This window comes from Pristis pectinata, chromosome 4 (genome assembly GCF_009764475.1).
Source record: "Pristis pectinata isolate sPriPec2 chromosome 4, sPriPec2.1.pri, whole genome shotgun sequence".
NCBI lineage: Eukaryota > Metazoa > Chordata > Chondrichthyes > Rhinopristiformes > Pristidae > Pristis > Pristis pectinata.
In genome coordinates, this window is record NC_067408.1 from 108665512 (window position 1) to 108809690 (window position 144179).

Consider the following 144179-nt stretch of genomic DNA (forward strand, 5'->3'; position numbering starts at 1 on the left):
CTGCCTGACCTGCTGAGTTTCTCAGCTGATTGCTTGTTGCTCCAGATTCAAGCATCTGCAGTCTCTTGTGTCTCCATCAGCTGAGTGCACTGGATAGAAAAAAGGCCAAGGGACCAGAAAGCATCCCATTTCCAGTGGTGGAGCCTTGAATGTCAGTAGTAGTTGCACCCCACCTGACCATGTGGAGTCACCTGCAGCTGCTTCATCAATGACCTTCCTTCCATCATAAGGAAGAGGTAGGTCAGAAGTAGGTTCTTGCCGAACATTGTACAATGCTCAGTTCCATTCGCAATTCCTCAGGAAATGACAGTCTGTGCCAGCATGCAGCATTGTCCAGGCAACATTCAGGCATAGGCTAATAAATGGCAAGTAGCATTCACACCACAGATCCTCCTGGTAGATTCATCCTGAGATACAATCTCTCTTGGCAGATTCACATTGTGGACAAGGTTCTCCTAAGAATCTTGGGATACAGATTCTCCTGGTAGATTGGTATTGGTATTGGTTTATTATTGTCACTTGTACCAAGGTACAGTGAAAAACTTGTCTTGCATACCGATCGTACAGGTCAATTCATTACACAGGGCAGTTACATTGAGTTAGTACAGAGTGCATTGAGGTAGTACAGGTAAAAACAATAACAGTACAGAGTAAAGTGTAACAGTTAAAGAGGAAGTGCAGTGCAGGTAGACAATAAGTTGCAAGGTCACAACAAGGTAGATTGTGAGGTCAAGAGTCCATCTCATTGTATAAGGGAACCGTTCAGTAGTCTTATCACAGTGGGATAGAAGCTGTCCTTGAGCCTGGTGGTATGTGCCCTTAGACTCCTGTATCTTTTGCCTGATGGTAGAGAAGAAAGAATGACCCAGGTGGGTGGGGTCTTTGACTATGCTGGCTGCTTCACCAAGGCAGCGAGAGATAAAGACAGAGTCCATGGGAGGGGAGGCTGGTTTCCGTGACGCGTTGAGCTGTGTTCACAACTCTGTGCAGTTTCTTGTGGTCCTGGGCAGAGCAGTTGCCATACCAGGCTGTGATGCATCCAGATAGGATGCTTTCTATGGTGCATTGATAAAAGTTGTTGAGTGTCAAAGGGGACATACCAAATTTCTTTAGCCTCCTGAGGAAGTAGAGGTGCTGGTGAGCTTTCTTGGCCGTGGAGTCTACGTGATTGGACATTCTGAGATGAAGACTCTCTTAGTAGGTGGTGCGACTGAGACTGGGACACTGGAGACTGAAGCTGGTGGATGTAAAAGGTTACTTATCACAAGCAGGCTTCTGGAGAACCTATTTCTCCCCTCCCCACACTCAACAGCGATGTTTTATACCTTTTAAACACAAAGACAACAGTAAATGATTAACCACAGTTTCAATGGCTATAATTATCAACTTAATTTTAACAATTTGAATGCAAACAGGTAACTTTTGCAGAATTACGTACTTACAATGGGAGCACATCCCAATTGGCAGAACCACTTTGAATATTCAAATACTGGTGGCTGGTCCGAGGGATTTGAGCACAAACTGCAAACACCCAAAATGTACTACTTTTGTTACAGTCTTGAGGGCAGGCTTCCTGGATATACAGCCAGAATATTAAGTGACAAAACTGTATTAAGTGGCAGAGATATGTCTTTAATGATGTGTTAGTGCAGGAGGTAGCCACTTAATGCCTTCCTTGATCTCATCATGAGGGTGTCAATGAGAGCTGATTAACACAAACGTTCACATTGTCTCCCCTTGTGTAGTTACAACAGTACAGAATCAGAATGTCCCACATCCAATAATTGGTTTCAATGACCTTAAAGTATCAGTGGAAGTTAAACTGAGAATGGTTTTTATATATTAATGCCTGCTGTCCACATTGTTCCATAACTCCTGAATAATTCCTAACAGCAGATTCATCCTGGGATAAACTCTCTCTGGGTGGATTCATTTTGGGATGAGGACCCTCCTCGTAAATCCATTCTGGGATAAGATAACATTTCTTTATTAGTCACATGTACATCGAAACACACAGTGAAATACATCTTTTTTCATAGCCTGCTGGGGGCAGCCCGCAAGTGTCACCATGCTTCCAGCGCCAACATAGCATGCCCACAACTTCCTAACCCGTATGTCTTTGGAATGTGGGAGGGAACCGGAGCACCCGGAGGAAACCCACACAGACACAGGGAGAACGTACAAGCTCCTTACAGACAGTGGCTGTATTTGAACCCGGGTCGCTGGTGCTGTAAAGTGTCACGCTAACCGATACACTACCGTGCCTGCCCTCTCCTGGTAGATTAATGCTGGGATATTGACTCTCCTGGTGGATAATTCTGGCACATAGGCTTGCTTTGTTGGTCTATCCAAGCCCAAAAATTCTTGTATCCATCCTGGTGGCTTTCCCATGTTGAAATCATCCTTGTACAGACTCCCTGGAAAACTTCCCTCATTTGAGAGACTTGCTGTAGCCCCATGCCAGAAAAGAGCTGCTTCCTTTTAAAATCTATCCAGGATCTAATGTGCAATCTCTTCAGGACAGACCAGGGACTTCTCACAGCAGCAGCAGCCAGCTCTCTGAGTCAGGAAGGTGACATCCAACTGCATGAGTTTGTACGTTCTCCCCATGACTGCATGGGTTTCCTCCGGGTGCTCCGGTTTCCTCCCACATTCCAAAGATGTACGGGTTAGGAAGTTGTGGGCGTGCTATGTTGGTGCCGGAAGCGTGGCGACACTTGTGGGCTGCACCCAGAACACTCTATGCAAAAGATGTATTTCACTGTGTGTTTCAATGTGCATGTGACTAATAAAGATATCTTATCTGATCTTATCTTACAAGGACAAAGGAGACAGGTGATCAAGAGGTGAGTACCATGTGTGCAAACCAGGAGGAAGTTCCAGGGGTAGGGAGTGCAACAGACTGCAGAGAGTTGTGGACACAGCCCAACGTGTCACGTGTCCTCCATGGACTCTGTCTATACTTCTCACTGCCTTGGTGAAGCAGCCAGCATAATCAAAGACCCCACCCATCTGGGTCATTCTCTCTTCTGTCCTCTCCCATCAGGCAGAAGATGTAGGAGCCTGAGGGCACATGCCACCAGGCTGAAGGACAGCTTCTATCCCACGGTGATAAGATTATTGAACGGTTCCCTTATACGATGAGATGGACTCTTGACCTCACAATCTACCTTGTTGTGACCTTGCAACTTATTGTCTACCTGCAATACACTTCTCTGTAGCTGTGACAGTTTACTCTGTACTCTGTTATTGTTCTTACCTGTACTACATCAATGCACTCTGTACTAACTCCATGTAATTGCACTGTGTAATGAACTGATCTGTATGAACGGTATGCAAGACAAATTTTTCACTGTACCTCGGTACGTGACAATAATACACTAATACAAATACCAATACCAATGCTAACCCAGGAACAAGAGGATGAAAACTTTAAAGAATAGGCTGGTGGCTGGTGGCTCATGGATGCTGCATTGGCCACAACACAATATAAAAACTTTATTTATTGTTCCTTTATCCTTGGATTCATAGACATTGGGCTCATACATCTATTCAATGTGATTTGGATTTATTATTAGACCTGACAACAAGTTCACTCAGTACTAATCAAAGAAATCTCTCCACTGTCCCCTTTTTCAAATTGTAAAATAAATAATGTGTATCTTCAGAATCTCTGCATGTGGTGATGTGAGTTTGAAAGACAATATGAATGAAAGCCTTTGTGTGGAAACATATCACAAAGTTCAGTATGGCTCAGTGCATGACTAGTAATCAAAGTCATCTAAACGGATCAGGGCATTGCTTTCAACAGCTTTCATTTTACCTCAGTTCACTCTGCCGTTCTTTTTTAATCACTAACACTTCATCAACTGTGGTATGAATTTGTCTATGTAAAGACTCTTCATCGTAAGTACAAGTGTGTCAGGGAAAGCAAAACAGGCAACTGAAAACTCCCCTCTTTCAAGACAATACAATCAATACTATTGCTGAATGTACAGACAAAGTTGTTCTGTATGTTAAAAATATTTTGTCACATATATGTTTGTAATTTTGCCCTTTACCTGAATTCGTACACAGACTGACTAAAACAATGGAACTCAAGAAAGGATTGTGTTACAATGGAATCTCCCTGTTGTAATTAAACCCAGCCCATGCTGATTTAGCTTGGTCTTGCAAAAAAGCCGTCTGCTCTGGGAAGTGCCATTTATAATCATTAACAGTTAGGGTGGTGAGAGTTCCATCAGTTGCCTACTTTAAATACTGGATGATCAAACTTTGCATTCTGTTTTTTTGAATAAAGTCTTTTAAACATCAAATGACAATCATATCGAATGACAAAATACTTAAATACTACCTTTGTTCCTTTTATTTTGCATGGATATTTCAGCATGCTTGGCTGAGCAAAGCTTTTTCCATTTACTTTGCCTGCTCAGATACAGGTACATGGACTGATTCATAATCACACTTCCACATGCAAAGTAATAGTGCACTTCACAACACATACTGCTTCAACGTTAGGAGAGGTTTAAAGAAAATCAATACGGAGACAGCACATCCACTGAAAGAGAACTAGATAATATGTTGGGTGAGATCTTTTGGTCAGATAATAATTATTACCTAAAATAATCACAGCTGCAGAAAGATTCAGAGGGCGCTTGAAGGTAGGTGGTTAGAAATCAGCCGTGAGAAGAGAAAATGGAGAGATGACTTTGGAAAAAGAGCAACAGCTGAGACATTGTTGTAGAATTTCCATGCGTTGGTGGGGTCAGGGGAATGGTGTTGGGGGAGGTGTGTGTGGGACAATCCCATTTGCCAATATATCAGAAAGCCCAGAGATGTTGCACAAAACCAACTGTAGAGATGGATATGGTGCTGGAAGTCATCAGGCATTCTGTAACTGTAACACTATATTCTGCATTCTGTTATTGCTTTACTCTTTGTACTACCTCAATGTACTCATGTTTTGAAATGATCTGTATGGATGGCATGCTTTTTCACTATATCTCGGTACATGTGACAATAATAGACCAATTACCAATTCCATTTCTCGAAGATCATAGGGATGTATCCTGCAGAAAGACTCCAAATTCAGTTCTTGCTTTGTAGGGATCTGATCTTACATGGGAGCCTACAGTTAATGGTGTACTAAATCAATAATGTCAGCTTTTCTGCATCTGGTTGTTGTTCAGAGTTTACATGTATTCTTCAGAAGTGGACACTGGGCAGTACGACCCAATTTTACCTGACCAGCATGCCGACAGTCTTGGGGTCAAGCCTAGAACATGAAAGATGCTGGTCTGGGCAAGTTACTGAGTACATACCAGCACCTGCAGATCTATAATCCATCGGAAATCAGCACCCTGAGGAGATACAAGGTTCAAGGCTTTCAGTAGAATCAGCGGGGAATAGAGGAACAAGAGATGAAAATCAAAAAAACTGCAGATGCTGGAATTCTGAAACAAAAACAGCAAATATTGGAAACACTCAGGAGGTCAGGAGGTATCTGTGGAGGAGAAACATGCATCAACACTTCATTAGGACTGGGTGCTCAAGGACAATGAGAAAAAAACACTTGTCTCAATCAAACCTGATTATTGCCTTAAATTATCAAGGTTAATTTCTGTTTTATGGAAGGAAAACAATACAACTGTACAGAGTACACAGGTAGACGATCAACCCACCTTATCACATGATTGTTCTGAACATTGTAGAAGATGCTCAGTTGGTTTTGAAACTTTCCAAAGGTCATGTTGAAAAATCACAGAGAGGTCACATCAGAGCCTGCAGTTTACAAACAAATGTTGTCTTGTAAGACCTTTGCTGACTCAAGCGATGTGAAACAGTAAAGGGATTCTCAACAACCTGATGTTTGATGAGTTGTAAAATTCACAGCAGTACCTCAACTGAGAAGGGTCTCCCATCAACATTATTCTGCTAATGCCTCTTCCATATAATATGTTTGACTTTACTCCAACCAGCATAAGGGAGAAGGGTGAGGCAAAGAGAAGGTAATGTTAGAATTTTCACAACGCATTGTATTCCCAGCTCTTAGTTACCAGACCGGCAGAATTGAGTACCATCAAGGTATGGTCTTCATGTGCACCTCATTCCTCCTCCAATCATTCTCAATGTATATTTGATGGAGAATATCTTCGCCAGGCTTCTGTTCATTATTTTCTTGTGACCTGACTGCACAAAAATCTAAATTTCACAAAGGGTGGTTATTGTAAATTCTGTAGCCATTTTATCTTTTTTCATTTGCAGGGCATAGGTATTGGTTTTATGGTTCACATTTGACAGTTGTCCTAATTGCTCTCAAGACAGGCGTGGGCCACTACCTTGAACCAGGATACTCCTTGTGGTGAAAGTACTGTCAAAGTGCTCTTAGGGAGTTCCAGGATTTTCCTCCAACCATGATGCCAGATAGACAATACATTTGCTAACTAAAGTGGTGTATAAATATGAGTGGCACCAGCTGCTGGTGAGGTTCTCAGATACCTGCTGACATTTGTTCTTTTCTGTATCAGATGTCATGTGTTTCCTTGTTACTGAAGAAGAGAGTTTGGTGGGCTTCCTTAAGTATCTTATTGATCCTGCAGGTGTCGGAATCAATATTTAGGATGAAGCGCTGGGTGCCAGTTAAGCAGGCCGCTTTGTCTAGATGGTGTTGAGTTTCTTGAGTGTTGGAGCTGCACTCATCCAGGCAGAGATACACTGGGAGGAAGAATATTCCATTAAGCTCTGCACATGCCTTGCAGAAGGTTGAAAGGCTTTGGGATGTCACCACTGGAGACCTGGCCTCTGACCTGCACTTTTTGCCATCATGTCATGTGAATGGTCCAATTCAATTTCTGGCCAATTCACACACTGTGATGTGATTCCATGCTGAAAGGCACAAAATATGTACCAGACACTGGAAAACTAAGAGCCCAATGAGCAAAACAAATTGAGTACTGGTAAAGATTCCAAATTTAAAGTTGACAAATCCCCTGGATTTGATTGCCTGTATCCTAAGGTTCTGAGAGAGGTGGCAGCAGATATAATGACTGCATTACTTTCCCTGAATTCTGGAACTGTCCCAGAAGACTGAAAGGTAGCAATTGTAACACTACTATTTAAAAAAAAGTGGGGAAGAATTGGGATACAGGCTAGTTATTGATTGTTAAAGCACTGGAATCTATTATCAAGGATGTGGTAACAGGAAACAGACAATCATATGATTAGACATGTAATGATTTTACGAGAAATGTAGTTTGCTAAATCTAATACAACACACACAAAATGCAGGAGTAACTCAGCAGGTCGGGCAGCACCTATGGAGGGAAATAAACAGTTGACATTACGGGTCGAGACCCTTCATCAGGACTCTAGATCTTTGCTAAATCTAATAGCACGTTTTGAAGAGGGAGGGATCAGTGGACAGAATAGCTCTGTAATTTGTGTGGGTTGGTAGGTTAATTGGCCACCATAATTTGCTCCTGGTGTGTAGGTAAGTGGTAGGATTTGGGGGTAGTAGATGAGAATGTGTGGAGAATGGGATCAATGTGGGATCAGTGTAAGTGGGTGGTTGATGCCAAGCGCAGACTCAGTGCGCTGAGGGTCTGTCTCCATGCTGTGTGACTCTTATGATAAATATAGTGAACAAGGTAGTGGCTGAAGGAATATAATACGGGAAATTGCGGGTTTATTAACTTTCACAGGAAGAAAATGCAGAATAGCTTGAAGTGGGGAAAGAACGATAAATATTGGTTTTCAGATGAATCTGGGTATGCTGGTACACAAAACTGCACATACCCACGTGTTCTTTGCAGTGTATCTCCGTTTGGCTTTCTGTCACCTGTTACTTTAATTCTTGATCTTTCTCCCACTGTCTTTGACTCATTCCAATAAGTTTAATACAAGCTCCAGGAACAGCACCTTATCTTCTAATTAGACACAGAAGTTGAATTTAATGTTCAGTCTGGAAGACCATTTCAGATATTCAGTCATTCCAGCCTTGCATCTCACATTCCCAGCATTCACGGGTGTTTTCGGTCTTCTGGTGATTTCATACTTCATTAATCTCCCCTTTTCACAACTCACCCATTCATACTTGCGGTTATTCACTGCCTTTCATCACTCTTTTTCACCTACCCTTCTGACATTCACTCTCTCCTGATCTCCACCCAGTCACAGAATCCCCTTTTGTTCTCTGCCCCTCCTTTGCAATTTAAGATATTTCTTCCTTTCAACTTTTCCCAGTTCCGATTGAAAGTTGTCCAACCAGAAACATTTTACTCTCCACAGATACCGAGGATTTCTTATCGATTCATTTGTGCAAGTCAGATTGGGCAATGTGGAGCACGTGCCTTGAGATAACTTTGAAGGATGTGTGTGCTACAGGACGATGATGTTTATTTTTACAGGAGGATTTGATCTTGATCTAGATCTTGCAGTGGTCTGAAGATCATTGTGCAAAATAACGGCACAAAACTGTTACAACACAAAGTGGCATTTGGCTCAACGAGCCAATCCACCCTCTCTGTAAGATCCACCCGGGTAGTTTGCTGAGAGTTCTTCCTGCTGCCCAGTCCTTAAGTGCCTGTCCCAATCCCTTTTGAAAGCATCAATTGAATCTGCTTCTACCACATTTTCAGGCAGTTAATTTACAGCAATTCCACTTTCAAACCAAGACCTGGCATTTGCAGAATTCACTCAAATTTTAAAGTCATGGACTCTCATAGATTCACACAGTATGGAAACAGGACCTCCATACCTACCATCAAACAAGCACCATTTACACTCATCCTACACTAGTCTCATTTTATTCCCTTAACATTCCCGTCAGCTCCCCCAACATTCTGTCACAGGGCAATTTACAGTGGTCAAATAACCGATCATCCCATGTGTCTTTGGGATTTGGGAAGAAACTGGAGCACCTGGAGGAAACCTGTGTGGGCACAATGAGAAGGTGGAAATTCCAGACAACCAACATCAGAAGTCAGGATTGAAGCCAAGCTGCTGGAGCTGTGAGCTGACGAGACGTCATAAATCAGTAATTTGGTACTTTCCATACTTGTTCAAGATAATCACATTAACATAAATAATCTACGTGTAGCTGAAGCAAGCAATATTTCAGGACAGGAAACAAAGTTAAATGCAATTAGACTGTGACTGTGATTACATTTTACTCCTGCAGTTAACAATATGACTGGTCTTGTACTTATGAATATATGATTAAAATTTGAAAATAAAGGCATGTGTATTTTTTATTCACAACCAAATGTCCACTTCGAAAGTGAAATCGATAGGCTAAAGTACTTGGGCGAAAACAAAATGACTACATTCATGGAGACAAGAAATTCTGCAGATGCTGGAATCTGGAGCAAGACACAAAAAGTGCCGGAGGAACTCAGCAGGTCAGGCAGCATCCGTGGAGGGAAATAAACAGTCGACATTTCAGGCCGAGACCCTTCATCAGGACTACATTCAGACAGCTGTTGTGCCACCCACAGCTTTGTGGCACAGCTCCACCTTCCAGGTACTAACTGTTCTTGGGAAGCAGAGACAGATTTCTTCAGGCAAACCCAGATACATGTGCAGGGTAATCTCTGGAAGTAGATTCTGGCCATGGCCAAGATGTACTCATCTTCTTCACAAACTTCAGCGCAAACTCCTTGGCCTGGACCGGTTGGGCTGAAGGGCCTGTATCCGTGCTGTATTGGTCTACGACTCTAGATTGCTTGGAACCTGTGAACTAGGTTTGTGTCCAGCAGAATAATTCACAAAAAAGTTGTGAATGACATGATCAGATGGTGTAAGCACATATTCTGCACAGAAATGTAGTGTTGGATGGATCTTGATTCAAGGACAATTTCAAGGGGCCATTTTTGGTGAAATGAGTGCAAGTTTCCCGCTTGTTACAATAACTATGTACAGTATCTTCCTATTTCTCTCTATTATTGAATTTATTTTCCTCAGCATACTTCCAGCTTGATGAGCTTCCTGTAGGTAAAACACAAAACCCAGCAGGATGTCAAATGCAACTTTGCTTTTAAAGCTTACAAAAAAAGAGAAAAGTCAATACAATTCAGTTGTGATTATGCAGGAATTTCAACACATTTATGCAACTATTGTTGTAGGGACCTTCCTTCTGCTTGTTGTTTGACATTAGAGCAAGGAATAAAGTTTAAAAAAAGGCAGGCAGTTTTCTTATTTAGCATCCTGATGAAGACTGGCAATGAGTTTGATACCATTCACTCTCCCATTTTATATAAATAAATTAAAACAATGTATTTAAAGCAAATGTATTTATTTGTAAACATCCCATCTGCCCAATTATTCCAATCTGTACAAATATGAACAATATGTACAGCAGACAGATAATAATTTAATATTTTACTGATATTACACTTCTAGAGAAACAGCTCGAAATATTCTAACATTACACAGGATGAATACACTCTGACGAGACATCATAAATCAGTAATTTGGTACTTTCCATACTTACTCAAGGTAATCACATTAACATAAATAATCTACGTGTAGCTGAAGTAAGCAATGTTTCAGGGCAGGAAACAAAGTTAAATGCAATTGGACTGTGACTGTGATTATGTTTTACTCCTGCAGTTAACTATATGACTGGTCTTGTACCTTTGAATACACGATTAAGATGTGAAAATAAAGCCATTTGTTTTTTTTTATTCACAACCAAATGTCCACTTCAAAAATAAAATTGATAGGCAAAGGTATTTGGGCAAAAACAAAATGACTACATTCAGGCAGCTGTTTGGGTTTGATTTTGTTCCATTCCATCCAATAAATGTCTCTAGGAGTTGGTCTTCATTCTGGATTATGAAGTGCAATAACCATTCTAATAATCAACAGCTTTACTTGATGTGATGGGACTGCAGTGCTGTGTGCTTCACTGTGAAATTAAACCAGCCAGAGAAAAGACAGACGAACAGATGAGTAGTATCGAAGTCCACCTCTGACATTAAAGGAAAAACTAAAGTGGGATTGGTCATGCTTGATTCATAATGAAGCAAATGATGAGTCAGTTAATTTAGAAAACACAAAAGCACTTCTAAAAATTTCCATACAATATTGTGTGTTCTACAACATGCGATTAGTTTTAGTGCATGGGTATAGGTAGCTACGTTGCAGAGATATGCAGAAAGATAAAGTGCAAGCAAGACTGTGTCAATTATCTTCTCATCAGTTGTGATGCAGTTTGATAAAAGAATACTTACAGTATGTAGCTAGACTGATAAAAGTTTCAAAGTAAAAAAAAACCTGATCCTGATAAGTGGTTGAATTAACGTGAAACAGCCTACGGTTTGCAATTAAATTCAGTTCCCTGCTTAAATCCTGAATATGTCACAATTCCATACAAGCCGGCTCTGCTAGAAGGGACTATTTTAAATATCATAGCAGGCCACACTAAACACCACGAATAACTACAATTTTGCAACAATATGCAAATAAAGTATAACAGCAAGGAAATGGTAGACACCAAAATGTTAAGATAGACAAATAAAAAAAAGTTCAGTGCCAACCACAGGCACTACATTATCACGTGTGCCATTACCACTGCTGCTCATTCAGCTGATCTAGCTGTCCCCATTCAATACCTTTGCAGTTTAATGTACAAGGTTACAGCAGAAAATAACGCAAAAGCATTGATGCAGTACAAATTTCCCACATTCCTTCTGCCTATCAGTACACACACGGTTACACATTTGGGAAATTAATCTTTTGCACTAGATATACTGCAGTCCAGTATCCCCATTATAACTCAGTAGTGTGGTCATTCTCTGTATGAGGAACCCAAACGCAAAGAAGTGGATAAGTTCACTTTCACTTTGAATGGCTGGCAGTATAGTCTGGCCGTCTTGTTTGAATGATTTTTGGTTTGGGTCGATTCTTCCCCTCTTCCTCCTCTTGTTCCTGCTCCAGTTCTGGATCACTTTCACAGACATGAACAACAACACTGGGAGTAGTGTCAGTCCCAGCATGTAATTCATATTTCTCCCCTATACAAGGTACATAAAGAATGGGTGTTAGAAGACAAAATACCTCCTTATTTCTTATACTACTTGATTTATTTTAGATTACATCTACATCCCAATGTGTACCAGGTCTAACTGACAAGTCATTCTTCTTAATTTAAAATGGGGAACTCAACATTCTCAGTCCTTCCCTTTGCAAAATGTAGGCTCCAAAATTTAAAACGTCTGGTGGTCATCAACTATTTCTGAACTTAACCGATCTTCACTCCTCTCCTTCTCAACCTTTACACATCTTGTGCTATAGTACTAAGTAACTTCATTTTTGCCCAGCAGTTTAAGAGTATTCTTTATACCTTTTACACTTTAATTCACCTCTGGGGGAGTAATGGACATGTGTCCTCATCATGCTCCCTGTGAATAACTAGTTAAGCAGACTTGGGCTGGTTAGTAATTGGATGGGGGCTCACCTGGGGACACCAATGTAGTGAGCTTGCTGTCTGGGAAATCAGATAATCCAAGCAGCAGAATGGATTTGTATCCCATCATCAATCTGTGATTCACCTCCTTCCTACCCTTAAGGTTCTTATTTCCCCTTGACTGTTCCCAGACAAGAACCAACTGTACCCAGTCTGGATCAGTTTGCTTCTTACATATTACTACCGATTTCTAATGAGCCCAGCCATCTCGCTTTGTAGGGGTGTTCCATTGTGACAGAAAGAACTCCCTTCTCTGCACAAAATACAGGAAACTGGTGCTATTGAACAGCCCTATATTTGCATTTTGCACATAGGAAATGCATGCAGAAAAATGCAAGCTATAAATAGAAAACTTTGCTATATAGACCCAACACACTACAAAAGAAAAGTTAATCATTTAGAAAACTAACATGATTGTACAAAATCCTTAAGTTGCAACATTGCAAAAGAAAATGCTTGGAGTGAGAGAAGGAAGTCTCACATTCTGAAAGAACGACAAAGTTATGTTGCGTTTACCTGGTCCCAGCTTGGAAATTGCATACAACAGGTCATAGTTTATAACTGGAGTGGCATCTTCTGCTTGCTTCCATCCAACAGGCGGAGACGCTGGTGGGGAAATGAGGAATTGCTTTTCTGGATGGGGTGGAGCCAAATGTGGGCTACCTTTACTGAACATTTTGTTCTGGATCTGGAAAAAAAAGTTACTTGTTTAAAAATGCTTTTTTTTTTGAAAATGATATATTTATCTTAAAAATGGTTTGAATTTAGAGCTCCAACTAAAAAAAATACTGGAAAAAGTACCCAAGTGCTCAAAGCGAGATATCTATGCTAGTAATCACCCAGTAAGATAAAGTGGGTGTTATTGATTGCTGAGGTTTAAGATGAGTCATGTTGAATTTTCATCGACTCCATCAACATGCCACCTCCCCAATCAGTTTTCAAAGACTGACACCCACAATAAAATGTAAACAGCAGTAATTTTAACTTGATGGTATGAGTGTGGTGTGTACAAGACCCCGTTAACCACAATGCTGAAATTTTCTCAGAAGTACTCCTTATAAAATACCATGCTATGTAATGCTATTACAGCACCAGCGACTCGGATTCAATTCCTGCCGCTGTCTGTAAGGAGTTCATACGTTCTCTCCGTGACTGCGTGGGTTTCCTCCCACACTCCAAAGACGTACAGGTTAGGAGCTGTGGGCATGTTATGTTGGCGCTGGAAGAGTAGCGACACTTGTGGGCTGCCCCCAGCACATTCTCAGTAACGCAAAAGGATGCATTTCACTGTGTTTCCATGTACATGTGACTAATAACTAAACATCTTATTATGATAACTTGAAATAAATCCTAGATTATGGTGGCAGAAGCATCTGGAAACTGTTGGCAAGGTCCAATGGGGCAACTGTAGAGAGCAAGTTCAGTGCCAGAGTCCTTAGACAGCACCTTCCAAACTCACCACCTCTACAGCTAGAAGGACAAGGGCAACACCACCACTTGGAAGTTGCCCTCCAAGACACACATCACCCTGACCTGGAAATATATTGCTGTCCTTTCACTATCATTGGGTCAAAATCCTGGAACTTTCTCCCCAACAGCATTGTGGGTATACCCACACCTCAAGGACTGCAGCAGTTCAAGGCAGCAGCTCCCCACCATCTTCAAGGGCAACTAAATGCTGGCTCAGCCTGCGAAGCCCACATCCCTTGGCTGAATATAAAGAAAATGGAATGGCACTTTTGGTGATGCTACATTATCCATAGAACACTACAGCACAGTACAGGCCCTTCAGCCCACAATGTTGTGTCGACATTTTATCCTGCTCCAAGATCTATCTCACCCTTCCCTCCCACACCACCCCCCATTTCTCTATCATTCATGTGTCTAAGAGTCTCTTAAAGGTCCCTAATGTATCTGGCCCCACAATCTCTGCAGGCAGTGCGTTCCACGCAGCCACCACTCTGTGTAAAAAAAACTTGCCTCTGACATCTTCCCTAAACCTTCCTCCAATCACCTTAAAATCATGCCCCCTCGTGTGAGCCATTTCCGCCCTGGGAAAAAGTCTCTGACTGTCCACTAGATCTTTGTCACTTACCCCTGACATCCCCCTTATACCTTCCATTATCCATTGCTGCCTCAAATTTAATTACTTTCAATCATTTCCCACCTATTTTAGCTAAGCAGGTAGGCAGGTACTGAGCTACTTAGTCATTTACTTGCAGGCTCCACGTCCTTCATATCTGTTCACCTTTCACTTCACTTTAGTCTGAGCAATCTTCCCTACCGCTCTTTCACTTCAATCCTGCATGAGATTCTGTACGACCCTGTCTGAGGAGGTTCAACAAATTGTCCCTTTAAGCACCCCTCTTCCCTTGGTCCTGTACCCAACAGACCGATTGCCTTCTTTGAGACTAAAGAAGAATAGTGCAGAAAATTGTACGCAATCAGCATGATTTAGTGCTGACGACATTGACAGCTAGCCATACTGGTCCAAAATTTTTTGTTAACAAGACTCCCAGAAGTCCTGAACATTATCAACCGTAGGAGAAACATTGCATCCAAAAACTGTTCCTCCGTATCAGTCATCCTCCAAATGCAATTAAATCACAAATAAAGCATTTAAATATTTTTCCACTACTAATTTAGAACAAGAAAGCACAAGAGTTTGGAGGTCTTTCAAACCACCTTATCAATTATATCGTTAAAAAAATGACAACTGCAGAAATGAATACCTGTGCAAAGTACAGTTTCATTTTCTTCCCATTAAACTCAGTTTCGTGAAGTTGAATTCTGGCCTCTGTTGCAGCAATGGGATTGCTGAAGTTGATTCGAACTCGCCTGAAGCTCTTAAAAAACTGAAAGGTCACATTCTTGTCATAGACCCTGAATAACGTCTCAAAGTCATCCTGCAGAAAGATATAATAAAAGATAAGAAACTGTCAGATTCCAAGCACTTCGTTCCAGAGAGAGTCCAGTAGCTTTTAAAGTGAAATTCAAGTCACACAGTTTGCCGCCAAATTACCTTCACAGAAATTTGAAGGTGGAGTAGGGTCTTTATAAAATATCACTCACTTGAAAGACTGACTTAATTTGTGTTATTTTGCCCAAATTACAAACAGATTGAACCTTTTCATTGCCCTGCCTCCTCCTGTGTATGTTCAGTGCAGGTTTTGCTGATTGTTTCCAAAACGACCATGCAAATCTTACAGGGAAAAGGGGAGGATAAGCTACCACTGACAAATATATTTAATGTCAATGTCATTTTGTGACATTGCAGATGGTTACTCCGAATACAACTGATATAGAACTACACACAGAGATGATGCTTCAAGCTCACATTTGGTTAGAACCAAACACTTGCCTTTATCTGTGCAAATTTTGACCATAAACATTGTACCTTATTGTACATATGACAGCATGGTATTTTATATTTTATAAGTAGTACATCTGAACAAAGTCCAGGCTCAAATGATAGTTTTTGCTATTGATAAAATTGGGAACCAAAAATGAGGAGGTTGGAAATTGAGGAAGCGAGGCTGGATGCCAAAGACACCAATTGTCAAGAGATAGTGACATTGTAAAAATTCATTAAAAAGGCCACTATCCAAGTAGTTTCAGGGTAAAATACATAACCAAGGTCTCACACTGTCAAGTCTCAGTACCTTGATGGCAAATGTGGAACAATATGATGCATACATTCAACAATATCACAAAAAAATGCTGCATCTTTATTGGATTGCATTATATCTTGATTTTTAAGGAAGAAAAAGGTTTAAATTCATCTCATTTCAAAAACATTGATCATATTCAAAAAGTGTCATTAAAATTTATTAAAACAAGTAATTCTACCCACAGCACATAATCAGGCAAAAGTTGATGGCAATTGTATTAGAATACATGACTAAATCTTGATCAAAGCAGTAGGCTTCAAGGAATGTCTTAAAAGGAGAGGATAAAAGATTTAAAAGAAGGAATATTAAATCTTGGAGGTCAGAAGACTTGAGGCACAGTTGCTGTGGTAAGCCAAATGAATGGGGATGTAACATCGAAGGAACAAAGAGTTCTCAAGAAGGCATGGAGTTAAAGAGGAGTGGACATGAAGGGATTTAAACACAAGGTTGATCATTGTTTTTTTTAAAAAAAAGGGAAATGCTGAACAAGGAAATGATACATACTACCTGGGTGAACATAAACTAGGCTTTGGGCAAGAGCACTGGATGTCCTTATTCAGGAGATTGGAAGACCAGCAAGGAGGGCATTGGATTAACTTTGGTGGGGGGGGGGGGGGGGGGGGAACAAAAGTGCATTCCCAGAACATATTTCAGTAAACATCAGATATAGGCACAATTCAATGTGACAGCTTATCTTTCTGTTTGCAAGGGATATTAATCAATGATTGAATGCTGTAATTGGGGGTTAACACAACCCAAATTAAAACTTTGGTGTGATTTACAAGTTGCATCTTGAAAGTGAAACACAACTTTAGCAAAATCTAATAGCAATACAAGATAAAGCATCATGCTAGATTGTAGTTCAATCTATTCTGCCCATTCATTCTATGCAATAGATTCCGTAAGCCAACATGGATGTCTCAAAACTCAACTTCCAAGACTCACGGAATGAAATACTTCCTCACCACCGGATCACAAAATCAATCCTAACTCCCCCACTGCAAACAATTAAGCCACACTTCTAACCTTGTATCTGCCATTACATCTATACAACACTGACCAGATGCTTCCCTAGTGCGACAAGCATCTCTGGTAGATCTGCAGCTTGTAAATCACTTTCCAGAAGGCACGTGTGTTACCCCCACCAATCTTCCATTCTCATTTCCTTATTTTTTTTTAAACATTCTTGTTAGAGTAATAAATGAGATCAGCAATCGTGATTTATGACTATCATTGGAAGTCCTGAACCTTTTTAAAATATATAGTGTATATAAAAATAGTTTTAATGGGGTCAATGGTTTGAAGAGAAGACAAATGAAAAAGAAATCAATTGTGCATCTAAACTGCAAGTCCATTCCCAGGCTAAATGGTGAATGGAATTTTCCACTCTGGCTCAGAATCTAGATTTAGAGCACTTCCTTAAGCACTGTTTTTCTGAAAATCAGTAAGCTTGGCTGAAAAAGGCGGCAATATGCCAAAATAATTCAAACCCCACAAGTTTGTGAATCTGGTATGACATCAGCGAAGTTTTGCATGTGCTGCAACTCAGCTTATACAGCACAATGCCTTCCAGTATAAGCTGTTCATGTTATCATATCCTGTTTTTGTCTCTGTTCCCAATTTGTCCCATTTCCACTGTGGGATAGATTCATAGGCAAATAACAAAATAGCTTTAGGAAATGGGCATGCAACAAGTTTTGCCGTGACTTCAAATCTCTTATCTAGTTAGAGATCAGGACACTGAAAGGCAGACATCAAATGGCATTGATCAGTCTTGCTGCAGCACTGGTTTGCACCAGGAACTGGAAACTGATTCCATTAAGTTAATATATCCCAGCTCTGGAGGAACCCACATTAGAGCAATACACATTCTCTATGATGGAAAACATAATGGATAGGCCCAATGGCTAACTGGTGGGTCTGTAGAGGAAACACTGGTACCCAGAGAATGCATAGCAGTGCTGTCTGGATTTCTGTGCCTGTGTGCTGGAGATCAGTCACATTCACATCTAACTTCCTTTTGTCCCTGGAATCACCATCAAATCCCATTCGTTTGAACAGGATCACTGACTTTTATTAATAATTCTTAATCTTAACTGTTTTGGATTTGAAACGGGTGAAAAGACGTCCTGATAGATGGTGGGAAGGCAGGCCTCAGTCTGATCGCTGCTCCACCTTGTGGAGGGGCGATAGCCACCAGGATAGCAGAGTTGTGTGGCCACGTAAATTCAGTTCAGCTGTGGAGCTAATGGAGCAGTGACTGTAGGCATGGGCCAGGAATAAGGAGATCTGGTTCAATGCATTAGGGCACCCTGCCTTAGCCTCCTAATAAAATTCCTTTAGAGGGAGACGCCCATTAAGTAACAAATGCTTAAATCCCTTCCCTCACCTGCACCCCACCTTCCTACATTCAACATTGGAGTCAGATTATTACTTTTGCAGTTTAAAATACATCCAATTTGAACAAGTTGTTCACCAATCCTGATTATCAACTCCTTCAGTTTGGTATGAAACTTTGATTGCCATTATCCTTGTGAAGGACAAATTTCATGTTTTCCCCCAGTGTTGACATAGAAGCTGTTCAAAACTCAGTTTGTTCAGTATATTTATTGGAATTTGTGATTATCAGAAAGCTAGGAAATGGTGCTCTTTTAATGGAAGATGACCCGAAAGCTTGTAGGGGAGCAATATAATGTAGTAAAAAAAAAGTTCCAGAGAGCTTTGAGACCTCAAAGCATCCCAAAGTCCTTTGTAGCCAAAGTATTTTTCTGAAGTTGAACTGCTGCTGGACTGCCAACAATACAGAAGACATTTCCGGCACAATGAGGCTGCACAAACAACACAATGATACCTAGTTAATCCGGCATTAAGTGAGGGGTAAATATCAGTCAGTGCACTAGGGAGGTGGTGTGACCTTTCTCTGAGTGTGCCACGCTCCTGCACTTGCAGCAAGTCAGATTCAAAGAGAAAAAGGCACAAGTTTTTTTTTGTGCCTGCACTTTTGAACATAGTCTGTCAGAACAATGTCATGTGAAAGTAAATGGCTCGTGCAAACCAAAAACAGCTGACTCAGGAGGTCATCACAAGTCCAAGCTGCTGGTTTTGTGGCAGCTTAGGGATAAATTCAACAAAATATGTCGCAATCTCTTTCCCCTGCTGCTGACACTGCACACTGGGTATTAGAATGGCATTAAGACCTAAACACACGGTGATTTCATCTGTCACTCAATCCAGGCTAATGAAGATTTAAACATACAAAGTTTCTTGATACTACACTATACACATGGGAGTGGCCAGTCAATGCCCAACATTATTTTTATATATAAAGAGGGTATCAACCCAAGTGTGAAACAATGTGATGGTAACAAAATAGTAAAGAGCTATTGTCAAAATAATCAGTCCAGATAGAGCTTTAGTGAACACCACCTCTTCCTACCACCAAAACTATATTTCTAGTCAACATCTATTATTGTTATAGAAAGAATCAATCAATCAGCAACAATCTGAGTCATCCACTTCAGGGGAAAAAAAAAGTATTTTTTTTAAAAAAGGTGAGAAATCAAAAGCTGTTGTTCAGGGTGCACTGAGGATCCTTCTATGTAAATCACCAAAAGTTAACATGCAGCATAACAAGAAATCAGGGAAGCAAATGGTATGCTGATATTTACTTCAAGAGGATCTGAAAGTAAAGACAGCTTATTAAAATTGTATGGGGCACTGGTGAGACTGTACCTAGGATACAGTGAACTGGTCTGGTCTAATGAGAATACAAAAAAGGATGAGGCCATTCAGTTCTTCTACTTTGCTGCATAAACACCATATCCCTTGATTCTCTTAAATATCCAAAATTCTATCATTCTCTTTCTGTCTCGAGCTTACTCAGTAACCGAGTTACCACAGCCCTCTTGGTTAAAAACATTTCAGAAATTCCCGGCCTTTCGAGTGAAAACATTTCTGCTCATTTCAGTCCTGAATGGATGGTTCTTTATTTTGATACTAGAGCACCTGCTTCCAGATAGCCCAGCCAGGGGAAATACTACCACAACTACCCTGTCAAGACCCATAAGAATTCCTTATATTTCAAAGAGGTCACCTTTCCTTCTTCCAAACTAGAACGTGGCCTCACTGGCCATAAGAGTAGTGCCAGATGATTGGAGGGTGGCAAATGTTGTTCCTTTGTTCAAGAAAGGGAGTAGGGATAACCCTGGGAATTACAGGCAAGTGAGGCTTTCTTCAGTGGTGGGCAAATTACTGGAGAAGATCCTTCGAGACAGGATTTATGGGCATTTGGAGAAGCATAGGCTGATTAGGGACAGTCAGCATGGCTTTAAGAGGGGCAGGTCGTGCCTCACAAGCCTGATTGAATTCTTTGAGGATGTGACAAAGCACATTGATGAAGGTCGCGCAGTGGATGTGGTAGACATGGATTTTAGTAAGGCATTTGATAAGGTTCCTCATAGAAGGCTCATTCAAAGTCAGGAGGCATGGGATCCAGAGAAACTTGGCAGTGTGGATTCAGAATTGGCTCGCCCATAGAAAACAGCGTGGTTGTAGATGGAGTGTATCCTGCCTGGAGGTCAGTGAGCAGTGGTGTTCTGCAGGGATCTGTTCTGGGACCCCTGCTCTTTGTGATTTTTATAAATGACTTGGATGAGGATGTGGAAGGGTGGGTTAGTAAGTCTGCAGATGACACGAAGGTTGGTGGTGTTGTGAATAGTGTAGGAGGATACTGTAGATTACAACAGGACATCAATAGGATGCAGAGCTGGTCTGAGAAATGGCTGATGGAGTTCAACCCAGAGAAGTGTGAAATGATAGACTTTGGAAGATCAAATTTGAAGGCAGAATGCAAGGTTAATGGCACGATTTACCAGGATGCTGCCTGGATTGGAGAGCACTTCTTATGAGGATAGGTTGAGCGAGCTAGGGCTGTTCCCTTTGGAGCAAAGGAGGATGAGAGATAACTTGATCGAGGTGTACAACATGATAAGATGCATAGATCGAGTGGACAGTCAGACTTTTCCCAGGGTGAAAATGGCTAACACGAGAGGGCATAATCTTAAGGTGATTGGAGAAAGATATAGGGGAGAGTGTGGTGGGTGTGTGGAATGCACTGCAGGCAGAGGTGGTGGAGGCAGATACATTAGGGACAATGAAGAGATAGGTACATAAATGACAGAAAAATGGAGGGCTACATGGAAGGGAAGGGTAAGATAGATCTCAGGAGTAGGATAAAATGTCGGCACAACATCGTAGGCCGAAGGGCCTGTACTGTGCTGTAATGTTCCTTGTTTTATGCATGGGCCCAGTCTGGTTGATATCCACTCAAAGAATTGGGTGTCAAAGAACAAAAAGGGTTGTCGTGAATGGTCTTTTCATTTTTTAAATGTTACACATTGTTTGCTTACTATTACATCTTTTGAAGTAGTTTCTCAATCTACTGTAGGCAACTCACATCTCATTTGGTTTGTTTCAATGCAAAAACCTAGTATTTGATTGAATTAAATTGACAGAAGAATTTTATATATTTTTGATCGTTCTACCCAAAGGCCCTTTAACATTAGACTATTAAACCTTTGTAGTTGCACAAAACTAAATTTCAAATGACGTGTTCCCTTGTAGGTTCTGTATACTGACCTAATGCGCACTTCATGAATGTTTTCCGCAATTACTGTGAATTTGGTTTGCCTACCATAAAACAAGTCTTTAGCTAATTCCCATCCATGTTTTCTGTACCTTGCTGATTCTTACCTCCACCCAAATGGATTCCATTTCTTGATTTTTCAAGCCTATTCTTTCTCTCTCCTGCATTCATGCCATCCTTTATTATTAGATCTATCCACCCTTTTCCATTTTGCTATCTCTTCTAAAATCTAAACAGAGTTATACAGCATGGAAATAGGCCCTTCGGCCCACTGAGTCTGTGCTGACCATTTAGATTAATCCCATTATATCCTCCCTAGAGATTCTACCACTCACATACACATTGGGGATAATTTATAGTGGCCAATTAACCTACCGACCCATGTGTTTGGAATATGGAAGAAAACTAAAGAACGGAGAGGGAAACCCCTTCGATCAGAGTATGGATGTTCAAATCCCACGCAAATATCACTGAAGATCAGGATTGAATCTGGGTCACTGGAGCTGTGAAGTAGCAGCTCTCTGAGCTGCACCATTGTGTCTCATTTAATCTTAAACAATGACCTCCTGACACTGGGCACTTTATGTAATGGCTATTAGACTATACTCATATCTATTTGCACCTTTTGCTCATCTATTTTGTTACAAATATGCTGTGGTTTCATTTAAAAAGCTTATTCAACTGGCATTTTTACCATTTTTCTTTCTCTGCTCTGACTCCAATAAGCAGTATACTATTACATCTGTTCTGTTGCTGACAAACTCTGGTTATCATTACCCATTTCACTATCGTACACTATCATTTCTCTTTAACTTTCTGAAATTCCCAAGAGAAACCCCCCCTCCCCTCTTCCCGCCACCACACTCACCCAGATTCAAGCGAAACCTGTGCGTACACAATAGCCACCCTTTCCATTAATATTGGTCCCAGTTCCCCAAGAACTGAAACCAGTTTCTCCTGGACCAATCTTTGAGCTAAGCATTCAACTCTCTGACCTTATGCTAATTTGCAACTGGCTTAAGCAGTGATTGTGTGTTTATTAGCTTTGTGGTTCCTTTTTTCTAAATTTGGACTAGTTGCTCAAGTTCCTTCAGCAGGACCTTAGCCACATCTGTCATTGGATCCCCTACAGCTCACGACAAGGATCTGCCCACGCCACCACCCCCCCCCCCCCCCCCCCCCCAAAAGAGTTCCTCAGCCCAGGAGATGTTCTGGTACTGGACAGGCAACACAGCCTTCAGGATTGTATTAACTATACAGTTCTCTATCACCACCAGATGCTGTGTTTTTCTACATAAAAAGGTAACACTAATGATTGATCTGTACAAGAATGTAAAGGCTTGCATTGTTGTATATAGTTTGTCTCTTATTACGAATCAAGTTTATTTCGGAATTTAAAAAAAATCACCACCAGATTCCTTTTCACTCCCCGACTTGAAGGGGCCACTGCACCATGGTATGGTAGTTAATTTGCTCATCTTTCCTGTTCACTTAAGCTGCAAGAACCTTGTATCTGTTGGACAAGTGCAATGGCTGAGCCTCTTTGAAAGCCATCTTTTGCATCCCTATATCATTCACTCAGTCACAACCTTCTATCATTCTTGACTGCCCAGTTCTGCAGCACTTAATCCAAATAGTGTACCTGCCTCTTGGAAAAAGTACTCTGGCAACTTCCTCCCTCCCTACTGCATTACAGCATCCACATTTCAAACTCCAGCTCATCCACTCTGAACTGAAGTTACTTGAGTTGCAGATACTCCTTGCAGTGGTAGTCATATGAATTACAATGGTATCTGTCAGCTCCCAGATACTACAGCTGAAATACCTCACCTGCCCTACCATCTTAGTTCTTTAAATATCTAGCTGGCCTGTTGTCCCTATCTCACTGAAGGTCTTTACTCAACAAATACACACTCCATAGATATCACACTCTCTCTCTATATAAGAATATATTTGTGATTGAGGGCATACAACAAGGTTCACCAGATTGACTCCTGGGACTTTTATGGTTGCTATAGAGGGAGAGAAGGAGAGGGGGCTTGCCCCATGAGGAGGGATGGGGCCCACACTTGAGTACAGAAGAATGAGAGGTCATCTCATAAAAAATTTGGAGTGTTTCCATGAGACTTGAAAGGGAAGATGCAATGACGACTTTTCCCCTGGTTGGTGGTCTTGAACCAGGAGTCATGTAGTCTTGGAATAAGGGTCAACTTTTCAGAGATGGGAAGAAATGTCTTCACTAAAAAAAGGGTAGCTGATCCTTTGAATTCTTTACTCATGAGTGCTGTGGAGGCTTAGTTGCTGAGTACATTCAAGACAGAGATCGATAGGTTATTGGATATTAAGCAAGTTCAGGGATATTGGACTGTTACAACAAAGCACACTGAAATAATAGATTAGCCATGATCTTATTGAATGGTAGTGCAGTTACAAGAGGCCAGATGGCCTAATCTTGTTTTACCCATCTCCATTAAATGAGTGGTTACCCAGTATGTACACCACAAGACAAACGCAGTTGGTTATTTCCTATTGCGCATTTTGGCCTCATGTACCCCAGGATTAAGCCCCAAACATCAGGTTTTAGTAATGGGAATTTTAGTTTTATTTTCAATTGGAAAAATATTCCTTTCACAAACATCAAAATAATAAAAGAAATAATTGTTCACATTTCTGATATATGAAAGAACTTGAAATCAACATCAATACACACTTCATTCAAAGAATGTGGCATCACATGAAGTTTAAAAATCAGACTGTAGCAGAGTTGAAACATCAATAAATTTATGCCAACCTGAGAATATTTTCAATGTAAAATTATTTTTCTGCCAAAGTACAGTAAGTCTTCAAGTTATTTTTAGATTTGTCTAGTAAATCCATTCATAAATTTCTACCAGTAGACATCCTCAGCTACTTATAAATTCAAGTACATTATCGTTTCATTTGAACAGAAGGATATAACACGTGGCTCATTTATGAAGCAAGCTTCTTCCTGGGAAGAATCTCGAGATGCAGCTAAACTGGCTTTCAAGATATTCAAATATTCACAATTTTAAAAGGATATTCCTGTTTTTCCTTTACCTAGTTGCTAATGATTAAACCTTTTGACAATAACTATTCTGCACTTGTAGTGTCAGCTCATTTCCCTCATCATAATGTGATCTGAAGCTGGGAAAACGTACTCCTTAGTTTACTGTCTATTGTAACAGCGTGCCTTAAATTTCAGAAATATTACCTTGTTTTTATACAATACCCCCTCCCGACCCACCAAGACAGAATTCACCACCTTTGTGCACAATTCCATCTTTTCCCCAAACTGCATGCCATTTAATAAAGTCACAGGAACACAGGAAAAGAATTTAGCAACACAGGGTCAAAGTGTGCTGTTTGTTCATCATTCCATATTAGTGATGTACAGAGTATTAAGAAATCAAAGCAAGATATTCCTAACATCAGTTTCCAACAGAAGTACACTAAATTAACACGTGGTATACAAGTTAAATTCCAAACATTCTTACTGCCATTTGCATCTATCAGGTCCATTAAACATGTTCCAGGTCACCACAATAAATTGAAACTAGATTATCAATCTTGAGCTGTTTACTTGAAAAAAAAAGTTATGCCAGTTCCTTACCCGTAAATCACTGTCCGTGAAGACTTCATTGTCAGGCAAACAAGCGATCAGAATAATATTGCACTTAGGGCTTTGCAAATGCATAGTTTCTCCGGGTAGTGTCAGGTTTGAACAACTGCAAAATAGTCTAAGGCTGCTGATCCAATGCGATTGTTATGAATTACAAGCTGCCGTGCACTACTGTCTTATATAGAATCCAGTGATTGCCCTCAGGAGATTTCCAGTGTGAGACAGCAAATTCTTAAACAAAACCAGCAAGTTCCAACTAGGACAAAATGAACTTCGAATGGAAAGTAGTGACATCAGCACTCAGTCAAGATATCTATGCTAATCAGCTTGGCTTTGCACGGGAAGATGGAAAAAACAGCTGATGTTGCCCAGCAGCTGTGTTATCATTGGTTCTGCACATAGTTTCCATCAGCAGTAATTCCATTTAACACCCACAATATGTACTTGATTTGAATGCCTTGCCTGAGATGGAAAATTTTACACTGTGAAAAGAACTGTTAAATAGTAACAGGAATGACTCATTAAACTGTGTGTGAAGATATTAAGAGGGAATGATAGGGAATGTAACAAGGCACTCATTTCCCTTCCACTCGCACCACCATTTGAATTTAACTACCTCCACTAAAACCGAAAATAAGCTGCCACCAACATTGCATGTTCCATTTATAAATTTCACAGAATTTGTTGGCTGAAAATCACGCAAAGGCACTATTATATTACAGTTAGTGGATAGCAACCGGCTATCTGCCGTATAGGATGGGTGTCAGCAGATCTCAACTTTTCTGCCAACTCCAAATCACATTCCAGCCAAGGAATATTAAACGTTTTTTTGGTGCCTCCAAGTAATTCAATGCCTCTGGACAAGTTTAAGCCCGAAACAAGCAAAGAGCATGGGGGGGGGGGGGGAAGAGAATTACAATGGAATTAGGAGAGGTTATCGACAAAGACACAAAAGACTGCAGACGCTGGAATCTAGAGCAAAAAGAAACTAAACTGCTGGAGGACCTCAGAGGGTCAAGCGACATCTGTGGAGACAAAGAAATGATTGACGTTCCGGGCTGAAATACTGCATCAGGACTAAAAATGTGGAGGGAAAGATGGCCAGTACAAAGAGGTGAGAGGGAAGGGTGAAGCAGGGGCTGGCAGGTGATAGGTGGAACCAGGCGAGGATGGAGGATGACGGGCAGATGGAGCCAGGTGGGGGATGGGGGTGTTTAGAGACTGAGGCTGGTGAGTGATGGGTGGAAACAGATAAGATGGAGCCAGGGGGTGGGAAGGGGAAGGGGGAAGATAGAACAGAGGCTGGAAGGTGGTAAGTAGAACCAGAAAAAAGGGAGGGATAATGAGCAGATGGAACCAGATGGGGGAGGGGAAAGGAAGGGTAGGACAAGGGAGAAGAAACCCAGGTGGATGGGTGTGTGAGTGATGGGTAGGTGGGGGAGGCTAACAAATCTAGTCGGGGGGGGGGGGGGAATGGAAAAATGTGAACAAAAAGGAGAACCTAGGCGCACCAGTGGGAGTGGAAAAGGAACACTGGGCGTGTGGGTTACCTGAAAGTGGAAAATTCAATGTTCAAACCATTGGGTTGTAGGCTACTCAAGTGGAATTCGAGGTGTTGTTCCAGTTTGGCCTCACCGTGGCAGCGAAGGAGGCAGAGGACAGACAAGTTGGTGTGAGAATGGGAAGGGGAGAAAATGGCACACAAGTAGAAGTTATCCATAACAAGTTTTATGATGAAAGACCGGGGGGGGGGTAGGAGGAAAGAGAACATAGAACACTGCAGCACAGTACAGGCCCTTCGGCCCACAATGTTGTGCCGACATTTTATCCTACTCTAAGATCTATCTAACCCTTCCCTCTCACATAGCCCTCCATTTCTCTATCATTCATTTATCTAAGAGTCTCTTAAATGTCCCTAAAGTATCTGCCTCCACCACCTTTGCCGGCAGTGCGTTCCATGCACCCACCACTCTCTGTGTAAAAAAAAACTTAACTCTGACACCCCCCCCCCCCATACCTTCCTCTAATCACCTTAAAATTATGCCCCCTCGTATTAGCCATTTTCACCCTGGGAAAAAGTCTCTGGTTGTCCACTCGAGCTATGGCTCTTATCATCTTGTACACCTCTATCAGGTCACCTCTCATCCTCCTTCGCTCCAAAGAGAAAAGCCCTAGCTTACTCAATGCATCTCATACGACATGCTCTCCAATCCAGGCAGCATCCTGGTAAAACTCCTCTGCACCCTCTCTAAAGCTTCTACATCCTTCCAATAACGAGGCAACCGGAACTGAAAACAATACTCCAAGTGTGGTCTAACAAGAGTTCTATAGAGCTGCAACATTATCTCACGGCTCTTGAACTCAATACCCTGACTAATGAAGGCCAACACACCATACAATTTCTTAACAACCCTATCAACCTGCATGGCAACCTTGAGGGATCGATGGACATGGACCCCAAGATCCCTCTCTCTGTTCCTCCACACTGCTAAGAGTCCTGCCATTAACATTGTATTCTGCCTTCAAATTCAATATTGCAAGGTGTATCACTTCACACTTTTCCGGGTTGAACTCCATCTGCCACTTCTCAGCCCAGCTCTGCATTCTATCAATGTCCTGTTGTAATCTGCAGCAACCTTTGACACTATCCACAACACCACCAACCTTCGTGTCATCAGCAAAATTACTAACCCACCCTTCCACATCCTCATCCAAGTCATTTAGAAAAATCACAAAGAGCAGGAGTCCCAGAACAGATCCCTGAGGAACACCACTGGTCACCGACTTCCAGGCAGAATACGCTCCATCTACAAGCACCCTCTGTCTCTGTGGGCGAGCCAATTCTGAATCCACACAGCCAAATTTCCCTGGATCCCATGCCTCCTGACTTTCTGAGTAAGCCTTCCATGAGGAACCTTATAAAATGTCTTAGTAAAATTCATGTGCACCACATCCACTGCTTGACCTTCATCAATGTGCTTTGTCACATCCTCAAAGAATTCAATCAGGCTTGCGAGGCATGACCTGCCCCTCACAAAGCCATGTTATCTCTAATCAGCATATGCTTTTCCAAATGCCCATAAATCCTGTCTCGAAGGATCTTCTCCAGTAATTTGCCCACCACTGAAGAAAGAGTCACTTGCCTGTAATTCCCAGGGTTATCCCTACACCCTTTTCTGAACAAAGGAACAACATTTGCCACGCTCCAATCATCTGGCACTACTTCTGTGGCCAGTGAGGATGCAAAGATCATCACCAAGGGCTCAGAAATCTCTTCTCTTGCTTTCCGTAGTATCCTAGGATATATCCTGTTCGGCCCGAGACTTATCTATCCCAACGTTTATCAAAAGTTCCAGCACATCCTCTTTCCCAATTTACACTCCCAAGTTCCTGCCTAATAGCATAATTCCCCCTCTCCCAATTAAATACTTTCCCATATTGTCTGCTCCTATCCCTCTCCAAGGCTATGGTAAAGGTCAAAGAGTTATGGTCACTGATTCCAAAATGCTCTCCCACCAAGAGGTCTGAAACCTCATCAGGCTTATTGCCCAGTACCAGGTCCAGTGTGGCCTCTCCTCTAGTCAGCCTGTCCACATACTGTACCAGGAATCCCACCTGGACACACCTAACAAACTCAGCCCCATCTATCCCCTTTACACTAAGGAGATGCCAATCTATATTAGGGAAGTTGAAATCACCCATGACAACAACCCTGTTATTTTTGCACCTCTCCAAAATCTGCCTCCCGATCTGCACCTCAGCGCCTCTGCAGCTATTGGGAGGTCTGTAGAATACTCCCAACAGAGTGATTGCCCCCTTCCTGTTTCTGACTTCCACCCACACTGACTCAGTGGATGATCCCTTCAGGATGTCCTCCCTTTCTACAGCTGTGACACTGTCCCTGATCAGCAATGCCACTCCCCCACCTCTTTTACCTCTGTCCCTGTCCCTTTTGAAACATCTGAACCCTGGAATATCCAGCAGCCATTCCTGACCTTATGACAGTTAAGTCTCTGTAATGGCCACTACGTCGTAGTTCCATGTACTTACCCATGCTCTAAGTTCCATCAGCCTTGTTCCTGATACTTCTCGCATTAAAATAGACACACCTCAGCCCATCTAACTGACTGCAGTTTTGCCCTTTCAACTGCCTATCCTTCCTCACAGTCTTTCTACACACTGCATCTACTTGTACACTAAATGCACCAACCTATCACTCTGGTTCCCATCCCCCTGCCAAACCAATTTAAACCCTCCCCAACAGCTCTAGCAAACCTGTCCGCAAGAATATTGGTCCCCCTCCAGTTCAGCTGTAACCAGTCCCTTTTGTACAGGTCATAGCTTCCCCAGAAGAGATCCCAATGATCCACAAACCTGAAACCCTGCCTCTTGCACCAACTCATCAGCCATACATTCATCTGCCAAATCAACCTATTCTTACCCTCACTGGTGCGTGGCACAGGCAGCAATCCAGAGATTACTACCCTTGAGGTCCTGCTTTTCAGCTTCCTACCTAGCTCCCTCTATTCCCTCTTCAGGACTTCATCTCTTTTCCTACCTATGGCATTGGAACCAATATGTACCACGACCTTGGCTGTTCACCTTCCCCCTTCAGAACATGGTGGACCCAATCCAAGACATCCCAGACCGTAGCACCCAGGAGGCAACATACCATTGGGTCTCTTTCACATCCACAGAATCTCCCGTCTGCCCCTCTTACTATTGAATCCCCAGTCACTATCCTCTTCTCCCCCCTTCCCTTCTGTGCCACAGAGCCAGGCTCAGTCCCAGACAGTAGTGGTGCCAGTTCAAAAGAGGTGGTAAAGGATGGTGAAAGGATGGCTATAAAAAGGAGAATGAATTAAAACTTAGACTACAAGCAGAGGACAGAAAAAAAATGACACACAAGGGTGCAATGGGTGAATTCAACAATCAAAGTTGTCTGGAAAGTTGCAATGTGCCTTCCAGAAGATAAGGAGTCATTCTTGCTTGCTGTTGTTGTTGGATAGGTGGAGGCGGCCAAAGTCAAGTCAGAGTGGAAATGGGAGTGGGATGGAGAACTGAAGATACAGGCAGTTGGAAGAAGGGTCAACCCTTGTGGGCTGGGCAGGAGTGTTTTGCAAAATGATTATCTGATCTGTGGTCTGAGAAGATAACAAAGCAAGAACCCCCTGGGGTTGTGAATTCCAGAGATTCACCATGCTCTGCGAGTAGTTCCTCTGGACCACATTAATGGAAATGTCACAATATCCTGACCTAAAATGTCAACAATTCCTCCCCCCCACCGACAGATGCTGCTCGACCGGCTGAGTTCCTCCAGCAGGTTGTTTGTTACTCCAGATTCCAGCATCTGCAGACTCATCCATCACCATCTACACTACCTTGTCCCCTAAAGGATCTTGTATATGTTTTAATAAGATCACTCCTCATTTTTATAACCTTTAAGGCATGCACTTCTAACTTATTTAGCTGCCCGTGACAGGATAAACCTCTCACTCCAGTGAAACTTTTGGATTACTTCCAGTATGCCTTGTTCTTTCCCAACCACTTGCTGCACATATCTGCTAATTTTTTGCAATTCGTGCACAAGAACACCGAGATCCCTCTGTACTTCACTCACCTGCAATCATTCTCCATTTAGCTAGTAGTCTGCTAGGTTCCTCTTACCAAAAGGGAAATACTGTAGGTTGTTGAAAATCAGTAAAGAAACCCAAAAAGATTGTGATCAGGAAGAATAAATATCCTCTCTTCCAAATAACATAAGCACCAAATTAAATCTGTTGGGCTCAGTAGAAATTAAAGCACAGAAAGAGGGTGTGTAATTGCAGCAGTTTAGAAATTCCCAAGTTAACTATCCAGGATAAAATGCCTGGGGTAGGAAAATAAGTGGACACACATTGTACAAGCATGAATAGGAGGACCTGCCACTTTAATGAAGAGGTCATTAATATGACTGCTGGCAAGAACTGAAGGAATTAAGTTCAGCAATTACACTGGTGTGCAGGACATACTGGTGGGGAGAATTAACAACATTTGGAAATTTTATGTCACTTTTCACAAACGAAGAAGGAAATACAGATGCATGAGGAACAAAGCCTAACAAAATACGCAAGACCTTGTCAGTAAATCAGGCTCCTTATTTGACTCACTTCAAAAAAAAAATTTGTCTTCCTTCAGCTTCCCAAATATTACCACCAGGAAGCTCGACTCACATACAGCTCCAATAACAGACAGAGCCACTTCAGGCAACATCAAAGGCTGCTCCAAAGAATTCACTGACTTTTGTGCCAGAGCCTGCTTTGAACATTATTGGAAACTAGTATCCAGTAATGCTTTCCCATAAAATCTTAAAATCTCTAATCACTGACACATCACTGTTTGTGGGAAAACTGGCTGCTCTATTCCTAGCATTACAATATTACACATCCTTAGTACTTCTTGACTGTTGAGCATTTTGGGATGCCCTTGTTGGTAGTTATGCATTGCAGGACATCATGAACAAGACAAACGTTTTTACTGCATAAAAACTTGCAGCAGAACTCACCACAAGCCAAACATCATCAATTTTAAAGCAACAAAGATGCTGGAGGAACTCAGTGGGTCAGGCAGCATCAGTGCCAGATAAAAGGGTCTTGATCCAAAACGTCTTCTGTCCATTTCCATCCATAGATGCTGCCCGACCTGCTGAGTTCCTCCAGCAATATTTGCTGCTCTAGAGTCCAGCATCTGCAGTCTCTAGTGTCTCCATGATTAAATTTTATTTGTGAAATACTGGGAATAGAACTTCCAACACAGCTTGCAATACAAAAGCTGCACAACTAACCTTACAGCAAACGTGGAAAATCAGCACAATGACTATACTTACATTAAATCTTTACAGTAATTTGTCTGACTAAAGTACAGTTGATAATTTAATATTTTGCCAGATGGCATCTCTTATCTTTTTAATTAAAAACCCTTGAATTGAAGTTTCCTTAATTTCAGACAACAAACATCATAATGCTAATCATAATGAAACTGTTGTAGCTGAGGATTAATTAAATGAGGTATTGAAGCAAACTCCTCACAGAAGAGGAGAAGGCTCTTAAGAGAGCTTCAATACAGTATGCATAGGTCATGTATATGGAAATAAGCTCCTTTAGCACAAGTTGGCAAATGGTATGCAACAGAATGACTGTGAACCACAGTGATGCTGAGAGTTGGTGTTTTGGTTTTGCTGACATTCAAGGAAGTTTACTTCACTCCAGCATTGCTTAACCAGATGCAGACATTGTTATACCCAAGTGGAACAGCACTTTTTCTTAGTAGTAACCTCATGGCATATATAATTCAAAGGGGACGTTAAGGAAAACTTGCTGTAACTGAAGGCATTGGGTGTGTGGGTTATGAGGAAATTCTGGAGTGTGATGAGACACAAATTAGCCACCCTCAGCTCATTCCATTTGAGCCTACGTGTTCAGATTCCATCTTGTATTCAAGAACACAAGAAAATAGCATGATTAGGCCACTTGGCCAATCAAGCCTGCCCTCCCATTCATGATCATGGCAGATCTGCGCTGGTCTCAACTCATCTTCAGTGCCAGTACCCAAGAACCCTCAATCTTTCGAAAGTTCAGTCCCCTATATTTTTCCATTTTAGTCACACGTTGGCGCTTTAAGGCTAAAATTGCTTTACCAGATCTGCCATATTGCAAAATACAGAGTTCATATTCATTTTAAGAAAATCAAAATTGATCAAAGTTTGTAAGAAAATGAAAGGAATATATCATGGTTCTGCAGAGAGATTTTCAACACAACTTAAAACCAGGCTGTCTAGTTACAAAATGGCCTTCTGGACTCAGAATTTAACAGTTTCGGATAATCAGCCTTTTTGTATCTCACATTTGCAGAATTCACAGGCTATTTTAACCCTCTTTTGGAAACTTCAGATTTCAGTCATCTGCTCCTATTCACACTTCCCTCTTGGTACTTTCGCGAACCTTTAACACCCTCATTTAGCAGTCACCCCCACCTCATTTAATCCCCCCCACCCCACCCCCCCATGGACCTTCCTTCATTACTTCTGCCAGTTCCCCCCACCCCCCACATTAACATCTCTCTCCAACTCAGATGTTGCTTTATTTCTTAATTTTTCCACAGTTCTAACAAAAGGCTGTTGACTTCTAAGGTTGCTGCCATTTCTCCCTGCACAGACCATTTCCAGCATTACTTTTAAATTTTATTTTAGATTTTCAACAAAATACAAACATGAACTCTCATCTTTCCAGCCTAACCCAAGGTGTCAAAAATTTGAACTAAAATGGGTTTCAAGCTGCGGATTTTTTTTGTAGACTTAGTTAACTTATAACAGACCGCTGGCACACATGCAAGCACCTCGTGCCAGGGTGGGGCAGTAATGTGAGGGTTAGTATGGCTGCTTCACAACTTTAGGTGCCTTCGCTGTGGACTCTGCATATTCTCCCTCTGAATGAATGGGTTTCTAATTTGCAGTTCCCCAGTTTTCTCCCATATCCCAAAGGCATAATGATTAGTAGGTTAACTGGGGACTGTAAATCGCCTCTACTGTAGGTAGGGGACAGGAGAATCAGGAGATTAATCAGCAAAGCACAAACTGCTGGAAGAATTCAACGGGTCCAGCAGCAGCTGTGGTGGCAAAAGGGATGGTCGACATTTCTGATCGAGATCCTGCATCAGGACTGAGAGCATAGAGGGAAGATGGCCAATACATAAAAGTGAGAGGGAGGGATGAGACAGATGCTGGTAAGTGAGAGAAGGAATCAGGATAAGGGGGCGGAGGGAAATAGGCAGATGGCACCAGATGGAGGAGAGGACAGTGAGGATAAAGACAGAGGCTGGTAGGTAATGGGTGTAACCAGATAAGGGAGGGATGACGGGCAGACGGAACTAGGTGGGAGAGGGGGTCAGAAAAGGCGAACCAAGGGTGAAGAAACCCAGGCGGATAGTTATATGGGTGATGGGCAGATGGAACATGGTGGGGGAGAGTAATGAGTTTGGGGAAAGGTGGGGACGGAAAAGGTGAACGAAGGGGGAGAAAATCTGGGTGGACTGGTGGGAGAGGGAAAGGAACACAGGGGGAGTGGGTTAGAAAATTCAATGTTCAAACCATTGGGGTATAGGCTACCCAAGCGAAATAGAACATTACAGCACAGTACAGGCCCTTCAGCCCACGACGTTGCGTCAACATTTTATCCTGCTGTCTAACCTCTCCCTCCCACATTGCCCTCTATTTTTCTGTCATTCATGTGCCCAAGAGTCTCTGAAATGTTCCTGAAGTACCTGCTTCCACCACCTCTGCCAGCAGTGCGTTCCACACACCCACCACTCTCTGTGTTTTTTTAAAAAAAACTTACCTTCGACATCCCCCCCATACCTTCCTCCAATCATCTTAAAATTATGCCCCTCGTGTAAGCCATTTTCGTCCTGGGAAAAAGTCCGACTGTCCACTCGATCCATGCCTCTTATCATCTTGGACACCTCTCATTCTCCTTTGCTTCAAAGAGAAAAGCCCTAGCTCACTCAGCCTATCCTCATAAGACATGCTCTCCAATCCAGGCAGCATCCTGGTAAATCTCCTCTGTACCTTCTCTAAAACTTCCACATCCTTCCTATAATGAGGCGATCTGAACTGAACACAATACTCCAAGTGTGGTCTGACCAGAGTTCTATAGAGCTCCGACATTACCCCGCGGCTCTTGAACGCAATACCCCGACTAATGAAAGCCAACACACCATACGCCTTCTTAACAACTCTATCATACTAACTTGAGGGATCTATGGACGTACACCCTAAGATCCCTCTGTTCCTCCACACTGCTAAGAGTCCTGCCATTAACCTGGTATTCTGCCTTGAAATTCAATCTAGCAAAGTGCATCACTTCACACTTTTCCGGGTTGAACTCCATCTGCCACTTCTCAGCCCAGCTCTGCATTCTATCAATGTCCTGTTGTAATCTGCAGCAACCTTTGACACTATCCACAACACCACCAACCTTTGTGTCATCAGCAAACTTACTAACCCACCCTTCCACATCCTCATCCAAGTCATTTAGAAAAATCACAAAGAGCAGGGGTCCCAGAACAGATTCCTGCAGAACCCCAGGCAGAATATGCTCCATCTACAACCACCCTCTGTCTTCTATGAGCGAGCGAATTCTGAATCCACACAGCCAAGTTTCCCTGGATCCCATGCCTCCTGACTTTGAATGAGCCTTCCATGAGGAACCTTATCAAGCACCTCACTAAAATCCATGTACACCACATTCACTGCTCTACCTTCAACATGCTTTGTCACGTCCTCAAAGAATTCAATCAGACTCGTGAGGCACGACCTGGCCCTCACAAAGCTATGCTGACTGTCCCTAATCAGCCGATGCTTCTCCAAATGCCCATAAATCTCCAAATGTTCCAACAATCTTCTCCAGTAATTTGCCCACCACTGAAGAAAGACTCACTTGTCTGTAATTCCCAGAGTTATCCCTACTCCCTTTCTCGAACAAAGGAACAATATTTGCCACCTTCCAATCATCTGGCACTACTTCTGTGGCCAGTGAGGACACAAAGATCATCGCCAAAGGTGCAGCAATCTCTTCCCTCGCTTCCTGTAATAATGATGGATATATCCTGTCCAGCCCTGGTGACTTATCTATCCTAATATTTTTCAAACGTTTCAGCACATCCTCGTTCCTCACGTCGACATGCCTTAGCGTATCGGCCTGTTGTACGCCATCCTCACCAACGTCAAGGTCTCTCTCACTGGTGAATACTGAAGCAAAGTATTCATGAAGGACCTCCCCTACTTCTTCCGACTCCAGGGACTCTGATGAGTCCTACCCTCACTCTAGTCATCCTCCTATTCTTCACGTACGTGTAGAACGCTTTGGGTTTTACCTTAATCCTACTCGCCAAGGCCTTCTCATGTCCCCTTCTGGATCTCCTAAGTCTATTCTTAAGCTCCCTCCTGGCTACCTTGTAACTCAAGAGCCCTATCTGATCCATGCTTTCTAAACCTTAGGTAAGCTTCTTTCTTCCTCTTGACAAGATATTCTATGTCTCTTGTCAACCATGGTTCCTTCACTCTACCATCCTTATCCTGCCTCAATGGGACAAACCTATCCAGAACCCCATGCAAGTACTCCCTAAACAACCTCCACATTTCCGTTGTGCACTTCTCCAAGAACATCTGTTCCCAATTTACGCTCCCAAGTTCCTGCCTAAGAGCATCATAATTCCCCCTCCCCCTAGGAAATACAAGGTGTTGCTCTTCTAGTTTGTGTTTGACCTCACTGTGGCAATAGAGAAGTCCAAGGATGGATAGGGTGGTGTGGGAATGGGAAGTAGAGTTGAAATAACACGCAACCAGAAGTTTAAATTGGCTGTTGTGGACAGAGCACAAGTGCTCTTCAAAACAGTCACCTATTCTATGCTTAGTTTTGCTGATGTAAGGAGGCCACATTGTGAGCACTGAATGCAATTGACCGGGTTGGAGGAGGTGCATGTGAACCACTGCCTCACCTGAAAGGGCTGTTTAGGTCCATGAGGGAGGGGATGAAGCTGAAGGGACAAGTGTTGTACCTCCTATGGTTGCAAGGGAAAGGATCAGAGATGGGGAGCAGTGGATGGGAAGGTTGAATGGACGAGGGAGTCATGGAGAGAGACATCCCTGCAGAAAGCAGAGAGGTGGGGGGGTCGTGAAAAAGAGGAAGCTGTGACTGATGGTGGGATGTTAATGGGCATGTGTGCGAGAAAATGTCACCGGCGAATGAGTGGGGGAATCAGTTAGCATAATTTCAAATGGGCCAAATGGCCTTCTCTTGCATCAAAACTTGTAGACAACTAAATACAGTCAAAACTAGTTTTTGTAACAGTCTGTGTACAGTACAATTAGTAATGAATCATTCAAACTGGGTGGTTGCAAGTGAAGAATAGAGAGTACATTTCATATAATTGTTAATTTCATGACAAATTTAGCTAGTTTCATTATCTGTTTTTTTAAAAAAATCCATCACTTGCTGAGCGAAGGAAAATGAGTCACATTTTAAGTTTCTTTGTTTTTCCAAAGATTTATTTACTAATCAAAGCTGTACTGAGTTGAAGTCATAAAAAAAATAAGGAGTCATTCAATTAAAGAATTGCATAACCTTCATTTCCGCATTTACAAAGGTCACATCTAACACTTAACACTGGATGTCTGGTAGTATAATCATTGCAGCTGTTATGTGTGAAACCGAGATATATCTGGATGTTAGCTGCAAAGCACAAGATTAGTAGCCAGCTATAATGCAGATGTCACATTGCTACTAAGCCTGCACAGCAGAACAACTAATACCAGTATTCAGCATTGAGACTTCCTCCAGAGATACTGCAGAATCACCATTTAACTGCATATCAAGGGGTTTCTGGCCAGTCTTTCAAACAGTCTGCAATAGAGATTGACAGTGATACTTGTGTTGAAGTTGGCAAGGCATTGTGCTAAATATGCATAGCGTGAGTTTTGCATTATCCGGATTTGAGAGTCAACAGCATGTCTGTATTTTGGTATGTGCATTGAAAAGGTAGCATCTGACACTGAAGTTACAACAGCTCTGCACATGCATTAAAACAGCATTCCCAGCAGAGCAAATAAATGCAGAGAACCAAAGAAATGCTACCTCAAAGGGCAATGATTCAACCCAAATCAGAGGAACGGTGTTCCCATATGCCTCAGTGTTTTTCATTTAAAAAAAAACTCATTTCCTCAGAACAGTAACATTATACATTAAAACAAGACTTTGATAGAAAAAAAAATGGAATGTTCAGCAGGACCCACTGCCTGCCAATGTTGCCTTGACCTCCTTCCACTCTTCAGCATACAGCTGTCTGGTGTAACTGCGGAGCACCATAACTCAACACTTAGATGTTGAGATCAGGTAATTGGACTTCCAGACTATATCAATTTGATGACTCCTTTTGACACCTACAGATTCAGCTCTGAGTTGTTATGTGTTCCATGGTCTGTTCCTGATCACCACAGTCACCTTTTGGAAAAGATCTCAATTTCCATTTGTAAATTAATTCCACATCTGGTGTGCCTGTAGGGGACCTCCTGCAGGTTCCATTCAGCTTCACCAGGGTTGAAATTGCTTCACCAGAGTGAAACTGGAAGGATTTTGCAACTTCAGACTCTGGCAGGGGACACTGGTGAGACCACATGATCAGAATCAGGTTTATTATCACTGATTTATATGTCATGAAATGTGTTGTTTTGTGGCAGCAGTACAGTGCAAAGACATAAAATTACTATAAATTATAAAATAAATAAATACTGCAAATAAAAAGCAATAACGAAGTAGTGTTCATGGACTGTTCAGAAATCTGATGGTGGAGGGGAAGAAGCTGTTCCTAAATCATTGAGTGTGGGTCTTCAGGCTCCTGTACCTCCTCCCTGAGTGCAGAAGGGTCAGTCATGACATCTACAGCACTGAGGCAGATATATCCCAACTTGTGCTTGCTAGTTTATGGATCAGGGCACACCTGATCTTTGTCTTGTTGGTTTCCCCTCTCCCCTCTGGCAGAAGATACAAAAGCCTGAAAGCAAGTAGCACCAGGTTCAAGGACAACTTCTATCCTGCTGTTTTAAGACTACTGAACGGTTCCCTAGTATGACGAGATGGACTCTTGACCTCACAATCTTTTTCTTTTTCAATCTTATTATTAAGTTTCAAATTAATATACATAACATTAGTGATTATACACGTGGTGCGAAGAGATCGGGATAACAATAATAACGGTTGACATATACACTCACAGGGAGTAAAATATATAATCTGAACCTCCCAATCTCTTACTAAGTGAACATGATACAAAAGAATTTGAAAAGAAATTTAATTATATGAAAAGAGAACCCCCAAATTAGAAAAAATAATAATGAACAAAAGTAAACCAAAAACTTCAAAAAAAAAGCTGGACTGATATTTCTTCAGTTGAAAAAAATATTATTATGTCGTTAGCTCTGCTCCTCTATATTCAAAGGTTATTGAAAGGGATTCGAAAAAGGTCTGGTTATACCATATGGAAATACTGAATAAATGGACTCCAGACTTCCTCAAATTTAAGCGAAGGATCAACAGTACCACTCCTAATTTTTTCTAAGTTTAAACATGTTATAGTTTGAGAAAGCCATTGAAATGAGTAGGAGGTATAGGATCCTTCCATTTAAATAAAATAGATCTCTTGGCCATTAATGTAACAAAAGCAATCACACGACAAGCAGAAACAGATAAGTGGCCAAAATCCATCATTGGTAACCCAAAAATTGCAGTAGTAGGATGAGGTTGTAAATCAATAATCCATACAGTTGAAATAATATTAAAAATATCTTTCCAATATTTTTCCAAATCTCACAATCTACTTCGTTATGACCTTGTACCTTATTGTCTACCTGCACTGCACTTTCTCTGTAGCTGTGACAATTTACTCTGCATTCTGTATTGTTTTACCCAATACACTGTGTAATGAATTGATCTGTACGATCGATATGCAAGACAAGTTTTTCTCTGTGCCTCGGTACAAGTGACAATAATAAACCAATTCCAATTGATGTAGTTGGATTCCAAATTGCGTTATACTTACCTAGTTTTGATCTAGAAGGCCCAAAATGCTGGATGAGAGTATCCCAGGGTAGGGGATCCCAAGGAGCATCTCTAACCTGGCACAGGGTTAGTGAGCAGATTGGTCAGGCAAATGCTGGGGAACTTCAGTGAGTTTGTGTGCATTGTTGGACTGGGTATAGTGTCCAGCCACAGTAGGTACTAACAGGTTCACCTGCTAGAATCTGTCAGCAAGTTTGGGATTTCTATACCTGACTGACATGAACCAAGTCCTAGACTTGGAGTATACTGCCAGCAAACTGGCCCACCAAGTCCATGTAAAACACCAAACACCCATTTACACCAATCCTCTGCTAATCCCATTTTATTCTTCCCATAGTCCCAGCAACACCCCCCTAGATTCTACCATTCACCAAGTTGCTTGGGGGCATTTTACAATGTACAATTAATCCACCAACCTGCATGTCTTTGGGATGCGGAATGAAGCCAGTCCATTCCAGACCAACAGTGCCAAAGGTCAGGATTGAACCTGGATCACTGGAGCTGTGAGGCAGCAGCTCCATTGCTGTGCCACTACTTTGGCAGCAATAATAAAAAGGCAGCAGTAATATTCTGGCCAAATTTTTTTGTAACCTCCCCTAAATTTGTGGATTGTAGGCCTGGAATCCAGGCACAGCTGATTCCAAAATGGCTCTCTTTGTGGAGTCTGGACTCAGAGTGCAAGTAGACCCCAAACAACACTGGAGTCGATCGTGCTCGATCCAGCCTGTTCCCTATGCTCACCCGATGTGGCATTTTGCCTCCCAGTGAGGGTCTGATTCTGTGATCACCTTACAAGATGAAGCAGGCTGCAAGTGGTGTCTAGGCCTCGGGTGGTGGATCCCAAGGCCTTGCCCCTGGACTGCCCTGATGGCCCCTAAGAAATGTCTATGATTTGAGACATTTAAAGCTCAAAAACAGAGTTTGATAATTAGGAATAAAAATTATAAAACATTTGAAACACATTTGATTTAAATTAAGATATTCAGGTTAAGTAAAACAGCCAAAATTCACTTTCCTGCACTTATTCAACAGTAACACACAGAAAATGCTGGAGGAACTCAGCAGGTCCAGCAGCACCTATGGAGAGAAATAAACAGTCAATGTTTCGGGCTGAGACCCTTCATCAGGACTGGTGAAGAGTCTTGACCCGAAACGTTGATTATTTACTTCCCTCCATAGATGCTGCCTGACCTGGTGAGCTCTTCCAGCATTTTGCATGTGTTGCTCCAGATTCCAGCATGTGCAGACTCTCGTGTCTCTGTTGTTCATGCACTTACGTATTTTTTGTTTCCAATCAAAATCTGTGCCCAGATTCAAAGCTGGTGAAAGCTGAAGGGCTGGATGCTAAGTGCATCATCAAACATCAAGCACCTGGCTCTGGAAGTCTGTGCTTGGACTTTGTACTGAATGACATAGCAGAATAAGCCCTTAGTGTGCAGACATCAGATCTCCAACTCGTCTCCAAGGTCACAATAAACATGGAAGTCGGTGACGAATTCAGCCTCGAAGGAGGACCTTTCTAATCACCAAGTCTCTGGAATTGCTGGCAGAAGTATATTTCAGGCTACAGCTAGCTATCATGTATGTAATAGTATCAACAGAGGCTACAAAACACTAATGGTTGAAGATGACTCAGAGTGCAGTTGACTTACATGACCCAATATTCAAACCTCAGACGAGTTATGAGCTTCTAATGTACAACAGATGATTTAAATGTTTTAAAATGAAGAATGGAGTTCTGTAGGATACAACATATTTGCTCTGGGTGAATCCAGCATAAGATGGGAATCTTAAAATTAGATGTGGGGTCTTAGGAGTGAAATCGTACAGCCCTGCTCATGAAAGTGGCAAGTAGAGATCAGAAACACATGCAGCTCCCTCAGGACAGGATGGTCAGTCAATTGAAATGTTCATGACTGAGATCAAGAGATATATTTGTAATGGCATCAAAGGATATGGATCAATGCTGGATAAATGGAATTGATACAAGGATTAGACAGGAACTGACTAACTTTATAACCTCTAAATGACAGAACCTGTTCAAGGAGCTGAATACTCTATGGCAAAATAGAACTTCCCTGGGTAAATCTACCCAGTAGGTTATTCTAATATTAGTAATGGAATGAATACTTCCTGGTTTCCATGGTAGGGACAGTGGGTGGGAAGGAAGTAAGTGGACAGGCTGGAGGGATATTTGGACAAACATGGTCAACTGGGCAGCATTTGGCATGTAAACTAAGGGGCATCCAACACACCTGGACTGTTGGAAATAGAAGTCAAAATTGGTTGACCACCCCAAAGAACAACTACAATAGAAATAGAAAAGGTCTCCTTCTTGCATTACTATACACTCATGACTGTGTGGCCAGATACTGCTCTAACTCCATCAACAAGTATGCAGATGATACCACCGTTGTAGGCCGTATCTCAAACAGCGATGAGTCGGAATCCAGGAAGGAGATAGAGAGCTTAGTGGAATGGTGTCACGACAACAACCTTGCCCTCAATGTCAACAAAACAAAAGAGCTGGTCATTGACTTCAGGAAAGGGGGCAGTGTATATGCACCTGTCTACATCAATGGTGCTGAGGTCGAGAGGGTTGAGAGCTTCAAGTTCCTGGGAGTGAACATCAAATCATCTACGTCAAATCACGTAGATGCCACGGCCAAGAAAGCTCACCAACACCTCTACTTCCTCAGGAGGCTAAATAAATTTGGTTTGTCCCTTTTGACTCTCACTAACTTTTACAGATGCACCATAGAAAGCATCTTATCTGGATGTATCACGGCTTGGTACGGCAACTGCTCTGCCCGTGACCGCAAGAAACTGCAGAGAGTTGTGGACACAGCCCAGTGCATTACGGACACCAGCCTCCCCTCATTGGACTCTGTCTTTACCTCTCGTTGTCTTGGTGAAGCAGCCAGCATAATCAAAGACCCCACCCACCCGGGACATTCTCTCTTCTTTCCTCTTCCATCGGGTAGAAGATACAGGAGCCTGAGGGCACGTACCACCAGACTTAAGGACAGCTTCTATCCCACTGTGATAAGACTATTGAACAGTTCCCTCATGATCTACCTTGTTGTGACCTCACACCTTATTGCACTGCACTCTGTAGCTGTAACGCTTTACTCTGTACTGTTATTGTTTTTACCTATACTACATCAATGCACTCTGTACTAACTCAATGTAACTGCACTGTGTAATGAATTGACCTGTACAATCGGTATGCAAGACAAGTTTTTCACTCTACCTTGGTAAAAGTGACAATAATAAACCAATACTACACTGCAAAGGTAGTTATTCAGCTGTACAGTACTTTGGGAGATCCAGGGTCATGAAAGATGCCCTACCAATGTGTATGCTCTCTTCCTTAATCACCAGATAATTATTCAAAATCATGGCATATACTTGGGCAGGAAATTTTTCTGTAAACCTGTACAATGTAACAAACATTCCAAGTCATTAATTTGTTAAAGACAGCTTACTACATCTATAAAAACATACAAGCAAATGATGGCTCAGGTTGACAGAATAGGAAGAATAGAGGGGGGGCAGGTACGTGCAGACCACAATGCCCAGCATGGACCAATGAGGCAAATGGTGCCTCCCTGCATTGTAAAATTCTTGCAATTTCTATACATCTGGTTCTTAATAAGACTGATGTTGGATGGGGAGCAATTCCTTGAGTTACTGCTTTGAAAATGCAAAATGAAATAAACTTAATTAGATAAGCTTGAAGCTGGAAAGGGTGCAGCAAAGATTATAAGGATGTTGTTACCAGGACTGGGGAGGCTCGAGTTATAAGGAGAGAACTGCCAGAGGAAGCTGCAGAGGTGGATAAAATTACAAGGTTTAACAAGTACATGGATAGGAAAGGTTTAGAGGGATATGGGTCAAATGCAAGCAAATGGGACTTGCTCAGATAGACATCTTGGATGTCATAGAGTCCTACAGCACAGAAACAGGCCCTTCAGCCCATCTAGTCCATGCTGACCTGATCTTCTGCTTAGTCCCATCTACCTGCACCTGGACCATATCCCTCCAAACCCCTTCCATCCATGTACCTATCCAAACCGCTCTTAAAAGTTACAATTGAACCAGCATCTACCACTTCTGTTGACAGCTCGTTCCACACTCACACCATCCTGAGTGAAGAAGTTTCCCTCAGATTCCCTTAATACATTTCACCTTTCACCCTAAACTTAATGACCTCTAGTTCTAGTCTCACCCAACCTTAAGGGAAAAAGCCTGAATGCATTCACCCTATCTATACCCCTCATAATTTTGTATACCTGTATGAGATCTCCCCTCATTCTCCTGCACTCCAGGGAATAAAGTCCTAACCCATTCAACCTTTCCCAGCAATATCTGTGTAAATTTTCTCTACACTCTTTCAAACATTGATATCTTTCCCGTAGGTAGGTGACCAGAACTGCACACTATACTCCAAATTTGGCCTTACCAACCTCTTGTACAACTTCCATAACATCCCAACTCCTGTACTCAATGCCTTGATTAATGAAAGCCAAAGTGCCAAAAGCTCTCTTTACGACTCTTTCAAGGAATTATGGATCTGTATTCCCAGGTCCCTTTGTTCTATCACACACCTCAGAGCCCTGCCATTCACTGTACAAGTCTTACCCTGGTTTGTCCTCCCAAAGTGCAACACCTCACACTTGTCTGCATTAAGTTCTATCTGCCATTTTTCAGCCCATTTCCAGGCCACGCTGCAAGCTTTGATGGCCTTCCTCACTGTCCACTATGCTCCCAATCTTGGAGTCATCTGCAAATTTGCTGATCCACTTTACCACATTATCATCTAAATCATTAACATAGATGATAAACATCAACGGACCCAGCACCGACCCCTGCAGCACACTAGTCACCGGCCTCCAGTCAGAGACAACCATCTACTACCACTCTCTGGCTTCTCCCGCTAAGTCAATGTTGAATCCAATTGGCTACTTCATCCTGAATGCCATGGATGAGTTGGACCGAAGGGCCTGTTTCTGTGCTGTATCACACTATAACTCTAGTCCACAATCCATTAAGGAATAAACATCTCTTAACGTTGAAAATTCCATTGGTTGAATCCAGTGGCGGTCAGGTTCAGGAGCAATATGCACATCACTGCACCACTAACCAATGGATGCTAAACTGAAATAGACAATTCCTGCCACTTTCCATGCTAAATGCTGATGCAAGTGTGAGAGAAGTTGTTATGAAAGTGAAAGACCAACTCCTACATTTCTGCCCTTTATTTACAAGCATATTAATTCTAAATGATTACCTTCAGAACCATTATATACTACGGAAAAATTTAATCTGTTCACAATTTCCACACAGCCGAGTTTTATAATTAATTTTTTTTTATTATTCACTTGTCAGCTCTCATAACCACTTTGAAGAGGCCGTTAATTGAAAAAGGTGGTTAACTAATTTTTAGATGAGGTTTTTTTTTAAGTGGCGCGTGGGAGAGAGGGAAAGAGTTCTGCTGTGATGATACAGAATTAAACTGATCTGTGATTTGTACTTTAGCACTCACATTGATCGATGCAAATCTGTTAAAGATCGTACAAAGACCAGTCTATTAATACTTGGCTTTCTACCAGACTAATACAATATCATGTTTTCCACTCCTTGTCTTGGTTGCTGCTGTAAATGGGTTTATATTAACCCAGTGAAGGTCATTAAAAACTCAGCACACAAAATAATAGCTTAAAAATAAAATCATGTGCCCACAAACTAATAGTGGCAGGGAAAGAGTTATTCTAGCAGTTAAATGATGAGACCCAAATTTCCAAACAAAAATTCAAATCTAATGCACAAGTAACATTAAATTTACGGTGTCAAATATTCTTTTGTACAAAGCAACAAGTATCTGGGTGATTTATGGAAAGAGTGGAATCATAATATAGTCCTGGGCGTTAAGATTCTATCCACTGATAGTAATGCACAATTGAGAAAGTGGAAAAATTGTACGAGGCTCAGAACAAAGGATGTGACTGATGAGGAGAACTACCAAAACACTAAAGTTTTAAACTAATGAGAATTATTTTGTTGACATTGGATCTCACCTTACATACAACAATGTATGCTGGTTGATTTCCAATTTCCCATATCAAGCACAAACAAAAGCAAAAAAAAAATCCCAGCAAACCTACTGAAGGTATAATATTTAAACCAAACTCTTTCACAAAAATGTTCTGATGAAACACTCTCTCTCCCTGACGATGCTGCTTAACCTGCTCAGTATTTTCTGTTTCTCTTCCTAGATTCATTAGTTATGGATTAATGACATTTAAAAAAAAGATTTAAAAGGCAATGAATCCCTGATTTCCCTTGAGAAAGGGGCAAGGACGGAACCACTGCATAACATGTAGTGGAGTTACTCACAAAATGCTACAAGTTAGTGTTTCAGGATTTGGAATCAATAAAGAAACAGTGATAAATTCCCACAGGGAGTGGAACAGAAGAGTGAATGTTTTAGGTGACAGAATGGTTGAGCTTGATGTTGTAGACCCTTGAGGGCCATTGGAGCTGCACTCATCCAGGCAAGAAATTTTCCATTACACTCTGAACTTGTGCCTTGCAAATGGTGGAAACGCTTAGGAAAGGTGAGGCAGTGAATCATTTCACCCAGGATACACAGATCACCTGCTCTCATAACCAGTGTATTTTATATGGTTGATCCAATTGCATTTCTGGTCAATGGTGACCCTCCATATTAATAGTGAACGTGATGATGAAAATGCTATTGCACATTGAGGAGAGGTGGATGGACTCATCCATTATTGGAAATGGCCACTGCCTTGTGAGGCATGAAAGTTACGCACCACTTATTATCCAAGAATTGTTGCAGCAAGGTTTTAACATTGGTGCAAACTGCATCATTATCTGAGCTATGAACAGAATTGGGCATTGTACAAATGTGCCATATGATATTATGAAAGGAAGTTCATTGATAATGCAGTTGATTACTGAGTCAGCGTAATATAGCATGGAAAGAGGCCCTTCGGCCCAACTAGTCCATGCTGACCAAGACCAGGGAATTGTCTTAAGGGACTCATGCAATCATGTCCTGGGATTAGGAGGATTGCTAATAAGCACAATGCTCTTGCTTTACATACTTCCATCCACTGCAGAGTTGGTTCCTCGATTCCTACTAGCTCAGGTTTTGCCGGGCTTTCTTGACACCACACTCAGATAAATGCTGCCTTCATGTCAAGGGCAGACATTCTCACCTCTGGAACTCCAGTCACATGATCATATTTGGACCAAGGTTACAATGAGGTCCAGAGCAGAGCAGCAGAAGCAAAACTGAACATCGACAAACAGACAATTGGTAAGAAAGTGCTGCTCAATGGCAATGTGGCCAATCCCCATCCATGACCTTCCTGATGACCCAAATCTGATTGATGGGGACAGTAATTGACTGAATTGGTTTGGTCCAGTTTATTGTGAACAAAACACACCTGGGTAATTTTCCACTTTGTTGGGTAGGTATTGTACTGTTGGCCTGAGATACTGTTCTGGAGCACAAGTCTCCAGCCCCAAAGTTGGGATTTTGTAAGCAGCCACTGTTTTTGCTTTATTGAGCAGCTTCTTGATGAAGCATGTGAAAATCCAATTGGCCGATGACAGGTTTTTGTAACATTGGGACTCCAGTAGGAGGCCAAGATGGATCATCCACTCAGCACTTCTGGCCAAATGTGTTTGTAAGTGTTTTGCACAAAGGCTCAGCCATCATTCATAGTAATCGCTCAACACTAATTGCCCTCAAGGTAACAGCAGGACATTTTCCTGAACCTCTGCAAATTCCTGTGGTGATGGTATTTCCATACTGCTGACCCAATATTTAATGTCAGTGACAATGAAGGAAAAGCTACATTTTCAAATCTCAATGATAAAAACTTTGGGAGAACAATTTAACAGCCCCATGCACTTGTTGCCCTTGTGCTTCTAGATGGTAGAGGTTACAGAATTGGTAATTGGTTTATTATTGTCACATGTACCGAGATACAGTGATGGGCTTTTGTTTGCAATGACATCCAGACAGATCATTCTGTACATAAGTACATTGGGGTAATAAAAAGGAAAACTGAACAGAATGCAGAATATAGTGTTACAGAGTGAAGTGCAGGGGCCATGATGAATTAGACTGAGAGATCAAGGGTTCACCTGTAGCATACAAGACGTCCGTTCAAGAGTCTTAGAAAAGCAGGATAGAAGCTGCCCTTGAGCCTGGTGGTACGTGTTCTCAGGCTTTTGTATCTTCTGCCTGATTTTTTTTTGGGGGGGGGGGGGGGGAAAGAAAAGAGAATGACCGAGGTGGAAGGGGTTCTTGATAATGTTGGCTGCCTTGGGAGGAATGCTCAAAGAAACAAGGGAGGATAAATATATTTCTGGTGTTCCTCCTTCTATTAGATTAATTGTACACTGACATTTACAGCTATAGGCAGGACCACAGAGCACTGACCCGGTTATCCATGTTGTTCTGTGTCAATGGCTACTTTTGCCATTTATCATTGCAAGGTAAGGAGACAAAGTGAGGCAGCAAAATTAAATTGCAGCTTTTCCAAACTAGAAAAGGAATTCAATACAGACAGGGATATTTACTGAAAAGTATCAAAACATAATGAAGGTTAGAAGAGGCAACTGGAATCAGAAGAGGAACACAATTCACAGATCACTTAACAAATCACTACACTTGCTGAAATCCTGAAGTCATTTTAACATCTGCTATTTCTACACAAAGGGAAAAAGTTTGAAAAGACCACTTCAGGCTGAAATGACATTGGAAACTAATGACGTACTGTTCAAATACACTTCCAGTGATTTAGGTTTAGAACCTCAGATTCATTGAAACAGGACTGGGAATTTGATGGACTGTCAAATGGACATGGACTAATGTATAGGACATTATGACAACTAAGTTCTTAATTTACTGAGTTCTCAAGACACATCTACTGTGATTGAAGGAAGAAATGCATCAAGATACCTGCTCTCACTTTCACATGGTCCATCTCTGGCTCTTCCCCTCCTGGATTTCTCCATGTCCATCTCAAGAGATAGGTTAGCACCAATTTCCATGATATGCCCACAAACTTCCACTGCTACCTTGACTACACAGCCTCCCACCTCTGTGATTTTCAGGTTTCATCAAGGAACTGCTCATTATTGCAAGGACTTTGGGAGATAGCATTACAACATTTCAAAACACTGTTAGACTGCACTTGGAAGTACTTTGTGCACTTCTGTTTGCCACACTATAGGAATGATGTGGTTGTGTCGGAAAGGACGTAGAAGAACTTCATCAGGATGTTATCTGGATTGGGGGACTTTAGTTATGGGGAGAGATCAGATAGGGTGGGCTTATTTTCCCTGGAGCAAAGGAGGCCTAGAGATGACCTGATGGAGGTATATGAAATTCTAAGAGGCATACATAGGGTAGATAGTGAGAATCCTTTTCCCATGGTAGGAATATCAAAAACAAGGCGGTATAGATTCTGATGCAAGGTCATCCACCTGTAAACTTTCACTCAGGTTCTCCTCACAGATGCCACTCATAGCCTATAATTTCAGATCTCCAGCAACTGCTATGTTTTTTTTAAAATCTCTGTTCCAGCTAATTTTTCTTTTTTTCTCATTCATCACCTTCTATTTACAATTCCTCTGCGATTTAACCACCTCTCCTCAGTCTGCACCAACACCACAGAGGTCGCTCAGTCTCTCGGTCTCCAACATATCACAGACATTCTCTCTGTTCTCTCTACTCTTCCTTCTCTGCAACTTTGGTTTCTAACTTTTCCAGGTTTTAATAACCTTTTAACTGTTTCTCCATCCATTGACGCTTTTTTGTTTTTAGCTCAGACTGCCAGTAAAAATTTTTTTAAACTTTAAAATACACGGTAACGATAACGTAAAATTGCCGTCGCTGAACCAGTTAAGTTCCCTCCAGATGTTGGAGGACAAGACCTGGCTGAGGAAGTGCTGCACTGTCAAAGGTGCAAGCGTTTGGGTGACTAACCCTCTTCCGCATCCTGGCAAAGTTTATTCCTTGATTAACTCTGCCACGAATACCTGGCCAACATCACACTGAATCCAACTTGGTTCCACAAACTGCAATGTCTTCCACCAACATGGCAGCGGCATGTTACAAAGTTTGTTCACTGACTATGAAGCATTTGGGACACTGGTCATGGAAGTTATTGCATACATGCAAGCGCTTTCTTATTTTAACAGCTCATACTTACCTCTTATATTTGCAGAAGGTACCAAGTTGCATGGGCATTCACCAGCATATGGCTGCAGTAAGTAATGATAAAAAATGATGCATTACAGCCAAACACTGAGGTCTGATCGAATCTAGTCATCAACCATCTGCCAGCCTCTCCATGATGTGCATGGTCAGGGCAGAAGTTCCAATGTGAGTCACTGTATGTGTAGTTTGGCAAGATAGTAATGGCCCATTTCATTAAAAAAAAGGGACACATGACCCTTACAGAAGGTCATAACCTTCTGTAAGCTCTCCAAGTTCATTCTAACTGTGGAGGGAACGATAGTTGACACTGGCAAGCAAGGAATGAAGCAGTATGGATGGGAGACCAACCACAAGTTAGTGTGGTGATAGCCCCCAAGGATGGTAAATGAATAATAATTCTCACACCCATTACAGTGTCATTCATACTTACAATGCATTGAAGATTTCTGTATCATACCTGTGAAACTTTGATTAGAAATCACCAGCAACCCACAGAAAATATTAAAAAGGACTCGTCCACTCAAGACAATAAAAAAATCTTTTGTTAAAACACGAATTCTGTAGGATTTGTGGGGATCAACTCAAAGGAAATGTGTCACGATGAAGCCATGTATCCAAATCAACAAGCCCATCAACATGTTTCAAGGGCACCTGGCAGCAAGTCAACACTGTTTACATATGGAGTTTAATATAACTCATTGGTGAGGTTATATTTAGAATTATGCACGCAATCCTGGACATCTTATATTAAATACATTGGTACATAGGAAGCAGTTCCAGAGAAGAAGAACATTACTCAGGTCTATAAACGTTACAAGGCATGGATTACACAGGCTACATGTAGGTTTATACTGGACTGACAGCATAAAACCAGAAACAAAAATACATAACAGGCAAGCTTCGTGCAAGACAGGAACTTTTCTCTACAAGATCTGTATCATCAATGGCACAGTGGATAATGCTCAACAGGAACAATCTGCCTAAGTAACAGGTATTAAGAAATTTTACAGGAGTCTATTAAGCAGTGCATAATAATTTCAATCCTGTTAATAATAGAAAATGATCAAATGCAAATACCACATTTATTTACAAAGATTAATGAAAAAAAAAGTCAATGACTATTCCAGGAACTGGTCACTCCCTCATCTTTAGTACTTCCATCAAGCAAATCACAGAAATACCTCAGTACTGTGCTTATTGTTGAGATTTCTTGAATAAGCAACAAAGGTAATGCCAGTAACAATGTCAATAGAAGCACAGTTGGCTACCTTAGATTTCTTCCACTGAGAGAGAGAAATTTTGTCTTCTGGTTATTACTGCAGGACAACAGTGGAGGAAGTGTAAACCCCATCCAGTGTCCAGCCTTGTTATACTTAACACACAATACTGCTCACACAGCACTGCTCTGTAGGGCAGTTTCATGGATCTGGCCAGCATTTTTAATTTTCATTTTACAATACAGGCACTCAACTCAATAAGAAAGCATAAATGGATTAAACCCAAAAAAAAGAGAACACCATAAATTTTCAAAGTAAAAAAATCTTTGAAAGGTAAGCACCAAATACAAGGTCTAGAGTGTAAAATATGGTGTATAAGAGCGCAAGTAGAACTGTGTTTTTTTGCCACAGGGCTATTTCAAGGATGGAATCAGATGAAAAACTTTTGAATGAATTAATGTTCCTTCAAATATTTACTTCTGTTCAGTACTGTTGGCAGCTCTGCACGGCACCTTAAAATCTCGTTAAACAAATTTCATCCTGTGGATGTTTTGAGCCATCAGTGTTATAAGTGATCTAATATGGAAAGAAAAAGGACATGTCACTGTATGGTAAACACCAAATGCTGGGTTTAAAGTGGTTTTATGATGTTAACAGTGTTTTCTATTCACAAAAAGAGAATCTGACTAATAGCTCAGGGACTGGAAAACTGTTTAGTTCTACAAAGACTTCTTCCTGCTTCTTAATGCAAGAGTCCACTTCTGTACGGAAACTAAGGCATAACTGTGACCAGAAATACCGTGGACAATTTAGCTCATACACATCAGTGAATGAGTGTGACCTAATAAATCTCAAATTACTTCCATGCTTGGGGGGGGAGGGGGGGGCGGGGCGGTGGGGAAGAACTTCTACAAAAGGCATTTTATACTTGCTAGATCCATTTTGATACACAGCATAGAAATAGACCCTTCAGCCCACTGAGATTTTACCAATCAACCACCACCCATTTTTATTAATCCTATATTAATCCTTTTTTATTATTATTCTCCCTACATTATCATCAATTACACTCAGATTCTTTCACTCGCCTACACACTAGGGGGTAATTAATCTACACGTCGTTGAGTTGTGGGAGGAAGCACAGTCATGGGAAGATAGTGCAAACTCCACAATTACAGCGCCGGTCAGGATCACACCCCGTCCTCTGGTGCAGTGAGCCAACTGTTCTACTGGCTGCACCACTGTATCTCCCTACCATAAATCAGGGGCCCTTATTCTATTTCATTCAATGTCCAATGCGGTAAGACAATATGGCTGAAATGCTTGATTAGCAAACCAAGCCACACACAATTCCACAACAATGTGCAGTTGACCTTAACTGCTGTCTGATGTGGCTGAGCAAGCCAAAGTCAGTTCCAGGACAACTGCTGATGAGCAATAAATAATACCCTCGCCAGCAATGTCATATCCTGAGAAAAAAGACGATACATCAACCACTGGATTCTATGGAGGCCGTCAATCTTACTACAAGTTGGAAGTAGACCCATGATAAGCAAATCCAGCTGGTTTAAAATCACTGATCTTATCACAGGTAAGTGAAAAAAAAAGTGGAACCACCAGCTACTTGTTCGAAACCCAACAGAAGATAAACCTTCCCCGCCACCACAAAATTAGCTGGAATACAACAATTTCCAAGAAATATCCAAGTTTATTGTCAGTATATGCACTGGAAATATATCACCGTGGACTTTAATCTTTCCAACAGAAACCCATGTTAAAAATTGTGTCAAATTTATTGAAGATGGAACAAATTAGACACAGCTGTTTTCTTCAATGAGCCACAATGCAGTGCTTCTTTTAAAGCAGAAATGTCACTTGCCTTCAGACACTTCTGTTTAAGATTATTATCTGAACACACATTAACTGGTACACAGAGTATAGGGCGTAAGAGCAGCAGGACCTGGCTCTCAAGCCTGCTCCATCATAGCTAATCCAATTATTGTTTCATCGTCATTTGCCTGCTCTCTCCTCATCACGGTACGGTAGTGTATTGGTTAGCACAACACTATTACAGCGCCAGTGACCGGGGTTTAATTCCTGCCGCTGTCTGTAAGGAGTTTGTATATTCTGCCCGTGTGTCTGCGTGGGTTTCCTCCCACATTCCGAAAGACGTACAGGTTAGGAGCTGTGGGCATGCTATGTTGGCGCCAGAAGCGTGGCGACATATGCGGGCTGCCCCCAGCATATTCTCAGTAACGCAAAAAGATGCATTTCACTGTGTGTTTCAATGTACATATGACTAATAAATAAACAAACATCTTATCTTTTATCTTCCTTGTAGTTCAAAAGTCTGCTGATCTCTGTCGTGAATATATTCAATGACTCTGGCTCCACAGTTCTCTGGGAGAGACTTTGAAAAAATTCATGACATTCAGAACAAATTGCTCCTAATCTCCATATTAAATCAGGGTCCCCTTATTCTGAAACTATGTCCACTTGTTCTAGATAACCTCTTGGGGGAAACATCCTCTCAGACAATCCCTTTAAGAATCTTGTATCTTAAAATTACCTTATTCTTCCATATTGCAATGAATATAGGCACAACCCATATCTTTATTCACTGTTAATTCCTTCATCCTAGGAACGATAACAGACTGGGGAGGTGCAACAAGACCTGCTCTTGTACGCCAGTTGGGGAAGTAAGCAGGCAGGAACATCAGGCAGTCGAGGAGGAAAATGGTATATTGGTATTGGTGGCCTTTCCACTAACAGTAGACTATGGGTGCAGTTCACATAGAAGCACTGCAAAAACCACAGTAACTCCCAAAGTGAAAGATCTCTCTCTCCTGCAAAGGACAAGAACAGCAGGGACTTGAGAAACGCCACTACCTACAAGTTCCCCAAGTCACACATTGCCCTGTCTTGGAAATATACCACTATTTAAGATCTCTTTATTAGTCACATGTATTTCACTGTGTATTTCGATGTACATCTTTTGCGTAGAGTGTTCTGGGGGCATTCTGCAAGTGTCGCCACGCTTCCGGCGCCAACATAGCATGCCCAAAACTTCCTAACCTGTAGGTCTTTGGAATGTGGGAGGAAACATGAACACCCAGAGGAAACCCACGCAGACGCAGGGAGAACGTACAGACTCCTTACAGACAGTGGCCGGATTTGAACCCAGGTCGCTGGCGCTGTAAAGCATTACACTAACCGCTACACTACCGTGCCTGCCTCAGTTCATCTATCATTGCTGGGCCAAAACCTCAAACCCCCTATTCAACTCAAATGTGGGACTTCCTTAAGAAGGATGGTCCAAGGCAGCAGCTCACCAGCTCCTTCGAGGGCAAGAGTGGCATTACATGTTGGCCAGCTCAGAAAAGCCAATAGCCTGGGTTTTGTTTAAAGCAAGATCTCTTAATCTCAAAACCTCTGCTGTTACTCATGAAGAAGCAGACATGCAAATTAAAGCTCTGGCACCAAGCAGATTTAAACAGCTTATCAAAGCTACACAATCTGGCTCTCCACCATTATGAAAGGGCAAGGCACATAGGCCAAATGCTTTATCCACCCTTCTGTACTGAATGGCCTGGTTACTGGGGATTGCAAAAGTTCCAACTGAAGAGAAATACAGGTGGTCATTGTGTGTGCCAGGTAACCAAAAGATCTGAAACTCCTTCATACAAATCAAGCCTTGTAACATTGGAGCTGAACTTGTCCAAGAAAAGGGAGTGTATTCTATCATCATTTTCCTGACTCGTGCCTTGTAGATGGTAGAAAGGCATTGGTGAAAGAGGAGACAACACAGACTACAATACTTAGTCAAACTTTGTCCCTTTTCAAGCTGAGCACACAAAATGCAGTTTTAGATGCAATTATTAGCTAGGGAAGCAGCACAATCACAGACACCAAGGAAATCCCAAATTTGAACTGAACAAATTATTTGTCCTTACAGGATATAGTGTTGGCATTGAGAACTCTTATCATTGAACAAGAATGCAGTCCCATGTCTTTTTGTATTTTTAAAAAATATGTAATTTAGTGTTATATATCCCTTGAGCTACCTCAATAACTTTTGGTAAAAATCCAACAGTCAAATGCACAACCAACGCACTCAGGAGACTTGCATATTGATTGCTAGTCTCTTCAAGTTAGCCGATCTCATTTAGGAACAAACAGAAGATCACCTCAAGAAATAGATTAACAGTCCACAATACCACCATTTTCAGTCATCCTTATCCAGCGAGTTTTGGACAGAATGTAGTAACAGTAATAGAAAGAGCACGGTAGTGTAGCAGTTAGTGTAACGCTTTACAGCGCCAGCGACCCGGATTCGATTCTGGTCACTGTCTGTAAGGAGTTTGTACGTTCTCCTCGTGTCTGCGTGGGTTTCCTCCAGGTGCTCTGGTTTCCTCCCACATTCCAAAGACGTACGGGTTAGGAAGTTGTGGGCATGTTATGTTAGCGCTGGAAGCGTGGTGACACTTGCGGGCTGCCCCCAGAACACTCTACACAAAAGATGCATTTCACTGTGTGTTTCGATGTACGTGTGACTAATAAAAATATCTTATAGGAGGAAAGATTCTAATTGTGTTCTGGGAAAGATCTGAAACCAACTCGCTGCTTGCTAGCAGTAACTAGCCAAATTTCCAACAATAGGTCCTTCACAGTTACTGCCACCTTCAACAAGATTCCCCTCTGCCATCAGATTTCTGAACAGTCCATGAACACTACCTTGTTATTCCTTTTTATTTTGCACTATTTTGTAATTTATTGTAATTTAAATGTCTTTGCACTGTGCTGCTGCCGCGAAACAACTTTCATGTCACACAAGTCAGTGGTAATAAACGATTCTGATTCCAAAGATACCACAAGACTTCTCCTCCTCCTCCTCTTCCTACATTCCAAAAGGGATTGTTCCCTTTGAGTCTCTCCTCTGTTCTTCCATCTCCAATAAGCACTTCCCATCTAACATCACATTCTCATGCAGCCACTGGAGATGTGACATCTGTCCTTTGACCTCCTCCCTTCAAATTATCCACAGACCTTCCAGGTGAAGCATCGATTCATTTGCACTTCTTTCAATGTAGTACATTTGGTGTACACAGTGCAGTCTCCTCCACACTGGAGAAACCAAATGCAGACCGCGTGACTGCTTCATGTTCAGTCTGCAAGGGTGACTCTGAGCTTCCCATTCCCCATCACTTTAGTTCCCCAATCCACTGTCACTCTAACCCAAGACCTCCTGTATTATTATTATAACAAGACACAATGCAAGCTTGAGGAACTGCACTGATCTACCTGGGGGAGGGGGAAACATTGCAGCCTTCTGGACACAATATTAGATGGAACAACTTCAAGTAATTAGTTTTCTCCATTTGTATCAGAACTGGATAGTGTTGACTCAGTTTTCCCTCTGTACTAGCTTGTTCTGATGTGCCGGGCATTTTCTGCAGCTCTGCATTTCACAGCTTTTACACTCTTCTTGTTCTTCATCTGGAGTTTAATGGAGCAAATAGAGCTTAATTCAGATAAGTACCATGTGTTGATTTTGGAAGGGCAAATCCAGGTAGGTCTTTCACAGTGAACAGCAGGGCCCTGGGGAGTGGTGTAGAACAGAGGGATCTTTGAGTACAAGTACATGGTTCACTGAAAGTGGAGTCACAGGTAGTGAGGGTGGTGAAGGTGGCTTTTGGCACACTGGCCTTCATAATTCAGGGCATTGAGTATAAAAATTGAGGTCATGGTGCAGTTGTACAGATTGTTGGTGAGGCTGCACTGGGAGTATTGTGTTCAGTTTTGGTCGCCCTGCTATAAGAAAGATGTTAATAAACTGGAATGAGTGCAGAAAAGATTTACAAGGATGCTGCCAGGACTTGAGGGACCGAGTTATATGGAGAGGTTGGACAGGCTAGCACTTTATTCCTTAGAGCATAGGAGACCGAGAGGTGATCTTATAGAGGTGTGTAAAATCATGTGGGGCATAGATAGGTTAAATGCACTTAGTCTCCCTCCCCCACAGAGTTGGGGAATCAAGAACTAGAGGGCATAGTTTAAGGTGAGAGGGGAAAGATTTAATAGGAACTTGAGGGGCAACCTTTTTGTTTTTACACAAAGGGTGGTATCCACGTGGAACGAGCTGCCAGAGGAAGTGGTTGAGGCAGGTACAATAACAATTTTTAAAAGACAGTTGGACAGGTGCATTGATTGGAAAGATTATAGGCCAAATGCTGGCAAATGGTACTAGCTTGGATGCGGTATCTTGGTTGGCATGGACCAGTTGGACTGAAGGGCCTGTTTCTGTGCTGTATAACTATCTCTCCCCCCCAAAAAAAACCTATTAGTTTACCTCACCAATAGTTTATCACCATAACAACCCAGGCTTCACCCTCAGACTTTATTCCCTTAATACTACCCAATCTTCTCCATCCTCCCTGCAATTTAGAAGTAAATTTGCCTTGCTCAATTTTCTAGTTTTGGTGTATGGTCTTCCATCTGAAACATTAACTGTTTTTCTTTTCACAGATTCTGTCTGACCTGCTGAGTGTTGCTTTAAAAAAAAGCATTCTGTTTTTATTCCAGATTTTCAGCACTTTCAGTTTTTTTTTTAATCCAGTCTCCAATTCCGAATGTTGCAAATATACAATTTTCACCTGTCTAAGGTAATACACTGCAGTACTATTCTTCCACCAACTGAAGGAGAATGCAGCTGTCCAGTAGACAGTCTCACACAGTACAAGGTTAATTATAACTGTGGCAAAAGCAGTAGACAAGGCTGAGAGTAGATGTGCAAGTTTCAGTTCACAAGAGTGCCTGTCTACTTATTGAAACTGTGGGAGAGTAATGAACTTGATTAAGGGTACAGGAAGAGCATTAACTGTTTGTTCTAATTCTACAACAACCTCTGATGCTTCCCACCTACATGTAGAGTGAAGAAGAAACTTGGGCAAGACAGGTGATCATTGCAGTTAAATGGAGACACGCGGGAAAGCAGATGCTGGAATCTGGAGCAACACAAAAGTTGCTGGAGGAACTCAGCAGGTCAGGTAGCATCTATGGAGGGAAATGGACAGTCTGAAGTCTGGACTGATAAAGAGTCAGAGTACTACAGCAGAGTAACAGGCCCTTCGGCCCATCTAGTTCATGCAAACCTGATCTTCTGCCTAGTCCCATCTACCTGCACCTGGACCATATCCCTCCAAACTCCTCCCATCCATGTACCTATCCAAACCTCTCTTAAATGTTACAATTGAACCGCATCTACCACTTCTGCTGGCAGCTCGTTCCATACTTGCACCACCCTCTGAGTGAAGAAGTTTCCCCTCAGCTTCCCCTAACACATGTCATCTTTCACCCTAAACCTATGTCCTCTAGTTCTGATCTCCTCCAACATTAGGGTGAAAAGCCTGTATGCATTCACCCTATCTATACCCCTTATAATCTTGTATACCTCTACAAGATCTCCCCACATTCTCCTGCACTCCAGGGAATAAACCCCTAACCTATTCAATCTTTCTCAACCCAAAACATTGACTACCTATTTTTCTCCATGGATGCTGCCTGACCCGCCGAGTTTCTCCAGCACCTTGTGCGTTGATCATTGTAGTTATCCATGATCATTTCCCCAGCATGCACAAGATCAGGTGCTGGTTGAGAACATGGAGGATGCAACTTTTATACAGTAGGTACTTTGGCGTCACCAGCATACTGCATAGGATATCTTTACTGGAAATGCAGGACATTACAATGTTCATTGCTAAGTCAGCTATCATTTTAAAAAAAACATTTATGGGAAATGAGGCACAAGTAGAATAACAAAAAAAAACACCTTGGAAAATGCACATTTTTCTTTGGGAAGACAAATAAAGGAGGAAAACATATGGTAAAACATTCCAGAACTTTCCTCCCCTCCACAATCAGTGACTAATTGAAAGAGTCACCAGCATTGATGGAAATGTTGCTAACGACGTACAACATTACGTTACAAAGGTTCAAGTTCTTCTTCCTAAAGATCAACTGGGCCTTCAGCCATCATGCAACTCAAAATCAGTTTACCAAGGAAATCCTCCGAAGGAGAAAGCAAATGGACGCAGTCCTCGGGTTACACAAGGCTCCATCCCAGATAACTGTCCGTAAACTGATTTTTTTCTACAAGTCAGAAACCTCCGTTTTCTATAGCTACCCATTGTATTGCTCTGCCTATACTTCCTATAATTCTTTCATTTCATTGAACACTACCCACAATTAAACTAATGAAACACATACTCTATTCAGTTGTTAATGAATACCACTAAACATTTTATTCTTACTACCTTAAAAAATTCCTTACAAATTTATGGGAGAATTTGTGCAAAGTTGGATTTCCCCCCCAAGTCAGGTCTCGTGTAACCTGGGGGGCCCCTGTACTGCCAAATCCTGTGACAGAATCCCACTGCCTCTCTGACCAGGTCATTGAATAACTTTTGGGACCAGTCCATGGAAAGACCATTACCTACTCAACTTTCTACTTTGCTGAGGATTCCAAATGACAGCTTCAAACAGCTGTTAGGCAAGCAGTGGAAACTTTGAACAATCTGTTGCTCATATCTGAAATCTCCCTCTCTCCCAGGACGGAGTGCAGCCACAGGGCAAGTTACCCTCCCGAAAAGCACAGACCCAACTACGTGCAGTCCGATCACACAGCAGAATATTTTCCAGGGGAATAAAAGTGTAAATGTGGGTTCTCCAGGAAAGTAGCAAAAGAGAACAGGAGGTTTCACTTATATATAAAAAATAATATATTTCATCTCAACTTTCAGACATCCCCGTTCCTGAAAGCAACCTCAACGTCTAGCCAGTAGGTCAAGTAGAATGTCAGACAGGCAGTGCCTGGAAAGCCACAACTTTTCCCCGTTTCCTAGTGGATTTCCTGAAATATGGAAAGAGAAACGCTACACAGAATATAAAACATGGTCAAATTTAATCCAGATTTCTTGCTCTGCCACACATCTAGACAAAAGAGTCTGCTCAGCGCTCCCAGCTCTGCTCGACCAAGCCCCCAGTTGTTGCACTCCGTCTTTTAATTGCAGTGTGTGCTCTCCAAAATCCTTAGTACTGACGCCTCATAGACTGGGATGCCCTGCCATTTCATAATCCCCATTACAAAGACCATACAATGAAATGATTAATTCCGTACCAAAGGAACTGTAACACATTTAAAATATTCCAATGATCTCATGCCTCCCCACCACCACCTACCGATTTATGGTTGTGAAGCATATGGAATTTTCAAAAAACAAATACAAATGAAACCCTTGCCTCTTTCTCAAGAACACCCAGGCAGCTTTGCGGGTTCTTCCCCGTGAGAGCCTTGGCCAAGTTCTTCAATGGAAGAGAGAGAAAAAAAATTACACTGGAGGCTTCAGCGGTCAGGATGTGTTCCAAGGAACGAGAGTGCTAAATGAATCAGCTCTAAAAGGGGACATTACATTGTATGCTCTCACTCATCGAGTGCCAATGATGTCTTGCAGTCTCACTAGCCAAGCGAGTGTGAACAACGTAGCCATGTTCAATGAGCTATCTTGAGACATTCAGTAAACCGATGCATTTTGACTGCTTTTTTTTTCCAAAAAAAGTGTAAAAATAGATTTCATCCAGGCCAAGAGCTCAATGATGGATCAGTGCTGTGTGGAGGGCCACCAAGCAGGCTTCATTACAAGGAAACATACTTGTTTCCCCCCCTGCCTGCCACACTTGTTTAACAACATTCAATTACAGAGAGAATCAGTACTACAGAATTTTAAAAATCTATAAATCAAATTGCTACTAAATCATAGCCTATTATGCTGGAACTAAACAAAATTTCTTTCACATTGGATTTTTTGACTGTTTAACATTCAGTACAAAGCAACAAGGATGGATGTGCATACAGGCAATTCCCAGGTTACAACAGGGTTCCACTCCTGAGAACGGTTTATAACCCAAACAGAGGTGAACGGGGGAAGGCGAGCAGGTGCAGGAACAGCAGCCGCCAGTCGGCCTCACTGGCTCAGTGAGCGAGTCTGCTCAGCGCTCCCGGCTCTGCTCGGCTCGACCAAGCCCCCAGTTGTGGTGGTTCGGGGGAGGGGAAGGTGGAGGGGGAGGGGAAGGTGGAGGGGGAGGGGAAGGTGGAGGAGGAGGGGAAGGTGGAGGAGGAGTGGGGAGGGTGGAGGAGAAGGGACGCAGAAGTGTCCCGTTCCTATCCAGATGCTTGCAGCCCTGCAGCAGCCGGCAAATCCATCCCCATTCATCCTGCTGGTCTCCCAAACGCTCATTCATGTGTACAGGCTCTTCGTAAGTCAGGCGTGGGTGGACCTGAATTCTAAATCTTTAACACCAAACTCCCTTGGGACACTTTGTCACAAAGAGTCACTCCCGGAGGTGAGGAGAGAGTGATTGCCCTTGACATCAAGTCAGCACTTGACCAAGTAGCCAGGGTAAAACAGAAGTCAACAGGCATTAAAAAAAAAGAAAACACTTCAATGACTGGAACTATCTATGCCTTGCACCAAGGGAAATAGTTCTGGTTGGGGGTTTATCATCCTCAAAGCAGTGCTCCACCAATGAGCTTCCTTCCATCACATCAGATGTTCACTGATGATTGCATAATAATCAATTTCATTTGCAACTCCTCAGAAAATGAAGCAGTCCACATTTGTCTGCAGCAAGACCTATAAAACGTTTGGGCATAAAATAAGTGGCAAGTAATACAGATGCCACATAGGCCAGACACTGATAACAAGAGAATGGAATCACCTACCCTTGATATTTAATGGCATTACCATCACAGAGTCCCACATCAATAGGCTGGGGGTCACCACTGAACGGAATCAAGAAGATTGTGATCATGAGAACAGTTCAGAGGCTTGGTAACCAGTGGTGAGTAACTCATCTCTTGACACCACAAAGCCTTTCTACCATCTGCAAGGCATACGTCAGGAATGTGATGGAATACTCTCCATCTCCAAAAACACAAGCAGCTTGACGTCATCCAGGACAAGGTAGCCCTCTTGACTGGTACTGCATACACTGCCATAAAGCTTAATTTCCTTCACCACCAGCACTCCATAACTGCAGTGTATGGTGTTCACAAAATACTCTGCAGTGACTTGCCTAGGGTACTCTAACTGCACCTCCCAAACTAGCCTTCTCCACCGCCAAGGATGACAAGGGCAGATGACACATGGAAAAACTTTCTGCAGATTATCCACCAAGGTGCACGCCATCCCATAATATATCACTCCATCACTGGACTGGAATCCTGAAACCTGTTATCCAGACAGAACTAACTACGAGTCCACTTTCAGCCCAAGGACTGCAGTGGTTTAAGGAGGTGACTCAACACCACTTTCAAGGGCAATGAATGCTGACCCTGAATGCCCACATCAAACAAGTTAGAAATTTCATGGGCTACCAATGCACTTTGTTATCAGTGAGGAAAAGGTCCCAGTACTTCCAGAATTAGGATGTTTCCCATCTTGCGTTTGCTACAGCAACCAAGGTCAACAATTACAATTTACCACCCTATTGTGTCCCTGGGAAAAACAGGCAAGAATAACTTCCAACAGTTATTAATACCTTTGAGGAAACAGAAATTCTACTGAGGAGAGGGTGGACTTGACTCTCCCACTTTGTACTAATGGAAGCCATTGGCAGAGGAAGAATTACTAAAGGTAATCTTACTGTGGAAAGAGTTAATAAAAAAGGTAATCTTACTGCGGGAAAGTAAAGTGGCAAACAGGGAACAAGAACCTTTTAGAGGAACTGAGGGCTATGTAGTCCTTCACCATAATGATTACTGAGGTCGAGAATGAAATAAATCTGAAAAAGGGAAGGACTGTTCAAGAAAAAAAAATGACTTTGTGGCAGTGGAGAGAAAATTGTGGAATGGATTACAGAATAGCGCATCAGAATTGGGATCCTTCTAGGGCCTTAATTTCAAAGATCTATGAAAGTTCCTTCTAAAATCAAGAAGTTTAGAGATCTTAGTGCTGAGCCAGTATGATGGAAGAAGCATCTCCAACACGAATGCTATCGCCTTGTGCAGTCTCTCAGTTTTGTCTTCTGTAGCGGCCAATTGTGACGTGCCATTCATGTAGTGATCAGCTCTGCCCAAGGTTCCCAGTTCATGAACAAAGAGATTGAGACACGATGAGGGAATTACAACAGGGTGTAGACTATCAATGAGTTATAAGTAGTATTAGTGATTCAAAGTACAATTTCAGCAAGTTTCAAGTTACCAGTACTCCATAATCAATTTCATCCAACACATTATCCCTCCTGTTTTCCCCCTTCACATCTCGCAGGTACCATTCTGTGCCGGCTGCTGTCTGTAAGGAGTTTGTACATTTTCCCCGTGTCTGCGTGGGTTTCCTCCGGGTGCTCCGGTTTCCTCCCTCATTCCAAAGACGTACAGGTTAGGAAGTTGTGGGCATGCTACATTGGTGCTGGAAGCGTGGTGACACTTACAGGCTGCCCCCAGAACACTACGCAAAAGTTGTATTTCACTGTGTGTTTCGATGTACATGTGACTAATAAAGATCTTATCTCATCTATCTTATCTTGAACTTCTCGTAAAAGTGTGGCCAAAGGTTCTCAACCTTGAGGGTAAATGCAGCAATTTATCAAAATTATTTATTTGGATGTGGATCAGAAATGGTAAATTATGACATCGGAATATTCCATTAAACCTTGTCTGATCAGAGTTCACTGCAGTCTAGTAAAAAAAATAAACAACCAAATCCTTCACAACATCTTAAGAAGCATTTTTTGCTGATGAACACTACCATAATATTGAAGACACTGACCAAATTGTGCTCTGCGAGGTCTCTCAGAGTCAGAGTCATACAGCATGGAAACAGGTCCTTTGGCTCAACTCATCCATGCCCAACAAGATGCCCATTTAAGCTAGACCCACATCCCTCTAAACCCTTCCTATCCATGGACTTGTCCACATGTCTTTTAACATGATATGATGGTGATGTTAGACAGTAATGAAAAAAAATCAAGCAAGCAGATACAGCATCTCCAATTCGTTTTCAAGATTGTCACCACAGGCAATTTGAGTTTATTTCCCATTCTTGGTTCCCCTAGGAAGAAGCCACTGGTCAGTCTTCTTGAATTGCTGCATTCAGTATGGTTAAAGTACTGCCACTGTAACGCTAACTAGTAAGCCACTATCAATAAAGTAACTCGACAGGAGAGCTGAGTTAAGGGAGACTTGGAGATTATCCAGAATCTGCAGTATTTTGCCTTTGGGAGGTATTGGTATTCCCGAATCCGATTGCTCTTCCCCTTCACAAATCTACAGATTCCACACCACCAAGAAGGTGCTGATGAACCTGGTTGTGTATCGTCTTAATACTTGCACTGGCAAGTTAAAAAAATAAACCTCATTTGTCGAGAGGACCAAGCTGAGTTTCTTCTTATGACTGACCAGACATAACTGTCCTATCACTACATGCGTGGTTTCTGGAATTCTTTAAAAAAAATTACAAGTATTTTGGGCTAAACAGTCATCTCTAGTGAAGATACAATTGCCGATATTGATCCATTTAAATGTAGATGCTCACAAAAATGTTCATTTTCAGTGAGCGGGAGCCGAGACTTGGAACGAGAAGCGGGAGTTTTCACAAGAGGGGAGTCTCTGTGCTTGGTGTTCATTTTCAGTGAGCAGGACCCCTAAAGAGGCACTCTTGCATATTGTTAGTAATAATTGGTTAATTAGCTTATCAGCAGCAGCCAATAAAAAGAAGCTTGGGTTAAGTGAAGCAGCCATTTTGGTTGTGGGCATTGTTGGAGGGGTTCAGCGTTAGTGGGGGACTGAGTCTTTGGCTCAAGAGGCTTCGGTGAGAAGAGGCTGAGTAAGTGACCTAAGTGAGGGGAGTGTGAGCAGCTCTTTAAAAAAAAGGTTTCAGCAAGAAGGCACTAGGTAAGAACAGGTAAGGTCTTTATTTTGTTGTCTGTAAACCGTCAGTCCTTGATTCAATGTGGGCAGGATGGCAGTGGGATGCTCCTCCTGTAAGATGTGGGATGTCAGGGAACCTCAGTCTCCCTGATGACATCTGCAGGAAGTGCACCCAGCTGCACTCCTGACTGACCAGGTCAAGGAAATGGAGCTGGAGTTGGATGTACTCAGGACCATCCGAGAAGCTGAAAACCTCATAGATGAGACTTTTACTGAGGTGGTCACACCCAGGGTACAGGCTTCAGATAGATGGGTGACCACCAGAAGTAAGGGGAGTAAGCAGTCAGTGTAGGGTTCCCCTGTGGCCATATCCCTTAGCAACAACTATACCCCTTTGGATACTGCTGGGGGGTGAGGGAAATAACCTCAGGACACAACAGATGCACTGAGTGGCACTGTGGCTGGCTCTGCGGCTCAGCAGGGAAGGGTAAAGTCAGGCAGAGCAATAGTGATGGGAGACCCGACAGTTAAGGGAACAGACAGGAGGTCTGTGGCCGCAAAAGAGACACTAGGATGGTGTGTTGCCTCCCAGGAGCTAGGGGCAAAGATGTCTCAGAGTGGCTACAGAATATTTTCAAAGGGGAGGGTGAGCAGCCAGAGGTCGTGGTGCACGTTGACACCAATGACATTGGTAGAAAAGGGGGGAAAAGAGGCCCTGCCTAGTGAGTATCGGGAGTTAGGAAAGAGGCTGAAGAGCAGGACCTCCAATCTCTGGATTACTCCTGGTGCCACGTTAGTTAGGGCAGGAATAGGATGTCAAAACAGATGAATGAGTGGCTGAGGAACTGGTGCAGGGAGCAGGGTTTCAGGTTCTTGGATCACTGGAACCTCTTCTGGGGCAGGGGTGACCTGTACAAGGAGGACAGTTTGCACCTCAACTGGAGGGGAACCAATATCCTGGCCAGGAGGTTTGCTAGTGCCACTCAGGAGGGTTTAAACTAGTTTGGCAGGGAGATGGGAACCTGAGCACCAGGTCAGAAAGTGGAGGGATTGAGAGGAAGGTAGATGTCAGGGCCAGTAAAAACAGGCAGGAGCAAAGTAATAGACACGATGGGACGGACAGTTTGAAGTGTGTGTATCTGACTGCTCGGAGTATTATCGGTAAGGGTGATGAACCTTCATTTGGAAGATCCACTGAAACCAAATGTCCAGATTAAGTTATCTCAATGGTAGATTGGAAGCAGCAATAGTCAGAGCGCTACAAAAATTTGAATGCAGATTTGGAATCAGTCAGCTCCCAGGGTGCTACCTTCAGTGGATTTACAGGCTGTATTAAGATACTTCACAATATATCCAGACATCCTGCAAACAAATGAAGTATGACAGACAGTCCTGTGCTAAAATGAAGAAATCCAGGCCATCCATCGTAATTGTGGACAATTTACACCTTTTCACAGGGTATTACAAGGCATTGACTTAACACACGAAATGTCTCAAACATTGCATGCAGTTCCAAGTTTGCAGTAAGAAGATTCACACAGTGAGAGATCATAGTACTGAATTATGGGCAAAATGAACTTGAACAAAAAAGCTTTTCACTAATAAACTTCCTGATAGAGGTTTAAAATTCTGAGAGGCATAGATAATGTAGGCAGTCAACTTCTCCCCCCAGGGCAGAAGTGTCAAATACTAGAGGACATGCATTTAAGTCAAGAGGGGGAAGTTTAAAGGAGATTTGCAGGGAAAGTTTTTTCTAAAAACACAGTAGTAGGTGCCTGGAACAGGCTGCCAGGGGTAGTTGTGGAAGCAGAGAGAGTGGTGTTTAGATAGACACACAAATATGCAGGGAATGGAGGAATGTGGATCTTGTGCAAGCAGAAGAGATTTAATTTAATTTGGCATCATCTTCAGTGCAGACATAATGGGCTGAAGAGCCTGTTCCTGTGCCATACTGTTCAATGTTCTATGTTCCCTGATTTGCATTTACTTAGAAATGCAGGACTCTCAGCATCAGAACATCAAAGTCATGTTTATTGTCATATGCCCAAGTACATGTATGCACAGGGGCAGTGAAAAACTTACTTGCAGCAGCATCACAGGCACATAGCAACAGATAAGCAACATTCACAAGAAAAACAAATTATACACAATTTTTACAAGAAAGAACACAATTAGAAAAAAGTCCATCTTAGTGCAAAGTGGTCATAGTATTGCTATACTGTAAGTGATTAGAGTTGTGCCGGTTGGTTCAAGAACCGAATGGTTGAAGGGAAGCTGTTCTAGGTTGCTACAATAAACGTGCAAATTTCAGATATTGATAAGTTCAGCAGAGGTTACCTGCACTTCAGTGTTTACCAAGGTATTGATCATAGTTATACAACTACCATTGACCAAGGATGCTAAATGTGTTAATGGAGCTAATCTTAATGGGTAAGCACCCATCATCCTCAGTTCATGTTTGCCAGCTTTTAATTATATTATTTGGGGCTTTGTAGACTTTGTTTAAATTGACCCTTTAAATGTTCAAAGAAAAGTATTCCAAGCCACTTCACAGCAGTATTACTGATCAAAGAGGCTGCAACAAACAATGAAATATTTGCAGGTGTGACTAAAAACTTGGTTTAAGGCCTGAATTCTACGGAGATGCTTGGTTGGCTGAAGGAATGGACCCTAATGGTGGAACAAATAGTGTGGATACAGAAGCCACCAGTCAGTAGCCCAGAGTGGAGAAGGGGGTCACTAAGATAGGAAGGGAAGGTGATGGGTGTTTAAACAAAAAGGTTAATTGATCACTGTGGGGCCATGTTTTAAAAGTACTGACGGTTTGCTCTTTCTAGCCTTTGCTTCATAGCTTCACATGTCGGAAAAGTGAAATGTATGCAATGTACATTGCTTGCCAAGAGACATTTAAAAAGTTATAACTGTCAATAAAATCTATGAAGATACCCAAAAAAGAATAAGTTATGTCACTACTATACAAACTACTGGGCCATGCCATCTTTTTGCAGCTACCATCAGGCAGGAGGTACAGAAGCCTGGTCCCACACTACCAGGTTCAAGAACAGCTACTTCCCTTCAACCATTCAGTTCTTGAACCAACCAGCACAACCCTAATCACTGCAGTTTCGCAACGCTATGACCACTTTGATCATATTGCACTGCAATGGACTTTGTTTTTATTCTAATTGAGTTATTTCGAGTAAAAATTGTGTATAATTTATGTTTTTCTTGTGAATGCTGCTTATATGATGCCCTGTCCCGTGATGCTGCTGCAAGTAAGTTTTTCATTGCACCTGTGCATACATGTCCTTGTGCATTTGATAATAAACTTGACTTTGACCACTAAAACCATTTCACTACCAAATTAGAAGCAAGCAAAAATATGTTATTAGGGCTAGTAGATTCTCATCCACTGGTCAACTTTTGACCCAAGAAAGGAAACTATTTGAAAACATGACAATATTTTTTCCATTAACATAATCTGATGGAAACTTTCCTAGTTGAGTTGTACAATGAAGATTCAAACCACAGAAGAGTCAGAGTAAACAGCTTGGCAATTGATATTTATTTATACATAGTCCAGTTAAATATTATAATGGAAAAAGGGTGTGCCTCTCATTATTGTAAAGGAAGCTCTGCTCACATACTAGAAAAAAAATCACAATTGAACATGATCATAAATTTATGTCACCAATAATTTTAAACATTACTTCCTGGAGCCATTTCACTGCATAAAGTTGAAATTATTAAAAAGTACAACTAAATCTTCAACTGTAACAACACAATTGCAGAGGACAACCTGAATAAAATCGACAAGAAATATTTAGTGTAATGTGTCACTTTTAAATTTAAACCAACTTAGTCATACACCATGAGCTACAAGTGCACAGTACATTTGAGAAGAGCATTTTCAGTTCCTGCACTCGTTTTACAGCCTTGTGTTTAACAATAGGTTGTACCTGCAGAACATCTGAGGTCCTAGAAAAGTAATTGGATGAAGTTGCCACACTGATTCCTAGCCCTAGGTGACTGCACTGGGTTGTGAAAAGTAATCTCAGGGCCTGACCAAGTTACAGTAGGTTGCAAAAGGGGACTCAACGAACAAGTGAATGCAATAATCAGTACTAATTTTTTTTCAATATAAAAAACAAACCTGTATTGGGACATCACAAGTTGATTTGTAGCCAATATGCATTTGCAGTGTAGATACTGTAGTAGAGGGGATAATAAGTAACATCTCAAACAGCAGTGTTTGATAACCAATATTTTGTTAAAAGATATTGAAGAAGGGATAAATGTTGGGGTGGGGGGGGGGGGGTGTGGACAGTCCCAGGCTTTTCTGCTCAAAGGATTGTTTCTAGGCACTTTCTATCAGAATGACAGAATTACATAGCACAGGATAATTTGGCCCATATTTACCCCTTTTTCCACAGAACTGCATTTCTGGTATAGATAACTCCTAGTCAACATAGACACGGTGGACCAAAGGACCCGTTTCTACATTGTATGACTCTATGAGTAAGTCATACAATGTATGGATATCCTGCAGTGAGTGACTCTATTCTTGACATCCAAAGTCTTTCTGACATCTACAACATGCAAGGCAGAAGTGTGATGGAATACTCCCCACACGCCAGGGCAAGTGCAGCTTCAACGACACTCAGGAAGCTCTACACCATTTAACAAGGCAGCCCATGTGGTTGGTACCTCATCCATCACCCTAAACATGACCACCTGCGTGTTCCCTTCCAGGATGCACAACATCCCACCTTGGAAATATTACTCAGTTCCTTGATCACTGGGACTAAACCTTGGAACTCGTTAACTAACAGCACTGTGGCAGCAACTTCACCAGAAGGACAACAGCAATTCATGGGAGCTTACCAGCACCTTCCCAAGAACAATTAGGGGATGGGAATAGATGTTGGCCATGCCAAAATTGTCCAGATCCCAAAAAATATGAATAAATAACAAAAATGAGTTATTAAATGTCAGGATATTATATGTCAGAATGTCCAATAATTTGACCATTCAAGTTGCAGGTGACTAATGAAATCTTTTCTTGTGCCCAAGGTGATGACACATATGAATGACAGGCTTTCTTGTGGTTATGCATATGACTAAATCAATAGCAAAATTAAGATATTAAGACTGCTAATGCTGGAATCTGGAGCAACACACAATGTACTGGAGGAACTCAGCGGGTCTGGCAGCATCTATGGAGGGAAATAGACAGTCTCAACCCGAAATGTTGACTGTCCATTTCCCTCCGTAGATGCTGCCTAACCTGCTGAGTTCCTCCATCACTTTGTGTGTTACTTTTGTAAAATTACTCTACCTCTTTTCCTCCATCTCCTCTTTTACAAAGAAACAATCCCAAAATTTACATACCCTCACAAATTAACATTGCTGGTATTTAAAATCATCTGTTCTTTACTTGTACATAACTCTATGACCCCCTACTTCAGCATTCCAAATAATTATTTTATAAAAGCTTTGATTGCATTAAAAAAGGTCTCCGCAAAGTCCCAGATGTACTTGCCAATATGTCAACCATCTCAGTTGCCACTCAACAACTACTTATGCAGCAATAGATTTTTTTTTAAACTATTCATGCTCTGCTGAATTTTCAAAATTAATGGGAATTAAAAATAACAACAATATAATTGATGGATCCTAACTTCTGAATTTCATCCTACATTTTCAAGTGCAACATATTATTGTGTTATTCCACTAAATCAGTAACCGGAAGTTTCAGCTATTCTATTTTTGTATACTTCCAACTGATGGGGAAAAACCTGAACTGGAGACATACATGGTTCACAAAGAAAGATGCAAAAGTTAGGTTCAATCCCACTCGACCCACGTATCATTTAACTGCGATGAAAAAGCACCCTTGCGGGTGGCACAGTAGTGCAAATGGTGGAGCCACTGCCTCACAGCTCCCAATTCCCAGGTTCAATCCTGACCTCTGGTACTTTCTGTGTGGGTTTCCTGTCACATCCCAAAGATGTGTGGGTTGGGAGGTTACTTGGGCACTGTACATTGCAACTACTCTGAGTGGTAGAACCTGGGGAGAATAAAAGGTGGGACACGTGAATGATAGAAAAATAGGGGGCTATGTGGGAGGGAAGGGTTAGATAGATCTTAGAGCAGGATAAAATGTTGGCACAACATTGTGGGCCGAAGGGCCTGTACTGGCTGTAGTGTTCTATGTTCTAATGTAGATGGTGTAAATGTAGTTGGTCGGTGCAGACTCAGTGGGCTAAAGGGCCCAGTTCTGTGCTGTATGTCTCTATGACTTACCCTAAAAGCTCAGGTAGATCAGTGAATTTGACCTAATGCAAATAACATGGTTAGAGATGAAAACTTTGACAAATAGTATCCATTATATACAACAGCTTTTTTTAAAAGCTCATAAAGTGACCATTTCCATAATGCATTAGGTCATTTCCATCTGAAGTTTCCATTATGTACCAGGGACGCTATTGTTACCACATGAAAGATGGGATACTTTGCCACATTGGACCCTTTTATAGTACAATTATTATTTTACATACTGCACATTTGTTTTTCAAGTATTAAAACCTCTGGTGCAAATGATGCCACACTAATTTAATTTCACTTAGGAATGGAAAGGAAGGAATGCCTTTGAACACAGAACAAAGTCTACACAGAGTTACTGCCACATTTGCTGCAGTATCTAACACTTCTACTGAAAATTCAGTGGTGCTAATGCAGAACTGTTGTTAACAAATTTAACAATGCATATTTACATTATTTCCACCCAATATTTTGTTAAAAGAGATTCTACAAGCTCAATTTCTGCTTATCATTTCAATATAATTATGGCACAATTAGAGTCTGATTTACTGTATATTTAAATGCGCCATATTTCTTCTTTCTTCTGTTTCCACTCTTGAAGTTGCTAACTCATTGCAACAACAGCTTGTCATAAATCTGTAAGCAGCAACAACTGCTCTTGAATGGAGGAGGACATCTGGTGGCTAAATAAGGGAACGCAAGCATAGGTGATGGTTCCCTGGGATATACATCGAGTTAATGTTCAGCCACTGCTAAGAGCTTAATCAAAGACCTGACTCAAAGTCAGTCACCGTTTCAGTCTTGGACCCTGCATTAATAGTTGCAAGTGGAGAAGGGGGCAATAGGCATTGCAGTTTCGAGTCACCTTTTGTCAAAAAGTATTTAGAGTGCATTGTATTATTGGGGCAATACTTGGCTTAACATTGTTGGTAGCTTGCCAGGATCTTATTTAAAAAAAAGCTTAGTTATTTTCCAAGAGGATGATAACTTAAAGATTTTCATGAAGTGTTCCAAATAAGCAACTGTGTGGTTTGCACACACCTGACTTACAAAACTTAGCAAAACTATACAAACTGCTGGGTTAATCTGAGGCACTTTGGTTCATTGGGTACTGAAGCTCTTCAAGATCGAATAAGGCTTTTGTTTTAAAACAAGATACTAAATGGTCAAGCCGCAGTCCATCATTTCTTGGTGTAAAAATGGTCCAAATTCAGCTACCTCCATCAACCAAGCAGTTGGTTAGAAGAGGGTTCTACAGAATACATATAGCTCTGAATTTCGTGGCATGCCTGATGTGGACACTCACAAATGGAGGCTGTGGATACCAAAAGAGAGATTAGGTATTTCATTTCTTAAAATGGTCACACATATATAGTTAAAAAAAATAAGCAAAAAGTTTCAATATAATTGTCTTAAAATAGCTCCAAATACAGGCCATCCCAGGTTACCTAACGTATACCTAACGTATGGACACCCCTACATACCCCACAATAATATTAAATTCAAAAGTCTGACATACCTACATATATATTTGTTTCCACAAATGGCAGAACTAGTTTCTCTCTAATCTTAATCTCTTAACAGTCTTATGTGCTTTTGATGCCATTCATTACAGTGCTGTGGAGGCTTGGTTACCATACAGAGTGATTTTTGTGTATTCAGATTTAGATATCTTTATTAGTCACATGTACATCGAAACACACAGTGAAATACATCTTTTTGCAGAGTGTTCTGGGGGAAGTCCGCAAGTGTTGCCAGGCTTCCGGCACCAACTTTCTCACTTATGGACAAAAATCAACAATATGGACGTCTGTACAAACAGAACCCACTCATTACTTTGGGGCCAGCCTATAATGTTGTCAAGTTCAGAAGTCTAGCTAAAAGGCTACTGTTTTTTTATTAAATAGTTTCCAATGCTCATTGTAAACCTTCTCTTTAAGCCCAATTAGATTTACTGTATCTCTAGTTCCAATGAAGGTTAAGTTGCCTTTTCTAGGAGGAGATACTGATGGTGTTTTGCATCAGATTTCCAACACCCTTAAGAAATAGATTTGAATGTAGTGTCTCCTCTGAACCAGGGAAGCCCAACTAGAAGAAAAGCTAAACTGCATGCAAATAAAGCACAGTTTTGTTGCTTGTTCGTATACCATTTCAACAGAAATTATTGCCAAATTTTAGGGTTCAAAACTTCAGTCCAAAAAAAAAGTAATCTGCCACGTACAAAAAAACCTAGTTAGACCTAGGAAATTTCATTGTCTTAAACCAGGTTTGAGGGGCTAAGTGGTCCATTCATGTTTTGCTGTTTGAAGTGATGGAGGGCAGAGGGAGTTAACATAGTCGTCCGTGAGCACCTTGCATTCGTTGGCAGGGAAAGAGGAAACAAGTTTTTAAAAAGATGGTTTGCTATAGAAACAAAGGCAGTCAGTGGTTATTTTTGCAGAGCAGAATGATCTTGGAATAGATAGCAGACATAGTACAGTTCTACATGGTTCCACCGTTAAAACAGTACACGAATCACAGTTTAAGTTAAAAGTTAAAGAGTATATTACTTTATAGAACTATCTTACGTCCTTAGATTTAGAAAATAATAGATCTCACAGTACTCTGCCCAGCTGACTACTTGGCTCAAGTCAATGCCAATTTGACTGTGGCTACAGTGCAATGGCAACTTCTAAACTCGCACGGGGCTGAGATCTCAGAAAGGGAAGAACTGAATGCTTATGTTTCTAGATGAAGAGTATTACAGATATCGTAGAGAAGTGGGGAAAAACGTGGGGCATCATTTTTGAAAAGGAAAATTAGTCTCCTTGGAGAAAATATCCTTGATGGATCAAAGACTGAACCAAATCTGGCTGGTGTTGAGAAACAAAAATTGGTAATTGGTTTAATATTGTCACATGTACCAAGATACAGCAAAAAGCTTTGTTTGCATGCCATCCAGGCAGATCATTCCATACACAAGTACATTATAGTAGAACAAAAGGAACAAAATAATAGAATGCAGAATATAGTGTTGCAAATACAGAGAAAGTGCAGTGTTGGTAGTCAAATAAGGTGGAAGGGCCACAATGTTTGGAAAAGCAGGAGTTCTTGTACAAGATGTCTTATAACGGTGGGATAGAAGCTATCCTTGAGCCTGGTGGTATATGTGTTCTCAAGCTTTTGTATCTTCTGTTGGATGGGGGGGGGGGGGGGAAAAGAGGGGGAAATAGAGAGAATGACTGGAGTGGGAGGGGTCCTTGATTGTGTTGGCTGCTTTCTCGAGGCAGCAGGAAGTGTAGACAGAGCCAGTGGAGGGGAGGCTGGTTTTCCTGATAGACTGGCAGAGAGGCTTTGGGGAAGGAGAAGCAGAATACAGGCTGTAAAAGTAGTAAGGTAGATGGACTGAAGTGTGTTTACTTAAATGCAAGAAGTGTCAGGAATAAGGGGGATGAACTGAGGGCTTGGATAAGTATGGGGGACTATGATATCGTGGCTATTACTGAGACGTGGCTGACGTCAGGAGAGGAGTGGATATTGAATATTCCTGGTTTTCGGTGTTTTAAGAGGGATAGGGAAGGGGGGAGAAGAGGTGGAGGGGTGGCGATACTGGTCAGGGACACTGTTACGGCTGTGGAAAAGATGGATGTTGTAGAAGGATCATCTCTAGAGTCCGTATGGGTGGAGTTAAGGAACAAGAAAGGAGCAGTTACTCTACTAGGAGTATTCTATAGGCCCCCCGGTAGCAGTAGAGATATAGAGGAGCAGATTGGCAGGCAGTGTTTGGAGAGAAGCAGAAATAACAGGGTTGTTATAATGGGAGACTTCAACTTCCCAAATATAGACTGGAACCTGCTTAGTGCCAAAGGTTTAGATGGGACAGAATTTGTTAAATGTGTCCAGGAGGGATTCCTGACGCAGTATGTTGACAGGCCGACTAGAGGAAATGCCATGTTAGATCTAGTTTTAGGAAATGAACCGGGACAGGTGAAGGATCTACTGGTGGGTGAGCATTTGGGGGACAGTGACCATTGCTCCATAACCTTTAAAATTGTCATGGACAGGGACAGGTGCAGAGAGGACAAGAGGTTTTTCAATTGGGGAAGGGCTAACTACGAGGCTATAAGGAGAGAACTTGGGAGTGTAAATTGGGATGTCCTTTTTGAAGGAAAATGTACCATGGGGATGTGGTCGATATTCAGGGATCTTATGCAGGATGTTAGGGATAAATATGTCCCGGTGAGGCAGAGAAGGAATGGCGTGGTGAAGGAACCGTGGGTGACGAGAGAGGTGGAACGACTTGTTAGGGAGAAGAAGGTAACATATGTGAGGTATAAGCAGCAAGGTTCAGACAGGGCCCGTGAGGAATATAAGGTAGCGAGGAAAGAACTTAAGAAAGGGCTGAGGAGAGCTAGAAGGGGACATGAAAAGGCTTTGGCTAGTAGGGTTAAGGAAAATCCCAAGGCCTTTTTCAAGTACGTGAAGGGTAGGAGGATGGTTAGGGTGAAGGTAGGTCCGATTAAGGACAAAGGTGGGAGAATTTGCCTGGAGGCGGCGGAAGTGGGAGAAGTTCTCAATGAGTACTTCTCTTCGGTATTCACCAGGGAGAGGGGTCTTGATGATGCGGAAGGGAGTGCTGGTAGGGGTAATGTTCTCGAGGTTGTTGATATCAAGAGAGAGGATGTGTTGAAGTTGTTAAATAATATTAAGACAGATAAATCTCCGGGGCCTGACGGGATTTTCCCCAGGCTGCTTCGAGAGGCTAGGGAGGAGATTGCTGAACCGCTGGTAAGGATCTTTGAGTCCTCGTTGTCTACGGGGGTGGTGCCGGAGGATTGGAGGATTGTGAATGTGGTCCCCTTGTTCAAAAAAGGTAATAGGGATAGGCCAGGGAATTATAGACCGGTGAGTCTCACGTCTGTGGTGGGTAAGCTGTTAGAAAGGATTCTAAGGGATAGGATTTATGAACACCTAGAGAATCATGGACTGATTAGGGACAGCCAGCATGGCTTTGTGAAGGGAAGATCTTGCCTCACAAGCCTGATAGAGTTCTTTGAGGAGGTGACCAGGAAGATTGATGAGGGCAGTGCAGTGGATGTGGTTTACATGGATTTTAGTAAGGCATTTGATAAGGTTCCTCATGGTAGGCTTCTTCAGAAGGTCAGAGGCCGAGGGATCCAAGGAAGCTTGGCTGTGTGGATTAGGAATTGGCTTGCATGTAGAAAGCAGAGGGTTGTGGTGGAAGGAGTGCCCTCGGATTGGAAGGCAGTGACTAGTGGTGTCCCACAGGGATCGGTTCTGGGACCTCTACTTTTCGTGATATTTATAGATGACTTAGATGAGGGGGTGGAGGGCTGGGTTAGTAAGTTTGCGGACGACACTAAGATAGGCGGTGTTGTGGATAGTGTGGAGGACTGTTGGAGCTTACAGAGGGATATTGATAGGATGCAGAGCTGGGCTGACAAGTGGCAGATGGAGTTCAATCCGGAGAAGTGTGAGGTGGTACACTTTGGAAGGACAAACTCCAGGGCAGAGTACAGGGTAAACGGCAAGGTACTTGGCAGTGTGGAGGAGCAGAGGGATCTGGGGGTTCATATTCACAGTTCGTTGAAAGTTGCCTCACAGGTGGAAAGAGCAGTTAAGAAGGCCAATGGGATGTTGGCTTTCATAAGTCGCGGGATTGAGTTTAAGAGCCGCGAGGTTATGATGCAACTTTACAAAACTCTAGTTAGGCCACATTTAGAGTACTGTGTTCAGTTCTGGTCGCCTCATTATAGGAAGGATGTGGAGGCATTGGAGAGGGTGCAGAGGAGATTTACCAGGATGCTGCCTGGATTGGAGGGTATTGAATATGAGGAGAGGCTTAAGGTGCTAGGGCTTTATTCACTGGAAAGGAGGAGGATGAGAGGAGACATGATAGAGGTATATAAAATATTGAGAGGAATAGATAGAGTAGACAGTCAGCGCCTCCTTCCCAGGGCACCAATGCTCAAGACGAGAGGTCATGGCTTTAAGGTTATGGGTGGGAGGTTCAGGGGAGATGTCAGAGGGAGGTTTTTCACCCAGAGAGTGGTTGGTGCATGGAATGGTGGTGGAGGCAGATACATTGAACAGGTTCAAGAGCTTGTTGGATAGGCATATGGAGGAACGTGAGATAGAGGGATATGCAGGAGGAAGGGGTTAGGTGGTGTGAGGGTGGTCTGATGAACGGCACAACACGGTGGGCCGAAGGGCCTGTTTTGTGCTGTATGGTTCTATGGTGGTTCTATGGTACACAACTCTCTGCAATTTCTTGCGGTCTTGGGCAGAGCAGTTGCCATACTGATCTGGATAGGATGCTCTCCATGATGCAGCTATAAAAACTAGTGAGGGAACTAAAAAGCTAATTGGTGCAATTTATAATTCAAATTGTCAGATTTAGATAGAGCAAATTTGCAGAAAAAAATTTACTAAGAGGTTCAAGAACTGTAATTACGATGGGTCTTTTTGTTGAAGAGGTCAATGATTACAAGAAGGGTAGAGAAGGGCAGGAATTTCTCAAGTCTTTACAGAACTTTTTTGATGTTTGCTGTTCAATGGGGAAGGAAGTTAGATTTTCTTTTGAGAAATGAAGGCAAAATGGAAAATGCAACAGGTCAGAGAAACAGGAACAGTTTAGTTTTGGAGTGAGTTTGAGCAATCCAGAATAAAAATATTTAACTGGAGGGGTCAACTTTCAGTGGGTTGAGATGCTGACCCAGGTAATTTGGAATCAAAGATTGAGAGACAGAAATATAATAACAGGTAGCTTTTGGAGAGGCAGTAGTGAGAGACACTCCAGGTACATTTTTCGTAAGAGACAAATGAAGGGCAAAGTTGTGAATCCCTGAAAGAGGAAGAGATGGATAATGGGACCAGGTAAAGGGGGAAAGATGACACTTCAAGCTTGATAATACAAGAATTGGAAAGGTACAGAGGATTCGTGAAAAATGTAATGGTGGGCAGAGATGGCATTAAAAAGTTTGGCAGTAAACAAGAAAGAAAATTCAATCTTTCTGAGAGGTATACAACGACCAAGGCTACTTGTGGACCAAAGTGGAAACAGGATGGTGGAACCAGAAAGCATGGTTAGTTACTAAATGAATACTTTGCATTGGTGTTGATCCAGGAGGAATAATTTGCCAAAATTAAGGAAAATCAAGAGATTGCCAGGATACTAAATGAGACAAAGTTAAACGATATACTAATAAGTACTTACCGAGCAGACCAGATAGGGTACAAGTTAAGTTGCTGGGGAAGGATTAAAACTGTAGAAACACAGGACACAACCTTCCAGCACTCGCTAATGGTGGTGCCTAATGTTGAAGTCTTGTTCAAAACCGGGGGGGGGGGGGGGGGGGGGTGGGGAGATAAACCTGGCAATTAATGGCCAAAAAGCCCTCATCTGTAGAGCTTTTCTTGAACAAAATGGTATTTTCTCATCATCCAAGGCAAGTCTCATATTGCCTCCAAGTAATTGATTGCTGGAGTTTGAAAAGCAAACAAAAAACTAGAGATGCTGGGAATCTGAAATAAACGGGAAATACTCAAAAGGTTAGGCAGCATCTGTGGAGAGAGAAAAACAGGGGCAATGTTACAGATTGATGACCTTCCATCAGAACTAGAAAACTAAGGTTATATGGGACCATGTCCTGAAAAGGTCTGTTGTTAGTGATGGAAGTGTAAACCAGGGAAGCACAGAACCAACAGTTCCTTTGTAATAGTGAAAATGGAGAGGAGAGGAAGATCCGTTTAACAGTAGAATCTTAGAGATGGATAGCAGGTAAACAGGCTCTTTGGGCAGTGTCCACGCCAACCACCAAGCACCCAATTACACTAAACTGCGCTAATCCCATTTTGTTCTTCCTATACTTCCACCACCAATCTACCAGTCACTTACATGCTAGGGGCAATTTTCTGTGGTCAATTAACTTACCAACCTGCACGTTTTCAGTCTGTGTAAGGAAACCCGAGCAGTCAGCACAGGGAGAATGCACAAACCCCATGCAGATGGCAGAGTTCAGGACTGAACCCTGCTTGCTGGAGCCATGAGGCAGTGACTCTACTCGATGCACTGCCTGCGGGAGACAGGGATAGATGGCCCGTTTAGGTCCCAGTAGACGTAGATGGTTATTAGGATCTGTTGTCGTTCCTCATTACATCCTCTACTCATCCAACATCAGCACCAGACCAGGTGAAACCCCTCAGCTTTGAGGAAATAATCAAATATTCACAGACCAGTTGACTTAATATTAGTGACATTATAACAGGCACTTCAATTCTATTGTTTACTGAACCTCTAGAAAATGTGCATATAGCCTGTTGCTATTTGCAAACGGGCACCTCCATGCACATAACTGAAAGGCAGTCAGAACAAGTATTCTGGTTTAAATTATCACAAAAATCATCCACCCAAAAACACAATTTAACCAGCATTGAATTCAACTCGTTTTTCTTTACAACGTGGGCTGATAAACCATTTCAGGTCTGAACAGACCTGAACTGACTTTCCCCGACCTTCAGGGGAAAAGCAACTGTAGCAGAACATTTCGAAACAGTGCTGTCATTTGGTTTATTTAGTATATTAGCTTTCAAAAAAAAAGTTTTAAGTCAACGGGCTTTGATGTTGAGCTCAATGCTTCTTACATAATATTTTTAATTCATTTTGTATTGCATCATTACCAGCAACAGATAGTCAGCACTGGTATTCACCTCTCATTGCCAAAGCAGGACTTCAGTATAATAGTTACAGCTGCCAGGAATTCTTCCTAACAAAACTGTTCTCTACCAACCAGGTCAAGTTTAATGTAAATTCTGAAACCACTGATTCATGGCTAAACTAACCATTTACTGGTCTTCAAGGACCTCAAATTCAAAAGCTTTTCTGTTTTGAGAACAACCTCTCAGTCTCAGAATTGATTCCAACTCAATGGCTATTTCAGATTTAAGTGGTCTGTAGAAATCAATTAAGTGTACTCTGCTTCGCACTACTTGTAAAAGCCAAGATTAAAAATTGTCCTGGCCAGTGTGACTCATAGTACATCCCCATCTCTTACATAATCCTCTAATCATGGACTTTCTTCCACAGTTAAGGGGGAGCTCAGCCCTGTGTGACTGAATGATCTGGGTGGTTTCATACAAGATTCAGGGAAAGTTAACATGCAGCAATGTCAAGTAAGGAAAATAGAATATTGACTATTATTGCCAGATAGTTGGAGCTTTGCTGCAGGCACAAAAGATTTTTTGGCGAGACTACATTTGGAGTACTGCCTTGTACTTTTTGCTCAAGGGTGGGATATATTTGCTGCAAAAAGTGTTGTGGTAAAGTTTTTTTTGTCTGCCTTCATCTACCATTCACCTCTCATCTCTCAGCTCCATTCCTCCCCCTCCCCTACCTGGCTCGATCAGCCAGTCATCCTTGGTCCACCAATCACCTCAGGGACTCCTGTCTCACCACTCCATCCTTCTCCTAGTCCTGTGTTACGGACTCAGTGAAAGTCCCTTTAAGATAGAGAGTGTGTGTGTGTGTATGTGTGTGTGGGGCGTGCTTACGTCAATAGAAGATAAAGGACGTAATGATGTTGTTGGAGAAGTCAGAAGAAGGAGAGAGAGAGAGAAGGGAGAGAGACACCAGCCTGCTTGTTTTCTCTATCGATGGATGAGAAACAATAACTGTGTTTGCCATAGAAATCCATGTATGGAAGTTGGAAGTAATCCAGTGGAGTTCACTTTGTTGCTGACCTGTAGAAGGAAACAGGTATTTGTGTGGACGACCACGATTCGGATGCTTTTCGGGGTGAGGAAGTCACTACCGAGTAAACACTGGAGTGTCGTTTGGGTTCCATCGTGGAACATTTGGATTTCGTATTTACTCTCTCTATGTTTCCCTACATCTACGTCTTATCTTCTGACAACGGTGGTTGTTGATGAAGCCCTTGCTCATGTTTCACCTTATGGCTTGCGGAACTGAACTTTAAGAACCATTCCAGAACTGGGAGTTTGGGACTTTGTCACACCCACCCACACACACGAAGAGTTTAGTTTTGGGGTTAACGTTCGAGGTTTAACATTTTTTTTGAATTCTAACATACTAACATTTTTACTTTTATTTTATGTATTATCATAAGTAAGTAATTAATAAAATAGTTTTTAACACTAAATCATGCTCAGTGTGTTTCTTTTGTTGCTGGTTCGTGACACCTGCTGTAGGGTTTCAACCTAAAACGTTGATAATTCCTTTCGGCCCCCACGGATGCTGCTCAACCAGCCGAGTTCCTCCAGCAGGTTCATTTGTTTGATTGCTGAGACAAGGGTGTCATTGAGGAGATGGTCGGTAGATTTGGCCTATACTCTCAGATGCTTAGATGAGATGTGATGTTATTGAAACAATTCTGAGAGAGCCTGATGGGATAGATACCATAAGGATGCTTCCTTCAGAGCAAGCATCTACTCATTACTTCTATTATAGTCGTTCTACTCTTTAAATCTAAATTCTAATTTACCAGTTTGAGGAATCTATAACAATGGACACAGCCTCAAGATACAAAGGTCGCTTATTTCAGATATCCACTGCCTGGTGGCTCTAACATCCACCATCATGAAGTGCTTCGAAGGGCTGGTTGTGGCATGCATCAACTCCAGCCTCCCAGACAACCTCGACTCACTGCAATTCGACTATTGCTGAAAAGGTCTCCTGTGGATGCCATCTCCCTGGCCCTAACTCACCACTGGAGCATCTGGACAATAAAGACACCCATGTTAGACTATTGTTTATTGACTACAGCTCTGCCTTCAATACTATAATTCCAAGTAAACTCATCTCCAAACTCCTAAATCTGGGACTCAGCACCTTCCTTTGCAACTGGATCCTTGACTTCCTGACCAACAGACCAAAATCAGCCAGGATAGGCAGCAACACCTCCACCACGATTATTCTCAACACTGGTACCCCACAAGGCTGCATCCTCAGCCCTCTACTCTACTCCCTGTACACTCACAATTGCATGGCCAAGTTCTACTCTAACTCCATCTACAAGTTTGCAGATGATACCACCATAGTGGGCCGTATCTCAAATAATGAGTCGGGGTACAGGAGGGAGATAGAGAGCCTAGTGATATGGTGTCATGACAACCATCTTTCCCTCAATGTCAGCAAAACAAAAGAGCTGGTCATTGACTTCAGGAAGGGGCGTAGTGCACATGCTCCTGTCTACATCAATGGTGCTGAGGTCAAGAGTGTTGAGAGCTTCAAGTTCCTAGGAGTTCACATCACCAATAGCTGGTCCTGGTCCAACCATGTAGATGCCATGGCCAAGAAAGCTCACTAGCACCTCTACTTTCTCAGGATGCTAAAGAAATTTGTCATGTCCCCATCGACCGTCACCAATTTTTAATCAATGCACCATAGGAAGCATCCTATCTGGAAGCATCACAGCTTGGTATGGCAACCGCAGAGAGTCGGGGACATAGCTCAGCACTTCACGGAAACCAGCCTCCCCTCCATGGACTCTGTCTATACTTCTCGCTGCCTCAGTAAAGCGGCCAACATAATCAAAGACCACACCCACCCAGGGCATTCTCTCTTCTCATCTCTCCCATCGGGCAGAAGATACCAAAACCTGAAAGCACGTACCACCAGGCTCAAGGACAGCCTCTATCCTGCTGTTATGAGACTATTGAATGGTTCCCTAGTATGATAAGATGGAGTCTTGACCTCACAATCTGCCTCATTGGGACCTTGCACCTTACTGTATACCTGCACTGGACTTTCTCTGTACTGTAAGACTTTATTCTGCACTGTTATTGTTTTACCTTGTGCTGCCTCCTTGTGCATTGTACCTATCAATGCATGAATAAATTGACCTGTATGGACGGTATGCAGGACAAGTTTTTTTTAAACTGTACCTCGGTACATGTGACAATAACAAACCAATTTACTGAGATTTCTCAGAGTACATTCAAGCCTGAAGTACATTTTTGCACTGTACGGGAATCCAGGATTATTCAAAGCCAGCAGGAAAATTGAGTTGATGCCAACAATTAGATCTTATTGAGTGGCAGAGTGAGGTTGAGGGGCTGTATAGTCCACCCCACTCGTTTCTGGTGTTCTTAACCATGAAGAAAAATGGTATTCTGTTTCCCTCTGAATTATTTTGGGAAATATTAATTTTATCTGGAAAGCTAGATCAGCAGCACATTTTCTTCACATATTGCACCTGCGAGTCCACCCGTTTAGAGAGCGAGCCAATGAAAAGATGAGGTGGCCATTCACATTTACAGCATGATAATCCTGTAATTCTTTCACCATAGATTTCTGCTTGCTTCACAGTGATGACTTTCAGTCTGTTTGTCCTACCTTTCAGCTAACAATTAAGCAATCCTATGAACACCACTGTGCATTACGTTTTGCGATCTTTAAAATGAACTAGAACTTACATACAAATTACAGGGGTTAGCTTTCCACGATGTTCAAATTTCAATTGAAAGTGCCTTTCAATTCACATGGATGGTCTATATATAAAATTACTCCCTAACCATGAAAGGCCAGAAGATTAAGATAGGGAACACTTACAATGGCAGCTCATGCCTTCCCCCACCTCTCATACAGAAGTGCTTTGGCACTTGATGTGCTGACATTCTTAATATTTGGACATCAAGAAATCATCCAGCAAAAACCAGGCACAAAATATATCACCAGAAAGTCAGAATTAAGCAGATGATTTTTTTTTATCCAAAACAATCACAAGGCTGCTTTGGAACACTGCTTATTTCCAAATATCATCACCGTATTTAGAGTTCGCCGAAGCATTTGAAACCAAATCACTGTATTTCAGAACAGGCTGCTTTCAGCTTTAAGATAAAAGTAGCATCATCTGCACAATCTTAAGATCTCATGAAAGTGACCTCCTCATATAAACTAGGCGTAAAATTTTTTCATTTAAATCAAGCATCCAGTCTTCATTGGTCACACACAGACACATGTTTCATGTTTTTTCAATGAAAACTTGCAGGAAAAAAAAACCCAAGTCAAACGTCTTGTGCATAGTCCCAGTCCTGCAGTGGTATTGCTTGTGTTGTACATAGCGTGTGTGAAAGTGTATTGATTTGCAGGGCCTCAAGATTGTATTAATTTTAAATTTGCTGTTCCACAAAGATGAACCAAGCACCATCATGTGCTGTTAAAATTTTACCTGCTTCTCTCAATAGCAAAATTGTTGGAGAGAAGGCAGCAGAAGTTCTCCTTGCACAACTTTGGTTCTGAAAGACCACAGGATTTAATCCTGTGATATGCAGAGCATGGTTCAGTTTCAAGGATACGTAATTCTATGCAACTCCTAAAATTAAAACAGAACTCTGAAAAAGGAACTCATTTCAAACAAAAGCTCTGTATTAAAGCACTAAAACTGTGAGAATTTTTCGAATTGTAGTGTTTAGCGGTTACATTTATCTATCAGAAATTGGTCAATACACCTGGATTGCATAATGTCCCTCCTGATAGACAGTTGCAGGGTCTTTAACAGAGATGTGACCCCCCGACCAACATATGGAATCAAAGAATCAAAACAACATCACGAGAACAAAAAACAAAGCAATTAACCCCTTGAGCCTGCTCTTCTTCTCAAACGTAACAGCTGATCAGTATTACAATACTCATCTGCCTGCTTGGGTTCCATATCAACTGATGGTCAGTTGACAGGTTCTTTTTTGGGGGGGGGGGGGGTGGGGGTGGGTAGGAATTCATGTCTTCTGGAAGAAAGGAAAAGCAGGTTGGCAGGTGTTCTGCCCGCATAGCTAGGAATAGGCCGTCACTACATGGTGCAACAACAGTCCACAGGCCAAGACTTGGATATTTGTTGCTTTCCTCTGGGAGTACACTCTACATTCTAATGTAGTTGTCATGTAGCTTTCATGAGGGAGCCAGATATAATGGATGTTGCAATATTTCACTAGATCATATAAACTTGTAACAAACTAGAGTTTCCATCATTTCCTGGGGATACAAAGCACACAACAGTAGTTTGTCTGGAATGCCAATTCTTGTCTGTAAATTTCAGTAAAGAAGCATTTGTTCTACTTGAAGCAATTCATTTTCAGGCCCACAAACCAAATAGGAACGTAATTGCCTTTTGTTCCATTAAAGAGGTAACAGACACAAGTGTCTGATTGTACGTACAAATTAAAAATTCCATTTTCACAAATATAGACTGGATTCACATGAGTTCCCACCCTAGGGTTTGAAGGAAACCAACAAAGGCTACGTCGATACTGTGTCCTATTTCAAGTAACTCCTCCTTCTCCTTGAGAACCCTTTAGTGACACTGCCTCGGTAGGTAGGTATACAAGGGGAAGGAATGGAATGAAACTTCACTGAGGAAACACTGGTGAAATCAGGTTTCAAGCCCTCAGTGTATTCCAAAATGCTTCACATTGTTGCAATACACGAAAACATTCAACGTGCAGACAGCAAGGTCCCACAACCAGCAAGGAGGTAAATGAGATGAGACGAGATATCTTTATTAGTCACATGTACATCGAAACATACAGTGAAATACATCTTTTGCGTAGAGTGCTCTGGGAGCAGCCCGCAAAGTGTCGCTATGCTTCCGGCGCCAACATAGCATGCCCACAACTTCCTAACCCGTACATCTTTGGAACATGGGAGGAAACTGGAGCACCAGGAGGAAACCCACGCAGACACAGGGAGAACGTACAAACTCCTTACAGACAGCGGCGGGAATTGAACCCGGGTCGCTGGAGCTGTAAAGCGTTACGCTAACTGCTACACGACCATGCCTGCCCGACTAGATAATCTGATTTTGATAAAGGTGCTTAATGGATAAATGCTAACCAGAACCCTGGGAGAAGTTCCCAGCTCTTCTATGAAGGTTCCCATTGCTCCACCGGACCTTTAGTGCCTCTCCTGAATGTGCAGCAACTCCTGGAACTTCACTGAGGTCCCAGCCTGAATTATGCACTTGCGTCTCAGGAATCATAAGTAGACTGCAGTCGTTGTAGATGAGCCCCAAAATTCTGTAACAATTTCTGCAACAATTCATCCGAATGCTGTGGAAAAAGCATTTAGGTGCCGACGTACATCTTCAAGTGGTCATCATAAACTTGCGCCTCAGATTCGGAGGCTTGTGCTTCAAGGCGAGGGCTAAAACCCAAAAATCTAAGTTGGCAACCCTGTCCTCCTGGATCTTGCTTTAATCAATGGGTCACAACCTTGAAAAAGGAGTGCCAGATTTACAATGGAGCAGAGGTTGCAGCAGGGTGGATCACACACAGGTCCTTCAGGGAGGTAGTGACAGCGAGTGCAGGTCGTCACAGAAACCAGCCTCCCCTCCTTGGACTCTGTCTTTACCTCTCGTCGTCTTGGTGAAGCAGCCAGCATAATCAAAGACCCCACCCACCCGGGTCATTCTCTCTTCTCTCCTCTTCCATCAGGCAGAAGATACAGGAGCCTGAGGGCACGTACCACCAGACTTAAGGACAGCTTCAAACCCACAGTGATAAGACTACTGAATGGTTCCCTCATACGATGAGATGGACTCTGACCTCATGATCTACCTTGTGACCTTGTACCTTATTGCACTGTACTCTCTCTGGGCTGTGACACTTTGTTCTGTTATTGTTTTTACCTGTACTACCTCAATGCACTCTGTACTAACTTCAATGTAACTGCACTGTGTAATGAATTGACCTGTATGATTGGTATGCAAGACAAGTTTTTTTCACTGTACCTCGCTACAAGTGACAATAATAAACCAATACCAATACCACTTGGAAGTCATACATTGCAGAGCACAGCTTAATGATTCCAGAGATGCTCTCCATTCTTGTAAAAGTCCATTCCAGGTGCCAGTAGAACCTCTTGGCCTCAATCCTAAATTCCTCTTTTCTAAACCAGCCTCTATGTCTCCACTTTGCTTGGAGCATCGTTCTAAAAACAAATGGTTATTACACTATTTTGGAATCATCAATAGTCCACTATTCCGCAGACACAAGCCGTGCCTGGACCTGTGATGTTGATTTTTCCGCTCTACATCTGCTGGTCGAGCATGGGCAAATGTTTACTGGGCCAGTCTCTATAACCAAAACTTCCTGAAAAGCTTACCCAACTTTTAATTTTATGTGGAGACCACCTTGGAGCACATTACAGAATCTAAACACGCCTACCACACAATCTGGTTGGAACTGGTTTTGAGATGCAACAGAGCTTTGGGAATCCAGAGCACACTCTGCAATCTATTACAGATGATTTAAAAATTTTTTTTGGACTAACCAGTCTTATAATTGCTTTATTATAAACAATAAAGTGAGAACATGCGACTATAATTGAATCCTTCAGATATTTGGAATCAAGCAATTTTGAAGCATTGATCAAACTATCTTGAACATTGTGTTCAGTTCTGATCGCCTCATTATAGGAAGGATATGGAAGCTTCAGAGAGGGTGCAGAGGAGATTTACCAGGATGCTGCCTGGATTGGAGAGCATGTCTCATGAGGATAGGATGAGTGAGCCAGGGCTTTTCTCTTTGGAGAGAAGGAGGATGAGAGGTGACTTGATAGAGGTGTACAAGACGATAAGAGGCATAGATTGAGTGGACAGTCAGAGACTTTTTCCCCAGGGAAAAAATGACTAACATGAGGGGATATAATTTTAAGGTGATTGGAGGAAGATACGGTTGGGGGGGGGGGGTGGGGGGGATGTCAGAGGTAAGTTTTTTTTTACACAGAGAGTGGTGGGTGCGTGGAATGCACTCACTGCCAGCAGAGGTTGTGGGGGCAGATACATTAGGGACATTTAAGAGACTCTTAGATAGCCACATGAATGATAGAGAAATGGAGGGCTATGTTGGAGGGAAGGGTTAGATAGATCTTAGAGCAGGATAAAATGTCAGCATAACGTTGTGGGCCGAGGGCCATGTGTTCCATGTTCTATTAAATGACAACCCAGTATTTCCTTCAAGGAGCTCAGGAACATGTTGCTCAGATTCTGCCATCAGCTTTACAATTTGGGCTTGAAAGTTCATCACACAATTCGTTGACCACTGAATCACAATGATTTGACCTGCTGACCACAGAGTCTAATGAAGCTCCCCAATTCTCTTTCAACTTCATTGGATGTTGTTGAAGTAGGTTGGAATGAAGATGAAGTGTTAGTGGTCTTCAAACAGTAATCAATCAAAAAAAAATCCATCAAAGTTTATAAGTCTTTATTTCCATGGGAATGAGGAACTAATGCTTCAGCCAATCATAGCTTTAGGCAGAGACCCAAATAGAGTCATGGGCACTGCATCACTTTGAAGTAGATACAGCGCATAGGATGATAACAGGGCTTCTCTCCAGATTCCAGCATCTGCAGAACCTCCTGTTTAAATTACAAGTGCAGGCTGCACAGTGTGGCCATGTATTCCTTCAGCTTGGAAAGTGGAGGGATGATATGATTGAGTTAAGCTGTTAAAGGTATCTGATGTGGAGAGAACCCATTTCCCCTAGTGAGACAGACCCGAGCAAAAATCAATCTTAAAAATCAGAGTGAGGCTGTATAAAAGTTAAACCAGGAAGTACATTTTCACATTTAGAGTACTGAAAATCTGCATCCCATGGCTCCAAAAGTCTACTAAGTCTCATTCAATTAAAGGGCAAAAGAATTGTTATATCATGTACCATGGGATCCTTGAATATTCATTTTTTGAGTTCTGGGCATCAGTGGTAAAGCTAATATTTATTGCACAACTCTAATTGCCCTTCAGAAGGCAGGAGGTAGCCACCTCCTTGAACTGCTGCATTCCTTCTAGTGAAGATGCTACCACAATGCCGTTGGAGAGGCAGTTCTAGGATTTAGGTCCAGTGGTCAAGGACCAGTGATACATTTCCAAGTCAGGATAGTGTGCGAATTATAGGGGAACCTGCAAACGGTGGTGTTCCCCAATGTACCCATTGCCCATGTCCTTCATGGTAGGAGAGGTCCCTGGTTTGGGAAGTGCTGTGGTCATTGCACTCATCCAGGTAAGTGGGCAGCATCCCATCATACGCCCTACCTGTGCCCTGTAGATGGTACAAAGGGCCTGGAGTGTCAGGTGAGTCACTTCCATTGAATAGCCAGCCTCTTGACCTGCCCTTGTGGTCATGGAATTAACATGGCTGGCCCAGTTTATGTTTCTGGTCAATGGTGACCATCAAGATGTTGATGGAGGGGAACCTGTCAATAGTAATGCCAATGAACATTAAGGGTAGGTGGTTAGACTCTGTTGGACATGGTCAGTACTTGGCACTCTCAGAATGTTCCTTGCCGCTTATCAGTCCATGCCTGAAAGCCATCTTGATTTTGGGGTGCTTAATTAGTGTAGCGGTTAGCATAACGCTATTACAGCGCCAGCGACCCAGGTTCAATTCCGGCCGCTGTCTGTAAGGAGTTTGTATGTTCTCTCCGAGTCCGTGTGGGCTTCCTCTGGGTGCTCTGGCTTCCTCCCACATTCCAAAGACATAGCGGTTAGGAGGCTGTGGGCATGCTATGTTGGTGCCAGAAGTGTGGCAACACTTGCGGGCTGCCCCCAGAACACTACGCAAAAGATACACTTCACTGTGTGTTTCGATGTACATGTGACTAATAAAGATATCTTATCTAATTTGTTGAGGAGTTCCAGTAGAATAGAACATTGTGCAGTAATCAGTGAACTTCCCCTCTTATGATGCAAGGAAGGCAACTGATAACAAGCCGGTGATGATTGGGTCTAGGACACTGCTCAGAGGAACTTCTGTGGTAATATTCCCGAGGCCGGAGTGGTTGACTCCAACAATTACAACCACCTATCGTGCGAGGTATGACTCCAATCTCATTTCCCTTTCTTGTCTTTGTCTTCAGATTGTCAGGGCACCAGGTAGTCAAATATGGAGCATGGATAAGTAAATGAACAAGTTTCTGTTCAGCTATGCTCCCACTAAACTTTGACAGACCAGTGAGCCAAGTGTAAATAATTATGCATGCAGTACACTTCTAGATTAAAAAGGTGATTGACCCCCATCTTTAGTTTTTTTTAGTTCCCAAGCCAGATTCATCTTCTTCATATCATCTGGGAATTGATTTTCTGATTTCAGTTCATTTGTACATATTAGAAGAGGTTCTGACATTGTGGACATCCGTTGAACAAGTACAAGCCACTTTCCTCTTATATCAATATCCTCCCCAATCCCATGTCGTTTCCCCAACGCCACCCCCTCCTATCCTAAATCATGACAACTTAGTGAAGCACCACCAATTAGTTTTGGAAGTTAAGGTACATGAAGTCATAGGGCTTAACACCACCCATTTGAAGAAGTCAGTAAGATTTCATTGGACAGGATGTTCTCTTTCTGACTCCAGGTTAGTCATAGAACACAGAAATAGGCCTTTTGGCCCATTAAGTCCATGCTGACCATCTGCACGAATCCCACTTACAAGCACTTGGTCTGAATCCTTTACCACCTTGATGATTCCTTCTCAGGCAGTGCATTCAGATTGCAACCACTCTCTGGGTGAACAAAACAGTCCTCTGATCTCCTCAGCCTAAACCTAAAATCTCTGGTTTAAGAGGTCTCCATTATAAGGAAAAGTTTCTCACTATTGCCCTTATCTATGCCCCTTTATCAGGTTCCCTCCTCAGCTCCAAAGAAAACAATCCCAGTCTATCCAACCTCTCCTTACAACTGAGATGTTCCATCCCAGGCAATATTCTGGTGAATCTCCTCTGCACCTCCTCTTTGGGGATCAGAATTGCTCACAATACTGCAGGTGTGACCTAATAAAAGATTTATAAAGTTGTACCATGACCTCTTTGCACTTATGTTCTGTACTGCAGCTAATCAAGGCCAGCATCCTGTACGCCTTTGTCACCACCTTATCAACCTTTGCTGCCAGCATCAGAGATCTGTGGCCTTGTGCATCAGGTTGACTGCTGTTTACTCACATTTGGGTTAGACTTGCCCCATGGAGCAAGTCTCATTCACAAAGGTAGAGTTGGAAGAAAAGTCACAACATTTCATAGAACATCGAACACTATAGCACAGTACAGGCCCTTCAGCTCACAATGTTGTGCCGACATTTTATCCTGCTCTAAGATCTATCTAAGCCTTCCCTCCTACATAGCCCTCCATCATTCATGTGTCTAACAGTCTCTTAAATGTCCCTAATGTATCTACCCCCACCACCTCTGCAGGCAGTGCGTTCCATGCGTCCGTCACTCTCTGTGTAAAAAAAACTTACCCCTGACATCCTTAAGGTGAAGTTCTGAATAATCAAGTTGTTACAATCTATATCCTTTGCTTATAGATCTACAATTGTACCAAACCTTAATAATGCTGAGGAGCTTTCACACATACACTGCATTTTAATTAATGCAATGCACAACAAAATGGGCAAAATATTCACAAACAAGGCAACCTAACATTTCCTGTAGGATCTTTGACCTGAAACATTAAACTTTGTTTGATCCCCCACACTTGCTGCTGACTTGCTAGTGTTTCCATCATTTTCTGTCTTAGTTTTGACCTTTCCTAGGCCAGCTATACAAGACTGCAACGATGGAAAATTTGAAGCAGTTGTCCATAGATAAGAAGGTGAGGTAGGAGGAGTGCATTGACTGAACTAAGTGGCATTCAATATTTTTGTAAGAGTGAAGCAAGATCTCCGGGAGGAGGTAGTTGCATTGTGAATACACACAGCCAATGCAATCATTGCAAAATAAACTTTCATAGGCACATCGATAACTTTTTGATGATGGCAGACAGCACAATGCCCTATAAACTTTCCACCATTAAAATTTAATCAGCATTTAGACATTAGCGAGTTGAGCTTTACAAATTCCTGGTTATATTTCTGGGTATAGATTTGATCTCTGACATACAGAATGAAGGGAACTTACTGACATAATGTATGCTAGGTATCTGTGCTTCTTTCCAAGTACATGCAAGTCTGAAACTTGTGTGTTATAATATTTAACTAATAAAAATAAAGTTGATCAAAATTGTGAACTTTAGCAAAAGTATAATGTGGTAACACCTTTGTGGCTGTTACATAGGTACATGAATAGACAAGGATCACCCAATCTTGCAATTCCATTTAAATACTCTTCAACTTTAAACCAATGTTTATCAAATAGATTTCAATAAAGTGTAATGTTATGTAAATCGAATTGTAAAAAAAAATCAACCCAAGGCACAATTCTAGATTCTGCATTTCTAAATTTAGTTAGGCAAGAACAAAGTGCCGATAGATATAGGTCATCAGTGGCTTTTGTAATGGGAACAAAATTAAGCTTGTTGGCATAACTGTAACACATGCTAGTTTAGGTACAATTCAAAGAAAGTTCAGTCTGGGAAAGAAAATGTACCTTTTGCACAGACTGATTCTGTGCCTTGGTAAATAACAGCTAAAAGTAGAAGCTAAGATCACTGATGCAGGTATATGCACTAATAAATTAGGAACTCGTTTTACTTTCACGTAACACAATCCCAATGAAACATGTTTCAGGCAAAATGACCTATTCACTGGGAAGCCACTTAAACGCACCTCAATTTTGCAGTTCCCACAGCTGATTTGGACGGAACCCGCCCCCCACAATTGTAACATTTGAAAAGCCATACAAACAAAAATCTTGCAGGTTCTGAAAGAAAAAAAATCGTTGCTGAAAGGTTTTCAAAAATGAAAACTGTAATCGACAGCAAAGGAATCCAGACGGGAAAATAAATATCTTATTTACCAATGGATGTTCACTTCCTTTCCTTCGCATATCACTTTAATATTACTGGATTTAGCCAGGGTGATAAATTTGACCACTATTATTCAATAAACAACACCAGACGGCTACTTCCATCTTGACAGCCCAATGCCACCAAGAATCTAAGATTAGCTACATTATCCCCGACAGTTAGATATTTACAGTCAAACACCAAGGAATAAAACAAAACACTGGCCTATGCAAAGTAATCAGGAGCCAAAAACAATCCAATTATTATTGTTCTTTGTGAAATAAGAGCAATCAAGACATCACTACACAAAGACAAACTGATGCATTGCAAGCTCTCAATTCACCAGTATAACTTCACTTCTGTTTTAAAAATCAAACAACTTCGTTTTAAGTAAAGATTTGAAATAAAAAAAGGTGAAAGCATTAAGTGTGGAGATGGGGCCGGGCCTCCCTCAACCTCCCAGGGGCCTGGTGTCACCGAGACACCCTTCAACACCTTCCCCCCCCAAAAAAAAACAAGAAGGAGCTTTACCCGGTACAGGGCGTCCACGAACACCCGCTCGTCCACGTTGCAGGCGATGGTGGAGGTGGGCAAGTCGTCGAGCTGCGAGCCCAGCTGTCCGTGTTGGCGTTGCCCATCCGCCTGCAGCCCGCCGCTACATTCACCGTCCTCCGCCACCGGCGGAAGCACCTCGTTCTCCCGCTCCATGTCCTCCGCGTTAACCAGGCTTCTCTTCTCGCTCTCGCCGTTATTCGCCACCGTCATTATTTTCCTTCCCTCCCACCCCACACACACACTCACACCAGCAGCAGCCCTCCCCTCTCTCCCAGCAGAAAGGAAGGGCTCGGCGAACAGTTTTGCTACACTTCCCCGATGTTACCAGCCGCCCGCCCGATACTTTGTTGCCAGGACACGACGCAACTCGCTACCACCTCTGACGTCAGCGCTGGCAACATGATACAAACATGTTACCATTTTTAACCCGCCACAAGCCAGTCGTTCATCAGGCGGCGGCGCGGCCGCTGGCAAATTCAGGCCCTCAAAACCGTTCATTCAGTTCAGGGCTCATCTGCCCCATGGCCTCAACTCCCCCAGCCTGCCCTGCTGCCCATAATCACTGATTCCCCTACAGTACAAGGAGCTTCCAGCCCCAATGACTCAGCATCTGCCAGCTCTCTGGGACTAGCCCATCTAGGAAAGAAATCCACTCTGGCCGCCCCCGACTCCGACTTGTCCACCCCTTACCCTGCAACTTCGGCCCAACTGGTCCATGCCGACCTAGATTCCCATCTAAGCTAATCCCTCTTGCCTGAGTTCGGCCCATATCCCTCTAAACCTTTCCTATCCATGTACCTTTTAGATGTTGTTAATGTACCTGCCTCAACCACTTCCTCTGGCAGTTCTTTCCATATACTGATCACCCCCGGGAGAAAAAGCTGCCCCTCAGGTTCCTATTACATCTCTCCCCCCTCACCTTAAACCCATGCCCTCTAATTCTTGATTCCCAAACCCTGGGAAAAAGTCTGTGTGTGTTCACCCAATCTATGACCCTCATAATTTTATACACCTCTATAAGATCACCCCTCATTCTCCTGTGCTCCAGTGAAAACAGTCCCAATCTGCTCAATCTCTCTCCATAACTCAGTCCCATTGAGTCCTGGCAACAACTTCGTAAATCTCCTCTGCACTCCTTTCAGCTTAATGGCATCTTTCCTGTCGCAGGGTGACCAAAACTGAACACAGTATTCCAAATGCGGCCTTGAACAACTGCAACATAACATAACAACACAATTTCTATACTCAGTGTCCTGACTGATGAAGGCCAGTGTGCCAAAAGCCTTCTTCAATACCCTTTCCACCTGTGACACCACTTTCAAGGAACGATGCACTAGTACTCCGAGGTCCCTCTGTTTCCTAGTTTGTGTTTTCCAGGAGTTGAGCACCCAGTTAGAGAAGGATCAGGATACAGAGGGGGCAGTTGTCCAATAGAGCAGGAACCTTCAAGGTATATGCCATGTTCAAACTAATGCTTGGAGTTATTGCAGGACAGGGACTCAAAGGATACCCTGAACAGGCTGTCTAAACCAACAGGCAGAATGCCTCATTGCCAGAACTCACCAATAAGCACCAAGGCCTCGCTTGGTTAGCAGTGAGAGGGGCTCTCCCGGTCAGATCTTTCCTGTACGGTCAAATTATCATTCCCAATGCATGCTACCCTTGGGATGACTACGTTGAGGAGGAGATGGTCGCCCACCTCTTTGCAGACTGGATTAGCTAAGAGGGTGTGGAGAAGGATACAAGCATCCTCGTCAGGGTTCATCCCAGCAGCTGAGTAGCAGAGGACCCCCTGACCTATGGGCTGTTCCCAGGGATACATGCAAATGCAGAAATCAAGTGCTGCTGGAAGTTCATCAACAGATGCTCTTTGGTCTGCTTGAAATTTGTTGGTCTTCCAGCACAGTGAGATCTCCATAAGGGAATGCTGCTGACTGGCACGTTCCAGGCTCCAGGAGAACGTACTGAGGGATGAACTGATGCTCGATGCAGCCAATGCAAAGCCTCTGTGGGGAAGGATAATAGTCTAGGGTCCTTCTGCTACTGGAAGTCCAGGGGCTTCCCCACTGGACTCAGCCCCTCAAACGACGGAAGGGTGCATCACCCCAGGGAGCTGCGTGAGTGGCAATGGCGCTATGCAATAAAAAGGTGTTAACCCAACTGAATGCATTGACCAAATGACACCAAGAAGGTAAGGAGTTTTGCACTGTGTTTATTAGAGTCATAAAGTAATACTGCATGGAAACAGGCCCTTCAGCCCAACTCATCCATGCCAAGGTGCCTGCTGAAGCTAATCCCATTTACCCGCATTTGTCCCATATCTCTCGAAACCTTTCCTATCCATATACTTACCCAAATGTCTTTCAAATGTTGCTATTGTACCTGCCTCAACTACTTTCTTTTTTGTATTTCTATTATGAATAAAGTTTATTTTTGAAATAAAAAGAATATACACAGTGGCAATGGCGCTATGTGCAAAAAAAAGTTTTGCTAACTCTGCTGAATATATTGAACAAATGACATGAAGAATATAAAGAGCTTTGCGCTGTGTTCATTCTTTTTGCATTTTTAAAATTATGAATAAAGTTTATTTTTGAAATTAAAAATATATTGATTTGATGGAACAATGAGAATAAAGGAAGGTGTGTACTGATTGTTTTGTATTTCCTGTATATATTTCTTATAAATGAAGTATATTTTTTCTAAATACAAAGTACTCAGGATTACAGGGGTCACTGGACTCTGAGGGGCAGGCCTTGTTTAACAGTCACTCAAATGCTTTAAGGATGAAAAATAAATGGAATCGATGGATTGTAAGAGAATATATTGAATTAATGGCAGAGAAAGTCATGACTCGATTGTATTTACTGTGCATATTATAAATAAGGTATATTTTTGGAAGTTAAAGTGCTCAGGATGAGAGAATGGGTGGGTGATGACATCTTGAAGAAATGCAGTCCAGAACATTGAGCAGTGGACTGCACAAAGGGGAATAGGCTAGTATAAAAATGCAGTATCACAAGGGATTTCATAGCCAGACAGCCCAACAGAGGAGTCTGCAACATGAGTCCCACGTGTTGTGTTGCTTCCCTGGTGCCGGGGTAAATGACTTGAAAGAGTCTGCAGGAGGAAGGGGGTGAATCAGGAGATGTGGTACACATCAGTGTCAATGCCAAAGAGGTGCTCTAGAAAGATTTTCAGGTGCTAGGGAGGAAGTTACAAAGTAGGACCTCAAAGCTCGTAATCTCTCTGTATTATTCCAGTGTCACACGCCAGGGAGAATAGGATCAGGTAGACTGTCGAGTGGCTAAAGAGATGGTGCAGGATGGAAGGCTTCAGATTTTTCATCTAGGGGACAGTGAATCATAAGGTTTAGATTCATAAGGATAGAAAGTAATAATCCAAAGTATAACCTATAGATTGGAAGAATCAATGGAAGGAGGAAGGACCTAATCAGGATGAACCAATTATAAGTTGGGAAATACATAATAGAATAATAAGTGGCTATTGAAGACCAGCTATTTCAGGTACTTTCCCACAAGTGAGAGAATCAAATCCAGAGTCCGTTGGATGGTAAAGGTCATAAGGAAGATGATGAATGAGAAAATGAAGGTGTACGATGGATGTCAGATGAATAACTACAGTGAGGACTGGCTTAATATTGTAAACTGAAATGGCAAGTGAAAAGGAAAAGAATGTGAGCAAAGTATGAGAAGAGAGCAGGAAAGGTAATCTGAAAGCCTTTCAAGTTTATTGTTGCCCTAGGCATACATATACAGAATATAAATGCCATGAAAATTAGCTTTTTGCAGCAGCAGCACAGTACATTACAGATGTGCCAAAGTTAACATAAACTTAAATTAACACAATTTACATGTGTGCAAAAATAAACATAATGACACCAGTGCAAGATTGAGAGAGAGAAAATGAAATATAATCTGAGGTAATGTTGGTGTTTTTCAGTATTGTTCAAGAACCTGATGGCAGTGGGGAAGAAGCTGTTGTTGAACCTTGAGATGTGGGTCTTCAGGCTCCTGTACCTCCTGCCTGATGGCAGCATCGAGAAGAGGGCATGATTTGGGTGATGGGAGTCCCTGATGATGGATGTCGCTTTCCTGAGGCATCGCCTCTTGTCGATGTCCTCGATGGTGGGGAGAGCTGTACCCATGATGGAACTGGCTGAGTCCACCACTCTCTGTAGCCTCTTGCATTCCTGTGCATTGAAGTTTCCATACTAGGCCATGTGCAATCAGTCAGAATACTTAGAATACTTTCCACTGAGATGAGATGAGATATTTATTTGTTAGTCACATGTACATCGAAACACACAGTGAAATGAATCTACTGTACCTTTGTAGAAGTTTCTCAGAGTCTTTGGTGACATGCCAAATCTCCTTAAACTTCGAAGAAAGTAGAGATGTTGGTGTGCCTTCTTTGTGGTTGCATCTATGTGCTGGGCCCAGGATAGCTCCTCCAAGATGTTGACACCCAGGAACTTGAAGCTGCTCATCCTTTCCACTGCTGACCCCTTTGTCAGCGTGTAAATAGAAAATAGTAACTGGAGGGTTGGGGTAATTCAGGGTAAATAAAGTGATCCATACGTGGGAGCAGAAGGCACAACTTGAATATTAAGTGAACACTTTGTATTGTTTTCTTTAACCAAGGAAAAGGATGTTGCTGAAATCTCAGTAGAAGGGGAGGGAGTAAATATACATGACAATAGGTAAGGAGTGGTTTTAGACAGGCTGGTTATTCTGAAGATGAAATAGTTGCCTGGTACGGGCAGGATGCATTCTAGTCTCCTGGGGAAAGGAATTGGCAGCCGATTTGCCATAATCTTCCAACGTGCACTAGATGCAGGGGAGGTGCCAGAGGACTGTAAAATGGCTAATGGAACACTCCTATTTAAATAAAGGGTGTAAGGACAGGCCTAGCAACTGTAGAACAGTCAGCTTAACCTTAGTGCTGGGGAAACCTTTGTCAAACAATAAACAGGGAATGTAGCAACAGGCTCTTGGAGAAATCTGAGTCAATAAAGGAGAACCAGCGTGAATTTTTTTGAAGGCAAATTGTGTTTGACTGAGTGGATTTAACTTTTTCATGAGGTAATAGAGAAGGTTGTTGAAGGGACTGGAGTCATCTGCTTGAATCAGAGTCAGATTTATTATCATAGATGACATGAAATTTGTTGTTTTGCAGTGCAAAGATATAAAATTACTCTAAATTAGTAAATAAATAGTGCAAAAAAGGATAATGAGGTGGTGTTTATGGACCATTCATAAATTTGATGCGGGAGGGCAAGAAGTCGTTCCTGAATTGTTGAATGTGGGTCTTCAGGCTCCTGTACCTCCTCCCTGATGGTAGTAACGAAAAGAGGACATGTCCCAGATGGTGAAGGTCCTTAGTGATGGATGCTGCCTTCTTGAGACACTGCCTCTTGAAGATGGCCTCGATGGCAGGGAGGGTTGTACCCGTGATGGAGCTGGCTGAGTCTACAACCTCCTGCAGCCTCTTGTGACCTGTGCATTGGACCCTCCAAACCAGGTGGTGATGCAACCAGTCAGGATGCTCTCCACCGTACATCTATAGAAATTTGCAAGAGTCTTTGGTGACATACCAAATCTCCTCAAACTCCTAATAAAGTAGAGCCACTGGCGTGCCTTCTTCGTGATTGCATCAATGTGATGGGCCCAGGATAGATCCCCTGAGATGTTGATGCCCAGGAACTTGAAGCTGCTCACCCTTCCCACTGCTGACCCATCAAAGAGGACTGGTATGATAACAGATTAACAGAAGGTGTTTGAAGAGTCTCACACGAAAAGATTGGTTTGCAAAACTGAAACCTATGGAATTAAAGGGTCAGTGGCAGCACGGATGGGAATTTGGTTTTGAGGTGAAAGGTAGGATCAGGGGTAAATGGTGGTTCTTCACATTTTAGGGTGGTCTTTCCCAGAGGTCAGTGACAGGACCACAGCTTTGTTTGATATATGTTAATGCCTTGGATATAGATGTGCAGGATAAAGTTTGGAAATGTGTAAACAATAAACAGGACAGTGACAGACTGCAGGAAGACATTGATAGGCCACCAGAATGGACATTCAAGTGGCAGACGAATTTGAAGGGAGAGATGTGTGATGTGGTACACTTTAGCAAAAAGAATAAGGAGAGATTATATAGATTAAGTGGCACAGTTCTGAAACGTGTACAAGATCAGATGCAAGATGCCCTTTAGTCTGCCCGAAACTTGTTGGTCTTCCAACACTGAAAGATGTCTGTAAGGGAATGCTGCCGACTGGCGCAGTCCAGGCTGCAGGAGTACGTGCTGAGGGACGCACTGAAGCTGGGTGCAGCTAATGCAAAGGCTCTGTGGGGAAGGATCACAGTCTAGACTCCTTTGGCTACCGCACATGGAGGGGCTGAATCGGGTGGAGAAGCCACTCAAACAATCAGAATCGGTTTATTATTGTCACATGTACTGAGGTACAGTGAAAAACTTATCTTGCATACCGTTCATACAGATCAATTTATTACACAGTGCATCGAGGTAGTACAAGGTAAAATAATAACAGAATGCAGAATAAAATGTAACAGCTACAGAGAACGTGCAGTGCAGGTAGACAATAAGTCATAATGAGGTAGATTGTGAGGTCAAGAGTCCATCTTATCGTACTAAGGGACTGTTCAATAGTCTTATAACAGTGGGATAGAAGCTGTCCGAGCTTGGTGGTACGTGCTTTCAGGCTTTTGTATCTTCTGCCTGATGGGTGTATCAAAGGGTGTATCACCCCAGGGGGCCACATGAGTGGCAATAGTGCTATGGTTTAAAAAAAATAAGTTAACGCTACTGAATGTAATGACCATGAATGTAAAAGTCTTGCACTGTTTCTTCTTTTGTGTATTTTTTTTAATATGCATAAAGCTTTTATTAAAAAGATGCATGAAAGTGGCAGGGCATATTGAGAACAAGTGGTTAAAAAATTGGGGCGGCATGGGTGTGCAGCAGTTAGCGTGACTCTATTACAGTGCGAGTGATCAGGGTTCAATTCCTACCGCTGTCTGTAAGGAGCTTGTATGTTCTCCCCGTGTCTGCGTGGGTTTCCTCCAGGTGTTCCGGTTTCCTCCCACATTCCAAAGACGTACGGGTCGGTTAACGTGGGTTTAAATGGGTGGCGTGGACCCGTTGGGATGTAAGGGCCTGTTACTGTGCTGTAAATAAAGTTTTAAGTTTTAAAAATAGAGTAACAAACAATCTGCTGGAGGAATTCAATAGGTCGAGCAGCATCAGTGGGAGGAAAGGAATTGCTGACGTTTTGGGTGGAAACCTTGCATCAGGTTAGGAAAACATATCGGATTCTGCGATTCATAAATAGAGCCATAGGAAAGGAATTCGTCTTGACCCTGCAAATATAACCTGATAATTTAAAAAAGGAGTGAGAAAATGGGCTACAGAACAGTTAGTTTGACATTAGGAGTAGAGAAAATGTTAGAATCTAATAATAAGCAAATGGTGGCAGGACACTTCAACCATAAGACGAGGCAAATCTTTTAGGAGTTTTCTGGGTTGTATCTAAGTATACCTAAGGAGGAACAAGAGGATGTGGTGTATTGTGATTTCCAGCAAGCCTTCAATAAAGTGCTGCACAACAGCTTATTGAATAAAATTAGAACACATGGAGTTGGGGTGATATCGGAGAGTAGGAATAAGTGAGTCGCATTCAGTTCAGGAGGCTGTGACTAGTGGGCTCCACAGGGATCAGTGCACGGGCTCCAATGTTTAATCAATGTTTTGGATGATGGGAATTATAAAGCCACTTGAGAGAGAATAATTTGCAGAGATACAGGAAAGGAGCAGAGGAAAGTGACTAACAGGATTGATCTGCTGGGAGTAGGCATTACTGATAGACTGAATGGTCTCCTTTAGTTCCATAAACATACCTATGATTCTATGGTATATATTCTCCTTAAACAAGGTGGCCAAAATTGTACACAATACTAAATGTGCAGCCTCACCAAAGCCCTGTAGAGTTGCAGCAAGACTTCCTTATTCTTGTACTTCATTCCCTTTGCAATAACTGTCAACATTCCACTCTAATGGCCAAAAATACACCCACACAAGAGTTGGCAATAGCACTGTGGTTAGTTTGCTAGACTAGTAATTGAGATTTAAAGACAGAAAAGCACTCAGCAGGCCAGGCAGCATCCACGGAAAGAGAAACAGTGTTAATGTTTTAGGTCAAAGATGTTTTATCAGAAGCGATAGTAATTCAAAATACTGGCATTAATGACCTGCAGGTATCAGCACAAATCCCACCCAGGGGGAATTAAATCATTCAACAAAATAAACATTGGGCCAGGAAGGAATTGGAATGCATTCTTGACTGGGAGAACAGCGTTTCAATTGTTCCTTACTGTGGAACAAAGTTAGAAAAGAAAAAACCTTCAGTAAATAAAAGTGAATCTGAAATAGTTTTTTATGTCACTCTGTTTAAGTGTGGGGAACAATAACGCTAGTCTTGCTGGTGCTGTCCACTTCTGGTGAATGAATACATTTGCAACTTAAAATAAGCAACATTCATTAACTTGAGCAAGAGAAAGCAAACTGTTGGAGGAACTCAGCGGGTCAGGCAGCCTCTGTGGAGGGAAATGGACAGTTGACGTTTCAGGTCGAGGCACTCTGATTCTTTTTTGTTATGTTGAGACATATTTTATTTCTAGATTTAAAAATAGTTCAAAAGTAACAACGGCTTATTGTTGTGGCTCAGTTGCTAGTGTACCTCATACCTCAGCATACCTCAAGGCTGGAGAAAACTAGCTGAAGCAAACAAAATCTCTGAAGCAAGGCACTGCAAAGCGAAGCACAGCTATTTCAAGCAGTCTATTACAGCCATAGTGATGTACCCTTTAATTCACGTCTCAGGGCTCACAATCTTTTACTCTCCTAACCTTTCCTTATACCTTATACACATTCTCACTTGCACCTAGTTTGAAGGATCAGAGGTTTGGGCACATATATTTAGGCTGGTACTTTGATGTAGCGCCAAAGACGTACTGCACTGTCAAAAGTGCTACCTTTCTCTTGAAATGTTAAACTGAGGCCCAACTACCCTCTCAAATGGATGTAAAGAATTCATGACACCAGTTCTCAGGTGACTTGTTCCCTGATGCCCTGGTTAATGTTTATCGGAATAATCACATGATCTTTTCATTATCACATTGTGGAAGCTTAATATGTGCAAATTGGCTGCTATCTCTGCTTTATTACAACATTTCATAAGTCCTTCACTAACAAAAATGCTCAGGAAATCCTGAGAGGGATATGGAAAGGGCTTTAGAAACGCAAGTCTTTTTGCAAGGGCAGGCATGGTAGTGTAGCAATTAGCGTAACGCTATTACAGTGCCAGTGACCTGGGTTCAAATCCGGCCACTGTCTGTAAGGACTTTGTATGTTCTCCCTGTGTCTGTGTGGGTTTCCTCTGGGTGCTCCGGTTTTCTCCCATATTCCAAAGACGTATGGGTTAGGAAGTTGTGGGCATGATATGTTGGCACCCAAAGAGTGGCGACACTTGCGGGCTGCCCCCAGAACGCTCTACACAAAAGATGTATTTCACTGTGTGTTTCGATGTACATGTGACTAACAAAGATATCCTATCAACAACAATAACATGTACCATTTATATAATGTCCATTTCTCACCATAGATGCTGCCTGACCTGCTGAGTTCCTTCAGCTCCTTTGTGTGTTGTACCATTTATACATTACCTTTGTTGCAGCAGACCTCTTGAGGCTCTTCTTAGGAGGATTTCAAAGAAAAAAATCAGGAGACTTTAGGGCTGATGACTGAATAGTTGGTCAAGGTATAGTTTAAGGAGTGTTTTAAAGGAGGAGAGGCAAAGAGGCAAAAAGGTGGGAATTCTGAACTTTAGGCTTTGACAGCAGAATATATAGTTGCCAAATCAACCCTTCAAAAAATTGTATTTGATAAGAGGAGTTCGGATGTGACTTTCACATTAATTTAGTTGGTGCTGTGCAATTTGTGCAAAGGCATTTTGCATAGAGTCTATGACTCAATGACTGTGACTTTATTTTAAAACTATATCTCAGGAAAGTATATCATCAGCAAATTACATCATAATCTAGTGCAGTTCAGGCTGGAATATCTTATGAATACAATTGTTAAGATAAGTTATATCCCAAATTGAATGTTAACACCTCGGCCAATATGTATCCATCTCCTGACAACTATCAGAAGGACTACATGGTTCTCATAACCTGGGACTTGAGCGCATAATCTAGGATGAAATTTCAGTGCAGCACTGAGGCACTGCTGCTTTGCCATTTACCTGCTCAGTGAGAGGCCCAGTTGTAGAATTCAATGCACTTATCTGGGTAACCTGATCATTATTTACACGTCATCAAGTAGCATCGATATAGATTATCTGGCTCTTTATCTCTTAGCTCTTTGCGGCAACTTGCTGTGTAGAAATTAGATGCCATATTTGGTTATGCAATGAGAATGACTATACTTCAAAATAATTCACTGATGCAAGGCACTCTGGAAGATCCTGAGATTGTGAAGGCTTTATTTAATTATTGTATGTTATTAGTACTGTTTCCTTTCTCTGCCTCTCAATAGCTCTGGTTTAGCTTTCTTCCTCATTATCGTATCACTTTGACAGTTCTCATCTGATTAAGTATTATGATTTTCTAACAGTTGTCATGCTGTGACAAAACAAAAACAATTAAAAATTACAGAAGAGTTTTTTGTTGTTTAATATGGGTGTGATATTTCTTCATTGTAAACCAAGTCTTATTTCTTAAGGTCATAAGGTCATGAGATAATTAATGATGAGGAAGACCATCTAGCTCCAATTAGTTCATCCATCCAGAACCATGTTAACTCCCCTCTTTTCAACATTTAATTATTAGATTTAATCATTTAATAATAAGAGCGATCAGAGTTTCATTTCCACCATTCCACTGGGAAGTCCATGCTATGCTGATCAATCCACATAACAAAAGCCTTCCAAAAATAATTCATTCCTTATTGTCATCTGACATTTTGAATTGCAAAGCAGGAAGTCCATTGTTTCTTGTTCCTGGTCATAACTTACGTCAGAGTTATTTCTCTCTTGGAATGCCAGGAGAAAGCTGTCTTTTTGGGTTGTGCTTCACCATGGTGAAAGAAATGTGACATCCTCTCTGTTGGGTTTCCTCTCACATTCCAAAAACGTACAGGTTAGGAAGTTGTGGGCATGCTATGTTGGTGCCAGAAGCGTGGCGACACTTGTGGGCTGCCCCAGAACACTCCACGCAAAAAGGTGCATTTCACTGTGTGTTCCGATGTACATGTGACTAATAAAGATATCTTATCCCAATTCTGATTGCTATTGAGCTCCATCACTGGGGCAATATTGCCAATGGAAGCCACACAGCTATAACATCCATGAATTTTCCTGTATCATGTTCATTCACCCACTTGGCGCCAAAGGGATGATCAGTCTAGGCTTCTTCCTGAGGCCCTCAATGTCACAGAAGCCAATCTCCAGTCAACAAACAAGAAGTTGGAGGAACTCAGCAAGTCAGGCAGCAACTGCAGAGGGAAATGGAGACTCGACATTTTCAAACCAGATGAAGGGACTGAGTTCTAAACATCGACTGTCCATTTCCCTGCACAGATGGTGCCTGAGCAACTGATCTCCTCCAGCTTCTTGTTGTTCCAGATTCCAGCATCTGCAGTCTCTTGTGTCCCCAATCTTCAGCTGGTTTGATTAACTCTCCCGTGACAATGAAGGTTCAGCTGAGAGTGGGACTATAAGCGAGAGGAACCCATTAAGTCCATTAAGTGTATGCTCCCATCCCTGCCACTAACAATCATCTAAAGATGGACATAATGTGAGGTTTTGTGAAGGTGCACACATGTTCATTTAATGATGTTAAGGGATTATGTACACAGTCCTCCAAAATTCTTGTGCATCTGGCTGGGTGCTCTGTTCAAACCAAAGGCTTTGGGTCCCATTAACATCCTGTGTTAAATGCTAAAGATATGTATTGGAATCAGTCACATTTCTGACATCCAGTGACTTTATAAAAACTATTAACATTTAAATAAATAAGTTAAATAAGCTTCAAGTTCCAGGATGTCAACATCTTGAAGGATCTATCCTGGGCCCAATACATTGATGCAATCACAAAGAAGGCATGCCAGCACCTCTGCTTTGTTAGGAGTTTGAGGAGATTTGGTATGTCACCAAAGACTCTTTTACAAATTTCTATAGATGTACGGTGGAGAGCATTCTGACTGGTTGCATCACAGCCTGGTATAGAGGCTCCAATGCATAGGATTGTAAAAGGTGGCAGAAAGTTGTAGACTGAGCCAGTTCATCACAGGCACAAGCCTCCCCACCATAGAGGACATCTTCAAAAGGCAGTGCCTCAAGGTGACATCCATCAGTAAGGACCCTCACCACCTGGGACATATCCTCTTCTCATTACTACCATCAGGGAGGAGGTACAGGAGCCTGAAGACCCACGCTGAACAATTCAGAAACAGCTTCTTCCCCTCCACCACAGACCATGAGCATGACCTTGTTATTCTTTTTTTTAAAAGCACTATTTATTTATTTTTGTAAATTATGGTAATTTTGTGTCTTTGCACTGTACTGCTGCTGCAGAACAACAAATTTCAGGTCATCCAAGTTAGTGATAATAAATCTGATTCTGTTTAAAAATGGATTTTCTTACTCAAATCATTACACTAAAAAAGCCCATTTAAATTTTAAAGTAAAATAATAAAAAATACATCCCACAGGCTGAATCTTCACTGCACTGATTAGAATCATGGCAGACTCCACATCTCTCCAATCCCTACCTCCTCTACCATACAGTGTAATGACAGAAGAAATGAAGCGGAGCCACATGTTCAAGACTTACTTTTGCCCAAATGGCTGAACTCCTTGTAAACTGTTGAAACTGGCAAAAAGATTCATCTGAAATTTGCTTTAAGGAGCATCTGAAGCTCAAAACTATAGCAACTCCTCCCAACAAAAAGCAGGGTAATTTCTCCAGAAAGTAGTTAAAAATTAGAACATAGAAAGTTAAAGCACAATACAGGCCCTTTGGCACACAATGTTGTGCTGACATTTTATCCTGCTCTAAGATCTCTAACCCTTTCCTCCCACATAGCCCCTTATTTTTCTATCAGTCATGTGCCTATCTAAAAGTCTCTTAAATGTCCCTAAAGTATCTGCCCCCACCACCTCTGCTGGAAGTGCATTCCACACACCCACCATTCTCTGTGTAAATAAACTTACTCCTGACATCCCCCTGTACCTTCCTCCAATCATCTTAAAATTTTGCCCCCTATGTTAGCCATCGTCACCCTGGGAAAAAGTTTCTGACTGTCCACTCGATCTCTGCCTCTTATCATCTTGTACACCTCTATCAAGTCACCTCTCATCCTCCTTCGCTCCAAAGAGAAAGCCCTAGCTCACTCAACTGATCCTCATAAGACATGCTCTCCAATTCAGACAGCATCCTGGTAAATCTCCTCTGCACCGTCTCTAAAGCTTCCACATCCTTCCTATAATGAGACAACCAGAACTGAACACAATATTTCAAGTGTGGTCTGACCAGAGTTCAATCAAGCCGCAACATCACCTCACGGCTCTTGAACTCAATACACTGACTAATAAAGGCCAACACACCATACGCCTTCTTAACAACCCCCCTATCGACCTGCACGGCAACCTTGAGGGATCTATGGACATGGATCCCAAGATCCCTCTGTTCCTCCCCACTGCTAAGACTTCTGCCAATTACCTTGTATTCTGCCTTCAAATTCAATCTTTCAAAGTGTATCACTTCACACTTGTCTGGGTTGAACTCCATCTGCCACTTCTCAGCCCAGGTCTGCATCTTATCAATGTGCTATTGTAACCTACAGCAACCTTCTACACTATCCTCAAGACCACCAACCTTTGTGTCATCTGCAATCTTACTAACCCACCCTTCCACATCCTCATCTAAGTCATTTATAAAAAATCACAAAGAGCAGGGGTCCCAGAACAAATCCCTGCAGAACACCACTGCTCACCGACTTCCAGGCAGAATATGCTCCATTTAAACCTCCCCCTGTCTTCTATGGGCAAGCCATTTCTGAATCCACACAGCCAAGTTTCCCTAGATCCCATGCCTCCTGACTTTCTGAATGAGCCTTTATGTTTATAAGAACTACTGTAATCACTTACAAAAGTGCAGTCATCAAGCATGGTCATTAGGATAATTACTTAATCACATCCAATTTTGTTGACAATGATGTTTCCACAATGTGCATTCCTAATGTATATCAGTGATGCAGAGACCCAGGTTCAAACCTGACCTCGGGTGCTGTCTGTGTGGGGATTGCACATTCTCCCTGTGACCATGTGGGTTTCCTGCAGGTGCTTCAGTTTCCTCCTACATCCCAAAGATGTGTGAGTTGATAGGTTAATTAACCACTTTAAATTGCCCCTCAGCATGTAGGTGAGTTGTGGAATCTGGGGGGAGCTGATCAGAATGTGAGAAGAATTAAAATTGGGATTGATGTGGAATTAGTGTAAATGGGTGGTTGGTGGTCAGTATGAATATGGTGGGTTGAATGGCCTGTTTCCATACTCTACCTATGAAAACTTATAACTCCAATCATGGACTGGGGGAACTGCATAGAGTTATAGAGTTCTACAGCATGGAAACGGGCCCTTAGGTCCAACTGGTCCATGCCAACAAAATGTCCCATCCAAGCCAGTACCATTTGCCAGTGTTTGGCTCATAACCTCCTAAACCTTTCCTATCCATGTACCTGTCCAACTGTCATTTAAAAGTTGTTATTGCACCTGCTTCAACCACTTCCTCTGGCAGCTCATTCCACATAGATACCACCCTCTGTGTAAAAAAAGTTGCCCCTCAAGTTCCTAGTAAATGGCTCCCCTCTCACCTTAAACCTATGCCCTCTAGTTCTTGATTCCCCAATCCTGGGAAAAAGACTGAGTGCATTCACCTTATCTATGCCCCTCATGATTTTAAACACCTCTATAAGATCACCTCTCAGTTTCCTGCACTCTAAGGAATAAAGTTCTAGCCTGTCCAGCCTCTCCCTATGCAATATCGCACTCCCTATAATCCAGACTTTTCTCTAACCTGAAAACCAACGACTCTCTGTACTGTTTTCTGTCCCTTAGCTAATTTTATATCCATACAGCTATTTTCCTTTTGATGTCATGGGATTCAACAGTGATCGGGGTGCCACAGGGGTCGGTTCTGTTCACAGTATACATTAACGATTTGGAACAGGGGACAAAGTGTAGGGTGTCTAAGTTTGCTGATGACATTAAATTAACTGGAAAAGCAAATTGTGTAGAGGATGCGGAGAGTCTGAAGAGAGATATAAATAGGTTAAGTGAGTGGGCTAGGGTCTGGCAGATGGAGTACAATGTTGGTAAATGTGAGGTCATCCACTTTGGAAGCAAAAATAGAACATCAGATTATTATTTAAATGGTGAAAGATTGCAGCATGCCATTGTTTAGAGGGACTTGGGAGTGCTTGTGCATGAATCGCAAAAAGTTGGTTTGCAGGTGCAACAGGTTATCAAGAAGGCAAATGGAATGTTGGCCTTCATTGCTAGAGGGATTGAATTTAAGAGCAGGGAGGTTATGCTTCAACTGTACAGGGTACTGGTGAGGCTGCACCTAGAGTACTGTGTGCAGTTCTGGTTTCCTTACCTGAGGAAGGATATACTGGCTTTGAAGGTGGTGCAGAGGGTTCACCAGGTTGATTCCAGAGATGAGGGGGTTAGCCTATGAGGAGAGATTGAGTCGCCTGGGACTATGCTTGCTGGAATTCAGAAGAATGAGAGGGGATCTTATAGAAACACATAAACTTATGAAAGGGATAGATAAGATAGAGGCAGGAAGGTTGTTTCCACTGGTAGGTGAGACTAGAACTAGGGGATATAGCCTGAAGATTCGGGGGAATAGATTTAGGCCAGAGATGAGGAATAAGATGAGATAAGATAGTCACATGTACATTGAAACACATAGGGAAATACATCTCTTGTGTGGAGTGTTCTGGGGGCAGCCAGCAAGTGTCACCACGCTTCTGGCGCCAATGTAGCATGCCCACAACTTCCTAACTCGTACGTCTTTGGAACGTGGGAGGAAACTTGAGCACCTGGAGGAAACCCACACAGTCACGGGGAGAACGTATAAACTCCGTACAGACAGTGGCCGGAATTGAACCCAGGTCGCTGGCGCTGTAATAGCGTTACACTAACTGCTACACTACCGTGCCTGCCTATGAAACTGCTTTTCCCAGAGAGTAGTGAATCTGTGGAATTCTCTGCCCAGGGAAATAGTAGAGGCTACCTCATTAAATATACTTAAGACATAGATAGATTTTTGCATTGTAGGGGAATTAAGGGTTATGGGGAAAAGGCAGGTAGGTGGCTCTGAGTCCACGGCCAGATCAGCCATGATCTTATTGAATGGCGGAGCAGGCTCGACAGGCCAGGTGGCCTACTCCTGCTCCTATTTCCTACATTCTTATGTGCTACCTTATGAAATACCTTTTGCAAGTCTAGTTTTTAAACATTTTAAAAAATTTATTGATTAGACACATATACATTGAAACACACAGTGAAATGCTCTTTTAGCATTAACAACAGGGGCAGCCCGCAAGTATCGCCACGCTTTCAGTGCCAACATAGCATGTCCACAACTTCCTAACCCGTATGTCTGTGGAATGTGGGAGGAAACCAGAGCACCCGGAGGAAACCCACGCAGACACGAGGAGAACGTACAAACTCCTCACAGACAGTGGCCAGAATTGAACCTGGGTTGCTGGCGCTGTAATAGCGTTATGCTAACCACTACACAGAACTTTATTAATCTGAGCAGTTAAGTGCCATCGCTGTATAAAGGGAATTAAGAACTGGCAAATGCATGTGATGGAATTAGTCTCTTGGACAAATAAGAAGACCCACCATACTTTTTTCTCCTTCATTTAAACAGATGTTCATGGTTTTGGAGACTGCATGGGTGTTGCTTCTACAACATTACTGTGACGAGTTTCTTGACATGAAAGCATTTTCACAAATTTACAAAGAAAAATTGCTGCTGCAGAAGTGGTTCCAGTAATTCTTTACATGCAGACTTTGATAGATCTTATCTATCTTGTTGTGGTGACTACTAGGACCATGTCTTTGCTTCCCAAAAGCTTTGCTATGACCAATTCTGCACCATATTTTATATTCTGTGACAGATATCTTAAGGGAAGGGGAGATAAAAGAGTTACATCTAAAAATAATTGCAAACACATCTGTCTTCTCTGTAAAACCACCAAGCTCGAGCATAATCTGTACTTGAAACAGATTAGATAAACGTGTAGCAATTTCTATTTAAGCACTCAAAAAGAGAATTTATCTGAAGTTTAAGGTGATAAACAAATTTTATTTTTGAAATCCATGAGTCTTATCTTAGTGGTTGCTGCCCAATTGAGCATCGACGAATCATGTTATTCCAAAAATACCTTTCCAGATTCAACCTGTTCCTGGTGAAGAGTTGATGAGAAGAGAGGGGAATTGTGTGCGGGGGAAAGACAGTTAACTGGCATTCCTCATTTTTCAGGTAGCACTGCTTCTGAAATCGGGATAAGTTTTAGATATTTTGAATAACAGAATCGACAATTTTGGAATATTTTGGTAATTTGAAGACATGACCTAAGTAGAGATAGGTGGAAGAAACACAAATTTGATAATAGTCTCAACCAAACTGGGGAGACTTTTTTCTGTCAATGGTTAGATCGGACAGCTCAACCCCTCTAAGGACTGTGGTGGAGATGAAATGGTACTGTGATGTCTAAGTTTAGATCAGGGGAAGTAATTAAGGGCAAAAATATGGAAATTACACCACAAGTGTGAATTATTGTTCCTGCCAATTGTAATTGAATTTCAGATGCATAATGGAAGCTGAGGATAGGTGTGTGACTGCATCCATGAGTAACGTGAAGTGCCTGGGAATGATTCATCAAAATAAATCAATTTGGTAACAATCGACATTAACCGTTTCCTTTTCTGTGGATGTCACCTGAGCCGTTATTACCACCATTTTTTTTTCAAATTTCCATCGACTTCAATATTTTGCTTTTGGACTTTTCATTCACTGTTATCCTTCTGTACTACTGGCAATGAATCCTCCAACTATGTTTATCATGCTAGCTCCAGGAAGCTAATAATTCATTGCTGCCATTATTATTATCACTTATTTTTTTACCAAACCACTGGACAAACCACGTGGATGCCATGGCCAAGAAAGCTCACCAGCGCGTCTACTTCCTCAGGAGGCTAAAGAAATTTGGTTTGTCCCCTTTGACTATCACCAACTTTTACCGATGCACCATAGAAAGCATCCTATCTGGATGTATCATGACTTGGTACAGCAACTGCTTTGCCCAAGACCGCAAGAAGCTGCAGAGAGTTGTTGACACAGCCCAGCGCATTATGGACACCAGTCTCCCCTCCTTGGACTCCGTCTTTACCTCTCGTTGTCTTGGTGTAGCAGCCAGCATAATCAAAGACCCCACCCACCCGAGACATTCTCTCTTCTCTGCTCTTCCATCGGGTAGAAGATACAGAAGCCTGAGGGCACGTACCACCAGACTTAAGGACAGCTTCTACCCCACAGTGATAAGACTATTGAACAGTTCCCTTATACAATGAGATGGACTATGACCTATGACCACTGTTGATCAGATCATGACCTCACGATCTACCTTGTTGTGACCTTGCACCTTATTGCACTGCACATTTTCTGTAGCTGTGACACTTTACTCTGTACTGTTATTGTTTTTTTTTACCTGTACTACATCAATGCACTCTGTACTAACTTGATGTAACTGCACTGTGTAATGACCTGTAAGGTCGGTTTGTAAGACAAGTTTTTCACTGTACCTCGGTACAAGTGACAATAATAAACCAATACCAATACCAAGCTTTTTTTTATGTCACAGAATAAGCTGTGCATTCTCTCACAGCAGATCAGAACCATTAAGCTGCTCTATGATACATGGAAAGTTGACTTAATTATTTAACTCTACATGATGTCCAACAGAGGTGAGGGTAGGGCCTACAAGAGTGATTGCAACCAGGGAGATGGTGTGGTAGGGGTTAGAGGAGGGCCTGTGGAGAATGAGGACTCCACAGGCCTGTGTCTTGGAGTGTTGGGAGTGAGTTAAGGAGGATAGAAGTGAAAAGGGACGGTTGGGATCTGGGGTCTCAGAGGAAACATCAGGTGTTTGTTTTGGGGTGGTGTGGTGGGGTTGAGGGAGAGACTCTGGGCCTTGGGGGCTTGGGAGGTGGGCAAAAGATCGAGGACTTAGCTTACAGCAGTCCTGATCCAGCCCTGTGTTGTGATGACTCTGCTGTCCTGCAAGGTCCCAGTAACAGGGGCTCCTGGAGCAACTTGCATGGGGAATGAAGCCATGTGGTACACAACTGACACAATACTCACATCCAATAAATCAGGGTGTGTCGCACCTGGGAGTACCTGTCCGACGTTCCAGAGCAAAGACATGACCCAGCTGTCATGTTTCGCCTCAGGGAAATTGATTTTCAATTGTGTAATTCTGATAAAACATAGCTTGATGCAACCGCATTTCCTCGTACTCATTGTTGTTTATTTTTATCCTTTTCAGCTAATTACTTATCCCCTCCTTTATTTCATTACTGACAGCTTTCTTTCCCTGAAGGGAGATAAGGGTAAAGCACTAAATTCGTGGCTCCTTCTTTGCTCCCTCACTGACCCCAACCTTCCACTCGAAACTGTCTCACTATTTGTTCATTTATATAAAAATAAATAGTTGTATTTCCCCTTATGTTGTTCATTGAAATGCTCCACAATTTCTGCCCCTTGATTCTCTGTGTGACTCTCCTTTGTGCTTCTTGCGTCAGCTTGGCTTTCACTGAATTGAAAACTTGACATCTTTCTCGAATCTTTTTCTACTTCATTTTATTTACTACATTTAGCAGTTTTAGCAGTAACTCTGGCTTTGGAAGCCTTTACACCCTCCCCCCCCCCCCCCAATGGGAGGGTGGTTTCATTGGGGGGGGGGTGGGGAAGCAGTTGTCAAGCCTGTCCACAAACCATCTCCTCTTTAAAATCCCTCCATTAGCCATTGTTTCACCCAATGACATTTGATTCTAACCTACTTGTGCCAGATACTTTATCACCTTGATCATATTAGCCCTCCTCCAGTTGGGGACTCTCAGTTTCGATACTTCCTCATCCTTTGTTGTAACTCTTCAAATCTAATGATATCATTTCCCAATTTCACTCCAAATGAAACACTTTATGTGTGGTACCACGTACTCTGAATCCTGCCATAACTGATGCGCTATAGGAAGTATCCTAACAGGTTGCATCACAGCCAGATACAGCAACTGCTCTGCTCTTGACCATCCAGAGAATAGTGACCACCGCCCAGTCCGTCACAGGCTCGTCACTTCCTTCCATCCAGTCCATCTTCACGGTGCTTTGCCTTAGGAAGGTTAACAGGATTGTCAAGGATATCTGTCACCCTGGCCATTCCTTTTTCTCTCTTCTACCTTCTGGGAGAAGATACAGGAACTGGAAAGCCCAGATGACCAGACTCAAGAACAGCCTCTTTCCCACTGCTATCAGACCTCTGAAGCAATCACCTCTTTCCCACCCCCTTCCCGGAGGTGCTGCCACATTCTCGGACTCTTAGTTCCACCTCTCTCAGTTATTCCATTTTTGTCACTTCAACATTTCTTTTTGCACTTCAATCTTTGCACCTTTCTGCTGTATTGCACCTGTTCTTGTATTTATTGTTAGAATTTATTATTACCATGTATACTGTTTACTGTGTGAGCTTCATGTGAACAAGGAATTTCATTGCACTCTGGTGTGTAGGACAATAAATTAATCTAATCTAATCTGATCTAAGGTTACTTCTCAGTATAGTAAAGTAAATTTATACACCGATCTCCAAGAGGAAAAGGCACTAAATGATAAGAAAGAGCCATGAGCACATTTACAGGCAAGTTTTAAGATGCAAAAACTATATGGTGATGATGAGGAACTAATGAAGACAAGACAAAGTGTATTGCAAGGGACAAAGAAGACCAGAAATTCTTAAAGTTTGTTAAATTATTTTCCTGATGAAGTTGGTTTCAGCATAATGAAGAAGAAGCAATGATCATTTCAGGACTTAAGGAATATTGTGCTAAACATCACTAAAGTGAGTTCAATATTTTTCAAAAGATAAACTGTAAAGTTTTATGAATATTAATACTATGTGGTTGCACTGAAGAGAGTGCAGAGAAGGCTGTTGCCTAGATTGAAGAGATTTGGTTATGGGGAGAGGTTGGCCAAGCTGAGCTTGTTTTCCCTGGACTGAAGGAGGCTGAGGGGTGACCTGATAGAGGTACAGGAAGTCCCCAACTTACGAACTCCCGTACTTACGAACCGACCTTTGCAGTCGGTTTGTAAGCGGGCACGGCCCCCGATCCTACCACAGTGGTGGTAAACCTCCTTTGGCCCAACCCCGGGCCAAGTGCGCACATGTGGCCGGGGAACCCCAGGCTAAGTATGTATGTGCGGCTGGGACCGTGTGCGGCCGCAATCCCCGGGCCAAGTGCGTATGCGTGGACACTGTTCCGAGTTACGTACAAAATCGGGTTACGAACAGTCTCAAAAACGGAACTCGTTCGTAACCCAGGGACTTGCTGTACATAAAATTCTAACAGGCATAGTCAGAATCTTTTACCCATGGTAGGGAATATCAAAAACAAGAGGGCATAGATTTACGATGAGAGCAAGGAATCTTAAAGGGGGCCTGAGGGGTAAGTTTTGTTTTCACACAGACAGTGGTTGATATTTGGAAAGTTCTGCCAGAGGAAGTGGTGGAATCAGATACAATCACAACATACAAGAGACACTTGGGCAGGCACTCAAATAGGCAAGGAGTAGAAGGATGTGGAATTAATGCGAGAAAATGGGATTAGTGCAGATCGGCAAAAAAAATTGGCATGGACGTGGTGGGCTAAAGGGCTGCAGGCATGGTAGTGTAGTGGTTAGCATAACACTATTACAGCGCCAGTGACCCGGGTTCAATTCTGGCCACTGTCTGTATGGAGTCTGTATATTCTCTCTGTGGGTTTCCTCCGGGTGCTCCGGTTTCCTCCCACATTCCATAGACGTACGGGTTAGGAAGTTGTGAGCATGCTATGTTGGCGCTGGAAGTGTGGCGACACTTGTGGGCTGCCTCCAGAACACTCTATGCAAAAGATGCATTTCACTGTGTGTTTCATTGTACATGTGACTAATAAAGATATCTTATTAAAACCCAGTCTACACTGTCATACCTCTGAGTCGTACAGTGTGGTGACCTGAGTGGCCGTGTGCTGAAATAAAGCTTACCATTCCCTTTTGTTTTATGTTCTGACAAGCTAATCAACAGCTTTAAGTTTAAATGAGACAGGATCTAAAGGCTTCTAAGCAAATGGAAGTGTGTGACCTTTTGCGGTTGGTATATTCTCTGCAAACAAAATGTGAAAGTCAACAACTGCAGCTGAGATTTGGACTGCATACTGCAGCACACTGTCTCCATGCACACCTTACAACATTATTTTCCCTTTGAACGGCAGACAATTTTTAACAGGTCCAAAACATCGCCAAGGTGTTGATTTCTCGCAGTGTGATTTATTAGCTAGAGACCTTGGAGCAAAACACACAAATGATGGAGAATTGATGTCTTTTCTTAAAATAAAGGGCAGTTTAGAAATGTGACCCATGATAATAGGATGCTATTTGATTTGGATTCATCCAAGTTTTTGTTATCAGCATTTAATCCTCAGCTCATTGCTGACCTTCAAAATGAATTAAAACCTATTTTGGAGTGATCCTCCCAACTTGAGGTTCAAGGTGAAAACATGAAAAAAAACTGCAGATGCTGGAAATCTGAAATAAAAAACAGAAACTGCGTGGCTAGGTACAGCTCAAATGCCATCTATAAATTTGCTGATGACACCACTGTTGTTGGCAGAATCTCAGATGGCGATGAGGAGGCGAACAGGAGTGAGATAGGTTGGCCGGTTGTGTGGTGTTGCAACAAAAACGTTGCACTCAGCATAAGCAAGACCAATGAACGGATTTTGGACTTCAGGAAGGGGAAGTGGGGAGAACACACACCAGTCCTCATTGAGGGGTTGGCAGTGGAAAGGGTGAGCAGCTTCAAGTTCCCGGGCATCAACATCTCAGAGGATCTATCCTGGGCCCAACACATTGATGCAATCATGAAGAAGGCATGCCAGCGGCTCTACTTCATTAGGAGTTTGAGGAGATTTGTTATGTCACCAAAAACTCTTGTAAATTTCTACGGATGTACAGTGGAGAGCATTCTGACTGGTTGCATCACCGTCTGGTATGGAGGTTCCAATGCACAGGATCGAAAGTGGCAGCAGGAGGTTGTAGACTCAGCCAGCTCCATCACGGACACAACCCTCCCCGCCATCGAGGCCATCTTCAAGAGGTAGTGCCTCAAGAAGGTGGCATCCATCATAAGTAAGGACCCTCACCATCCATGACATGCCTTCTTCACGTTACTACCATCAGGGAGTAGGTACAGGAGCCTGAAGACCCAGACTCAATGTTTCAGAAACAGCTTCTTCCCCTCCGCCATCAGATTTCTGAATGGTCCATGAACCCATGAACACTACCTCGTTATTTCTCTTCTGCACTATTTATTTGTTTTTGTAACTTATAGTAATTTTTATGTCTTCATGTCTTGCACTGTACTGCTGCCACGAAACAACAAATTTCACGACATATGTCCGTGATAATAAACCTGATTCTGATTCTGAAAATGCTGGGAACAATCTGTAGGTCAGGCAGCATCTTTGGAGAAAGTTAATATTTCAGGTCCAAGATCCCACGTCAGAACTGAGATAGAAATTTTTTAAATTCAAGTTATTTTTCAGTAGCAGAGAAGGTGGGGGAGGGAGTTTGACCAAAGGGAATATCTCTGATAGGGTGAGACCAGATGACTTACTGTGGAGGTTAGAAGCATAGGATGCTTGTTTGTCTATGTTACATTTTGCTAATAGCAAGGCTTTGGAACATGTCTCATAGACTAGTCTACACTAATGGAGAGAGAAAATCTGAGCCACAATCACAGATGGTTGACCGGCAGCAATGGTCAGAGAGGGAGGGAGGGAGAGGGAGAGGGAGAGAGAGGGAGAGAGAGGGAGAGAGAGAGAGAGAGAGGGAGGGAGGGAGGGAGGGAGGGAGGGAGGGAGGGAGAGAGGGAGAGAGGGAGAGAGGGAGAGAGGGAGAGAGGGAGAGAGGGAGAGAGAGAGAGAGAGAGAGAGAGAGAGAGAGAGAGAGAGAGAGAGAGAGAGAGACACACACACACCTGCCGGCTGCAATGTGTCCAGATGAAGATAGGGTGTTGTTCGTCAAGCTATAACGTTGAAGCTCAGAGTGCTGTGGGGGGGATTGCACCCCTTCACCGGACACCAACTCCCCCAGGGCAGTGTGACTGCCTTTGCAGTGATAATCCTCAAGCATGGGAATGGACACCGGGTATGGATATTTGCCTATCGACCCCTGCCCCCCCAAGACAAGTTTTATATGAGCTGTCAGAGATAGCACGGGGGAGTAGAAATTTATAGGAGATCTGAGGGCAAATTGATGGGAGAGGTCCTGGCGAGACAGCATGGGGGAGTAGACAAGATGAGGGAGGTCCCTTTCGCATAAATTTCAAGAATTCCAGCCCCTCTTTGCCCTTTATATTACCTCGTCGCTTCTCTATATTAGGATAATTGAGGTTCCTCTTATCACTGCTTTATAGTTCTTACATCTTGGCTCGGAGCAAAGAGGTTGTAGGTTCAAGCCCTGCTTTCATCACTTGAGCACTAAGCCTAGACTGCATGTCCAATACTGAACAACGGATGTACTGTTAGAACAGCAGTCTTCAGAAGAGATGTCAAACTGATCAGGGGGACTCCACGGTCCTATTTCAGAGAAAATCAGGGGAATTCTGGATAAAATTTATCCCTTGGCAGTAACACAGAAAACAGATGATCTGCTCGTGATCTCATTGTGGGCACTTACAGTGTGCAAATTGGTTGCTGCATTTCCTACATTACTCCAGCGACCCGGGTTCAATTCCGGCCGCTGTCTGTCAGTATTTCATATGTTCTCGCCGTGACTGCATGGGTTTCCTCCGGGTGCTCCGGTTTCCTCCCACATTCCAAAGACGTACGGGTTAGGAAGTTGTGGGCATGTTATGTTGGCGCCGGAAGCGTGGCGACACTTGTGGGCTGCCCCCAGAACATTCCACGCAAAAGATGCATTTCACTGTGTGTTTTGAGGTACATGTGACGAATGAAGATAAAGATATCTAAGTATAACTCAGAGTAAAAGAATTGTTGATAATGTTTCAGTTGTGTGAAGTGCCTGGACATACTTTCCTGTGGTAAAGTCATTATATTGTAGTTGCTTGGCCATTTATCGTGTTCCCCTGTCTCTGCTGTTTCTTCTGAGTCCCACCCTGACATTTGTTGCATTTGCCCAGATCCTAATGGGATTTCATCCTGTGGGAGGATGAAATAACAACATGGCAAGTTTATTTTTATACAGATGTACAGATGGTGTTTAGAAGAGAATGATAACCAAAACGTATAGTGATGAAAAGGACACTGAGTTGTCTTACCAGCCAGTATATCTTTCTTCACTTGAAGATTATGCTACATTAGAATCCTATGCAATGTCCAGGGTGATTGATTAGCAAGCATGACATTTTAGAGCTGCATTGATTGGTGTTAAACTTGAAGAACATTCATTCTCTGAATTATATACACTGAGAGCAAAATAACCAAATAATGAACCCATTGATTAAGAGTGGGAAAATGGGCAGAATTAATTCCATCCACAATCACTGTCTGCCCCATCTCTTGGGATTGGCAAATTGGTGTCCAGTGAATGAAAGGAATTTGTCAGTCCAACTGTTTAAGTAGGGGGATTTCAATGTGAGCACAAGATTCAGCATGTTTTCACAATCAGAGCAATGATCAGAATTCTGCTCACCAATCCATCTCTTCACCCTACCATCATCCCTTGTCCCCCCCGGTCCTTGGCCACTCTCACCAACTATACACTCATTGGTACCTGGTGGGCAAAAGGGGGACAATCCAAGAGACATCACAAAGGTAAGTGTAATCACAACATCAAGCTCACTGGTGTAACATGATTTTGCCAATCTGTGATGGGAATACTTGGCAAATACGAAGGCACTCTGATCCACATTTTATTCTATTTCTTGGGAAGTGAATGTATTTTCAACTGAAGTAGTTATCCTGCCATATCTACACCACTCCAGCACATCCTTTAAGATGCACCAGCCATTTGTTAGATACTCTATTCTTCCTCAGAAGTTTGGTTGAGTCTACTCTCTCCTGTCATTGTGGACCACATCCCTACCTCTCTCCTTTTCTCCTCACTGCCCTGCCATCTTCCCATTTAAAGGCACAAATTCATACCTTTTGAATGGATCTCCACCAGACAGAAGTCAACCACCCAGTATGTCTAAAGGTAAAAAGTTGCAATTGCCTGAAACCTGAAATAAAAACAGAACATGTCTTAGGCACATTTGGCAGGTCAGGCAACAAGCATGGAGAAAGAAATGGAGCTAACATCTCAGCTGGATGGTCTTTTGTCAGAATGGGAAAGGAGAGAAAATAAGCATGTTTTAAGTTGTAGAGGAATAAAGGAGCTCATAGAATCATAGAAATGTACAGCATGGAAAGAGGCCCTTTTAGCCCACCTTGTCCATACTGACTGTAATGCCCATCTATGCCAATCCCATTTGCCCACATTAGGCCCATATCCCTCTAGGCCCTGTCTACACAATTATCTGTCCAAACACCTTTTAATGTTGTAATTGTATCTGCCTCCACCACCCCCTCTTGCAGCTCTTTCATCACCCTCTGTGTGAAAAAACTTGCCCTCAGATCTCCTATAAATTTCAACCTGTGCCCTTTCGTTCTAGATGCCCATGCCTTGGGAAAAATATTCTGACTATCTATGCCTCTCATAATTTTCAGAAAGCAATCACAAAGAAGGCTCTACTTCGTTAGCAGTTTGAGGAGATTTGGTATGTCACCACTCTTACAAATTTCTATAGATGAATGGGGGAGAGCATCCTGACTGGTTGCATCACAGCCTGGTATGGAGGCTCCAATGCATAGGATCGCAAGAGGCTGTAGAGGGTTGTAGACTCAGCCAGCTCCATCATGGGCACAACCCTCCCCACCATTGAGGACATCTTCAAGAGGCAGTGCCCCAAGAAGGCGGCATCCATCACTAAGGACCCTCACCATCTGGGACATGCCCTCTTCTCGTTTCTACCATCGGGGAGGAGGTACAGGAGCCTGAAGACCCACACTCAATGATTCAGGAACAGCTTCTTCCCTTCCGCTATCAGATTTCTGAATGGTCCATGAACCCATTATTCCTTATTTTTTGCACTACTTATTTTTGTACCTTATAGAAATGTTATGTCTATGCATTGTACTACTGCTGCAAAACAACAAATTTCACATAAGCCAGTGATAATGAATCTGATTCTGAGGTTGACCACAACCCTAAGGCCAGGGGTATTCATTTAGGATCTTGTTCATGTCCCCTGGCTCTATGCATAGATTACCCCTCAGGTTCCCGAGGGGGCCTATTTCTTCCTTAGCTATCTTCTTGCTTCTAACATAAAAGGGTCATTTCATGGTCCCTTTTTGCCCTCCTAAATATTTTCAAGCTTTCTTCTATATGCCTACACGTGACTCGTTCGATGCCAATCTCCTCTACCTGACATACACTTCCTAATTTTCCCTGATCAAACCTTCAATATCCTTTGTTAACCTGGGTTTCTTAAACTTACCAGCTTTACCTCTTATGCTTACAGGAACATGCTGACTTTGAACTCTTGCTATCTCACTTTTAAATGCCTCCCACATCAGATATTGTTTATTCCCTAGCATTTGCTTCCAATCTATCTCTCCCAAGTCCTGTCCTACACATCTTCTGTCTTGGTACATTGTGGTCCACTGGACTCTATCCCAAATTCAACAATGTATTGCTATTGGTTTATTATTGTCACTGTACCGAAGTACAGTGAAAAACTTGTCTTGCATACCAATTATACAGGTCACAGTGCAGTTACACTGAGTTAGTACGGAGTTCGTACAATGTCAGATAACCAGCCTTTCCTGTTTGTATCACAACTGTCCTGACCTGATGTAGGTTAACTGAGCTTTTCCCTCTCTACAGATACTGCCTGACCTGCTGACCATTTACAAGGTTTGTTGCTTCTACCTCAATCTCCCAACCTCTCTTCCAAATGTCCAACGTCAGACACACCAAAAATAGATGATTTCAAGAACCCATTTGGATCTTCTGGGAAATCATCTCACATTGGGGACCCAGTTAAAAGTTCATGACGTTGACAGACCGTTGTTCTAATTCCCACTACTTAGCCTTGCATGCTTATCTATTTGTTACAATTCTTCTCTTGGTGCTTGCCTTAATCCCCTACTTCCCAAGCATTAAACCTGCCGGAGAGGATTTGGGAAGCATGCGCAGTGTCTTTCACGGGGCTGGTAATCCACTCTTCTGTTACCTCTTCCTCTACCCTGGGTCAGGGAGTAGGGGCAGAACTCCTGTGGAATTTGGGCGGATGGCGGGGAATGGAGGAGAGGAGGAGGGAGAGAGGGAACGCAGCCAAACCTCGGAAGAAGGAATGAATATCCAGCAAACGGCGGGCGAAGATGAGGAAAACCAGGAATTTCAGGAGGGCAGCGGGGACCACAGGGTGGCCAAGTTATCCCGCAACCTTTCAGAAGAAGCGCAGTATGAAATCTCCTTGTTCGTGAAGGTACATTCCCAGCTTCCATTCGGCATCGAGAGCAAATTAATTTTAATACTTAATTCCTTCAAATTTGCACAGAAAATCTTTTAAAGCATGTTTAACCTGCAGGAAGCTTTACTAAGATTTAAAGGCTAGTGGTGCATTTCCCAACAGATTAATTTGAATCCACTTTAATTTTAAATATTTGCATTCTGAACGGAGATATTCAAACGTGTGTATATGCACTATTATTATCGATCACCAGGTCCCTGTGATTTTGTATTGAGCGTGCTGCATTATTGTATATCCCAGTTTGCGAAAGAATGTTTCGATTCTTATTTCTGTTTGCGCACCTGCTTGTTGGTTTATTTCTTTTCCCCCCCTTTTTTTGACCTCATTTGCAAATTGCAAAGTCGTCTGTTTTCTGCTTCTGTTTGAAACACAACTAGGACACCCACAGGCCCCTCCCCATCGGAAAGGCGGTCCCAGAGCAGTCAAATAGGACAAATTAAAAGGTCACTTGACAATTGGAAAATTTGTGTCAATGAAACGGTTTCCTGTCCCGTCCACAAGTCGCAGAAGAACTAGAACATCAGCTCCAACTTCTATCAGAAACTGACAGCTTTTACCCTGCTGTTAGAAGACTATTGAAGGGTCGCCTAGTAGGATAAGATGGACTCTTAACTTCACAATTCACCTCGTTATGGCCTTGCATCTTATTGTCTACCTGCACTGCACTTCCTCTGTAGCTGTGACACCTTATTCTGCATTCTGTTATTGTTTTCCCTTGTACTACCTCACTGCACTGATGTGATGAAATGATCTGTATGAACAGTATGCAAGACAAGTTTTTCGCTGTATCTTGGCACGTGACAATAATGAACCAATTTACTGAAATAAAAGTTGGAATGGAGATCTTTCTTAGAAAAAAAACTTGTACAATTTTCATCTAGTGCAATAATACTTTGATAATCTGCTTTCCGACAGTTTGGAAATCCCAATGGTTTGGCATCTGACTCACAAGGTAATGTTTGTTGTGCCCCCTTTCCACTCATTGGAACCCTGGTCCCTGCACTCCCTTTCCATTTGTCTGGTTCACTGGAAAATTTATTATCATTCTGCGTAATATCTTAAAGTGAATTGAGTGCTATGGTATGAATAGAAATTGCATCCAATAGTCTGGAAAATCTGGTGTGTTCTGCACACCAATGTCCTGAGCATTCCAGATTATTAGGGTTTACTGCAGTACTCTTCTGGAGGTCTTTGAAGGTTATGCTGGAACACAAAACTCATGTCAATCCTTTTAATATTTGGGAATGACCTTTTCATCATTTATTATTATAATTGTTTTTCTTTCATAACTTGATGTCAACTTGCCTGTGGCATAAACTCATAGATGTTAATGCATGTGAGGCAGGTCAGAGAAGGTTCAGTAGACTAATGGAGACACAAGAGACTGCAACAGAGTCCTGATGCAGAGTTTCATTCCGAAATGTTGACAGTTCCTTTCCTCTCATGAATGCTGCTCGACCTGCTAAGTTCCTCCAGCAGACTGTTGGCTTACTGGACTAATATCTGCAAGGGGCAGGTTGTCTTTTTAGAAAAGGTTGGACAGGGTATGGCTTGTATCTGGTGAAGTTGAGATAAGTGAGAAAGGGCTTGATTGAAACATACATGTTCTTGAGGGATCTTGACAGGGTGGGTGTGGAGAAGATGCTTTCTCTTGTGGGAGAATGTAGAACTAATGGTCACTATTTAAAAATAAAAGTTGTCCATTTAGATGAGGCAATTTCTTTGTTGTCGTTGAGTCCTGAAAGGGCAGTGGAAGCAAGGACCTTTTAAGATAGAATTAGTTGGATTCTTGATAAACAAGGGAGTAAAGAGGTTATGCAGTGGTGTGGGGGAGGTTGTGATGCTGACAGTAATATGAAGTTGAGTTTACAATGAGCCATAATTCTGTAAAATAGTGGAGCAGACCTGGGGGCTGAGTGGTCTAATCCTGCTAATAATTCATATTGCTGCATACATTAGTAGACTGAGCAACTGAAGACATCATTGGGCATTGAAACTTAGAATTTTATTTTAAAGTTTTGCAGGTGATGTTTGTATTTTGGTGTTCCCTTTTAAGAATCTGCTGGTGTTTATAATTTCCCATTTACCATCTGCCCCTTTGTGTTAACTTAATCTGGATCCTGACGGGGCATTCCTCCCCCACGGTTGAAAATGTTGCCTCCTCGAGCAAAGGTATTGACAGCTTGAGAACTGATGATATAATGGGACTTGTCGTGAGGCAGCATTGAACTTTGAAAGGAAGATTGATCTCTATGGAGAATGGAAATTAATGTTTCTCCCTAGAGATTTCCTGATGCACTCGTTCAATGACAGGAATTTATTTTCTTTTAAGATTTTTTTTCCAGACTGGAAAGATGTAACTAGTGGAGTGTCCCAAGGGCCAGTTCTTGGCCCTGAATTATTTACTATCTCTGTGTATGACTTGGAGGAGGAGGTAGGGTATAAAGGATCCACATTTGCTGATGACATGAAAATAGGTGAGAGGACATGCTGTGATGAGGATATTTGCACTCTATAGCTGGATATAGATAGGTTGAGTGAGTGGGTAAGAACTTAACAAATGGAGTTCTTTGTGGGAAAGAATGGGGTCATGTATTTCAGGAGGAGGAGTCAAAAGGCAAGGTATCATCTTAATGGAGAGAATATACAGATGAATGAAGAACTGAGGGATTGAAGAGTCCTTGCACATGAAATATAACGTTAATGGGCAGGTGTAACAAATAACTAAGAAGGCAAGTGGCACATTGGTCACTGCTGGAAGGTTGAACTTCAAAAATAGAGAAGTATTTTTGGAATTGTACAGGATGCTTAGTGAGGCTCTTCTTGGAGTACAGCGTGCAGTTTTAGTCCCCTTATTTAAAAAAAAGGATATACCAGCATTGGCTAAAAAAGAACTAGACCCACGTCCTTTGGAGTTTAGAAGAATGAGGGGTGATCTTAGTGAAGCATATAAGGTCCTAAGAGTATGACAAGGTAGATGTTGAGATGCTTCTACTAGTGGGAGAGTCTTGAATGAGGGGACATAGTCACAAGGTAAGGAGGTGGTGATTTAAAACTGAGGTACACAGGAATTTCTTCTTGGTGAATCTATGGAATTCTCTAACCCAGAGGATTGCGAAGACTAGATTAATGGAGGTGACATGGGTGTGGGAAATGCAATTAGTAAGTTTGCAGATGACACAAACTGGTGTTAATTTTGAGGAAGGCAGTCTTTGGCTACAGAATTAAATTGATGAGTTGGTAAGATGGGCAGACAAATGGCAGATGGAGTTTAATACTGAAAAATGTGGGGTGATGCATTTTGGGAGAACAAACAAGGCTAAGATATACACAATGAATGACAGTATTTCTGGAAATACTGATGAATAGAGAGTCCCTGAAGGCAGCAGTACAGGTAGATAAAGTGGTAATAAGGCATATGGGATACTTGCCACTAGTAGCAGGGGCATAGAACACAAAAACAGGGAGGTAATGGTAGAACTTTATAAAATATTAGGCCACAGCTAGAATGCTGTATGCATTTGTGGTCACCACACTTTAGGAAGGTGGTGATAGTCTTGATGAGGATACAGCAGATTTATTGGGATGTTGTCTGGGATGGAGCATTTCACCCAAAGGGAGAGACTGAAGAGGCTGGATTTGCCTTTGTTGGAGTGGAGGAGGCTGTGGAGGGAAGGAGTGTCCTGACTGAGGTTTACAGAGCTTTGTGGGGCATTCGTGCAGTAGATGATGAGAAACTTCTTCCTTTACCAGATGTGTGGCTGCTGACTTGGTAGCAGAGGTTGTGGGTATGGGAGGTGCTGTCAAAATAGCCCAGCTGAGTAACTGCAGTGCCTTTTGTCCTGGGGCATTTTAATGTTCTTCCCGCTGCTCGATCTGCTGCCTTGTCTGGCTCAACAGGCACTGGAAAATGATTGGTGAGGTGGCATCTTGCCAATGTCATCGTGACCACCCTTCTATTATATTCCAGACTAATTAAACACAAGCAAATGCTTCCTGGTAAATAGATGAGATTATTTTGTCAACTTTGTGTAAAAGAAACCGACTGTTTGCAAATGATTAATAGGTGGCAATACATACAGGACGAAGTCATTGCACCTGACTTGCCCTGTTTCCATGAATATTGAAGTTCAACAGCTTAAGAAGTGGCAGATAAACTAAGCAAATATTTTGTGACTGTCTTCAGGAAGAAGACACAGAAAATTTTCTATAAGTGGTGGAGAACAAAGTCAAAGTCGGGTTTATTGTCGTCTTATATTGTCTGAGATGATGAGCTCAAAGAAATTACCATCAGCAAAAAATTAGTGTTGTAGTAATTAATGGGATGGAAAGGCAATCAATCCCAAAGACCTGATGAGGTGCATCCTGGATTATCTTCCAAGGTTCATAATTGGCTCAGCGGTGGGAAGCAGAGGGTGATGGTCACGGGTTGTTTCTCAGACTGAGGACCTGTGACTAGTGGTGCGCCACAGGGGTTGGCGCTGGGATCTTTGTTGTTTGTAACTTATATAAACGATTTGGATGTGAATGTACAAGGTATGGTTAGTTAGTTTGCGGATGATACCGAAATAGGTGGTGTTGTAGATGGTGTAGAAGGTTTTGAAAAATGACGGAGGATCTTATTCAGCTAGGTATGTGAGCGGAGAATTGGCAAATGGCTTTCAATCCAGGTAAACGTTAGGTATTGCATTTTGGGAGATCAAACCTGGGTAGGACTAATGCAGTGAATGGTCGGGCCCTGGGGGGTATTATGGAACAGAGGGACTTAGGAGTGCAAGTTCATAGTTCACTGAAAGCGGCGTCAGAAGCAGATAGGGTGGTGAAAAAGTTGTTTGGCATGCTGGCCTTCATCAATTTGGATATTGAGTAAAGGAGACACAGGAGATTCTGCAGATGCTGGAATGTTGTGTTCCATTGAGTAAAGGACTTGGGATGTTATGTTGCAGTTATATAAGACATTGGTGAGGCTTCACTTAAGAGTATTGTGTACGGTTTTGGTCACTATTAAAGGAAAAATGTTATTAAACTAGAAAGCGTGCAGAAAAGATTTACCAGGATGTTGCCTGGACTTGGGAGCCTGAGTTACAAGGAGAGGTTGTGTTGACTAGGACTTTATTCCCTGGAATGCAGGAGATTGAGGGGTGACCTGATAGAGGTGTATAAGATCATGAGGGGCATAGACAAGGTGAAAGCACATAGCCTTTTTCCCAGGGAGGGGGTGCTAAAAACATGAAGGTTTAAGACAAGAGATGAGAGATTTAAAAGGGACATCAGGGGCAGCTTCTTCACCAAAGGGTGGTGCATATTTGGAATGAGCTGTCAGAAATAGTGGTTGAGGCGGGCACAATAGCAACATTTAAAAGCCATCTAGATAAGTACATGGATAGGAGGGGCTTAGAGGGCTATGCACCAAACACGGGCAGATGGGACAAGCTCACTAGGCAACACACAGTTGGCATGGATGAGTTGGGCCGAAGGGCCTGTTTCCATGCTGTATCACTCTGCGACTCTATTCCATAGTTTCTAGAATGCAGGTGGAAGGTAACAAAAATAACTATTGAAGAAAGGAGGGAGCTACAGACAGCAGAAGTTGTTACACGGTACTTGGAAAACAATAATAGGATTAAGTAGAGTGAACGTGGATTTATAAAAGGGAACTCCTGTTTGATAGATCTGTTAGAGTTTGATATTTATTGGCAGAACAGATAAGGTGTATCAGTTGGTATGGTATATTTGGTTTTCAGAATGCCTTTGATAAGTTGCCATACATGAGATTTTTGAACAAAACTAGAACACTTGGTATCAGGGATAATATATTGGCATGGATTGAGGATTGGTTAATGGACTGAAATAAAGAGCAGGAATAAACGGGTCATTTTTGGGTTGAGGCATCATAACCTGGGCCGCCACAGGGTTTGATGCTGGGGCTCCAGCTGTTCACAATCTGTACAAGTAATTTCAGTGAGTGGATCAAGTGCGAGATATCCAAGTTTGTCGATGTCACAATGCTTGGTGACTTTGGAATTTTCTGTGCAAGAGAGCTGGGGGCTCAGTTGCTGAGTGCATTCAAAATGGAAACTGAGGGATTTTTAGGGAATTGAGAAATGTGGCATTAATATTAGAAAATGGCGCTGAGATAAAGATCATGAGATGCTGAACTCCTGCATCCATTTCATATGTTCTAATGTTCTGTCCTGTTACAAAGGCAACTAGTTCACTTTATCTATTTGAAAGAAAAGCCCAATTTCTTAAATATTTTCTCTTCTTTTAAATAAAAATGTTATCTTCATAGCTCAGCCCTGTAGATGATTTGTCTCTGTATTTGTCTACATTGTGCTGTGTCCGCAACTGAATGATTAAATCTGGGACTGTTTGAGTGTTTCCTTACTTGGAAATGTCGACACAGTTTTTCTTCTCTTCCTTCAGCCTCCAGCTTCTTATTATCAACCTTAATTCACTGGAAGGAGAAGCAAACCAAGGTCAGTGTCCTCTCCCAGGCATGGTGGTCCAAGTTACACTTGGTCAGTTACCTCGGGCAGGCCACATTGTTTGCCTGCCTAACATCAGATTCACAAAACTCCTCCTTCTGTGCTCAGTCAAGGGAAGAGATAACCAGGTGGACAGGAAAAAAAAAGTAGAGACACAAGAGACTGCGGATGCTGGAATCTGGAGTGACACATGAAAAGCTGGAGGAACTCAGCAGGCTAGGCAGCGTCTGTGGAGGGAAATGGACAGTTGACGTTTCGGATTGAGACCCTTTATCTGTACTGGTGATCCAGGTGAAGGGTCTTGACCTGAAATGTTGACTGTCCAATTCCCTCCATAGATGCTGCCTGACCTGCTGAGTTCCTCCAGAAAGAACCAAGTATGTGCTCAAAGTCTCCTTGAAAATTTGCAACAATCCCACTGAATCCTGGGAATCACTGGCCCATGACCACTCATGAGGCACCTTCTGCCTCATCTATGGAAGAGCCTGTGGTTTCCACAATGGCCTCATCAGCTGTCTCGGAACCCAAGAACTGGAGTGGAGGCAGGACGTTCTCAATCCTGAGGGACTGCCTAAGAAGTAGAATACCGTGTACGGGTCTGACCTCCCAACCTGAGGACATACTTGTGATAAGAGTGTGGCACCGGGTCACCGGATTGATTTCTGAGATGAAGGGTTGGTTGTACAACAAAAGGTTAAGCAGATTGGACATGTACTCTTTTGGGTTTTGAAGACTGAAAGGTGACCTCCTTGAAACATAGGGGCTTCAGGGTAGTTAAAGGGATGATGTTTTCCCTGGCTGGGGTGTTGAGAACCATGGGTCACTGTCTTAAAATAAGGGTTAGCTGTTCAAAACTAACTACCAGTTACCACTCTGGCAGACCTTCCCCCAACAACCTGCTTTGTTACAACACTGTCCATTTTTTCTGCCACCTCTTGCACAAGAGACAGACACTAATACTTCATTTTCATCTGAGCTTCCACCCCTGTCTCCTCACCCAGACTTGCTGTGCTACTAATTTAGACAAGTTGGCCAAGACTACAAAGCTAGTTATTAAAGAGAGGTCAGGCAATTTTACAGGTTTGTGCTATAAGGGCACTTATTGGAAGAGGTGTTGATTATAAACTGTAATTCATCAACTAAACACTTTCTTAGTCAGCACGACGTTTTGTAAATCAACTGAATATATACTGTAGATGTGGAACAAAAGGAATGCAAACTGGCCAAATGTAGTGTGGCACATTGTCGTGCAAAGTGCATACCTTTAGAAAGAGGCATTAAACTGAGGCCTCAAAGTGGTTGCAAACAATCCTGCATTATGATGTGGCTGGGTTTCCAGAATGAGACTTGTGCATGTCACAGCATCAAATAATTAGATTATTGAAGATTCTGGTACTGAAAGTATGGTTAAAAAAAAATGATCTTGTATTACACTGCGCTGAGTAAAATATCCCACCTCGGATTTTGGCACCTTGATGTGTTGCTGAAAGATTCACAGACTATGATCCTCTCTGCAGTCTCAGTTGGGCTGCCTTTTTGAGAAATGAAGTGACTGTGCACCGGAGGACAGGAAGTGTGTCTGCTTCTGTTATCAGACTGTGTTACTATTTATGAATGTATGCAGGTTTTCCTTGTAACCTCTCTGAAGTATGGATTGAATGCATGTTGTTTACAAGTTCCTTTCTCAAAAGGAAATGTGCAGAATGCCGACCCCTATTTCTTACTTGGTGCAAATTACACACCTTTCATTGAAGCCTTGTCTGTGATTGCAAAAGATCCCAGGACATTATTTAGCAGCACTGTATCAATAATAAATTGAAGTTGAACACTAGTTTCAATGTACATGGGAGAAATGTAATCAAGCTGAACTGGATGTTCAGACATAGAGGTGAGAGATAACAAAATTGAGCTTCTAACAATTTTATAGGATGTACCTAAAGGGGGATGTGAAGGTTAGGAATATCATCTAGTTTTTATTGTTTGTCCCTATTCCTACAATGCAATGTGTAACACTGCTTGTTCTTGAGACTGCACCCTGCAAAGATGAACTCATTTACTTTGGGGGTACTTTGTATCAGAAGGGAGGCAGCTTTCTACTCTCCTGGTCTCTGAGTCTTTTGAGCATTGTATATTTCCAGCCCCGTCAATTATGGAAATTAAATAATAGGAAGCACAAAATTTGGACTTGAGAAGCAGCCTGCTGGCTTTTCAGATGACCTTAAGAGGTTTAGAGTTGAGGAATAAATCCCTGCTTTGATAACATATCTTTTTCTTTATAAATTTGGTTTGTGGTTGATGCTAATCCCACCAACCTTGCCTGTTAGCCTCCCTGTACAGGTGCAATTGAATTGTAAATCGACCGATATATCAAAGGAATTTCTAAATATAATTTATGGGCATTTCTGCCCATGGAATCCCAAATCCTGAGCAGGAATGCTTTTGGATATTCTACAGAGGAGTGATGTAAACTTCTTTACTGTATTTTCAGGACAGGAACCCTTTTTTGATCTAATTATTAGAAGAACACATTTTTAATTCTTTAAAGATCACCTTCTCCATCGTCAGAGGGTCTTGGTGAAAGAATGTCAATGAGATAGCTCCAATCATTTCTGCAGGGTTGGTCCCAAGCTCCAAATTTAATACTTTATATTTCGTTACGAGGTAGAAGGAAGCTGTTCAGCTTCTAGGGGGAGCTTCTGGGATGCGCACCAAGCTGAAATCATGTATGACTGGGCGGACATTCACTTGGTCTCAGAGGCTGAGTGGTCCACCAGAAATGTGCTACGTTTTCAGCCGGGAGCAGTTATTAGAATTGCTGTCTCACAAACGGAGCCCCAGGTTCAATCCTGACCTTAGGTCTTGTCTGTGTGGAGCTTGCACCTCACTCTGTTGTTTTTATTCCGAAATAAACTTTATTGATCATAAAAAACAAACTATATACAAAAATAAAGCAGTGCAAACATTTAATTCATGTACGGATCAATCATTAGTGTTACCTTTTTATATTAAAAGAAAACACAGCACCGATGCCACACCGTGTGGCTCCCTGGGGTGCTACCCCCAATCCTATATTTACAATATTTAAGGGGCTTTCTCACCTGACCCTGCCCCTCCCCCTCCCTCCTCAGTGGCAGAAGAACCCTAAACTGTAGTCCTTCCCCACTGAGCCCTTGCGTTGGCTGCACCCAGCTTCAGTGCGTCCCTCAGCACGTGCTCCTGCAGCCTGGAATGTGCCAGTCAGCAGCATTCCCCTATGGACATCTCGCAGTGCTGGGCGACCAACAAGTTTTAGGCAGACCAAAGGGCGTCTTTCACTGAGTTGATGACCTTCCAGCAGCAGTTGATGTCCGTCTCTGTGTTTGTCCCCGGGAACAGCCCATAGATCAGAGAATCCTCTGTTGCACAGCTGCTGGGGATGAAACGTGACAAGGACCCTTGCATCTTTCGCCACACCCTCCTCTCAAACCCACAGCCCGCAAAGAGGTGGACAACTGTCTCGCCCACAGCGCAGTCCTCCTGAGGGCAGTGCGCGCTGGGAGTGATGTTTCAACCATGCAGGAAGGATCTAACTGAGAGGGCCCCTCTCACCGCCAGCCAAGCGAGGTCTTGGTTCTTGTTGGTGAGTTCTGGCGATGAGGCATTCTGCCAGATGGTCTGCACAGTCTGCTCAGGGAACCACCCCACAGTATCCATCGAGTCCTTCTCCTGCAGTGTCTGCAGGATGTTCCGTGCTGACCACTGCCTGATGGACTTATGGTCAAAGGTGTTGGTCTGGAAGAACTTTTCCACAAAGGACAGGTTGTGTGGCAATGTCCAGCTGACTGGGACATTGTGCGGCAAAGAGGCCAGGCCCATCCTTCGCAACACCGGGGACAGGTAGAACCTTGGTACGTAGTGACACTTGGTGCCCACGTACTTTGGTTCCACACACAGCCTGATGCAGCCACAGGTGAAGGTGGTCATCAGGATGAGGGCGACATTGGGGAGAATTTTGCCCCCATTGTCCAGGGACTTGTGCATGGTGACCTGTTGGACCTGCTCCATCTTGGATCCCCAGATGAACTGGAGGACGGCACGGGTGATTCCCAAGTCAGAGGAGCGAGGAACAGGCCACGCCTGCACCAAGTACAGCAGCCCTGAGAGCACCTCACCCCTGATAACCAAGTTCTTCCCAGTTATTGAGAGGGAGCACCGTTCCCACAGTCCCAGTTTCTGCTTCACCTTCCCAACCTCGCTCTAACTGTTTAGGTTTCCTCCGGGTGCTCTAGTTTCCTCCACAACCTAAAGATGTGTGGGTTGGGAAGTTAATTAGTCACTGGGAATTTCCCCTACAGTGTAGGTGAGTGGTAGAATCCAAGGGGAGTTGATGGGAATGTCAGAAGATTAAAAAATGGGATTCATGTTGGATTAGTGTAAGTGGGTGGTTGACGGTCTGTTCCGTGCTGTATGCCTATGATTGTAGATTAAGCAGCATTGTAATCAAATTTGCATGTCAATCATGTATGACCAAGAGCTGCTGACGAGAATAATATCTGCAGAATTATAACGTCTTTTTGCAATTTAATTCACATATGAGTAGCACAAATCGAAGATGATTTGTGTGGCGTTAACATCTTGGCTCCCAGGACTGCCTAACCCAGAGGATGTTCGGGCTTGAGTGAACTGCAGTCATGTCACAGCTAGTTTGTTCTCTATGGGCCATCATTGTTCTAGCATGTACAACGTGAATCGAACAGCGCTCCCTATTGATAACTGGGAAGAACTTGGTCATCAGGTGTGAGGTGCTCGCAGGGCTGCTGTACTTGGCGCAGGTGTGGCCTATTTCTCGCTCCTCTGGCTTGGGAATCACCCGCGCCGTCTTCCGTTTCATCTGGGGATCCAGGATGGAGTGGGTCCGACGGGTCACCATGCACAAGTCCCTGGACAATGGGGGTAAAGGTGTCCCCAATGTCGCCCTCCTCCTGATGACCACCTTCGTCTGTGGCTGCATCAGGCTGTGCGTGGAACCCAAGTATGTGGGCACCAAGTGTCACTACGTACCGAGGTTCTACCTGTCCTGGCTGTTGCGAAGGATGGGCCTGGCCCCATGGCCACATGGCGTCCCAGTCAGCTGGACGCTGCCGCGCTACCTGTCCTTTGTGGAAAAGTTCTTCCAGACCAATACCTTTGACCACAAGTCCATCAGGCAGTGGTCAGCACGGAACATCCTGCAGGCACTGCAGGAGAAGGACTCAATGGATACTGTGGGGTGGTTCCCTGAGCAGACTGTGCAGACCATCTGGCAGAATGTCTCATCGCCAGAACTCACCAACAAGCACCAAGACCTCGCTTGGCTGGCGGTGAGAGGGGCCCTCCCAGTCAGATCCTTCCTGTATGGTTGGAATCTCACTCCCAGCGCGCGTTGCCCCCAGGAGGACTGCGCTGGGGACGAGACGATCACCCACCTCTTTGCGGGCTGTGGGTTTGCGAGGAGGGTGTGGTGAAAGGTGCAAGGTTCCTTGTCACGGTTCATCCCCAGCAGCAGCGTAACAGAGGATTCTCTGATCTACGGGCTGTTCCTGGGGACACACACGGAGATGGACATCAACTGCTGCTGGAAGGTCATCAACTCGGTGAAAGACACTCTTTGGTCTGCCCGAAACTTGTTGGTCTTCCGGCACTGTGAGATGTCCGTAGGGGAATGCTGCTGACTGGCACATTCCAGGCTGCAGGAGCACGTGCTGAGGGACGCACTGAAGCTGGGTGCAGCCAACGCAAGGGCTCGGTGGGGAAGGACTACAGTTCAGGGTTCTTCTGCCAATGGAGAGGGAGGGGCGGGGTCAGGGAGAAAGCCCCTAAATATTGTAAATACGGGACTGGGTAGTCTTCAGGGAGCCACATGTGTGGCATCGGTGCTGTTTTTCTATATAAAAAGGTAACACTAATGAATGATCTGTACAAGAATGTAAAGGCTTGCACTGTTTTGTAATTGTATATAATTTTGTCTTTTATTATGAATAAAGTTTATGTTGTAAAAAAAAGGCCGAGGTTCCAGGAATAGGAAATCCCATTGCACTCCGGGTGTGCTGACGCCTGCGATGTCCCCAAATGCGGGATACTCGACTGCAGAATTTGTGGTAGTGGGGACTGCGTTCGCACTCTTCCCGGGTCATTAATTCAAAGGCAGAATTTACTCAAGTTTATCTGTTCACAATGACTCAGTGTCAGCTGATAACATTCCTGTACGGATCAATCATTAGCAGTGACAGGAGTGTACATGCTGAGGACCACACTGGGCAAGGACGACAGTTTAGGGTTCTTCTCCCTCTGCAGAGGGAGGGGCGGGATCAGGCGAGGAAGCCCCTCAAATATTGTAAATACAGGATTGGGGTATCATCCCAGGGAGCCACAACAGTGGCATCGGTGCTGTGTTCTTGTATATAAGAAGTACCACTAAGAATGGAACTGTACACGAATGTAAAGGTTTGAACTGTTTTATTATTTTATATAGTTTCTTTTATTATGAATAAAGTTTATTTTGTTAAAAAAAATGAATCCCTTTATTTTTGAAGTATCACAATGCTTGTTTTTCCTTTGGAATAATGGAGTGTTTACTGAGTGCAGACATGCAAGGGTAGATTCAATGCATCAGTGACAGTATCCCATTTGTCTGAGTGAGGTCCGTGTGGCGGGGGAGATCTCCCTATGTTTTACACGGGTCACTTCACTTGAGGGCCAGAAATTTCCCATTAAAAGCTAGAAGTTGCAGGAAAGTCCAAAGTCAAGATGACCAGTCTAACTTTCCAGAAATGCTGAATTAACTATAAGGAAGGAGGTGCCGAGTAAGAATTGCCCCCAAACGAGCAGGCAAATAGTTGAGCAACTTGACCATTATGCCTCGGTACTGGGATGTACTTAAGATGGTAGCAGCAAAATTGTGCAAAGCTAAATTTAACATGTATATGTTAGTGCAATGCTCCTCGGTGGAAGAAGAGTCAAATAATTGACTCCTGGTATGGACAGGAAATAACAATTAAGTAGCTTTCCTAATCTATGCTGAGGAGAGGGCAGCATTTTGACACGCTGGGTTTCTGAGGCAGCAGTGCCTGAATTGTCATCTGACGATATGATTTTGATGGACTCTATCTGTAACTCCCTGTCCTACTGTGGTAACACACCTTGTGATCTCTATTCACAACCTTGTGATGGAAATATACACAATGGAGCAGTGTACCGTTGTCGGTCCTGGTTGGTGACATTTGTTGTCGCGGTGAACAGGAAATGCCGAGATTACCTGGTCATTGATCTTCAGATCATGGCTGCATCATTGTATGAACCAGCACAGGAGCCTCAGCGGCACAGATCACACTATGTGGAAGAAGATTTCTGGACCCGACCATTTGTGGTCGAGACAACTTCAAAGCAAATATACAGAACAGGGAAATTGATTCTGCTCTCAACCACATTGGGATGGAGGTGAGGGGGGGGGGGGGCGGTGCTGGATGGTGGCAAATCTCCAGATGTCTGAATGATTAAATTCTGAGTATAGGTAGAGGGCAAGTCATGATTTAGTTTGCAGAGACAAGGCAGAGCTCATTTCCTCTTGTTGACCTAATGTAGCCTGATTTCAGCATTTCTGTCACCATCCCAGTTATGTCTCATAGAACATAGAAAATTACAGCACAGTACAGGCCCTTCGGCCCACAATGTTGTGCTGGCATTTTATCCTGCTCTAAGATCTATCTAACCCTTCCCTCCCACATAGCCCTCCATTTCTCTATCATTCATGTGTCTATCTAAGAGTTTCATAAATGTCCCTAATGTATCTGCCCCCACGACCTCTGCTGGCAGTGCGTTCCACGCACCCACCACTCTCTGTATAAAAAAAAACTTACCCCTGACATCCCCCTTGTATCTTCCTCCAATCACCTTAAAATTATGACCCCTCATGTTAGCCATTGTCGCCCTGGGAAAAAGTCTCTGACTGTCCACTCGATCTATACCTCTTATCATCTTGTACACCTCTATCAAGTCACCTCCCATCCTCCTCCTCTCCTAAGAGAAAAACTCTAGCTCACTCAGCCTATCCTCATAAGACATGCTCTCCAGTCCAGGCAACATCCTGGTAAATATCCTCTGCACCCTCTCTGAAGCTTCCACATCCTTTCTATAATGAGGCAACCAGAACTGAACACAATACTCCAAGTGTGGTCTGACCAGAGTTCTATCAGCTTCCTCTGTTCCAAAGGTGCCCATCTAAGCTAGTCCCATTTGCTTGCATTTGGCCTGTATCCCTCTAAACCTTTCCTGTCCATGTACCTTAATTGTCTTTTTAAATGTTCTTGTTGTACCTGCCTCAACCATTTCCTCTGGCAGCTCATTCCATACACACACCACCCTCTGAGTGAGGAAGTTGCCCCTCAGGCCTCTTTTAAATCTTCCCCCCCTCACCTTAAACCTATGCCCTCTAGGTTTCTCCCAGCCCTGGGAAAAAGACTGAGTGCATTCACCCTATCTATGCCCCTCAAGATTTTATACATCTCTATAAGATCACCTCTCTGTCTCCTACGCTCCAAGGAATAAAGTCTTAGCCTGCCTAACTTCTCCCTATAACTTGAGCCCCCGAGTCCTGGCAACTTTCTCGTAAGTGTCTTTTGTACCCTTTCCAGCTTAATGACATCTTTCCTGCAGTAGTGTAACCAAAATTGTGCACAATATTCCAGGGGCAGCCTCATCAATATCTTGTCCTATACTCCATGTCCTCCCACTTATTGCATATTCTTGTGTTGTACCTCCTTAATACTTCTCAGAATCAGGTTTATTATCACTGACATGTCGTAAAATTTGTTGTTTTGTGGCAGCAGTACAGTGCAAGACATAAAAATTACTACAAGTTACCAAAAAATAAATAAAATAGTGCAGAAGAGGAATAACGAGGTAGACTTCATGGGTTCGTGGACCGTTCAGACATGTCTAGATTAAATTCCATTTGACACATTTCTGTCCAATTCACTAGACTATCTACATCCTCAAGTAAAAAGCTTTCCTGCCTCCATAAAGCATCTTGGGCTGTTTATTGCTCTGTCTACAATGCAGTAAGCTTGTTGTATCTTCCAGAAGAGAACGGAAGAACAGAAATCAAAAAGACTTCCATTAATTCTATCCTGAAAATATTCCTTTGCTTTCATTTTCAATGTCTTTTTCCCCACACTGGATTAAAGAACTGCATTGTCAACCAGTGAGTAATATTTTCTGTAAAATAAATACACCCAGCAGTTAAATGTGGAAGAAAAGCGTTATTCAAAATATCATTATTTCATGAGTTAGTTATGTTAACAGTAAGGCTGATAGCTGCTGAATATAAAACAAATAATAGCATTTTTTCACGATTTTTAACGTACATTGTGAGCCTTAAAGTCAGAAACAATGGTTGTTCTCTTTGTGTGTGTGTGTGTGGGAAGAGAGTCTGATTGACATTTAGACTTGTAAGTATGAAAGAGAAATACAAAATGAGGCATTTTAATTGAGATAAATAACACTGGCAGTAAATCATAAGTTCTTCAAAGACATTTTCTTCCATAGAAGGAAAGGAGCATGAATATATTCATATTGGAATATTCTTGAGCCTGGCCGTTGGAAATCATATTAGCAACTTGTGTTTGTTCTTTGTTCTGTTTGACCTTTGAATTCTTTGTTCAAACCAATTGCATTTTCCATTGTGATAGAGAATGCCTTGTAGATAAATCAACTAAATAATTGAGGGTGGATTCTGTTTTTCTTTAAGGTATAAGTGTATGCTAAATGTTTGATAATGTATAAGATTATGAGAGCTAGATAGGTTGTTTTTCCCTTGACATTGGGGATCAAAAGCCAGGGAGCAGCAATTTAAAATTAATGATACATATAAATATTTGACTTAGAGCAACAGGATGAAGTCACTCAGACTCTTGAGCTTGTCATCAATAAGGTTATGGTTAATCAGATTGTAACCTCTTCTGCATTTCTGTCTCCACACAGTAACCTTTCATCTCCTTGCTTCTCAATTATATATCTACCTATGCATTTAAAATATCCAAAGACTCTGCTTACATTGTCTCTCAACCATTGAAAGAGTCAATTTTATCTCATCTCAGTCATAAATAAGTGACTCCTTACTCTGTAACACCGATCACTCATTCCAAGTTCTCCAGCAATAGGAAATACCCACTCCACATCCATCCTGTCAAGATCCTGCTTCAGTCAAGATTCCTCTCACTCTTCTAAACTCCAGTGGATGCAAGGAACAAAAAACAAACTGCTGGAGGAACTCAGCAGGTCAGGCAGCGTCTGTGGAGGGAAATGGACAGTCAGTGTTTCGGGTCTAGACCCTTCATCTGCTTATTTCCCTTTGCTCCAGATTCCTGCACCTGCAGTCTCTTGTATCTCCAGTGGATACAAGCCTAGCCTTGTGTGTCCAACTTTTCCTCAAGAGAAATTGCTGTTCCAGGTATTAGTCCAGTTAACCTTCTCCGAACTGCTTCCAGTGCTTTCACATCCTTCCTTCAATAAGGAGGTCAATACTATACACTCCTCCAGATGTGTCTCAGATATGTGGTCCCAAACTGGTGGATATCTGGTCGTCTCATTATAGGAAGGATGTGGAAGCATTGGAAAGGGTGCAGAGGAGATTTACCAGGATGCTGCCTGGTTTAGAGTGTATGCATTATGAGGAGAGACTAAGGGAGCTAGGGCTTTACTCTTTGGGGAGAAGGAGGATGAGAGGAGACATCAAAATATTAAGAGGAATAGATAGAGTGGACAGCCAGCGCCTCTTTCCCAGGGCACCAATGCTCAATACAAGAGGGCATGGCTTTAAAGTAATGGGTGGGAAGTTCAAGGGAGATATCAGAGGCAGGTTTTTTATCCAGAAAGTGGTTGGGGCATGGAATGCACTACCTGGGGTGGTGGTGGAGGCAGGTACATTGGTCAAATTCAAGAGATTACTAGATAAGCATATGGAGGAATTTAAAATAGAGGGATATGTGGGAGGAAGGGGTTAGCTAGTCTTAGGTGAGGTTTAAAGTTCGGCACAACATTGTGGGCCGAAGGGCCTTTATTGTGTTGTACTGTTCTATGTTCTATTAAACTCATCTCATGGTCAGCTCCAATAGGGGCTGGTGTGTGGTGGGGTTCAGCTTCAGACTGTTACCAGGGTGAGAGAGAAAATAAGCAATTAAACTTCCATTGAGATTCTGAAACCTGTACATCTACATCTGCATCCTTTTGTATCAGATTGGCTAAAGACCAGCTGCTGACATCATCTCCTCCGCCGATTTGCCTTTAATTTATGACCTTACACCCACACGCACTTATTGGTAAAATTTGCTTAAAGTCTTGACCAGTGAGTGCTGCACAGTACATCCATTAGCTGTGGGTCTCTTGAAGTGTGATGGAAGTACAAAGTCATATCGAGCTCCATGTTCATTTGTGAGGGGATGAAGGTGACGGGAGTTGCAATGAGTTTTGAGTGACGTTAATTGCTATTTGAGCAAAAAGAGATTGAGATTTACAATTTGATTAGCCTACACTTGTTTTATTTAGCCACGCTTTGCCACAGCATGGCTGCATCTAACTCAATGGCAACTGAATACACTTATCCAGAGATCGAGTTGTTTGTCAAGGTAAGTCTTGATTAATAAAAGCAATCTTAAATTGTTATGTTATACGTGGACTATGTTTTCTGGAAGCATTGTGAATGTTGCTTCAGGTATGTTAAATGTCATTCTTTGTTTAAACATGAACAATGCCTGTCTTTCAGTGCCACATTAGTTATGCCACTCTTTACTTTCACAAGGACCAGCCGGTTGTTAATGTTCCTCAGTACTTCAGTTGATAAAGGCGATGACTTTTGAGAAGGCAAATTGATTACCTTGGGCAACAGTTTAATGATGAAGTCTCAACCTTGTTGTGTTTTTCCATTTAAAAGACGATAGCAAGGGCTACCTTGGCTATTGTCACTTGCACTTGATCTCAAATTACCTTTTTGGTGTTGTTTGTGATTCCTTTTAACTTGAAGTTTAATTAATCTTTTTGTTGTGAGATTTCTCCTTGCAAGAAAGCCAACTTGTTTCGAGGATTGTTTGTGAGTTTCCACAGAGTTCTAAAAACTCAAATGTCGTGTGTTTAATAAAATAAAATGATATGGATGTGCTGACTGCGGAAATTGTTGCCACAGTATTTATATTAAAGATTTGTTACAAATAGACTGGATCAAATAAGGGCAGTGGGTTTTATTCCCCAGAAGGGCATTGATGAACCAGATTTTTAATGACAAACCTGTAAGTTAATCACGATTATGGCACCTTGGTGCGAAGCTGGTGGAGCTGTGTCTCAGCTCCAGTGATCCCAGTTTGATTCTGGTCCTGGGTGCTGTCTGTGCGGAGTTGGCATATTCTCCCTGTGACCTTAGTAGGTATCCCCCGGGTGCTCCAGTCTCCTCCTATATGACAAAGTCAAGCAGGTTGATAGTAATTGCCACTGTAAATTGGCCCTAGAGTGTAGGTGAGTAGTAGAATTGGGAATGAGTTGATAAGAATGTGGGATCAATGTAGGATTTGTGTAAATGGGTGGTGAATCTGGTGGTCTGTAGGGACCGTTTCCATGCTGGATCTCTCTATGATTCTATGACCGGTGATGGTGTGGATATTGTACCAGGCAAGGTCAACATTTACCTGACTTCTGGCTGCAGCTGGTGGCATCACAGGTCACTCAGCACGGGTTCCCTCTGTTGCAAACGGAAATTGGAACTTTTGGGGGAAAAGCGCTGACCTTCATTAATAACCAGCAAAAATAAACCCAAAAGCACATTGCGCAGTGTGAGAATGAGGCAAGTGACTGCAGTGTCAAAGTCGAGTTTATTGTCATATGCACAAGTACATGTATGGTCAATGCCTCAGCAGACGAAGATAAACATAGCATATACCGCCTTTACCACCCTGTCTACCTGTGTTGCCACCTTCAGGGAACAATGCACTTCCCTGTAGCTGTGACACTTTACTCTGTATTCTGTTATTTTTACCCTGTACTACCTCAAGCACTGTGTACGAACAGTATGCAAGACAAGTTTGTCACTGTACCTCGGTACAAACTTCACTAAAACTCTAAAACTGAAACCCGTACATCTACATCCTTTTGTATCAGATTGGCTAAAGACCAGCTGCTGACATCATCTCCTCCGCCGATTTGCCTTTAATTTATGACCTTACGCCCACACGCACTTATTGGTAAAATTTGCTTAAAGTCTCTGAGGTGGCCCAGCACTCAGTTCAAGGGCAATTAGGGATGGTCTCCACCCCAACACAAACGTTCCTTTTGTTCTCTCCACTTTTCACTAAAACTCCCAGTGCCCTGCTATTCGTTATGTATGTCCTGGCCTGGTTTAGCTTCCCAAAATGCATCACTCTGCACTTCTCTGAGGTAAATTCCAACATCCATTCCCTTGCCCACTTTTCCACTTGATCTAGATCCTGTTGTAACGTTACACAATCTTCTTTGCTGTCTACTACACCACCACCAATTTTGGTGTCATCTGCAAACTTACTAATTATGCCACCTACATTCTCTTCGAAATTATTAATATATAGGACAACCAGTAAAGGACCCACCACTGATCGATGCGGCACACCACAGGTTACAGGTCTCCAATCTGAATAACAACCCTCCATTCCTCCCTCACCTCCTACCACCAAGCCAACTTTTGTATCCAATATGTTACCTTACTCTGGATTCCTATGTATTCTAAACCTCCTGGATCAGTCTGCCATGCAGGCCTTGTTAAAATCCATGTAGACAACACCTACCACCCTACCCTCATCAATCCTCTTGGTAGCCTCTTCAAAAGTTGTCACATTTCTGAGACGGGATCACTGACTATACCTAATAGTCCTTGCCTTTCCAAATGCAAATAAATCCTTTCCCTCAGCATCCCATCCAGTAAATTACTGATGTAAGGCTCAGCGACCTGTAGTTACCTGGCTTGTCCTTGCAGCCCTTCTGAACTAAAGACACAGGGACTCTGCAAAAGGATTTTTAGTCCATTTAGGGCTTGTTTTGATGTACTTATCTTTGCTGCGGTTTGCAGGAGAGATGTGCTGGCTGCAAGTGTGTATCTCCTCTGCAGGGGGAGTGCATGTGCAGTCAGGCTGAAGGATTACACAATATGCAAATACTAACTGGAAATTCTGTCTGGAATAATGCTTCCAAAGGTTACTGGGCCACCAGATTTTGTTTCTTTATTCACTCGGCAACATTTTCCATTTTATTGAAGGTTCTCCTAGAGCTGCGAGCCTTCATTTCATAATGACAACACCAAAGTGGATGACCTCGCATTTACTAACATTGTACTCCATCTACCAGACCCTTGCCCACTCACCTAATCTGTCTATATCTCTCTGTAGACTCTCCACATCCTCTGCTATGTCTATTTCTTGGTTTATTGCCTGTGCCACTGTAATGTTATTATTTGGTGGCCCATAGACAACTCCCACCAGTTATTTTTTCCCTTTACTATTCCTAAGGGCGGGCACGGTAGTGTAGCTATTACAGCGCCAGAGACCCACTGTAAG

At 42.5% G+C, this 144179-nt stretch overlaps 2 protein-coding genes and 1 pseudogene across 3 annotated transcripts in view; 2 read left to right on the plus strand and 1 right to left on the minus strand.

The window, feature by feature from the left end:
- Positions 1-10280: 10280 nt before the first annotated feature.
- Positions 10281-94711, minus strand: LOC127569894 (calcipressin-1-like). 2 transcript variants are annotated; one of them, XM_052014910.1, is made up of 4 exons: positions 94063-94711; positions 15199-15372; positions 12983-13154; positions 10281-12014 (listed from the first exon to the last, which is right to left on the minus strand). In XM_052014910.1, the coding sequence occupies exons 1-4, from the start codon at positions 94294-94296 to the stop codon at positions 11839-11841; spliced, it is 756 nt and encodes a 251-aa protein (XP_051870870.1). In that variant the 5' UTR covers positions 94297-94711; the 3' UTR covers positions 10281-11838. The 2 variants fall into 2 exon arrangements, with proteins under 2 accessions (XP_051870870.1, XP_051870871.1); XM_052014911.1 differs by lacking the exon at positions 94063-94711 and adding an exon at positions 25413-25745.
- Positions 94712-135607: 40896 nt separating this feature from the next.
- Positions 135608-135744, plus strand: LOC127570108 (uncharacterized; annotated as a pseudogene).
- A 5447-nt stretch (positions 135745-141191) lies between these two features.
- LOC127569475 (chloride intracellular channel protein 4-like) overlaps positions 141192-144179 on the plus strand; it is a 16329-nt gene continuing 13341 nt past the window's right edge. Inside the window, exon 1 of the mRNA XM_052014171.1 lies at positions 141192-141236. Coding sequence (XP_051870131.1) covers positions 141192-141236 — 45 coding nt within the window. The remainder of the gene's footprint in view (positions 141237-144179) is intronic.

Coding starts and splice junctions, on each gene's coding strand:
- LOC127569894 (XM_052014910.1), bottom strand. CDS start 94,296: ATGACGGTGGCGAATAACGGCGAGAGCGAGAAGAGAAGCCTGGTTAAC. Junction 13,155..15,198: donor TGAAACTGTACTTTGCACAG/GTATTCATTTCT, acceptor TTTTTTTTCCAG/ATCCAGAACAAAATGTTCAG. Junction 12,015..12,982: donor AATTTCCAAGCTGGGACCAG/GTAAACGCAACA, acceptor TACCTTGTATAG/GGGAGAAATATGAATTACAT.